This window comes from Aethina tumida, chromosome 7, assembly GCF_024364675.1.
Source record: "Aethina tumida isolate Nest 87 chromosome 7, icAetTumi1.1, whole genome shotgun sequence".
NCBI classification, from domain to species: Eukaryota; Metazoa; Arthropoda; class Insecta; order Coleoptera; family Nitidulidae; genus Aethina; species Aethina tumida.
Window position 1 is genome coordinate 12,132,029 of NC_065441.1, and position 144,179 is coordinate 12,276,207.

The following is a 144,179-nucleotide window of genomic DNA, read 5'->3' on the forward strand; positions in this document are numbered from 1 at the left end:
GTATTATATACATAAATATACATTCGGATCTTTGGATTGTAATTACAATTTGTATTTTTCTTTGGTTTAGTTTTATATTCTTAAATTATAATCTTTTCAGATTAACTTAATACTTTTAATAATAAAGACTTTTGGTTTATAAATTTTTGGTTTACAAACTGTAAAGACTAGTTTAATGAGTAATATTTCTATTTTTAATATCAAATAGATTAACACATAGATTTTTGAATTATCATATGTTTATCGAAACAATTTAACAAAATATTAATTAAAGCTGAATTATTATTTCAAATATTTTACTATTTATTATATTATTATATCTTTTTATTGTAAAATATAATTTAAACTATAAAAATTATTATAGAAATAGTGGGGGTAAATAGATTAGGAGAGTAAAGAAATATTTTTTAAAAATGTCCAATAAAACCTAACCTGGTTTTGGTCATATTTTATATTAATTAAAGCTACTACGTTAACATATGAAATTTATTCTTTATAATCTATATCTACATCAAGAAGGCAAGCAAATTTTCTATTTTTAATTTGATTACAATTACTTCTGATGAAAAATGAAAAATTATCATTAAAGATAAGTAAAGGCGTTGAAAATATTACATCCTATTTCTCATTTTTTATGTTTATTTAATTACTATTGACGCTCAATTTTTTTATATTTTGTATTAACTAATTCAAATTGCAAGGATTTTTTAAAGTTTTTACGATCTTCATATTCATTAGATTTTTCAGATACTTTAGATTCTTCAGGTTCTTCAGATTTTCTCGAGTCTCTGGAGACTCGTCAGATTCTTCAGAATAGATTCTTCGAATTCTGTAGATTCTTTAGATTATAATATTCGTTAGATTCTTCAGAATTTTTAGATTCTTCAGATTCTTCAGATTCTTCAGATTCTTCAGATTCCTCAGGTTCCTCAGATTCCTCAGATTCTACAGATTCTACAGATTCTACAGATTCTACAGATTCTTCAGATTGTTCAGATTCTTCAGATTCTTCAGATTCTTCAGATTCTTCAGATTCTTCAGATTCTTCAGATTCTTCAGATTCTTCAGATTCTTCAGATTCTTCAGATTCTTCAGATTCTTCAGATTCTTCAGATTCTTCAGATTCTTCAGATTCTTCAGATTCTTCAGATTCTTCAGATTCTTCAGATTCTTCAGATTCTTCAGATTCTTCAGATTCTTCAGATTCTTCAGATTCTTCAGATTCTTCAGATTCTTCAGATTCTTCAGATTCTTCAGATTCTTCAGATTCTTCATAATCTTCATAATCTTCACATACATATTCTCTCTAATTCTTCGTCAGATTCTTCAGAATTTTTGGATTAGATAGATATTACAAATCCTTCAGATTTTTCAGATCCTTCAATCAAATTTTTTAGGTTTTTTAGATTCTTTAGATCCGATTCTTGAGATTCTTTAGATTCTTTAGATTCTTTAGATTCTTTAGATTCTTTAGATTCTTTAGATTCTTTAGATTCTTTAGATTCTTTAGATTCTTTAGATTCTTTAGATTCTTTAGATTCTTTAGATTCTTTAGATTCTTTAGATTCTTTAGATTCTTTAGATTCTTTAGATTCTTTAGATTCTTTAGATTCTTTAGATTCTTTAGATTCTTTAGATTCTTTAGATTCTTTAGATTCTTTAGATTCTTTAGATTCTTTAGATTCTTTAGATTCTTTAGATTCTTTAGATTCTTTAGATTCTTTAGATTCTTTAGATTCTTTAGATTCTTTAGATTCTTTAGATTCTTTAGATTCTTTAGATTCTTTAGATTCTTTAGATTCTTTAGATTCTTTAGATTCTTATTTTTTTAAATTGGAAACTTATATTCTGTGTCATTTTTTAGATGCCTTAGACATATTAAGTTGCATCTTTTCAAGTACACTCGAGCTACAAATCCATGATGAATGCGAGTGGCGTTATGTTTCTAGCATCTTCGTAACAGAATAATGCAGTTAACGAATTCCGTGTACCTCGCAGTAGATTACCGCAAAACCGATTATGCACCATGCACGCGCCCATTCTACATTAACGTATTATCTCGAACCGATGGATACCAAATCCTGCGTGCCGCACTTTGCGGGTTAGCCACCACTGGTGCACCTGTCCCTCCTTAATGTCATCCATCTGCAGTCGGTTGGTTGGTGACTCCAACACAACACCACTTTCATAGGTCATTTGAGGAACACACAAGCACATATCCGATTCAATGGGTCATTTGGGGATGTTATTGGTTAATCGATTTGTGGAGATGGTTACCTACATGTTCATTCTACCAAGACGCTTTACATGTTCTAATACATCATACATCGCAATCATAGCTTCACTAATTCGCATTATGACAAGTGACAAAGATGCTTTTCTTGTCATTTACTGTTTTATTTCAAATTTATTATATTTTACATTCTCATTTGTTAGAGCCAAAGTACTTTTTGTTATAATTAAGTATTAATGTTTAATAAAAGTATTGCAAATTAATAGCTTTTTAAATAAAGCATTAAATATTTAATAATGCTTTTAATTTGAAGTAAACAGTTCACTCTCTTAATGAAGGTCCAATTTTAATTATGTATGTCCCTTATACATTTTTCAAGACTTTTAAGCTAAATTTCCAAAAGGTTTCTTATCATTCGCCGCCACTGCAATTATGACTTTCATATTTTATGAGATTATATATATTTTTATTGAAGATTTAAACTCCCTTTTTACATCGCATCAATATTGATTGTTAATTTATAACAATGTAACTTATTATTTAATTTAAAGGGTGTTGTAACTCATGTAGAACCTATACTAATTATTTTCTTAGCAAGCTTGTGAAAGAATAATCAGTTTTCAATTTTCCAACTGAATTATTTCTTTAAGTTTTATTATTTATGACGACGAATTTCAGATGTGCCACTCATTGAGTATGTGTTGAAGTGTGCTTGATATTAAAAAGGGAACGGTTCTCTTGCATATGGAGTAGATAAAATTTAAATTACTTCGAGTATCTTTTTACAATTTAATATGAAATAGTTGCGCCGTCTAATTCTACTGTAAAAACTGATTAATGAATTTATTAGCTAACATCAAAAGAGTACACGTTCTAAAAAATAGTAAAACAAATTTATAGAACAAAAATTAATTTTACATAATAATGGGATATTTAAATGAAGCAGAGAAAAGACTGCAAGTTTCATAACTCGAGACTTTAAAAGGAAACCACATCCACATACTGACTAAATCTAAAATTGTATATCTGCATAGCCCGGAGGCCTCGAGATGCGACAATACACTAGATCTCATCTTAACTCTGCCTCTTCTACATACACACTCCCCAAAAGTTACACCCTCAGATGACAATCCCTAACCAACATTCTCCTTTACCAAACGTATATTCAAATTTATATTATAGTATCATTCCAGTACGTTAATCATGGAAAATGTGTAGTTACAATTGTCGTTTCCTACTATTGTTGGAAACGGGACACTGACAATTGGATTATGTGTGGTTGACGTAAAACTTTTTGAAAGGAATTGCCTCAAGTATTTTACAAATTAAGGGACTGTATTGTAATTGACGTTTTATGATGTTTATTCAATGTTTATAGAAAATTCCCATCATTTAGTGGTAAGATATTAAATCTTTAACAACAAGTAAGTAGATTATATTATCCTTTATTCAATTCAGTTCAGTAAAATTTTATAAAATTTTTAGTTTGTTCAGCATAATTCTATCAATTCTTTCTATTCCTTTTATAATGAGTGTTCTGGTGATTTACCAGATGATCTTTACGTTGGAAACCCTTTCCGCATACATCGCATACAAACTTATTACCATCAACGAAATGAACACTGGCATGTCTTTCCAGATCGTGTTTATGGCGATATCTGTTCTCACAATACTCACAAGCGAATGGTTTGTCTGTATGGTTCAACATGTGCTTATTTAGAGACTTCAACGTGGGGAACCTCTTTCCACACTTCGAACATTTGTGAGCCCGTGGTCCACTGTGGTGTGCGTTATTGTGCTGCTTCAGATAGCATGGTTTGGAAAACTTCTTGTCGCATTCAGCACAATATGCTGCGTCTTCTTGAACAACAAACGGGGCCTTTAGAGGTGTACGTAGCTTCTTCTCCATGGCAGGCGGGATGGACTTGTTCGTTAATTTGGGCTTTTCAACAATTGGCGACAGCAGTTTTGGGGGGAATGTACTAGACTGTCCCAGAACAGGTGAAGTAGACACCGGACTTGGCGGTGTCTGCTTTACAGTTAACGGAACTGTACTTGGATTGGGGACTGTCATAAAATAATTGTACAGGGTGTTCTGTGGAAATGGTCGATTGGTCTTTGGTGGCGGCACATAACTGTTTTGCACCGGTTCATTAATAATGATTGCCTGTTTAAAATGCTGATTGAATGGGGTCACAGTCGAATTCAATTCCGTAGAATATTCCTGCATTCTTGGCAACTGAGTGACCACCGAAGAGTTAACAAGCTCTTTCATATAAGCATAAGCATCTGACATATCATCTTCTTTATAAAACATTGACATCATAATAGCCGAAGACATTACTTTAGATGAAGAAGACATTTCAAAAGAGTCCATTATAGCTGCGATTTTGTTTAGTAGTAGTTATAATGAGCGTTATGTTGATTAGTGTAACTTTGTCCAGATATTATGGAAATATATATTTTACCCACAGGTACGTATTACCTGAGAATAATACAACCCGAAACAAATTATATTTTATTGAGATTAATTTAAAGTGTGAATCTAAATATGTAATTCAATTTAAATTTAAGAAATTAAGTACGAACAGGTACTACATTGTAATTAGTGATTATTTTCTGTTAGATTAAGAATTTTAAACATAAACCACGTCAATTGTGAAAAACCCGGGAGTGTAATACTGGCATAATTCCGATATTTGGAAAAATGTAGGTGCAATAATAAACGCTAACTCAATCAATAGAGGCATTTTCGTCGTGGATGCCGATCCAGCCTCTCGCGACGGGAAAATTCCAAGAGAAACACAAACAACAGCGTGCGATGCGACCCATCAGGGAGACGGGTAGGCTGTGCCGGTGACGGTGCCATATCAACAGAAGAGTAACGCGAATGATGATCAATAAGCCAGGGTCCTGCCGGCGATGTGCGGTTTCCATGACGACACAAGAGAACACCACCACATCTACCACCTCCACTAAGTGCGTGCGCGAGGGGGCTCCAGGGGGAGAAATCCCCCCGGCGGAGGGTTTTCCACGAATGTACTCGTGATAAGTTGCAAAATCCCATTGTTTCGGGTAATATGACGATTTATTAACTGAAGATGTGAATAAGGAAAATGGAGAATACGTCTGTCCTTTGAGAGGCCAGACTGGCGGCTGTGTTCATTAAAGGAAAGGCGGTCTTAAAATAATACGACTATTTCCATTTTATAATTGGATACGGACTTTTATTAATTTGCCCATGCATAATAATTTTCATTTATTTTCATCTAATCTAAATAATTATTTCAGATGATTAATAAGAAAATCACTAAAAATAAGACTAAATTCTTTAATTATTTATTTATTTTTTATCATTTTAATCATATATTTACACATTTGAATACACAGATAAATATTTCTTTGCCAATCTTGAATTAAAGATTACGGCTTTAAACCCTTATAAAAAGAAAACAGTTTTCCTGCTTAAATAATTCAATTATGTTATTAAAATTTTTATTCGGAATGTCAAAGGGCTTGTTAAAGGAAGAGGGTTAAATTTAAAATTATTTTCTGAAGTCTTGTATCAAATAAATTATCTTAAAACAATTATAAAATTTGTTTATTTATAAAATCTATCAAATTATTAGAATAATATAAAATATACAAAAGTTTTTAGATTGATATATTTGGTACAATTAAAAGCATATTTAAATAAATAATATCCTCTTTTTAATTTTAAATTCTTCTTCTATAATATTAATGTCACTTGAAGCTCAAATTTCAAAATGACGCATTTAACAAAAATTCTTTATAAATTTAAAAAAAAAATAATTGATTGTGAAATATTTTGAAATTAATTTGTATATATAATATATAACATTTAATAATATTATAACAATTTTTAAACTGGTTGAATTCAATGTTTTTCAAATTAAATGAAGGTTTTTTCAAAATAAATTTATTATATTTATAGAGTTTAATAATCCCTATTTTATTATTTATAGTCTTTATCTTTAAATGTAATACTGAAAATTTGCATTTTTTTCATCCACACAATTTAATATATGGTTTTATTTATAAATAATCCAACACAATGTAAAAAAATTATAGTATAATTAGATTACTTAACATTAAATAAATGTGTGACAATTTATACAAGAATTTTGTTGTACACAATGACATAAATTAAAGGCGAGAAAATGTTATTATTGTTTGCATAAGGCAATAACATTAATATTTTTTGTGAAAATGTACAAGTTTATATTTAATTTCAGTTTGTTAAATTTAAGACTCATTACTGTTGCATAATAATCTATTTACATATCGAGTACATGTTAATTAATTGAATGAGAAACGTCGTTAACAGAATATCTTAAAATAAAAAGTTGTAAACTCCACCAAAGTCCAAATAGATCAAAGAGCAATTCAATTACCTTTAGTAACTTTATCAAAGGCTATTTATTTTATTTTCTGTTATTCTGCGACCAGCTTTGACTTTTCTTAACGTAAGGGACGATGTTAGCCACGTATACCAAACTGGTAAATAGAGAACGGCTTATTATTTAATTAAATAATTACCAGTCTTATTTTAGGTTAACGATAGTCTAAAACTTCTATTTCATTTTACAATCTCATTCTGCCTCGTTGATTAGTTTTTTTTTAAGAACCTGTAACAGGATCTTTCATTTGCACTAAATAGTTCTGTGAACGCCAATTAGGGTTTAAATAAAACTTTTTTGCACTGATTATTTTATCATTGTATTTTTTTTTATTTGACTGTTGAAATCAGTGAAGCTACTTACATAAAAGCATTTTTGCATGACCTCGATTATATGAATAAATTAGGTGAAACCTCTTTTTCCATTAACTCTCTTTTAACAGACGAGCTTTGGATCGTTCACTGTAATTTGGTTGACGAAACCAATTGAATTATCTCAATATCCCTTTAAATACTTTGTATCTGTAGTTAATAGACCTGTCAGGAGATTTTTAATAATTCAACTTTCTTTATAGGTCACTTGCCTCCTATTTTTCACAAAAAAATATGGAAAAGGAAACTAATTTTAAACTATTGGAAAAAATCTTAAAAAATTAATTTTATCCCCAGTTTTTGTTATAAATAGATTGTTTTTTAATTTGTTGTATATTTCTTATTAATTGTTAATAATAGTTTTAATTTAAATTTATTCACATTTTTCTAATAACGACTAATTCTTTTATATTGTTATTTTAAAATCACAAAAAGTGTTTAAAAAATATTATCCGAAATATATATTTGGGTCTAGAGACATTACAGGCAGTAAGCCAACTGCGCCATCTGTTTTCAAACTTGAAAACGACAAGAAAACGGTCCTGCAATATCCTAGCTGCAGGATGCAGGGTAGTTTTAATACGCATGGTCCGAAACTGAGATAAACATTATTGATTAGTCATATTTACCCAGAAACTCTCACAATTTAACCTCACAAAGTAGTGTAAACACCTAATAGAACCCCAAAATACAATGTTTTTTCTCAAATAAGGTAAATATTATTTATTGTTTGTATTGTGGGGTAATTTTCAAGTTCATATAGCTAAATCTTAAAGGTAAGAAACTTCGAAACCTTAAAATACAGTTTTCATTCATTTTATTAAGTTCAGTTTTTCTGTTGAACACCTGGGAATTAATTCAACAGGTATATGTATAATCTAATTATTTTAAATCCACCAAATTATTTTTTTTTCTAAAATCTATAATCGTATCTAATTTCTCTTTTTAATTTAATAACCTCATATTTGTAGAAAAAGTATTTATTTTATTTTAGGAAAAATATATTATAATTACCCTCTAAATAATAGATATGCCACTGTATAATTAAGACATCGAAATTCTTAATATGCCTTAACCGATAACAGGTGTTTAGCAACTCGACTCCCCCATAATAAATGCATGAACCTTTGAAAGGTCCATCAAGTCACCCGATGACACCCTTCAGTCATAGTCATTCTTGGGGGTGAAACATGTCGAGCGACGGGGACCACTTGAGGCCGACACTTCGGAGGCACATATGTAGGTGCACGCCCTCTATCTGTAACCAGAGATGTTATCAGAACCTAATGACGGTCCCCAGGGTGCCCTGGAACCCCTTCATTAGCCCACTGCTGTCAACACTTGCAATTCAATAAAAGTCTATTATAATGGGTCGGTATCCCATTGTTCGAACACCCCACTTTTTGTTTTGGCGACGTGCTCTCTATTTATGTATTTCGTATGAATATGATATGGAAAGATATTCTTTTGATAACCGTGACATGTTTTGGGGATGTATCAATTTGATTGTTGCCCAAATGCAACTTTCTGTGTCATTAGTTTTGTTTCTTTCGGGAGTAATTATGTTGACAACATGTCGCATTGAGGTTGCCATTGTGTCTCCTATGTCTGTCTATTGTGATTATATATAATTGAATTCTATTTTATTATTTTATTTATCTCCCAATATTGTAGACATAGCATTAACAATTAAACTTTTAAAGTTTTTGTACAAAAGTCTAAACTAATATTAATTTTGGTTACAGTTTTACTCTATTTAAGGTTGCATGGACTGTAAAAAAATCCATCATGCGAATATATTATTTCCTTCAAGCATTCGTCTGTTTAATTGCCGTCTCCGAATCAAGAGGACCTCATCACCCACGCGGCCATGTAGTTAAAAGACACGTACATTACAGGCCTACGAAAGGATTTGGAGAAGAGAAACTCATTCAAGACGATAATTTGTTGCACGACAAAGAACACATCCAAGTAATTACTTCACTGTAAAGCTGTAAAAATTTGAAGTGAATTATAAAATTGCAGGAACATCTGGAAGAAGTTGTCAAAGAACCAGACTTATCCAATATGACTGATGAACAACTTGAGTTTTACTACTTTCAATTTCACGACGTCGATAAAAATAACAAATTGGATGGATTAGAAATTTTACAGGCACTATTTCACATCGATCATCACGAACTTGAGGGAGCAGGTGATGGAACTGATGATGTTGAACATAACGACGAAGATTCATCCAAATATTATGTTGGTAAGGTGCAAATCCTAGTTAGTCAATTAAGAATAGTAAAATAGTGTTTTGCTTCTTTCAGATCTTATAGATGACGTACTAAAAGAAGATGATACGGACGGTGACGGATTTCTTAGTTATCCGGAGTATGTAGCAGGAAGACAAAAAAAGAAATCAAGTGATATTAAAACAGCAAATACTAAATTAATATAAATATATTTAATTCTAAATATTTAAAACATTTACAACCTCATTCAATGGATAATCAAGAAATCTAAATATATTTGTAAGCATAATGCCAAATTCGTTATTGTAAAAAACTTATAAATCAAATAACAGTACTAATATCTATTTGTACTTGATATGTGGATAAAATAACATTTATACTGATATAAAGATCTTCATCAACATTAAAACGTTTTCAATTATTTGACGAATTTTAATTACTTATTTTCTAAAAAACAATTATTAATAGAACTAGTTCCCGTGATTAGATTCACAGACAAATTGCTCACAGTCACCCCCGTTTCTGCCCAACTCAGCAGCATTGTCGACCTCTTGTAAAACATAATCGTACGAAGGATCTGGATCTAAAGTGAACATTCTTGCAGCTTTTATCAACATATCACCTGCAGCAACGTAACGTTTGGCTTGTTCCGGTTGTTTACAGGAAATCTTTTGAAGGCAACCATTTTCCCCAGGTCTACCTATAATTTGTTTTAGTTAAAATCAGAAGGAAATATAGTATAGTAAATTTACCACTAAGATATCCCAAAAATAGCAGTATTTCTTCGTCGGAAAGTATTGTTTCTCCTCCTTCATTGCTTCTGGCAAGACCTCCTTTCCATGTACCAGCACCTAAAGAACCAGCGGCGAATATTAAAGCTTTTAGAAGGACTAAAACGAATAGATTCGTTAAGTTCAGTGAAACAACTTGGGAACTTCCCCCTGCTGCTGTGACTCCATATCTGGGCGAAATGAAGTTGGAGGCCAGTGATGTCAGGAGACCCTTAGCATCTATCGCCCGCCTACACAGAAAATTGATATCCAAAACCCTGTTTTAAGTGTTAAAGAAGTCTTACCCATTTAACTCGTTGCCTGTGTCATCACTAACGACAGCACATTTCACAAAATATAATAAAAGGGAGGTAATAAAGAAAAACAACACTAATTTCGGTAACATTCTAAACGGGCACTGTCTGCAAACAAAACAGATATAGAAAATGATTGTTTACTTATATACCCTTCCATAATTTTCAGATAATGTGGCAGGTTGTTAAAATCATCATTCTATTGTATTGTCGTTATTCTATTGTTTATGCTCCGAATGCTGAACAAACTGTTTCATTTAATTCGAAGTACATATAGAAATTATTAGAAACTTAATGTCACTTACATTGTAGTAGGTGTCACGCTTTTCTAAAAGTTATATAAAATAAACAATAAGTAATTAATCCAGTTATGCAAAATTTTAAATCACGTGTTATATAATTTTTGAAGATATATGTAACTATTATTATTATTGTAACTTATTTATAAGAAATATAAATTAGATACTAATAAATAAATTGGTAAACAAACTAATTTACTTATATTCAATATTAATTGTTACTTATTCATTTTACATCTTTTTTGATGTTTATAATTATGTACCAGACTCCTAATTTTAAAAAAAATTATATAGGAATGTAGATATTTACATAAAATACTTTTGACTTGATTAATTGATTATTTTTCAAATTTATTAATTTTTAATAATAATTTATTAAAGTTTTCATAATAATAATTATTATTTTTTATATTTTTATGAAATTTTAGTTCAAGTATTCACAAAATAAAATATTCTTAATTTTATTATTATAGTTATTATTTACATTTACTTTTATAAAGTAACTATTTAACTATTTTATTATTAAGGAATTAAGTACTTTTTTAAATCTAAATTTATTATATTTACTAATTGAGGATATAAAGTTGATGAGAGTAATAAAAAGTAAAAACAAAAAAGTTATGTTATTATATTTTATTTAACATTAACTATTTTTAACAAACAAAAAGTTATTCCTACAACTAATTTATAAATAAACAGGTATCTATGTACAAACATTATTTGCTAATTAAATACTTGGTGAAGTCTCAAATAGACAGTTCAAAATGAACAAAACACAAATTTCAAAAAACACAAATTTAAATATATAATTTAATACGTCTAACTTCAATTTGTGTTTTAAAAAAATTTCACTCGATTCAATTAATAACTAAAATGGCATAAGTAAATATGCTAAAAGGTAACATAAACAAGTTAGGATATTGTTGACGAAATTAAACAATTATAACATATTTATACTATTGTCATGGAAAACTCAATATAAGTAAACTTTAAGATTAGCTTGAACTAACACATAAACATAAACTTTGAATATTCTATTTGGAATTGCAAAAGTTGAAAAAATATATAATTTATTTTCTGGACTAGCTTAGTCTTAACATCTCTCTAAAGAAAGACGCAAATCGACCAATATATAAATAATTTTTTCCACGTCGCTCTAAGGTTTTAAGCAGCTGGAGCATAATATGGTATATTCTTTTGGCAGAAGTACTGATTGCAACTTCTTTGCTTGATGGCATCCATTACGTCTTGCAAGTGGTGAGATACTGCATTAGCCACATCAGGGTGGATACTGAAAAGAAAAACAATTAATTAGTAATTATAAAGCTAATAGGAGCAAATATCATTAGAAGAACACCCAATAAGAAATAAATGGCCAAGAACTTAATTTAGTTATTGTATCTAATTCGATCTAAATGGACCACACAAAAAAGATATTGGCGAAGATTAATCGGAATCAACTTTTATTGTTCGTTATCAGTTCGTATAAATCAAAGTGTTATACACAGATAAATATAGTGACTAATACGAGTTAATTTTCTTCTATCGCAGTTCCAGATCTGCATCTGGATATAAACAACAATGGTGAAATGTCATTAGTAATTTATTGTCGTATTCTCTATAACAGATTTTTCTGGGTCACGAATAAAAATGTTGCTCCTTTTAAATAATAGATATTGTCACAAATAAATTAACATCATTAAATTCATGGGAATGATAGCATTGTTTTAGGTGTTATTTTACTGCTCACTATAAGGATTTTTGCATACTTTCAGGTTTTTATTCGATAATATCAAAATGATGTAAGGAACTTTCTAATAAAATTAACAAAATTGTTTAATTGGTTACTGGGTTGTGTGACATCAGTGCAGATACAAATCTATATAGTGTGCAAAAAAGCTTTTCTACCTACTACTATTTAGTAGACACACATGTATTATGCAATAAAGTGTGTTATTATCATTGAAATGTCCGAAATCGAAATCTATTCTTGGAATAGTATGTTAATGACCATGTGAACACGGTCAATTGTCAAAGATGAGTGCAAGGAATGTTGAACTGCTGTAGGGCAAGGTGCGCTTACTTTCACTCAGGTTCAGCGATGCCAGACAACTAGGAACCATTTAATGTGTATTATCGTATAAAACACTTGTAAAGTTGCGTCAGGTGTTTCTCAATTTATATTTCGCAATTAAAACAATCTAAAAAATTACTGCAATTGGCAAATCATCAATTTGAAGAGGAAATTTGATTGAACAAGGTGACATAATCAATTTAAGGTAGTTAGTTGCAATTTGCAAGTATAAAAATATTAAATTGGAAAAGATTTATATGCTATTAAGTTTGAAATATCCTAGTTTTAAGTTCAATTAAATTAATTTATTGCTCAACCTAGTTTCATCTTAAAATTAATGCTAGTATTTTTACTGCTAACTCTCCAAGTGTCAAGAATGAGACATAAATCATCTTAAAAAGTTGAAGAAACACATTTGCACTTGACTACTACTTAGTAAAAAGCTAAAGTAATTCCTAATCAATATTCGAAAACTAGTCTTCTTTAATTTAATTCACCATGCGCATTGAACTCGAACGCGTTTAATTGCGCACGTATGCCTTAAATAAAAAATGTGTCCCACGTAGAGAGGTTCGAAAGTACTTTTACGAGTCCATGCACAGTTTCACTTTCTTTAAATCGTTAGATGTAACTACTCATCTGTATCGAAAAATTTTCGATCCGTGCAATTATCTTGTTTGAAACCGGCTCTTTTTAATGAATGAATGATTAACTGCTTGGAATCCTCTGTTGGAATTCGATTTTTTTAAGAGGAAGTGTGTGGCTCCGAGGCAATGCGGTTAAAGAAGAACATTTTTTAAAAGGAAAATAGTATTTGAATTATACCAGATAGACTGGATCAACGAGGAACAATTTACTTTCTCCTTTTGGAGTGAAGTTCACACTATAAACCATATGATGGAGACATGGAGATTATGATTATTAAGCAATTAGTCTAATTGTGTAGAGATAATTCCAAGGTAAAATGCATATTGACATTATTAAAGAGATGGATTAAGATTTTCACGAATTAAGTGGAGAAATGAGATCGAAAGAGAAATTATTTATTTTAATTATTTAGCAGTCTGGGATTGCATATTACATCTTTACGTAAACATTTGTTATAAATAAAATTAATTCTAATATTGGAGTTTATAAAGAAATGTCATATTTCTATCATAAAAATATAATTTAATTTTAATTCATTCAAAGAAAATTTATTATAATATTAAATTTGAATTATGTATAATAAAATTTGAATGTATAATAAATATGTATTAATTAGAACTTTTCAAATGTATTATATTGATATTATTATTACTATTATGAATGATTTTTATATAACTAAACATGGGCTACAATTAATCTAATACAATCTATTTTTATGTAAAAAATTACACAAAATTAAAATAAAGATAAAGAGAACAAATTTATTTATTGAATTAAAGTTAAATTAATTTAATACAATAATTATTTTTATGTGGCAATTTAAATTTAAATAAAAATATTGAAAATACATAATAATAAAATAATTTTATATAGCCTCCACTGATGATTTAATTGTTTATTTATAAACAATTTAAAATTATTATAAATTTGTTTAAATAGTCTATTAACAGTAATAATTGATTTTTTAAATTAAAATTATAACGACAAAAATAAAATTAATATAAAAATTATGGAGGTTCAGATCATTTCTTTGAAAAAATTCAAAAAATTGTCTTAAGAATTAATAAGATTTTTTAATTTTTTATATATTAATAAATAACGTAATAAAATTTATGTGTGGATATTTTTATATAGTGTTTTTTGGTTTTATATTTTGACATGATCATCAAAACAACATTTCACAGTACCCGATTTTATCTATTTTGCTTATAAATGTAAATTTTGTCTAATTAATTTTAGAACACGTGAATATTCGTAGAATTTTAAACATTCATAACTTTCAAAATTTTATTCCCATTTTAATGAAGAGTTTTGGAATTAAAAATTCCTTTTCCATGTTTTCTTTTCAGTAATCTATATATCACCGATGATTTTCAATTCACACGCCAAAATTTAAATATTTTATTGTAGAAAGCTGCACATTAAACTAAAGATCACATTCGTGGCATATGCATATTCAACAATTTAAAGACGACACCAAAATATTACATTGTTAAAATATTCAAAAATTCGATACGAAAGCGGCGAGACAGTAACAAAACTAAAGAATTGAACTTGACCTTATCGGACTTGTGTTTTATTCCTTTGCCGTTTGTTACATTAATTCATGTCCGTTCCAAATATGTCATGTTAATGGGTCGAGATAAAAATCGCTTAGAAACTTTACAATGTCAATATTTGAAATGTAAATATTACTGTGGAAATGGAATCTTCAGCTCGTGCGTAATTTCTCTGTTCCAGCACACAATGGGAAAGTTTACGTTGTGTAGAACCTTTTGACATTTCTTTGCTTCATCGTATGTACAAATAATTGCTATGTAAACTTCACATTTTATTGTATTCACCTAAATTATGCTAATACAATTCCTGCTGTCACTTCCACGTTTTGATTGAGCATGGAAAAAATAATTTTTAATGCATTTCCTTATATCCAACGGTGTGACGTAACAATCAGTGTCTTCATGTCTTACATTTCTGCTCATGCACACAAAATTATAAATTATAGTCGCATGACCGCATGCAGCAATAAAATCCACACCTGAATTTCACCATAAATTATTTATCGTAAAATAAGAAATACTTCCTGTTTTCGCAGCAGAACAGAGAACTTCAAATAATTAATTACAACAAGAAGCAATTATGCGTATGAATGGATCGTTTGTAAAACCGAAATTACTACTTCCTGTGCTCACGTGTTTGCCTCAGGCAGATCGGCATTGTGAGTGAAACGGTCTGCTTGAACGTCGCAGGAAAGGTGCGGTTATTTGCGTGTTAAATTCACAACTATTAAGGTACGTTCTAAAAAATTAAAATTGATGATGTGACTTAGTATAACAGTGGAATTGTACTTGGGTCATTCTACTCTTTAGTGTAATAAATCTTCTTGGAACAACAATAAGAATAATTTAGAAGCTGAAGATAAAATAAAACTCATCAATGTAAAAAGCAAAATAATAATAAATTAAAGACTATTAATTAAATCTAAGAAGTTTCTAGGAAAAGAATTAGAACGTCTGAACATAATTTCTATTATTTTGAAGAAGTTAAAGTTAGTAATAACTGAAACAGAAGATAAGAAGGTCCACTGAGGAGTACTAATAAATAAAACTACTAAATACTAATAAAAGATTTAGGTATTATCAAAACTCTGCTGTAGAAAATAAATGAAAAACGTATAGACCTTCTTTTTGTGGGACCTATCCCATAGGTACATATATGGTAATAAAAGAGATCTACTTAAGAAAGAAGCTGCTAACATAACAGAATAGGCGAGGAACAAGAAAAAACGTGAACCCAAATAAAATGGCAGCTATGGCGACCATCATCAACAACAAATTAAAATTCGACAAAAGTTAACAAATCTATTAAAAACGTCATCAATAAGTAAATAATTTATAAATGAAGACTTCGAAGATTTAGAAGTGTGTACTAAACAATTATTTTTTGTATGACATACGATATTACCACACCAAAAATTATTTTAAAAGAGCGTCCATTTTTATTTGAAAAATCTTAAAACGTGATTGTAAATATTTAGCAAACGTGTATATTCTGATTAGTTCAATGATAATTTCATATAAACTGCAATAAAATATCATCTGTCATGATTAAACGTGAAGATAGTACTGCAAATTCGTGACTCTATAATGAAACTACCGTTTAAGAACAAGTAACATTCATTGTGAAACTCCAATCACCAGCATAACAAATCCATTTGCAAAACAAATTATTTTAGTAATAAAATAAAATTTCACTTTTGCTCGTCTCAACCTAGCTTCCTAGATATCTTCAAGAAGATTGTCCATTTCGTTGAATCAGTTTACCTAATAAATATTAAATCTATTCACCGGAAGCACAAACATTTAAAAAAACCCTTGAACTTCCTGCGCTCGTAATCCAACCATGAGTCTCCTTCAGAGACATTCACGGACATGATGCGATGTAGATCAGTCGCGTGTGACCACAACGTCTAGTTAAGGCAAAAGCCTTCATGAATGGGATGACCGGACGAACCGGGTGGTCCGTCTGTCGGTCAGTGTATCGCCGCACGCGGACAGTCGCCTCTGGAACCACCTCGAGGAGAAATACTTGGAAGGAAAGCTTTCTCCGTCGCGTCGGCCTACATAACCGACATGACGCACCGTGGTGCGAGCCAAGTCCACTTTGGACCGTTGACCTCATGGCTTTTAATCATCATCATGATATTCTATTAATTGTAAAACTGTAGTTTTTTTTAGACATATGGATTTGCTCTACAACATATTAATGAGAAAGAATAGTTTAATGGTGTTACACAAGAAAAATTAATCCTTTTATTACTTGTCTTGGTATATATAAAACTTGATTGTGTTTTTCCTCCAATGTGATTTTTGTAAACTCTTTAATAGTCAAACCAGGAGAATATTTGTACATCTGTCTAATTTGGTAGGAAATAGAAATTTCACTCCTGTGGTCACTTAAATTATTATTCGATGAAGAAATTATTTACTTAACATTTAAATTAAAATCTCCTTTTGGAAATACCAGTATTAACATGATCAATATTAAGAGTTTGTAAAGATCCTAGATTCCAAAATGATACCATTGTGTCTGATGTGGCTCGTCAATGGCAAAAGATAAAAACTACTTTCTACACTAATCGTTCTCCGAGGCGCACTTGTAGTGTTTTTGATCTAAAAGTGCATCTTGTGTAAAGAAAATTGCGTAACTACGCTTTATTATTTATTGTAGCTGTGTTATAGCGTTTCAACATATAAGAACCAACTTTTCAATGTCACTGTTAAATATTAAAATGCAAACTTTATAAATAATTTATCGGTGAAATGCATCAATTAAATTTCTAATATAATTCCTTTTTAATTCTAGCGTTATTTAGTTAATATTCTAAATTAACTAGGAATAATTTTTAACACACTTACTTTGTTAATAAAGTATCCATTTTCTTCTCCATTAAAACAACCTCGTCAGAGTTCTGTCGGATCATGACCTCACAGAATATCCTCTTGGAACAAGGAGTGTCTGACCAATAATGAGTGGCCGATAAACTTTTTAAGCTAGCATCCCTTTCCACATTCTTCTCTAATTCCTGCATGTAATATTCGTCTTCAGTATTCCTTCTCACTCGTTTATGATTCTGTTCTTGCCTGTTGGCTTCTTGAATCATATCATTTTCGATACTTGCAATTATTTTTTCCAAATAGAACTGGTTTTCCTCCGAACTCCTCCTCAGCCTTTTATGCGAGCCTTGATTTTTAGAATCCTCCATAATAAACACAATGTCGTTCTGTTTCGCGTGTTGTAAGGATCGCATTTCTTCAGGACTCAAGAACCTGCCCACTGCGGCAGCTCCCAAACCTAAAACAATCAATTCTTGATGTATATAAGAAAACTATTCAAAACAGTGAACTATAATGGTGTTTAATGATATTTACCTAAAGCAGCACCTCCTGCAACCAATCCCAGCGCTGGTAAAATAACCGATCCACCCATCGGAGCGACAAACCCAACTTTATCCTGAGCCCTTTGCGGCGATTCCCCTTTGGAGAATCCTAAATTGTGGGAGATTTTATGGGTAGCTTCGACAATGGGTTCGAACACTGGCCTCGTCAATTGTTGCATTCTTTCAAATCCGCTTTGCACGTTGTCCTTGATGCTGTCAGTTATTTTTATCCACAATGGTCGTTCTGTTTGTGGTTTAATATAATACGTATTGTAAGGATAATTTGTGTAATCTTTTTTGTAATATTCCACACTGTTTCCGTAATACTGTTGTTGCCTGCCGGAATTGACGTTATCGTAACTGGCATAGGAATCCTCGTAGTTGTTTTTCATGTATTCATCTTCTTCAGGACTCGCTTTGGCAGGTTGTACGCCTAGTTCTGGGTGGGCGTATTGCAGCACTGGCGTACGGACACCTTCGTTAAAAGTTACAGGACTAAGTTTGGTGCTTTGTGGAGTATATAATGCCGAGTTTGGATAGCTTGCTTGGCCAGGATATTGCAGCATCCTACGTTGCATTTGCTGGCTGTTGTCGCCTTCGTAAGACCTGTACTTTCTTCTAGTAAAGTAATCCTTCTTGGATTCTTTAGCGTTGATTTCCTTGATGTAATCAATTAGCTTTCCTCCAGAAAGTCTGGCGTTGTCAGCTTTGGTGTAGGGACCAGTGCCACTCGACGAGAACTTGACGTAATCCTTTTTAGGCTCTTCATATCCACCATTTGTGTTCTGTGATAAATTGTCTTTAACACTGAAAGGTCCGATTGGGCCCTCTTTAGGTTTTTCAGGTTTAAAGTTGTCTTCTTTACTGTACGGTCCCATGGATCTTGGTTCGTCCTTAGTTTTTGTTATCTGACTGGCGTAAACGAGTTGCCCCACTGGCACGGCCGCTGGTGGTTTATATCCTTCTTCATACGGCACTAATTCACCGTTGATGACTCGGGCATTTCTCCATGTCTTCTTGTCACTCTCATCATCAGGGACTCGTACGCCATGGATTACTGGAATTCCATCGCTGTCGACTTTCATTACGGACCTACCGCGTTTCTTGTCCGCATTTTTGACGAACACTTCTTCAGATGTGATAGTTACTGGCTTTGGAACATGTGGTAACCTTAAAATGGAGAAAATCATTTCATAATTCAATCATTATTGTAAGTTTCATTAATTTAAAAAATAAAGTTTAATTACAAACATATAACAACAAACCTTGAACAAATATCACTGTTTTTAATATTTTTTGTTTATAATTAAATCTTTACGTGTTGCATGCAATACATTTATTTGATTTGACTAATTGATGAATTGATTTTAATATATAATTGAATAGAATGTGGAAAATCATATATTATTCAAATCCTTTATTCTTATATTTGTTAAGTAACTAACATGTGTTTTGTTTTTAATCCTTCACGTGGATCAACATGCTTCCTTTGTTATATCACCACTTCTTTAGTCTGACCACGTTTTTCTGTAGAATTGCTTATATAATAAAAATAATAAATTAGGTCTCAATAATCTATATTTATGATATTATGTGTTTGAAATTCCACAAATATTTAGTTCATTAAGTGAGACATTTTTTTAGATAAAATAATAAAGTAGAAGAAAAAACATTAATATTATCCTTCAACCAATAAAGAAATGCTGTTGATATATAATTAAATTTGTTTGCAAAACCTGAAAGCAATTGCGAATGGACATGGAAAGGCAAAAATATCTTGACATGATTTTCTCATGTAAAATCCAATCACGAAAGAATCTTGCCAAATATTTTGCACCATATAATTAAGGAAATATTAGCTTTGCAAAACATTTAATTGCAGTGATCATATGTATGAAGTTGAGACAAATTATAGTTATTTAATTAAACGACGTTTGAAGAATCTTAGAAGAAACAAATATTCAAAATTAGCATACCTATCGCTGTCAATGACGTTGCCCAAATTGTTGTTGAACAATTTCCCTTCCGTGGCATTTCTCACCAATGCGATCGTGTCCAATGTGATGATTTTAGGTTTGTAATACAACGAGTTGGACAATGGTACCCAGTTCGTGTATATTGCCCTCCCGTATTGAGGCTGATTTTCCTGTTCATCCACTTTCTGATCGGTTTTCTCGTTTTCCGTTCTCCGAACTGTTTGTCTAGATTTCGCGTCTCGTCTTTTAACTATTAATTGGGCCACGCTGCCATCCCGTGTCATGACGTTTAACGTCTGGGTGTCTTCGGGGTTCAAGCTTCTGGACACCTTGATTTCGGTTCGGGTTACCGAAACTGGTGCCTTTTCGCTTTGTGAGGTAAATGAAGCGAGGGAAATTATTAGGAGCACCTGCAACAAATAATATTTATTGATATATTTGTAATTTATTATCTATGACATTGTATCCGGTGTTTTCTATAGGATGGGTAATAAAGATGATACACTCCCATTATTTTCACTAAATGAAACAATATTAATGATCGTTTTACGTCTTACTCTCTCTTATCCAAAATAAATCATAGTGTTGTAATCCTGTTACCAAATTTATTTTACGCATGACAATTGTAATTTATCTCTGGTTGTCATAACATCTATTAGGCCAATTGTTTTTAGGTGTTATAATGGCAAGTTATATGCTAGATTAAATAGAAAGTTTTTTTATTGTCGGTGTACTTCTATTATGAAAGTTAAAATATTGATATGACGCGTGAGAACTTATTAGGAAACAGAAACTTATGTAAATTTCTTCCAGTTTAAGCATTGTTGTAAAGAGAGGATTATTTTTTACATGCTGTTTAATATTTGCATTAAGCATTGATTACTTATTAATGGGAGTTAAACTTTTGACCAAAGAGACAACTTTCTTCAAAAATAAGTTTTTATTTAAATAAATTTATCCACTTTAGAAGTGACTATTATTTTTCCTTTTCAGTTTTTTTTCCATTAGAGTCAAAAATACATATAATTAATTTTTATTTATTTATAAATTATTCGAATTTTTATTAATAAACTTATATCCTAACCCAGTCTTATCCAACACAATTTAACCTAACTTGATAACCAAATCCAAACCAAAATAATAAAAAATAAATTTAATTCTTTTTAATGCTTTGAAATGATACAGATTGAATTTGCATAATAAGCTCTGGTATGGATGAATGTAAATTTTCTGGAGCAGACTGCCCGTCTGCTTTACTTTATTTGATCACAGTATCGAATTGATTTATTACACCAATTAACGCTTTAAATCCCCCAGACATACATTTAGGACACATACGGCCAAAAATCTGTAGACACCTATTACCGACTTATAATTTTGATCAAAGTGCACGACGCCGCAAGAAGAAAGTCTTATTATCTCTCCGAGAAGTCAATAACATTGAAACACATCACCTACTTTCACTCATAACGCAAGTTGAGATATGTCCACTCGACGCTAACCACTTAGGAATCGGCCTGCAGGTGAAAATTGAAAATTGTCTATTTTAAATCGGGTGATTATTAATTACTGATATTCTTGAAATTCTTAGACAAGTCGCTCGAAGGCCCAGCCTAACATGGCGAATGCCACATCATCGATCTTTTTTAACAGTCACCACAAGTGACAACTCTTTATATGATTAGTATCTTAAAAAAATCTCCATTAAATTTTAAACGGATAACATATTTAATAAACTGTTACATATTTTATTTACATATTATTGTTTTATACTTTACAAAGATGTCAATATGTAGTTAGATTTTAAATAAAATTTTCAGAGTTATAAAAACAATATAACATTGAATATTATAATAAGGTTAATATGTTTTATTATTTATTGTTGATTTAAGAGTTTAAAAAGTTTATTTTATGATTTTTACAACCTAAAAATTATTTAAATTATGTTAGTATTTAGTTGTAAACAAATAAACTTTTTCCTATTTTTCTTAAATATTTAATAATTTATATTTATTTTCTATATATAATATTACTAATATTAAGTGTGTATAATTTTTTGTTAATATAATAGTATATAGTTTATAAAGTTATAATAGAATGTATTTAAATGACTGCGAAACCTTTAATTTCAAATAAATAAATTTCCCTTTTTTAATTGACTTTCATTAAAATATATTTAGTATTAATAAATAAGTTAATATCAAAAAAGTGGAAATTGTATAAAATACTATAATGAGATATTTCTTGTGATTTTGTATTCAGGAATAATAATTAAATTGCAATCATTAGGTTTTTTAAAATTTTTACAATAAAGAGCATATATGTAAATTATACTGGTCTTTAAACATATTTAAAACATGTGAAATGCGTATATAATTATGTGTTACTCGACTAATAACACACAAAAAGTTTACCATTGTATGCAATGCATTCGAACTAATTGCATTGTTAAATGAATTCGTTGTAATTAACCATTATAATCAGTGGAATCAAAAGAATGCACAACAAACGAGTTTAATTACATATATTTACACATATTGTTGTATTGCTCCAATTCTTGTTTATATTAAGTGGGTTGGCTTTAAAAATTTCAGCTTCAATTCGTCGGCGAATTTGCATTGGTATCACGAAAGGTAATTTAGTTGTTACAAAAACAGTTACTAATTTTAAGAGGTTTAAATTTACGTTTGACTCGATTGACCCACATTTTACGGTTTTACTTTCTGTAAATCGTACATTCTTGATGCATTTAGTTGAATATTTAAAACGGATTTGAATAATTCATTAACACATTTGATGAATTCGGCACAGGACAAAATATTTCCTCATCGTATGCAAATTAATTAAGAGCGACAGTGTTTTCCATTACCGTTTGAAATTACTTTCGGTTGGATTTCGTTTTCGGCCAAATTAAGTCTAATTAAACGTCCAAACAAATTTCTTTTTAGCAATTTACTCTTTTGGTACAAGGATGTTTGGGGACGGTTTCATTGTGTTTGTAATCAAATGAATATTGCAATTGTATTAACATTTATAATGGGCTAATCATTAGATATAATTTGTTTAAAAATATACACGAGTCAGGTCAAGTCCGTATGTCTATTACGACAATGAATAATCCAATCAATGACAGTATTAAATAACATAAATAACTAATGTGACACCTATAATTATACTAGTTTCTAAAGTAGGAACATAATAGATAACCTCGATAACATAGGAGAAGAAGCACTTCAATGCACTACTACATAACTATAAACTCGAGTAATCACAGTTATTATAAAATAGTACTATAACTATTATAGTGTTTTACATATTAAGTGTATTGGGTCAAGAATTTTGTATTCCATGGTTAAATATCAAGAATAGATTCCAACAACACCCACAAAATGACTATAATATACCAAATTAATATAATCCTATCAATATTAAAATGGAAAATAATATTGTGTTCAATGAAATGCATCGACTTAGAAAATAAGGAGATGAATTTAATCAGATAATATTCATGATCTGGAACATTTTTAATTTTAAAATATATTTGTAAATTATTGTAAAACTTGAATAGTAATAAAACATATCTAGTATCAAGTAATCACAAAATAACTATAATAAACCAAATTAATGAAATCGTATCAATATTAAAAAGGAAACTAATATTGTGTTTAATGAAATGCATCGAATTAGAAAATACGAAGATGAATTTAATCAGATGATATCCATGAGCTGGAACACTTCAATTTGTAACATCATTAAATTATTATGGAGGTTAAATTCACTAATAATCTTTAACAATAGAATCCTCGTTAATTATCTCATACCACACTTTACAAATCATATTTCACACTTTTACGATTACAGCTCAGCAAAAGTAGAACATCCTGTAGTTCAGTTATTATTTAGTAGAAATCATATTAAAAAACAAAAGTGATTCGGAGTAAATTAAACAATTTTATAGTACTTGACTTTCTCTCATTTTGCTTTCAATTATTGCTAAAATTTTTATTGTAAACAGTAAAATTTATTTTTATTGTGCAAAAGATGTAAAGTTTTATTAATTATTTATTGGATTTGTCTATATTAATAACCATTTAAATAATTTAATTCATAAAAGAAAAAATAAATAATTAATAATTACACAAATTGCAAATGATGTAAATTATTTATTATTAGTCCTATTATTATTTTATATATTTTAATTATAATTAAATTATTAATTACCCAAGAAATCCTATTGTATAAATTTTATAACAAGTAATTATTTTTGTAATGCCAAAAAAGAGAAATATATAAATTGCTAAAAACATTTTATTTCTAAAAGCAATTTTACATAATCATAAATAGTAGTATAAATGTCATTTTATTTTTTAGTTTTAAGACTTAAAATTGCTACACTTAATTATTATTTATGTAAATTAGTTTTAAAATTAAAAATTAACGTATTATTTTTTAGATGCTTCAGATATTAAAAATTTTATGTTTTTGTAATATTTTAAATTGTCCATAACTTTTTATTCTTTTCAAATTAAATAATTTATTAGTTAAAATTAATTTTCTAATTTATTTAAATAAAATATAAGTAAAAAATGAAATAAGTAACAATTTTCAGTAAAAGTTTATACGACTTAAATTTACACAACATATTATATTTTTAAATAAATTATTGTTAAAAGGAAAATAAATTTTTTATTTTTTTCATTTTTATTTTTTTCATTATATATTTCTTTTAACTTTGTATTAGTGAAAAAGTATAAAACATAAATAAGATTATAAATAAAATGAACTTCTTAATTTTAAAAAAGTAAAAAAGTGCAGCTTAATATTAAAGTTTAAAAGATTTTATTAGACTAAAAAAAATAAATTTACCTTTAGAAGCTCCATTATTGTGATTTTAAAAATATGTATATCTGGGACCAGTAATAAGCACAGTCTATACTCAAAAAACACAAAAAGTAGTCCTCGCACAACAATTCGCACCAAACACCGGTATCCCGGTTTCTTAATCAGTCGCCGCTTCTTGTCAAGAAAAAACTCTTCGCGCGTTGCGCCGCGACAATCGACTGAATTCGAGTTCCACTGCTGATCTAACGTCGAAATCTCCTCAATGAAACTCTCCTCCGGTGTGCAAACGGTAGTGGGGCACGGTGCAACTGCATGTGCACATGCATCGTACACGATGAGTAATGCGAGCGGTATTTTTTGGGTAAAAGTTCCTTTTTTAGAGCGACTTTTCAATCACTTTCTACTGGGAGATTTTGCTTTCTCGGCGGGACTTTTATAAAAATCGAGACGGAGCGTTTGGAATTTTGTGCAAACTTGAAATGGGCAAAATCATTAATGCCATTTCATGTATTAATGAGGAGTTTATATACTATATTCGTGTGCAACAAGCAATGTTCAAGACCATCTGCAACCGAACGATGGAAACTGTTATGTGTTTTAACTTGGTCATTAGTTTTAGGAGGCACATGAGATTTAACAATTAGACATAAATGTTTTTCAAAACTTTCTATGATTCTATTTATGTGAATATTAATTATTTTTACTTATCTACCAGTCTAAAGTATTCTAACCCAAAGCAGACTTAACCCAATTTAATGTAACTTAACCTGCTAGTTACTGATGTCTCACACTGGGCTTATCTGGGACTCACATATAATTGTTCCACTCAGTTACATCCTTTCTTTAATATTATTTTAAAAACTTATAACCGGAATTCACCTTTATATCATCAGCTACGGGTGTTGTACTTTGGGCTTAAATTCCCTATCATCTCCACTCTTCCTGATATTTTACCCCTTATAAACATCAGCATCACCCTAAACGGTATTTCACTCTTGAACATCACATCGATTATATTCTCTACCGTCCCCTTCAGTTTCAGTTATTAGATAATCCCTCTATCTACTACAGTGAACACGTTAATTTTTCGCTGCTTTTTGGATTCTCTTCGTGTATATTATACTCTCATTCAGTAAAATCTGTGTTAACATATCCATATTTGCTCCATTCTATATTTTCCATGTTTTCGTCTTTCGATTTTTTTTCTTTTTTTTGCCATCCATTAGTGAATTTGGATGCAATCCTGCTATTACTTGAATGGCCTTCTCTATGCACTAATCAGTCCTTTTCTTATTATCGAATCTAACCTAATTTATTCTTACACAACCTGACTCAATTTAACAAAACCTTATTAACACAATTAACTTTTATTGTGAATAGAAGTATCCTTTAATTTAGACATTGAAAAATAGAAAGTTTTTAATCACATTTACAGTTTCTGAAGTTATTTTAAAAATCACACCTATTACCTATTTTTAAGTGTTCAACCATTTGAAGTAAACTAACTATTTAAGTAAGTATAGTGCAGTGTGCAATTTATTAACACTCCCAAGTAACCTGATAAGATCACTGACAACTTCAAAAACATACCTATCAACATTCATCTATCACCATGCGAGTTGGGAATGAAGGAAGAATCGTTTAAAATTCCACTTAGACACGGTTTCGTAAATAACGAGGGCGTCTCATAATCAAGTGGGTTAATAATAAGATTCACTTGCAGATAGTTATTCGATGCATATTGTGGTGCATTCAATGTAAATTCGCGCGGGGATTGACTAATTGCAAACAGTGTGCATGCATGTAAACAACGATAATATCAGTTGCTGTATATGGTTTTAGAAACCACTTTATTTCCTATTTTTTTCCCAATTTTATGGCACTGAATACTTGACCAACAGGACATGTTGTAATATTTTAAGGTCTAGCATTGAGAAAAAAGGATACAATATATTCTTATAAAAGTGTATAAATAACGAATTAATTAACTAAAATTTTATAAAATATTTAAAGGCAATCGAGTTATTTTTCGCAAAAGTATCAAAGATCAAAAATATTTTGATCTGAAAATCATATTTTTCAAAACTTTTAATATATTTAAGGTATTTAAGATTCCATACAATTTATTTTGCTAAGCTTTAGTAACTTCTGAAGGATAGAAAGCTACAGATGATATTTTAGTAAATTCCTCTATAATAATGGAAATGTTTTTCCTTTTTCCTTTGGTTATTAATAAATCATAAATCACGTTTCTTAAGATGTCATGGACATATTAAGTCCACATATTTACAATCGACTATTACTATTGACCTTTTGCTCATTTACTGCAAATACTTCATCCCATTTGGTCATAACAATAAAGGTGGTATTGTCCTTCAGAAGTTTTTTATTCAAATAATAAATTCTAATAATAAATCATAAATTTTAATTAATTTTATTTTTAACTGTTAATCGTAGCTTAGGATCCAAAATGATAGATTGAAAGACCGTCAACAAAATAAGGATAAATGGGAAACCGTCTATTCTCTGTCATATAATTTCCATTTAAAAAAAACGCTGCCAATCGGGAAAGCTGATAATGAAAGTAGATAATATAAATTATAACTCTCATTGATTTTTACTGCAGCTAAAACTTATGGTGAGAAACACATTTTTTGTATGTTTACTTCTTGGGAATCGTAGTGACCTTTGGGAGACACGACATTTTATAGTGTGCAAGACATTTAAACGTTCTATAATGAAATAATAAAGATTAAGTTTCACTATTCATTCTTGTTTTCATTTCAGAAATTCAACCGCTCAAGAGTTCTATGACCCAATACATTTTTTCATTTTATTATTTTTATGGCGAATAATATAATTTATATGTGGCGACCATAAATTATGTGCAAGCTTGTGGTCCCAGAAATAACCAGTTTATAAAGGAAAAAAAATATGAGTTAATAAAGAAATTATAATAAACTTTGGTTCTTAGATTTCTTATACAGGATTCACATGTGAAATTAATTTTAAGAAAAATATTCTCATAATCTTACTTCTTATTACAAAAAAATTCTTATCAAGTGAGTGGTTTGAAATAAAATTTGTACCAGGTTTAAAAAGAGTAAAAACTAAACTTTTATTTTTGATAAATTATATGTTAATTGAAACATAACTTAGAACGAGTTTCGAATTCAATAAAAATATTTTATGATCACCAGTTTTCTAGTTGTAAACTGCGGAGATCGAAACATATAAACATTAGAAAATACTAATGAAATTAAGTCATTATTTTTCTGTAAATGGTGTTGTTAAAATATCCTGATATTTCCTGTAGCGAACATAAATTTTATTTCTTTTCGTGAAAATTAACCTTATTATGATTTTATTGGTGAAAGCTGTTTTCGTGAAAAACTTATACTAATTTACTACAAATATCTCTATTTCTATGTAAACAAATTTTCACAATTATAAAAGTATCTATAGAACTATATTTGTTTTTTTAAATTGAATAATATGAAATAATGTTTAGTTAAATAATTAAGGCAAATCTTTCATATAATTAAAACATAAGCTTCCGTTTCCTGTCTAATATAACAAATTAAACACCGTTTAATCAGACTTACATTTTTCCATGTGAACAATAAAAGGAGATTAGAAACATTAAGTGGCCAATGGATTTTTGTGATCAGAGTAAAAGCAGCCGACCTAATTTTTACCTAGAAAAGTAATGAGCATAATTAAAATCGATAATGGGAGTTTGCAAATCTGATGATTTAAGTATGTGTACGAGACAAGTGTAAAAAAAATGCTTGTGTGGTCACAGGTGGAATGTTAAGAAAGTTGTTAGAGGTGATAAAACATGCTGAATACAGCACATTTCAACTATTTTTTACTTTCGAAGACATGTGGTCACTTTCTATCCAATTATTAGATCTTTGTTATTATCAGGTACGCTTAGGCAGATCTGATCAATCAGATGGTAAAACAGCACGAAAACCTCCATGAAATTAATATGAGTCGGATTTCATTAATTTTTAAGTAGATTTTTTGCGGAGCTTTTTCATTAATTTGCCTTTTGGTTGCTTATTAATAACCTACACCAGAATTTAATTCTTATCCAATACCCAAACAGGTTTTTTGTTTGTCTGTTACATTACAATACTCCATAGTTTATTTACAATGGTTGGTCTTGTTGTGCGAATTTAATTATATTTTCTAAAACGAATAACAATGTTACATCACAAATTGCTAACATTCAAATCATTCATTGCCAAACTATCATTCGATAGCACGCCTAAAAAATTCCCCAGAAGCAATGAAACCAACCGACGATTCGTTAACCCCGAATTTGGCATTCCATATTTTTTACTAAGTCTAATTTTAAAATTGTCGCGTCAATTTTGGAATGCATAATAATGAATCTGAACTTTCTACATAATTTAATAGTAGGCGCTTTTGCACAATCGCCCGAAAAGGATTTACACGTTTCTCATTTATAATGAACTTGACACAGGTTGGTTACTTTGAATGACATTGTTGCTTGTTTATTATAAACAAATGAAAGTTCCTTTGTTGTTTATGGATGCTTTTATAAAAGTTACAAAAGCGAATTCGGACAACAATGCACATTAGCCTGAACACTTGAAAATTAAAATTACCATGAAATTATATGTTTACCTATAAATTGTCCTTTCCCTCTTAAACTATTATAAAGAAAAGGAAATCATTATAAAAACTGAAAGTAATTTAGTAACACATTTGATAAATTTTATTTACTATGTACCAAAGTTAATGTTATATATAAATAATAGAAAAACAAATATACAGGTGGAGTTGTTAGATTTCATTACTTCTGCGGTAATAAAGGGAAATAAATGACAATTTATATTAAAATTTTTAATTTTATTGATTTTTTTAACTAATAATGAGTTGGACCATCACGTTAATCCAAACTCGCCTTAACATTGATTTAATGAAGTGTCCAATGATGTACTTTTTTCCATGCCACCTCTACATGGGTCTCCACTCTCCGTCTCTGGAGGGAGGGCTTGCAAAAACACTCCAAAGTAACCTCTTGCAATATAAAATTTGGCATTACTCTGTTGGAAAGGTGAATTATAAAGAGTAAATGTGATTCCACAGTGTTTTACTATTTATTACTTACAATGAATATATATACTTACCTAATTATTATTGATCACCTATATTCAAAACTGATAAATTTCTCTTGGTCACGTTTTTTTGACTTCAATAAATCATTTACAATAGTTCCATTCGCAGTATTAACCTTAAATAGACTTTTTTGTTTGAAAGTGACAGAAACACCTCTCCGCTTTGACCTTACCGAGATCGTGATCTTTCAGACAATAGGATTAACTCGAACATAGGATGGCTTTCGATAGCTGAAAGAACAAAGCTTCCATATATGGTTTTAATTCTGGGTTGTACCGGTGCAAAAACAATATAATTGCTATATTTGTTAAATTATTAGAAAGTGACACGGTCACAATATAAAGTTAATGAAATATAAAAATTTAATTCCCATCCATTTGCCCAATATATAAAAAATAAACTCAATTAAATGTTTTTCTACATTACAATTATAAAACTAGAAAATTGTGTTAACGTTGATGTAACAAAATGGGTTACTGCGTTTGAATGAACATCAAATGAAATATTCCTTAATGCAGGAAACTTTACGTACAGGAAGAATGGAATTGTTCAAATATTTATGGTGAAGATGCGGAATGTTCACTTTCTCTTTAATATTTTCCAATCTCTCACAAATTATTATCTAACATGTCAGATTAAACTGGTATACGAAAACACTGATAACGTTCATAAATTTTATTAATCTTCACAACAAAATAATATATTACTTATTAACTATTCACATTTCAATATTTTTAAGATGTGTCAATAGTTATTAACACGCCACAGTAGTAACAATTTTAGAATTTTTTTTTAGAAATTTGTAAATAAAGAATTCAAAATTAAATTCTTATATATCAATGTATTGAGAATTGTAAATAAACTGTTTTTCTAATTGTAGTATAGTAATCTTTAATATCTAAAATTCTGTATTAAGAACTTTCTTTCTTACAAAATGGTTTATACAAATTTAATTTTGGTAGGTCAAGGGGATGCCAAATTATATCAAAAGAAAGTAACTAAACAGTTTGTTAATTTTAGTGCTTAAATGAATCATCAAAGTCTCTTTTTATTCTTAATTACATTCAACAAATGACATTAATTACCTTTTTTGCAATTCAACAAAAGTGTTCTAGATTTTAATTGCAAAAACTTTCAATTGTGGGATGCAAATTATGTGACACGTAGGAACATATAAGTCACAATAAATTTAAACAATTCTTTTAGCTACAAGCACGTCTAATAATTAGTATAATTAAAAAATAAAATTCCATTATCACTATTAATGGACAAAGAAAATCAATGATGAAATGTCACTTCATTATTAATTATATTAATTAGAAGTTACTGATTGATTAAATTCCATTAACTTACTCTACTTAAGTCATTCACTCGTCGAATTTTACGACTCATTACTTTTTAATTTAACACTTACTTAGACACCTAAAGCGGTTTCAATTTATGCTATCTTCAAGAGTATTTTACAAAAAAAGTTTAATAATATTATGAAAGGAATGTAATATTGCAATTAATAATAAGTATATTATTGGGTACCTTCACATTCTTAATCCTTGTAAATTAATATTTACCTTTTATTAACCCAAATATTAATCACAAGTAAAACTTGTCTAAGAATAATTTCTCACAGACGTTAAACTAGTTTCAAAGTATTTTCATAGATGAACCCAAATTATATTAATATTTTTTACAACAAAAACTGAGAATACGTTCAATTAAGAAAAATCGCTTTAACATTCATTTACACCGTAGGAAGTATCCTCATTAAAACTATTAAGATAATTGAAATGTAGTCTAGATATTTTAATCAGCTCTCGGATGAGACTTTTCCTTTCAGTTTCTGATGAATAGAACCATTTCACAACGATCGTGTGTACTTTTAATATGTTGTTTGCATTGACCTTACTTAAACCCACGAACACGAAATTGTTCCACACATTCCTCGAATATATTAGTGATGGAGATACTAGTACTGGATAATATTTGTAAAGAGAAGATGTTAGTTGGGCCTAGATGCTTGATAATAGAAACTGACTTGATTATGGTTTACAGTGGGTAACACGAAAAGGTTCTTAGAACATTACTATAATGCATGAATGTAAATTTTACTTTTTCTTACCTTTGAGAAAATTGCGTTAACCGTATATTTACGATTTATTTTCTTTTGCAAAAATAAAAGAAATAAATCATTCAATTGTTTTAATATTAACTATTTTAATCTAATTGCTGTTTGTCCTCAGTTTGATTATTCATGATAATTATTCCTTTTAAATCCTTAAATGTCAACCCATCCTTTGATGTTGTAAGAAATTGAAATTAGAATTGGTGTTAAGAGCATGTTATTGAACACAATAAATCTCATTGTAAATGACAAAAACGTGTTGTTATTAAAATATTGCAAAAAATTATCTAAAACAATAGGACTTTAAAGTTGCAATTGATAAATCTTTATTATACAACAGTCTGACAATTACAGATGTAGTCACGTAGTAATTAATTCCTGTAAATCCTTAAAAGAAACAAATACAACTTATAATTAAACAAATGTAAATTTCTTCCTCATACTTTAGAACTTTAGAAATGGTTATAGAACCCATTTTCATCCACATGGATTACTATGTAAATTACATAATTTCCTTAGAAGAATTTTTTATGATTACAATGTGATGAAACAACACATTTTTTCATTTTGCATAGTGATTAAAATTTTTACAAAATTATTTATTAACTCCTATGACATTATGAGCCATTAATTATTAATAAATAATCCCCCGGCATAATTAAATGTTTATAAAACGAAAGTTTCATTTAATACAGGTATATAAATATTTTTTTAAACATTAATTTAAACAGGAACAAAACTCATTATACATTTTGACTGCCTGTATTCTGTGAAAAATAAAAAAATATATAATATTCTTAACTAGTCTTTACAATACTAATATTTGTAATATATTAAAACTTTATATTTTAATAATAATTTTAAGTCGGTTTCTTTATGTTTTCGCACTTTATAGAAGAACAATCCTGGTATCTGACAGCTGCGAATATTTTCTTCAGTTCCTCTGTTTTCTCAGTAATATCTGGAAATCTGTTAAAAAATTAGTAAACACTAATAAAATTATCAATTTTCTTTAACCTTTCAGAGAAAGTATCCAAGAAGTTTTTCACATTCGTTTTAGCATTGGGTGACATACTAGCTGCCAATAGTAATTCACACAACATTCTTTCTTCACATCCTCTTCCTTGCAATCCCTCAAAGTGTGAAAGTGTTTGAACCAACTTTTCTCTAAAGTCTACGTTTTTATCATTTAATCTATATCTGCTTTGTCTAAAACAAAAATGGTATTAAACAGTTTCTATGTTGTCAAATTAATATATTTTTATAGAAGGTGAACAAAAAATTACAAAGATATTTGTTCCACTTTTAACTAAGTTTGCTATCGGCATGGAAGAACATTAATTAAAACGATTTTATATGATTGTGTTAATTAATTAAAATTGATCTAAATATCCATCAGAGACGATCTGTATTCAATAGAAAGTAAACTTGTACTATAACTAATTTAATTTATTACAAAAGACTAATATTAATCAGTTAATTTGAGGAAACAATTAAATTAAAAAGTAGGTACTTCGGATGATTGGTTTCTTCCAGTTTCACTTAACACCAAATCAAGTTTTATCTATCATTAGAAAAGGAAATTTTGCAGATACTTCTATCACTATGTCGCAGAAACAGTAAAAATTTACTTACGTTGTTGTCGATGTATCAGTCGCGTTCGTTATGGTGATGACGGTGGGCGTCAGGGCACTGATGATCAAACCAATTGGAATAAAAGCTGTGAGAATTTTGATTATTTTCTTCCAAGCATTGTCGTAATGGCTCATTTCATATCCGTGGCCTTTGTGAGGCGGACTCGGTCTTTCCATTAAATTGTATCCGTAATTCTTGTGTTGCGGTGGATACTTTGCAAAAACACCTGGTTTCACTTTTGGCGTGATCGGTACCGGTTTGTTAAATGAAAATTCTTCGTGTTTAGCCGGGAATCCATATGAATTCTTCACGGAAAAACTTGGCGGTTCTTCATCTTCCGTGTAAAATTTATAGGGACGATCCTTGTGGCTGTCCGCCGGAAATTTTACTTTGCTGGTCCAAGGATACTCGGTGGTTGTTTGGTATCTTTCGTTAAAATATTCATACGCTGTGGGGACTTTGACTTCGTTTCCGAGATGTTTAGCTTCTGGAAAAGCTGGTGGTACTGGATACTTATTGAATTCATACCCAATATCAAGCTGAGGGCTTGGCCTGAAATCGCCGAAAGTCTTCTTTTCGCTACCGGAGAAGTTTGCGGAAGGTATTGCTGTTCGCTCTATCTGTTGTGTCTGCGACGGTTTCGATATAACATGTGTAGATACATTTTGTGGCCCGACCGGTTTGTTAGTATCATTTACGTAATTTGTGTAATTATAATGATGCGTATATTCATTTTCATTTTCAGTTTTGTTAACTGCTTCTTGACAACTCGTAGTTGAAAGGAAAAACACGAAACAACAAAGCAACAACATACTAAATCAAACACAAAAACTCAACAAATGATTACAATATATGGAAAAAGTCCTTTATAAGGTAGGTATAACAATGAAATTACGTGATAGTTTAAAACAATTATGAAAAATATTGTCCTATTGTTTATGTCAAGCGCATCACAGAAAGTAATAATATTGTTGCAATTCTATGCTCCAAATGTTGTGGATATTGCTTTTAGTCCAAAAGAAAGTGCAGTTAAAACCACAAGTGTATATTTTATGTTAAATTAAGTTATTCTAAAATAAGCAGTTTCCATTGCTTATTTTAAATTTTTAATGTTTTTGAATATATGTTATGTATTATAGCTGTAAAATTATTCCTGTATAAATTAATAAAATCATATGATGGATGGATTTTTTTATTTTATGTAAAAACCAAAAATAAATTTTTAAATAAAATTATTTCTAAACATCAATAAATATTTGAGAATACAGCTCATATTGATTGTTGATGAGATACTTAAAATTATGCACATATATAAATATAACTAAAATATAAAGCACACAGAATTTAATTGACAATTTTTTTAATAGTAATATTTACTGATATTTTTTAATGTCATACAATGATTTTATTATCTTTACGATTAGTTACTCCAGCGTCATCTTTGGTCAGTAATTATAATCAATTTATAAAACTACGGTGTCATGATGACTTCCGAAGGCCAACGTTGAACTTTCGAATATACAGGGAATTTAAGCATCATTCTATAATACCACAGAGTAATAAACATAATCTATTCATATTAAATATTTATATTACACTAATATGTAATAAATTTATTAATAATGGAAGTCAACTAATACAAGCAAAACAAATTTTAGCTTCAGTCCCTCCTTGTCTTAATCGATAACGTAGAATTCTATATGCTAGATTAACAGATGTACGAAACCTCAAAAAAATTGACAACTTGACACCTCATATAAACACAACACCCTAAGGTTAACTTAACAAAGTTACCGTAATTCTTTAACAAACATGGACAATACTAAACTAGAGGTAACGTTAGTCACAACAATAAATTATTGTAAACAAATCTAGACATCTCCGGATGTAATTGTTTTATTTTTTTTTAGATGTTTGACGAAGTGGTCACAAACGTTGAAGGGGAAATGGTTTTACCGGGTGGTAGAAACATGCAAAAAATTGGGGAGCCCGACTTCAACACCTTGGATGAACCCATAAGGGTTACAATTGTATGAAACTTGTGTATTAATGCTGAACAGATGTGTACAGTTTTTTAGTTGTAGATGCGTGATTTGAAAGCTGTTGGTGTTAAATTTGCACATGTCCTGTTCCCAAAAGAAAAGAAAACCTTACTCAAAGAATGTAAGTGATTGATTACACTTCTTGAATGGAAATCGTATTAATAAATAATTTTAGGGGACTTATGGGGCCCTTTATTGCTGTGCACATTTATGGCAATGTGGGTAACAATAGGTAAACAATAACAACAATATTTTAACTATTACTTTTAGGATTTTACAAGGTTCTAAAATATCTGAATCAAGTAATGATGGAGGACCTCAGTTTGCAGAAGTCTTTGTTATTGTGTGGATTGGTTCTATGATTGTCACATTAAATTCTAAACTATTGGGAGGCAATATGTACGTATTTTAGTGTGAACTGTTTTCTATTTTTAATTAATATGTTTTAGATCATTTTTCCAAAGTGTGTGTGTGTTGGGCTATTGTTTACTCCCAACAGCTCTTGCACTAGTGATTTGCAGATTTATATTGGTTTTTCAACAAACACATTTACTCTTTTTTATAAGGTTTGCTGTCTCAATGTCAGGATTTGCTTGGGCTACTTATGGTAAGTTTTATTTTATTATTATTGACAATTTGTAGATTATTTAGAACATATTTTCATATTTAAATATATTTATATTTCTTTTAATCATACTTAAAAGAATATATGTTATTTTTTAAGAGAAAGTGTATGGTAAAATTGGCCATTTAGTGACTATATTTATATGCATATTTATGTATGTAAAAAGATAAATATTTAAATTTTAGTTATAATTTTTAGCAAAAATTGCCATGGCATATAATTTCATACAATAATTTATTATTTATTTAATCAGAGGAACATTCTCATTTCATATATAACATAAGTATATTTATAATTGTTGTGTAACTAATTAATATTCCTTATTTTTTAGCTTCCATGGTATTTTTAGGTGACAGTCAGAAACCGAATCGAAAATTGTTAGCGGTTTATCCAATTGGATTGTTTTATTTTATAATTTCGTGGCTAGTTATCTCCCGAACTTAACTAAAAAATATTTGTGATTTTCGTAATTGTATATATTAACATTAAGTACAATTTCCTATGTATTAAAGACTTATTTATGTTTTATAAGTATTTCATTCCAGTCAATTGTAAATATAATTTTAAAACTATATAATGCATTTTAATTTATTTAATTTTTCCTCAAATTACGGTCTTGGTTTAGTTTTCCTTATATTTCAAAATGTCAGACAACCTTTTTAATTCTAAAATGTATTACCAAATGTCTTTCTTTTGTTAACATTCTATAAAGAAACTCAGGTAGAAATTTTGTTCAGTTGCAAACAGTTTGATGACGAATTAATGTCGCCAATTTGAGTTTTATCTGACTGCGTTATTTTTATTCAGTGTCCTCAAGTTACAATGTGGTGCATGTTGTTTTTATTGACGTTAATTTATATAATTAACGGTACACATTCTTTGCAATGTATGGACGAAAATAATCAACCAGTTGACTGGTAAGTTATTTAAATGAAATCAATGCTTTAATACGAATTAAAAATGGAAACAGAAATGAAAATGGATTTTCTAGGTTTACAGCTTATAAACTACCGAAATTAAAGCATGAAAATGGTTTAATAAACGAAGGAAATGCTTATTTGTATATGACATCTCTTAACAATTCCAAATGGATATATTCAAATATTTCAATAAATTCTTCAAATTCTTTAATTGGCAATTCTATAGCAAGTTTATATTCAACTAATGTAAGCTAATTTTATAGTATAACAATTAGTCTAAATTCCATTATTTTAGGAAGATATTTTTCATCTACTTTACAATGATGAAACACCAAGTGGCACAACAAATGGAGATAAAGGGCACACTAAAGGAGTGGTTTTGTCAGACAAGCAAAGTGGTATATGGCTTGTGCATTCAACACCGCATTTTCCTGCGGATAATGATTATTACTTTCCGAAAACAGGAACAACTTATGGTCAGAGTTTCCTTTGTTTAACATTAAACATGGAAAATTTAAACGAAGTTGGTGCGTTTTATAATCATCGCAAAATATTATTTTATTGGAATTCAACATTTTAGGACGCCAGTTAAAGTATAATGAACCAAACATATATTCAGTTAATGTTCCGAAATCTTTGATAGAACTTATTCCTGAATTGTTTGACGTGGCGAATAATAAAACTGTTAAGTCTTCACCATGGTATAGAAAAACAATTATTCAAACAAAAGGAAATCAACAATTTGTATCGTTTGCCAAATCCAAATATTTTGGAAAAGATTTGTATTCAGCCTGGGTTGCTCCTACTCTTCAAACTGACATGTTTGTTGAAACATGGAGGAAGGGTCCTGGAAATTTACCATCTAATTGTGGAACCAAATATAAGTTAGTTATATTTCCTTTTTAATAATTTTATCTCTTCTTATTGTTTCTAATTTCAGAATTAATAACGTTGAGGAAATAAACTTAATGAATGTAACTTTTTCAACAACCGACGATCATTCGAAATGGGCAGTTTCTGAAAGTTTAGATTTTTCTCAGTGGATCTGTATAGGAGACATAAACAGACAGGTATATTTATTTCATATTAAAATTCTAATTTCAGTGAATTCAAATTTTTGTATATGAATAAATCACATTTTAGGAACATCAGCTAAAAAGAGGTGGTGGAACAGTGTGCATCAACAACAAAAACTTATCAACAAACTACTTAAAATCTATCATTAAATCAGAAGATTGTCAATAGATTATATTATATGACATGAGTATGACTAGACTAGAAATTTATATTCTGATCATGTAATTATAAAGAATAGTACAGAATTAAGTAATTTGGAATTAACTTTTTATAACAACAATTCCAAGAGTGGTTTACTATTAAAACTAAATAAAGCAACTGAAATAATTTATTTACATCTATTAATTAAAGACCTATACACAATGCAAATATGATTGTTTACTTCTTCTGATAATATGGAACTTTGTTATCTGGTTGTGGGCAACGGAACTCGGCCATTTCAATTTCAGCTTCAAAATAACTGTTCTTGTCGTAGCAGAAATATTCCGGATTTTTGTAGTTGGTGTCTTTAGCAGCTCCGGGTCCTACAGGGTGATTTGGAACTTTAACACAAGCACTACTCAGACCATCGACATCGGGGATCGATAAATCAGCACTGGCAGGACGTGCGGGTGTAGGTGGTTTGTTGAATATGACTTTAGTGGCGGTGAATGTGCGTTTAACAGATGAAAAATTACGGATTTTAAGTAATAAATTGCTTTTTGCTGACATTTTTAGGTTAGACCTATTTGACAGTTATGTAAGCAACAGACGACACTAATGGTTGAACTAACAAGTAACCAAAACCTTAATTTCGGATGATTAAATAATAATGTAATATTTCGCAATCGTTGATCTTTACGAAACTTGTATTCTTTAATATATTTTATTATTGGGTAGTTTGAACTTGATGATTAGAAAAGAAAATTAAATTTATCAATTGTTTTGCCTGTTGGTATCCTTGGTGATTTCAAATAAAACCGCGTGATCTCGTTGGCATAACTGCCAAGGCTATAGTCGGCCGGAATTGCACATAGCGTTCCTTATCTGCCCAACAAGTAGCTGCAGAAATTATCCGGTAAGTTGCATATATTGGAATAATTGACTGTATAATCAAATTCAACCTTAATGCATGTGTATTATTAATGTATACTGTAATTCAAAACTGTATTATTCCAACATATAATGATTTATTAAGGTAGCTTCTAAGTTGTTATTTTGAATTACAAAATATGTTGCAGACATTTAAAAAGAAAATGGCACCTAAGAAGAACAAGAAGAAGAATGCATTTTTCTTTTTCATGCAAGAGATTAAACAGAAAGGTGGTTTGAATAATCTAGAGGCACAGGAGATTGCAGGAGGAAAATGGAGTGTAAGTTTTTGTACCTATTTGTGGTTTTGATTATCAATGAACTTGTATGCTTTCATCTCTGATAAAGTTTATTGGAATTATAATACACTCGATGAATTAAAGCACTATTGAACAATAATTGTTGATGATTCAGCAACTAATGTTTTTTTTATTACAAGAACAAGTAATGCATCTTATTGGTTTACATATACTAAAGTAAATTTATTATGTGCATTTAGTTTATATTGGGTAATGTTATGAAAGCAATTTAATTGCAGTTAAATTAAATATTTTGTCAAAGTTTTCATCAATCAATTTGTTTTTTTTTTATCTGAATATTTAATTAATAATTGATAATTGATTGTTGATAATTTCCTATGAAAACTATAAAATATTACAAATGTTTTTTTTTTTTGTTTAAATTGACGAGTTTATTTTTCAACAATTTCTTTATACAAGACTAGTTTTGTTATCTAAATCCAAATACATATTCTTAAAAACGTGTCATAATCTTTCCAATGATGTGTTTTGATCTAAAATGTAGCCAAAAGTCTACAAATATTTAGCAATATTGTATCCTACCTCATTCTAATGAAAAAAATAAAAAAAGAACTTTAAGTCCATGTTTTATATTAGATCCACTTAATATTTGTGACACCTTTTTAATGTCCTGTATTTGGGACACCTTTATTTATATTACTGTTTACTGATTAATTTTTTAATACAAGAATAATTGAGATATCTTGGTTGTCATGAAATTGTATTCAAAACATATTTTTAGAGAATGTCGGCTGAAGAAAGACAGCCATATGAAGTAATAGCGAATCAACACAGGAACAATGTGCAGCTAAAAAAATACACATCAGATGGTGTAGACATTGAACTAATTGAAAAATTAGAACGGGAGGAATTAGCTGCAATAACTGCCATGCAGACATATATTCACGACGACATTCTCGCTTCGCAGAAAGCAAATGGTAGGATAAATGGTTTTGTGTGTATAGATATGTTTAATAATTATATTCTGTTTTTGCAGTCATTCATAAAAAAAACTTCTTTATAATTCATATAAACACTTTTTGTTATCGTGACACAGAAGATAAGTATTATCCTGCCGAAATTGCATTGTTGCAGTTTAATTTGAGAGATGGTGTACATGAAAAAAATATTTTTCATCGTATGGTTCATCCAGGTAATATACAGATGTGTCAACATTAATTTTAATTAACATTTAACAATATAATTTAGTAAATTGTGATGTCATCAATTATGACTATTTTAGGTACCCTACCGCTGGGTTTTACAGCGGCTGCGACACTCCATTCTTCAACCTCTCACAAAATTAAGCCACCACCTTCTTATGCTTCCCCTAATACTATTAATAATATGGAACAGGTCTTTAAAGAGCTCTGCAAATTTGTTAAGGTAAATAGTAAAACTCGTATTTTTAAAGTATTATGTACAATGTTTTTCTTTTTAAGGAACATATGGATAAAAATGCAACTTATCCAATAGTATATGTAAAAGAAAAGTATATGACACTAGTCAAAAAAGTATTGAATATGTGGGCGGATGATTATAATAACAACTGCTATTTTGAAGTTTATAATCTGCAGTTTATGTTTAACGAATTGAGGAGTGCCATTGAGCAGTCAGATATTGTTATGGCTAATTCATTTGGATTCGCTGAGATGAGTAAAGACATTTACTCTCATGTGCCTGATATTGGTTGTGAGGTATAAATTGTTAAATATACAGGGAGGACACATTTATATAAATTTATATTATTTACTTTTTAGTTCCACGAATCTATCGAATATACGCTCCACTGTAGCAAATCAATAGTAACCAGACAAGCATATATTATTTGTGATAATTGTTGTCCAGTTTTAAAATTAGAGCTAATTCCTGGAAGACATATACCTAGAAGGACACGGCTGAATTTTAATGAGGAAACTTTTGATCAAGGAGGTAGTAGTAGGGACCAGGTTGGTAAAATTAATATTTGAGTCATAAAGAATCAGAACTATTTTTTTTGTATTTCAGTCTGTTAGAACTGACGGACAAAGTGTTCAATTCACTACAGATTCTGAATGGGATGCTGAATCTGTGGCTTCACAGTACAGTGTTGCTTCTTCGTCCTTGAGACGATCTGTGAGTATTATTTATTATTATTATTATTATTTTCATTCGTTTTTGTACTATCAACAAAAATATAAGAATGTCAATAAGTTTCTATATTTCATTTATTTTATTATCTTTAAAATGATTCAAATTTTTAGTCATTATATTAAAATAATTATATGTGTGTTAAGCTTTATATTTTTAATTTTGTCCATTTGTATTAATATTTTTCTTATTTTAATCCTAGAACGTTGCTAATGATTGGCAATCTGTAAAAAGAAATAAAGGAAAAAGTTATTGTGGAGTTGCCAGTGGAACAGGCAAAAAGAACCCAGTAATGTGTAAGTCAGAATTCTATTGAAGATTTTATTATTAAATAAAATATTGAAACTTTTATTATTTTAGCCTCTATGCTCAACAATATGCAACAATTGGATATCAATTCTGGTGAGTTTATTTAAATTTTCTTTGTTGTTGAATTGTTGAAAATTTCAGTTAGTGATGGACGAATCCAGTATTCACATTATTTACTCTGGTTACAAGTCTATAATTGTGAATATGAGCCCTCTATCTGAGACTCGCCCTTCATTAATTCTAGTTAATTTGAGATTTAATAGATTAATTGGTTGTTCTCTTCATACATTTTAATTTGAAACATTTCAGGTTCCACAATGTATTCTGATAGAAGCAATAATTCCGAAGACAATAAAGAAAATGACAAGTCCTTTCCTCCATTGGGAAGTAGAGGCAAACGCAACTGAATATGACTGAGAATCTTTCTTAATGTGATTAAAATTTATGTTTTTAAGTTTTGAGCCCCTAAAGATTGTTATGTTTAAAGTAATGGAAATTTTAATTTTTTTTAATAAAACGTAAATGACTATGTTTTTTGTTTCTTTCATTATCCACAATTTTCAACATTTTCTTTGTGTGAATTATTTTTTGCATTTTTTGAAGGTAAGTATGATATTTAATTTTTGTACTTTAGTATTTAATTTAATATTTTCAGTTTTAAAAAATTTTATTCTAATTTAATAAACTTTTTGTATTTATTTAAAATAAAATTATAACTGTAACTTTTTAAAATTAATTTTTATATAATAAAATTATTATTAGTTGTTTTCAATTAAGTGTTGCTATCTTGAAGTAAATGTAATATACTAACAACAAAGATGCAAATAACCAATACTAATAAAATAATGTATAATGGGTGTGTATATTCATATTAATTTTTTAATCAATTCTATAATACATTAATAAAAAAGTGGCATATTAAAAGTGATTTGATAGATGAGACACTAAGCATAAATGAAAGTAGAAGTAATAAATGTAAATAAACTGTATTATTTGTTTTTATTTTTAGTACCCGCAAAATTATGACGAGAATTGATCAGTCGATTTTTAAGTGGATTGGGTCTTATTGTAATTTTTTTATATATGTACTGGCTGTGCATATCCGTATTAATTCTGTAATTAACACCACAATACACTAATAAAAAGTGTAATCTAAAAATCTAAATTGGCTTAAAAGGTGGGACACTAAGCAAAAGTGAAAGTAGAGGTCACAGTTAACCATCTCATAACGAAATCAGATTCAGCGAAGACAACACCAACATGTTAAAGTACTTTTCAGTTCTGATTATTTTAGTGAAGTTGAGTGTTGCACAGAAGGTGAAAAGTTAATCGAATTAATTTTACGAATCTATTAATTTTTATATTTGTTATAGTTAAATGTTGATGTGTTATATGAATCACTATGTCCAGATAGTTTACGATTTATAACTGAACAATTGTATCCTGCTTGGAGTGATATTTCTCCTTATGTAAATATTAATTTTGTGCCTTTTGGAAAAAGTTCTGTAAGTGTTTTTATTTATAAAATTAAATTAAAGATATGATTAAAAAAAAGAACAAGAGAAATTGTCTAAATAATTTAATCTAAATCATGTGTGTGATATCATTATTTATTATTAATCTTTAGTATCTTTTATTATATGGTTTTTATATAATTAGTTTGTTTTGTTGTTAAAATTATTTATGTTGTTATTGATTGAAACTTTGTATTGCAATTAAAAAAATATATTTATGTCTATTGATAATAATTTTATTAAAAAAATAGCACAAATATTATTCTCATTATTTTAAAGTGATATTTTATATAAATTTAAAAATAAAATTATTCATGAACAATTTGTAGAGTTTACAAAATGGAAGTGAGTTTGTTTGTCAACACGGTCCCCGAGAATGTCGGGGGAACAGGCTAATGTCCTGTGCATTGGCCAGAATTCCAGATCAAACGCAGCAAGTAGAATATGTAAATTGTTTTATGAAAGTTTACAGGAAAAACAGAAAGAATTCGGAAGAAGATGGAAGACAGGTAGGTATTAATTAATCAATTCTAGGCAAATTTGTACAATTTCATATATTAACTTTGGTGTTTTACCGTTAATCTTATCTTTCCCTGTTGTGTAATAATCTTAATTATGTGCTGGTGCGACCACTTAAAAAACCAGTCTGATATATTTACAGTTATATTTAGTTGTATTTAAAAACTAAAAATTATTTTCATGTATTTTATATATTACTTTAAATTGTGCTATTACTCTTTTAAATATTTCTTTGGATATATTTAAACTGATAATAAGTATTAATTAATATTAAAAATTCATCTACAAGAAACTGTTTAGCATTGAAAATTATGGTAATTATTTCATAATAACTAAGGTACGTACATTTAGCTCAAGTTCATTAAAATTGCAAAATTTCATTAATTATTATTAATATAAGTGGGTATGACTAAACATAATTAGTATAATTTTTCCCTACTTATGAAAAATATGTTTTCATAATGTTGCTATGTTAAATAAATATAAACAGCATTTATTTTGTTTTTTAGTGTGCAGAAAAAATTAACTTAGATGTGAACGATGTTAACGCTTGTTATAACTCATTGGAAGGAACTCAGTTACAGTTAAATGCAGAAAAGTCAACGGTCAGGATATTACCGAAGTTTGTGCCTACAGTATTATATAACGGTGTAAGTAATATAAGTGTAGATTTGACCGAATATTATTTTATTTTAAAAATGCAAGTTGGTAAAAATAAAACCAGAATATATATAACTTATGTAATATAAAGATTACTTTAACAGTGAACTCTCTGTTATAGATTGAAATTATTCACAAAGTTTTTGAATTAATTGTTAAGAAGTTATTTTAACAAATACATGAGTTTATTTTTTCTATTTACAGGAGTTTATGCAACAACTTCAAGACATCAGTTTGGTGAATTTCAGGGGATTGGTCTGTGAATTAATAAAAACGACTTATCCGGAATCATGTAAAACTTTATCAATTTTAAAATTGTAAATCTTTCTATTTTTTAATTAATATTTATTAAAATCTTTAATTATTTAGTAGTGTTTTATTGTAATCACTTCATTATTGTTACCATTATTGTGGTTCGAGTATAGTACGAATAAAAATAATTGGCAGTTGAGGATTGCAACAAGGAATAAAATTGAAACAAACAAATATAATTTATTTCGATAGGGGTGATATATACTCCGAACGCTAGTTTAAGTAAAATCATATATGTATATACAATTATCTACTGGAAATAAAAAAGAAAACAATATAGACAGATTAAAATCCACGGCACTAATAATTTTAACATACAGAGGACAACAACATATAAATAATATATGAGGGGTCCAAAGTATAAGTGGATCAACATCATTCATTAAAAATTTGAGAAACGTTTGGCTTTCTAGGTGATAAATTGCAGCACATTTTAAGTAACTAAAGCTTTGTTTTATGTTCTTTTTTATTTTTTAACATACAAAAAAATTCTCCGAATAATTGTCGACTGATTCAACGTAAACAATTCTGGTTTCACTTTTTGCTATGTAGGTACACCGAAAGATTCTCATACATTCATTTGCCACTCTGACATGCTACGGTCAGGATGTTTCTCCCATTCCTCCATCATTTTCAACATGCCAGTAACAAAATTTTCTAAATTCTGACTTGAGAAAAATTGCTTCATAACAAAGACCTCGTTGTCATCAAATTTCATCACCACATGGGGATAGGTGATGTCTTCGTCCGCGTTTAGTTTTTCGCTAATTGCAAAATTCATTCTGTTATAAAATTGCTTTGCGACTCTGAGAACTTGAGTTCTGCAATAACTTAAACCATGAGGATTGTGCAGATCTACGTCAAAATACACTATGGTCATTGGATATGTAATTACGTGATATATATCATTTCTTAGTACCTTAACTAAACCATGTTTGTTTTTAGAAATATATCGATTAATTTCGTCAGTGCCAGACCCACCTTCGTACACAATGTAATCTTTTTCATATTTATTAGTTAGATAAGTCGGTCTAAACAATATTATATCATCCTCATAGTTTTTTTTGTCTAGCTCAAATTGTTTAACAATTCCAAAATTGTAAACATGTTTAAGGTCTTTTGCTACATCTGTAAAAGCAGTTCTGAGTTTGGTGTTTCTTTTAAAACATCCTAGTATTGATATATTATTTTGTGGTGAAATAAACTCTTGAAGATTATCGTCATCTAATTCTTTATAACTGGGTTGTTTTTCAGTCATCAAATACTTCATGGCACACGACTTGACTGCAGGACCTAAGAAATATGTCAATTTGTTTAACATTTTTTTATTAATTTTGATTAAAAAGATTAGGCTTCTTGAAACTATAATGTAAGTGATATGAATTATCTTATCGAGATTTTTTTGCTATTAAGTTGTTTGTATTTCCTGACTTGCATTAGACCAAAAAATAAATTCGAGACAAACAAAATTGCAATAAACAGATAAGGGATATTGGAACTCTTATGAAATCTATATTATTTATGAATGAATGATTGCGTGACATTTTGATAGAAAATATGACATTCTTACCTCTATAATGAGAACTTCTTATTCCATTATGGAAGATATTTATATCCAAAGAATCAGAAATACCGTATTTCATACAAATATGTTTTCCGGATTTATTACAGTCCACATACACAAAATAGATGGGTTCATCATTACTTAAATCAATTTCATTATCGGACTCCAAAAATTGTAGTAAATTATCGTGATTTGTATAGTAAACGACTATAGCAGAATCAAAAATTTTGATTTTTTCATCGAAATTAGTATCATTTAGTTCCACCATATATTCTTTCGGTGTAAACCCTTTACTACATTGAAGTAAATTAAACAAAAAATACATTAAAACCAGCTTCATTTTTTGAAAATACCATAATTTATGATTAACAAAAATACTGTCAAAATAAGTGACATATTTTTTATCAAAAACTTTCAGTCAATCAGATTGTTATTATAACAAAAATTTGCTCTAAAATTCTGTTTTAATTTCATTTTAGTTTTTGGTAATAGGTATTCTAGATTCTTTATAGAGTGGGTCCTCTTTATACCCTATTATATCTCTTTTACTAAAAACAAGTACTTAAACAAAATTAAATTTTGTTGCATTTTAATAAAAGTAAAAAAAGAATATGATACAACTAAATCTTTTAGAAATTAAGTTATGTTTGTATCTTCATAAAGGATTTCCTTTATTATATCTGGGATGTGGTTTTTATATAAAAAAATATATAACACGTTCGTTGGCACATTATGTCTAATTATAGAGTATGTTTAATTGATTTTAATAAAAAAGTATGGTTTATTTTCTGTTGTCCTTTCTTAGGTGTTCATGATTCACAAGATAGCTGATTTTCATCATATAGGGATTCCAATGATTTGTTGCTGATTTCATTAGTCACTCTTTGATCTGAATTTATTTATTTTGTCATCTATCATTCTTTTTGCTACCCTTTTAGATCAGTGTAAGAGAATATTTAACAGTATGACTCACATGTGACTTTATGGTGATGATAATTCGAATTTAATGATATAGTCACCTGAGTGCAAATTCGGTACTATTTTGAGGGACTCTAAGGATCGCATTTTATATTTACGGTGCGCAATCTCGCTATTGCTTCATTGATAATTTTAATAGAGATAAGGCTGACAACTAAGGGAAATACACATTTTCATATTCAGTTTCAAGCTGACTTTACTTTGGTGAATATGCAGGACTACAGGCATCAAGATGAAGACTGCTACCCGTTACCTGTAAGTTTATTTTTTATATGTGTATATTTTATATAAATGGCGGCTTTTTAATACATACTAAATTCTAACATCAACTTTGTATAAGACAAGTAACAAATAACGAGTTATCCAAAATCCAGCAAAAATTGGCACATTGGTCTCTGGAGGAGAAATTTGATGCCATTTTGATTTTTTAAATTTATTTATTCAGTAATATTATTACACGTATAAAAATAGTTATCTAAGATTTGTTTAGAAATAAAAATAAACGAATGATAATAGAGGTTATTAAATTAATTTAAAATATTATTATTGAGATTACAAAAGGATTTTTTCAGCTTAAAACATTCACTTTTTTACATGTTGGATAATTAATAATGTTTTCTTTCTAATAAACTATAATAAAATCTGTATGTTTATAATTTGTTTTTTTATATTCCATATCAATAGCAGCTTTTTAATACATACTGAATTTTCGAAAACAAATATACAAAAATTTTTGTTTCTCTGGAGTAGAACTTTGGCATTAATTTGATTATTTTAAATATATTTATTTAATAATGAAATTACATGTATAAAAATAGATATTATTTATTATTTGTTAAGAAAATCTAAAAATAAGCGAATGAAAATATTAGATTATTACTAATCTTCATTTAATAAATTTATTAAGATTACAAAAGGTTTTTTTTTCAGTTTGAATTATTAGTTTAGACATAATTTGCTATATTTATTGACAGTTGATTTCTCTTTTTAATGAAACATAAACTTGTTTTAAATTTCTAAAAGAAAATTGTGTTTTCTGTACAACAGATTATAATAAGATTGATTGAGTTGTAGAAGTTTCTATTATCTGGGACCTCTAAGTATATTTTTAGTTGTGTATATTATATATCAGTGGTGGCTTTTTAAAACGTACTAAAAACTGAGAATTAACAATTAATTAGAATTTTTAAAATTAGAATAGAATTAATTTGAACACAAATTAAACATCGTGTTTGTGTTGTAACATGTATACAAAAATTGGCACGTTGTTTTTTTCATCTTTCTAATAACGTTGATGAAGTAGAACTTCAACTACGAAGTTTTGATTTTTTTATTTACTAACTTCAATATGAGTATAAAAATAGTTTTGAAATAATGAAATTTGTTTTGAAAATTTAAAAATGAATGAATGAAGTGTTTTTGCTTTCAACTGTAGGTCATTAGTTAACATTAGCAGTTGTAGAGCAACTTTTTATTTAAGTTTCTAAAATAATGATAAATTATTACAATTTAAAAAAATTCATTTTAACACATTATAATAAAATCTTGTTTGAGATGTCCTTAGGTAAAAGTATATTTTTTAAATTTTGTAAACATCTATTTAAAAAGTTAATAATATTTTTAATTTTGTATTTTTTTAAGTTATGAATTAGAGCTTAATCGTCAGTGATATGTGAATTTTGCAGTGTTTTACATAAGTTTTTTCAACATATAAATAAATTTGTGTTTGAATAATGTATAATAAATATTTTCGTTGAGCTTTTTAAATTTACTTGTTCAATATTAAAAGGATTCATTATGCTTTCTTATTCAAAACATTCAAACTTTTATATCATTTCATATTTTTAATATATATTTGTTTTATGAGGCAAATCTATAATATTAAATAGACAAACGAATGAGATAACAATGTATATATTTTTCTTTTGTTTGGTTAAGTTTCTTTTTGTTTACAACAATTCGTTTTAATTTAATTTCGATGTAGGTATTTTATGTATTTATGATGATTAATTAAATTAACTTTCACGCACTTTTCACGTAACGAAATAAATTGACTTTATGATTCATTCTAGGTTACTATAATCATACTGTTTAATATTTGGCAAACAGATTTTGATGCTGCAACATTGTATAGATTACTGGTACCCTTATTAACTTATTTTTCGCGTATTATTTAAAGAGCGTTAAATAGTCATATATTCATCAGGAAATGTAATTACGTTCTTTTGGTAATGTGGTTAATTTATTAAAACCACAATAGAATTAATTATGCTTATAAATAAATAACAATTTTTATTGTTTATTTTAGAAACTAAGTTTCTTATTTATTAACATTTATTATGATAAATATTATAATTTCTTTTGACATATGATTTGTAAGTAAGATGGTATAGAACCTTAATAGAACCATCAAGATAGATAACATTCATTCGTCACGCAATTACAATAATTTTGACAACGGATACGGAAGTTTGCAGTATTAAACATTATCAGCATTTGTTTGCATTTTTATTTTTAGATATCTATGGAGGATATACCAAGCGAACTATTGGGCATTTTCGGTGACATCAGTACTCCTCCGGATTATTACAAGCAGCCCATGGAAACATGGGACGCGTATCAAGTCACCGATTTTTTAAGAAGAGAAACGTGGTGTCCAGATTGCAATTTCAATATTGACAGTTTTCATTCTGTTTCTGGATATATTTTTCGACATTTATCGCCAACACAATGTGAAGCGTTTCTGCGTTCCAAGGAACATGGAAAGCACATTTATGATATAAAAGAGAACTTTTTAAATAATTGGAACAGGGACGGTAAGTTAAGTAATTTAAATAAAAATTTTAAAATAATTGTGTATATCAAAATTATACATGTCTGCAGTTCATTTTAAATATTTCAATTATGCATATGTATAAATATTTATTTCTTCTTAAATCGTTAAAATTAATTAACATATATTTGTAGATTATTTTAATCCTCCTTCGCCATTAGATGTTAACAACAACTCCAGCAATGACTCTATAGATGCCAGTTTACCTTCAAGTAAGATTTGATTTTATTATGACTTTCCTTTTGATATTATCGCAAAACTTATCGCTTGATTATATCACTAACCTTGCCAAATATTTAATTTATTAGATTAGCAATATATCATTGGACACAAAATTATAAAACTAATATTATTGCAGACAAAAATCTTACGTCAAGAATTAGACGGCCTGGCAGACCACGTACACATCCGCACTCATTTACCAAGTGTGGTAAGTTAATTAATATCCCACATCCAGATTTATAAGAAAAAATTGATTACACAATAAATTTCTTAATTAACCAATTAAGAAACCAAAACAAATTAATCCAACCTAATATTACATTTAGAATTATTTATTACAATTTATTGTAATCATTGAATCGACAATATTTTCATTGTTGTTAAAGTTATACAATCTGATAACTACGCCTTATTTTTCTACAAATATATTTTGTCTGGTTAATATAAATAAGTCATAGATAAATCATTATTGTATAGTTAGAATTGAAATTCAATTTGTATAAATCCGCCCTTCATTTTGGATTCGATAAACCATGTAAACACAATTGTAAATATTTCTGAATAAATATCCCAGTTTTTTTTTAATACTGTAGATATATTTAACACCTTTTCGTGGAATTCACATTTTAATACACAGATAAGAAAGGTTTATTTAACAAACACGATTAATTGTAAACCTTCTATAAATTTTAGAAAGAAAATCGTTTAAAATATGGGAGTTTTTAATCAACCTATTGAAAAACAAGACAACATGTCCGAGTCTGATACGATGGGTGGACTTTGAAGAAGGCAAGTTTATGTTTGTTCGGCCCGAAGAAGTTTCATCACTTTGGGGCCGGAGGAAGATGAATTTGAATATGACCTACGAGAAATTTAGCAGGGCAATGAGGTAAAAATGGAGTATTATATTATCAGTGAATTAAGGAAATATTAACTCATACACAAGTTAAGATTTATATGATTTGACAACATTCACTTATCTTGTATTTACTTTTATTTCCAGGTACTATTACAAAAGTCAAGTACTGTTGCCAGTTCCTGGTCAGCGATTAGTATATAAATTTGGCCCCCTTGCAGTAGGTTGGAACAAAATTCAACCTATTTATTAAAGATATTTAATAATATATGGCATGTTTTCGAACTTGAACTCAAAAATTAAATAGATGATATAAGGCTTCAAATATTCCGAATACCAACATTTTTTTAATTCACTTTTTTATTATAAAAATGTCGAATTAGTTAGAAGCTTAAAATCTTTTTTAGCCTGTTTATTAATTTACCGGTGTTTATATTCATTTAAATTTCAGTTCAAAAACACCCATCTTTAATATTTAAAATTAGAATCTCAAAAATATTAAAGAAGGTTAGTTAATAAGATTTACTATAGTCAAATTAAATCGAAAGATTGTACTCCAATATTGTATGTGTTTATTAATATTGACTATAGTATTGTTTTTAAAATTTGGCTGTTTACTTAATATATAGTATATTTTAATATTAATTTATATACATTTATACATATTATTTATATAATGCTTGATTTTTAAAATGTTTTTGTTACTGTTATATATACTATATTTGTTAAATATATCGAATAAGTAAAATTACATTAATTATTATATAGAATTTTATTCTAAAACCATTGTTTTTTAGAACTGAAATTTTGTAATGTAATAATTTTGGTAATATACTAATATATAGTATCACCGACTGTACTTTATTTACCTTTCCTTCCTGAAAATGAATATTTCCGTTCCCTACATATTAAATAAAATTTGTTTAATACATTTTGAAGTTGTGTGAAACTCAATTTCAACTTAAATCAAAATCGGAAATCAGAATCAGTAAATTTTAATAGCATTAAAAACAACACACAAAACAAATTTCCACACAATACTTTGATAATTTTAATTATTATCTTGGTTTATGTTAATATTTATAAGGATTTCAAGGCATTAGAGTAATAAATTCATTACTAATGCTTAATAGAAACTTACCTATTTGCAAGCATGTTATTGATCCTTTAGAACCAACTAAAATAAGGAATGCCATGGACACAAAAAAGTTAAATAAATTTATAATACAATATGATTTACTGGTTATAAATTGAATAAAATAAATATGGGATATATGAATATTATTTATTTTTATATAATGATATGTACAACATAAAAATAACACTCTTGCTTATTAGCTATAATGACCCTTCAAGTAAAAAATAAACTTAAGACATCGAGTATTTCTAGAAATCTTTATCACACTTCATATCATTTATTGTAAAGATAAAGAGAACACGATTACTGAATTTAACCAACAATAATAGATTACAACAGTATAAATTTAAAATAATAATTTACTATCATCCTTGTAATTGCCTTGCTCAAACATGCCCAATCTTTATTGCACAAAATTTATTTCAATAAATATATTGAGTTAAGGGGATTCATTTAATTAAACAACTTTACACATTTATTTAATAAACATCAATATTTTTAAATTTGAGACAAATTGGTCAAACTATACACTATTCAAAACATGAGATAAGCTCGATAGAACAGTTTTAAATCTATTTACATAAAATATCTTATGAACATTTAAAGTTTGAGGTATTGTCATTTAGTTAATAATGAGATTTGTCATGTTGTTAAGTTGTGCAAATATGTTACTTATTTTTTTGAGATCTTCACCCATTTTTAGAACAATTGTGTCAAATTAATCCACATCCATTGCCATTTAGTTTTGATGGGTTTTGATTTAAATATACAATAAATAACATATTTAGAAGATCAATTAAGATTTTGATTATTTCGAACTAATTTGACTAATTTAAACTATATTACAAGCATTGCTTTGAAACCGATGTCTGCCCGCGGATCCAAAACCGGAACAACATTGCTGATGACTGTGATGAAGGTTCGGTTTGTTGAACGGTTGACTGTATGAGTTGTTCATTTTAACATTGTTAGTTTTCTCGCATATGTTGCCATCACTAATTGACGTTCTCGGTGGGGTTGTTTTACTGTTATACTTCTTCTTAGCGTAAATGTGCATACATTTGCCGAATTCGTACGATTGTAGCTCCGGTTCAGCCATCAGCGTTACCTTTTGCGGCGATGCCATCATGCAAAGGATTCTCGCTGACGACACCGGCGATGTGTCCACGTCGGTTATTGCCTTACAACCGACGATACCTGGTGCGGCGGACAAAGGTGATCCTTGTGATGTGAGACTGATCTCTTGGCTGCTTATGGAGCTGTGCAGTGATCGGGGCGGTGCAGTCGTGCATCTGGTTCTAAATGGTTCTTGACTAACTGAGGACTGAGGGGACATTCGATCGTAGTCATGTTGAGTGAGAACCACAGAGCCGAAGAGATCAGCCGGATCGGTGAACGAGTAAACTGCACCGGCTGAATTTGACCGACATTCTATGAAGAATTAATAGTTAATATTGATAAACTAAATGTTTCAGCCTTTTACCTCTACCACTAGACTTTTGTTTGATTGGAGAACTTGCAATGCTACGTGCTGCTACATCTTCGAAGGTGATTGGTGAGTAAATTCCACTTCTTGAGTCGGTTTTCTTCATGATAGTCTGAGGAGTTCGTGAACTGTCCACCGGTTCTTTGGAAACTAACTCGTCCAGTCTCGGTATTGGTTTTCTAGCTTCTTTACCCAACAGCCAGTAAGTCTTCATGTTTCCTTAAATTGCATTTAAGTTTATTCTAATTTACCACATATATTTCCTTATTAATTAAATGTTTTATAGTTTCAATCTAAAAATAATTTAAGAAAACTTTTATGACATAAAGTTAAAAAGGGATAAATGCTATTTTTATTTGTGATGATGAGGGTATTCTTGTATACAATGGAGATACTGTATAACATATATCAATAATAGTAAATAGAGTAAATCCCATCGTTAAACCTTATTTTATTTATTTTTTATAAAAAAGTAAACAATTTAGTTTAATGTTACATTTTCTCTTGAGGATGGATTTAATTATCTGTTATAATTACAGTTTATGTTCTTTAATAGTTTTAAAGCAAATAGAAATTTATCATACACTACTCCTGCGAATCTCATATGCGTATATAAATAATTAATTTCATTCAACCCCTAAATTAACTAAGTAAATTACCCTATAATACCCAAAACTAAGATGAAAATATTTTTCATACCCTCAGTCTGTTTGAATTGTTAATTAAGCAGCCGAAAGCTATCAAAATGAGTAGAGAGAAAAATATTCAAAGTTTTAATTTATTTATTATTTTATAAATATGTATGTGTTCATTTTAACAGATTTGAATATTTTCAAATAAGATAAAGGATCAAAATAACCCTGAATATAAATGAAAATTTTTTAAAAAAAAATGTATTTATGATGATCTTTGTAGACATAAATTAATTTAATTTTTTATCGATTAATTGCCACTTTGGTACCATCAAATTGATTCCAAACGGATAAACATGAATAAACTGCCACTTACCCTTTCCTTTGATCTGAATCTCTCCTCGGTCTGCGATTTTGTAAGAAGAAGGCAAACACTCCCGTGTGTATTGAGAGATGTGAATTTTCATTGCCTCGCTGCTCGATTCCATGCGAGACGCCGTGTTTACGCTGTCGCCGAAAAGACAATATCGGGGCATTTTCAGACCGACAATTCCTGCAACTACGGCGCCCGAGTGCACGCCGACCCGGATTCGGAGGTGCTGACCTGAGAATTACGGTTTAATCAGCACTCAATGGTGAATAAACTGGAAATGGGGAACAATTGAGATTCTTGTCTGTTGTGGTGTGAAATGCCAACAGGACAATTTCTGATGATATTCTTGGCATAAATTAATTCCAGTTTGGAATAATTTAGAAATGGTCGTCGAATTGTTGGCATTAGAAATGTCATCGTTGTAAAGTTTTTGACAAAATGTCATAAAATTTTAATAAAATTAAATGTAGTATTAGTGAAATGCTGACCTGTTAATTAAACTTGAAAAATTCGAAGTTAAATTTCGTTTTAGGGTGTGGACAAAATTCTAGGGTAAGTATTTTTGATCAGTGTTTTCATTAACAGAAACATCGGTTCAGAAAGCTTCGTTCGATTATATTACTTAGTTTACAACAAAAATATAGAAGAAACTTGATATATGTTTAAGGAGTATTAAGCAAAGAAATAATATTTTATGCATTCAACAATACTTAATTCGTTTCAATCAACAGATAAATAATAGTTTTAACAAATTTTATGCAATTTTTGACCACATCCAGCCATTTCACTCTTAGTTTTACAGTTTAATTTCTAGTTTGTTCAATTATAATCATTTCAAATTGTGATATACTTATAATAAGGTTGAATAAAAAATGAAAAATGAACGAATATTTAAATTCACTTATATTTCTACATGTTTCATCCATTTAAACTGTGAAAAAAGCTTCAACTTCAGCATATAGTAAACCAGCCATAGTATGTTGAAGAAACCTTTCATCTTGTCCACCTATTTGATCATCTAGATTTTCTAGTAGAAGAACTAAATGAAACAAAAATTAATTCTATTTGTGCTTGGAAATATTTTGGCATGAATATGTTTCTTTTTTTAAATGAGATATTTGTATTATCCCAAAAAATATTAGACTCTTTGAGATGGTCTTGAGTAAACTTTGAACGCATACAAAATATCCACTTCAACTGAACTTAAGTTAGTTAAATATTATACAATTGATAATAGAGGCAATTTCAATTAACTATTTTTCATCTGTGTATACAGTTTTTATCCAGTCTTAGTCAGGGCTTTAAATGTTTGTATTTGAATAAGATATCGATTAAAAATGAAAAAATCCCCAATTCAAATTGTTGTTGAAATGTTTACTTAAATGTTTACGAAAATGACAAAAAAATTCTGCAGCTGTATCTAAGTCAGTTATTTTTCTTCCGAATGAAACACATTAGGTGTAGATGGATGCATAATATTTTCTATTTTCAAATTTCTAAGTGTTATCATCTCAATCGAACTTTATTCTGAACGCAGTTTTAAGTAAATATTATTTACTTATTTGGTTGTAATTTGCCAACCACTGTACACCTAAATTGACTGGTTGATTTGACTGTACTTACCGGTTGATGGATCTTTGAGATCGGTAATGGCGTCCACCATGTCCAGTGCCATATCACAGACCCGTGCCGCGTGATTGCCCTCCTTCTCGGGCGCCCCACTGACAACCATATATGCATCCCCGATTGTCTCCACCTGAGCCAGCCACAGATGGAATACAGACGAATTGTCACCAAGAGGTGCACACAAATAACACAGTTAACACAGTGGTGCGACATTTACAGCAACAAGAACATTGCAATTTAATCGCATGCAAAAATCACACTGAAAAAACATCTTTATTAGTAGAAAATGTATTGAACCAATTGTGTACTAATTAAATTAAATTAAGCAATATTTAGAAGCAGATTTTGGTTGATACGTTTATTGAAGTGTTGCTAGATATATATACACAGGGTGGCTAATAGGTGTAGAAAAAAATAATCACTGGTTTCAGAAAAATTAAAATTTCTTGCTATTTTGACAATCTAAAAAAGTTTTTCTTATTTTATCATATTTAACAAACCATTGATAAATTAGCAGCAGGAAATATTAATTTGATCACTTTAAATTTACACTTTCTTTTAAATGTATTTGAAAATATTCTTGTAAAAGTTAGATTTTTTTGTCCACCACAGTTCTCCATTTGGCCACCCAATATATATATATATATATATATATATATATATATATATATATATATATATATATATATATATATATGTTAAAAGTGCATGCAATTATTTGAAATAGCGAAACACAGTTTAAGTTGATTGCTCACATCACACTAAAACCTTTAATAATTGATATGATCGATTACATGGAAAGGATAAACATGCATAAATTATTTATTTGTAAAGATAATTACAATTGCAATTTGTTTATTTAAAATCCTGTATGTTTTGTTAACATTTAACATTTGTATTTGATATTTCACTACATTTTCATCTATTGAACTGAAATTGCATTGTTTGTATTTCGTTCCAATTTCATATTTATTTATAATTGGATTTCATTTCATGTGTTTTCATACCGAGTTTGTGCATGATCGAAATACAATGTTGATTTATAAAGGTAAAACCTCTGGAATAGTAAAAAATCTGTTTCATTGTTCTCTGATTCGTTGATTGAGATTTCATGAATTAATGATTAATTGTAATTTATTGAAGATAATTTCTAATTTGATTTTAATAATCAAATTAAATAGGATGTCAAACATTTACATTATAAGAAAATATTGCCTCTTATAATACATTGATCACCTTTGCAGAATATTTATTTCTTATAATGTTAACAGGATTTGGATATACTCTACATCAGAGAACATTAACATTAACTGTTTTACATATTACAAACGGTTTCAAAAACAAACAAGATAGAAGTTTACAAGTGTTTGCCATTTGTTAATTAATAGTTAAAATGCTCCAGAGAAAGTTATATATTATATCAATTAGAGAGTATATTCTTGCAAACCACCTACATGTTACGAAATTCAATATTTATTCTGTTTAAATTTATCTTGACAGAGACAATTTACACCTTGGAAATCATCAAACAAAACGTATCCTTTGTATCCGTGTTTATAGCTTGGATAGATACAGAAAATAAAATGTCGTTTTAGAAGTCAATACTCTAATGGGATTCAATCCTAACAAATACAACGTTTGATGGATCTGGTTTTTATCAAACATATTGCTCGTAAAAAAGGCGACTTTAAGGGTAAATCGAGATTGAATAGAAGTGTTTGTTTCTACATTGTGCCATTAAAACGTGCAATTCAGTTTATGTGTCTCCATATAAAGTACATTTAATTTCAAGTACACGTTTAACTCCCCATTTTAAGACACATGAAGGTTGTAAAAGAGTATTAATAACTTTTACTTGTGGACGGAAATTGAACTATTTTTTTTTATTTTATTATTATAGAAGTTATATAAATTGCAATAATTAAAATAATATATTATTTTTATAAATGGGAGTATAAATCGGGGTCTAAAAAGATAACATTTCCTAAAAATGTAATAAATTTATTCTACTTCTACGTTGTCACGAGTTGTGTGTTATCTAACAGCAAGAGATAAATAAATAAATATTAATATGTTTATTCATAAAGTAAATTTGCTGGCTTTTCTATATATAACAATAAAAGCTAGTGTCTAGGTACACTTACTTTGTACACTCTGTTTCTTTCAGTCAATTTATCGAATATTGAGTACATTGCATTCAGCATTGATACCACTTCCATAGGAGTTATTCTGCTGCATATTTCAGTGAAGGTAACAACGTCGGAAAACAAGATTGATACGCTATCGAACATCTACAAAAGAGAAAAATAAAAATAAAGAATCCAGCAATTTGTAACGCTGAAACCTAAAAACCTAAAAACTCTTAGGCTAATAGAAACGGTTAATTAAATTAAAGTGAATGCAATTGAATGCAAATTAGTTGAACTCGTGCCGTTTAGTTAATTACCTCGCATGTGTCGATTGGATTTTCGCCTTTCCGTAGTCGGTCAGCTACTTGTTTCGGTATCATCTGATAAAGCAGCTCGTCCGTCCGTCTCATTTCTTCATCCAACTTCCTCATGGACTCCTCCAACTTTTTGCTCTTCTGCTGTTCCTGATCCAAAGCCAGTTTTAGTTCCACTGATTGTTGAGTACCGGCCAACATCAGGTCTCTAAAAATAATAACGTACATTTTTTGGTTGTGCTTCACAATGATTCCATTACCTGCTGAAGTCATGCATGGAAAGGTCGTTAATGTATAAACCGGAGGTGATGAGAGAATTTAGGTCTGGCATTACTGGAGTTCCTAAGTACATCATCATCTTCCAGTTATCCATATAAACCATCTGACCTAAATCATCAAATTTACATGATTGTATCATGAGAACCTTGAATCTGAAAATCTAATTACCTTTTAATCTCAAATTTTTGTCTTCCAAATTGTCTAGTTCTTCAGTAAGAGCTACTTGTCGTTGACCATCACTGGAATGTTTGTCGTTGATAATTGGTTCTACAGTAACTAATTCAAAAATATTGTTTGTTCTATTTAAAATCTGAAAAAACATCACTTTATTATTTATTTCTTATAAGTAATCCCCGCTATAAAATTAAATAAAAAAACTTGAGTTCCGTTTAAACTACGTGGAAGAGATAACCAAGACATGAAATAAAAACAAAATCCTCCACATGCGCATAATCTTACGTATCCACGTATCCTTTAATGTAAAATATTAATGTTACAGACAGGCAATATGAAGACAAACTTTGAGCAACTTGACATAAAGATAAATGACTGGAATTTGTGAAACGATTTTGTGTCAATCTCAGATAGGAGAAAATTTCTAATAAAAGCTGTTATCAGCATAATATATCAAAGCTTTGAAGGTTAACAAATTATTTTTTTCTTCTGAAACATCTTAGGTTAAAATCAATTTGTGGATCAAGTCTCAATTATCGTAATGTATTTTTTTGATACGGAATAAGTCGTATTAACATTTATAAAAGCATATGTAGATACAATTTCTATACATGGAACCGGGTTAAGGCAGGCATTAAGTTATTATTTCGTCCCTTCTGAAAGATATATTTCTTTTATGAAAGTAAGAACTTTCTCAAAGACGGATTTTTTAGGCGAGCTCAAGGCTTTATCTTTGAAAATGTAAACAGCATGTGTTCAAAAGTATCACACTCATCTCGTTTATTTTTTATAGTAAAGTTGGGTTTTATCCATCCACTTGGAAAAAATTTAAAACATGTTATGTCTTTCAGCAAATATAATAAAGAAATTTGAATATTCATAACATACTTGTTAGTGGACTAATTGTTTTCAACAGTTTCATTATTTTGGGGTTGTGTTTAATTGTTGAATTCCGGCTACGAAAATTGTTTGATGATGTTATAAATTGTGGTTAATTATTGCTTTTAGAGGACAGCGATCTACACAACTAGGTGAAGGTTGTGACATTGATCCTAGAAGTTGGAAACCTCTCTAGTCGGCCGTTTATCATTCACCTACTCCGATTACTTCCATAAATAGTTCAGTAACTCTTGACGCAAATTCATAATTAACTCTCAAAAGATCGGGTTGGCTTCGTTTTGTTTATTTACATTTTATTTGCTTCGTTATCTAGATGAAATATTCACGTAATGTTTCAATTAAAACCCAAAGATTGTAAAGATTATAACATAATATTTAAGTAAATTAAAAACGTTTCATCTAATAAGAAATTCTTTTGTGTTATTAAAAACTTGAAGAATGGTACTTACTGAACCAAATTTAAATGCAATTAGAGGACGAACTAAATCAAACCAATTTGTTATTTTCTTCCCTACTAAATCTGGTAGAATAACCATCAAAGAATTTCCTATGCTACGTACTACCATATCGGATCTGCAACAAATTATATTTTATAAAAATAAATTTGTGTAACTTGTTCACATACCCAAAAACTATACAAAATGGAAATATTTCAAATAATACAGACGCACTAATTGGTAAATGTTTTTCCTCCCTAGTCATCGCCAAGGAGGCGAGCGTAAACGCCCTATTGTCGAAGGTTAATTGGAAAGTAACGTGCACCATGTCAAATAGCAACTCCTCTCTAACCAGTTCGATTTTCATTTCCTTGTGATAGAAATGCTTAGCCACCTGTAAAGTACAAGTACGTCAAAAAATACCTTGTGCCTATTAACAGTGAGTAAATTGAGTGAAACAACGTCGCTTTCACATTGTTACCTACCTCCCTTATTTGTCCCATTGTATAATAAACAAAACCCCGCCGTTTACTGCGATAATGAAGGGTTAATCCTTGTCTGGTTTCGTTTTCGCAAATGAAACTAGGCGCTCGCATCCTCGGATAGGAAAACTTCAGATACTCGTGGAGGTTATCTAGGCCGTTTAAAAAGTCCCTCATGTGTCTACCCAGAACTGATAATACCCGGTCGTAGCCGTATTGACTCACGAAGCCTATAAAGAACACCCCCATTTGGTCGAAGAAGTCTTTCTCACTAACATTTAGAATCTGTAACAACGATTTATTTATTATAATTGTATTATTTTACAGATAACTGCAGCAAGATGGATGATAACTTGGACGGAAAGGCCATTTCAGGTAAGATTATTTTTTTTACTTTACTTTACATATCATATTACATATATATATTATTTACACATATTATATATTAATTAATATTTCATTAATTGTCAATAAATGCAGCTTCTATCAAATCGTATCAAATTTAATTACAGTCAAAATTTCTGGAATTGTTACTTCCAAACCCAAACTGAAAACAGGAATAAAGAGCATTCACCAAACGCAGGCTATTTTGCAAAAGTACTCGGACATTCGGGTGACTAAGAGCGAAAAGAAACTAAAATTCGATTTAAATCCAAGTGAATACAAGGCTGTGGTAATTCCAATAATCAACATACATTATTACCATTTCAAATCCCATTTTGATTTTAGGTAAGATGGTGGCAGAAGCCAAGCATACAATATGCAATGGGTGTTGTTCGGGAGACTTTGGAAAAACTGATGGGTTCGAATTTGGTAAGCTGCATGGACCGAGATTACATGCTTCATTTGAAAGTCAGAATAATGGAAGATGTGGCCTATATGATGCAACGACGAATTAAAGAGAGGGAAGTGAAGGAATACCAAAGAATGAAATATTTAGTGTTGAATGGAAAGATACCATTCGAAAATGCACCAGATGAAATGTCCGAACACGTTGTCATAATATTGGAGAGACTCTGTAATGAACTGATTGAAAAGAAACGGATGTGTTACAAAATACCGAAGCCGAAAATTCCTACGTTCCTTTACTGGGACGATACTCCTGATCCACCATACAGATTGTTTATCGAGAAAGGTAACTACGACAGTTCAATTTGCGGATAAATTGTAAATTAATTTGAATTCCAGGTCATAAGTTCCGTACTAACGAGGAACCGTTGTGCAAACCGATTGAAATGTTCTTACCAAACCCCGAGGATCCAGATTCAGAAAGAGGTTATATGATGGATCCTTTGGAATATAAAAAGATCAGATTTGTGAATCCAATGGTACAAAAATTATACCAGACTGAATATTTGATGCCAATGTACGACGAAGGCGATGAAATAATGAAAGATGAATGTTCCGCTCCGGAGCAACCCAAAACAATTGAAGAATCTTGAATAAAATATTTTTTTAATTACACTGTCTGGGTAATTGAGTGTGATAAATTTTTACGGCCGGTTTGAATGGAAAAGTATATAAGCTGGAAATCCCTAAAGGGACACTTTTATAAATGAAAGCATACAATGGTTGAAAAATATGTTGTATGTAAATTTCATCTCCATATTGTATCATTTCACTCTTTTTATTTGTCACAGACACACACAATAAATGTTGGGTGTGAAAATATATTAAACATATCTTGTTGAAGAAATACCTGTACAGCTTTTTTCGATAATCTGGGAATCAAATTTTCAGGATACACCTGGTGTGTACTGAAACTGGGTTGATCTACTCCTGCGGCTCTTCTGATTTCCTCCCACTTTTCTTCTCCATACGTTTGTTTTATGTACTCCGCCATATTTTCTATTATTAACCCGTACATGTTGCATTTGTCTGCAAGAAAAAACAACTTTTATTTAAATTGTAAAAAACAATAAGGAGCAATAACCATAATTAGAAGTCATAATTGTCCTTCAATAGAAGACCATAACTTTTCTTATTACAATTTTAATCAAACTGGTCTCTTGTCAAAATAAACCATTCATACAGCTCAAAAGACAATTTTATTGTGAAGTTGTAAATGATTTACTCAATTATAGGAAAGTTCGAGTTGAAACTGCTGTCTGTAATCGACATGGCTTTGACCTACTTTTTTAGGGTTGACATTTCTTTGTTATCAGTTGAAAAAAGTCGGCAATCTCGTTACGAATCAGTATTTAAAATGGGTACAATTGAAAGATTATTTCTCTGGCATTAAAATAAAAACTGGATTTTTAATTATTAAATACTAAATCACATTTAAAATAACATATTTCCAAGTACGTGCTTTGTACGAGTTACAAGATTTTAAATATGAATTATGATTTAATTTTCTAGAAAATTAGTAGTAGCTTTAGATAAATAGTATTTAAATAAATAATATAAACTAAAGCTGTTGCGTGCAATTTCTGAACACGTTGTATGATAAATCACATTAATCTCGATTCCATATAGTTAATGTTATGGATATTGTATCCAGTGAAACATAGTAATTCATGGACTTATATCGTCCGATCTGAAAATTATGGGTCTGTCGACAGTTGTTTTGATCATTAATTTGTATGTAGTGCGTAATTTTCATTATTTCTTCTTAATTTCGAATTATGACAAATCTGAAATTTATTGGAGAAGCATTAATCTTAATTAAATTTGTGAACTGATCCAATATAACTTGCCGTCCTGTAATAATACAGATTGTAATGAGGATTAAAATATAAATGTATATGTTTATATGTATTTTGATGCAGCTGATAAATCTAGAAAAATAAATTAGCGAACTAAATGTAAATTTCCACGAAAACCTAATACTTATGTAAATAAAACATGAATAATTAATTAAATAAAGAAAGATAAGTCAGTAACAAATTAATTATTGTTTGATAGACTAAAATAATAATAATAATATATTTTATTTAATTAAAATTATGCTTTAACTATTTACGATTTTTATACAAAAATTATTTATATCGTGGTTTTATTGTTTTTTTTTTTAAATTTAAAATCTTCAATTGAAAAAAGTCAGAAAAATGAGACAAAAACAATACAAGTCGTTTAAACCAGTATTATTGTGTGATAAAGCTTGAAATGTATCTCGTATCATATAATTTAATGATGCAGTTATTTTATCGAATAAAACGCGATAATTTATGAATTTACATCCTTCGATGTAAAAATTATAGGTCCGTTGGCAGTTGTTTTGAATGTCAATTTATTTTATATCTCGTATGATATTTATTTTTTAATATTCCATCAAAATTCTGAAATATTAAATATTTGTATTTATTTGTGATGAATTTATTTTAATAAACATTCTATCACTGCAAGCATTTATTTGAGTACAAATAGTAAACTTTAGTAATCAAATTTTAAATATACATTTGTGTATGTATACTTGTACAGTACATCTTTTGTATAGTCATAACACAGCCCTTCAATGTTTAAGCTACTTTTATAATTTTAATGAAATTCTCATGAATAACTTATCAGATTATATTTATGCATGTATTTATTCTTGGAATTTAGTTAATTACGTTATGAAACACAAATTTTAATCTGATTATATGACAATGTGCATGCAGTGAAAACATTGACTATAATAATAAATTTATGTTCAATGGATTAATATGTCCCTTTTGCAAAATTTATCAACCGAAACTAAACTACATAATTCAATTTTATTCTGTACATATAAATGAGAATTATTTTGACACTACCTCATCCATAAAAATAATAAATAATTGTGGCTAACTAAAACTAAAAGAAAGTAAATGAAATTAAAAAAATAATAATAATAATTTGATTAAAAATTATAGAAATAAAATAAAAACTTGATGATTAAGAGGTGAAGCTTACCTAAACTTTAGATTTATGTTTTTGGGAATATTTAAAAACATTAGACTATGGCACCCTCGTAAATAGTATTAAGGAATAAAACTTTTCTAAAGAATTGGTCCAAAAGTAATAAATGTGTTTCTATCATGAATCTGCGCTCACTTTTAGATGTGGTTAGAGAGCCTTGAGAAGAGCCTTTAGATAAAACATCTCGACGTAGGGTAGAGAGTCGAATATGTAATTTGGGGATATTTAAAAATAACATAGGTTTTCCTGTAAGTAGTTTTAGGAGATTCAGTTATGAATTAATTAAAAATGGCACTCATGCTTAGAATGTAAGAACCCATGTCTTAGACATGTACATAATACAAAGTCAATATTTAGTAGATACATTGGAATTCTGAACATGAAAAACCGCAGGTAGTTATTTACAATAGTGCAACATAAAAAGACGTTAGCATTCATTTCCTCGCTTTGGGTACTTGATAAATTTCCCAAAGAGTAAAATTTAGCACTCCATAAAGCCAAAACACAAAAAAGAAACTAGTGTGTTCTATTTTACGAAACCGTACGTTTATTAATGGATTTCTGTAAAAGATTACCCCGAAATAGAACCAGGCGGAAATTTATTAATTTTTATTTTTATAACACTTTCGTCCATAAGTTTAAAGCAAATATTTGGTGTGAGGGTCCGCTTTTAAGCGCCGAAATTTAAGCATTGACATATGAAAAAGTGGTGAAGAAGTATTGATTGATTCCACTCAACCGCTTTGATCTAAATTACGTCTTCGTTCATGCAGAATGCTGATTGATAAAAAAAAAGTGTGTGTCAGAAATTCCGTTCAGTTTTTTGTACCGTTAATTACATGTTTCTGACAAGGCTTATCAATTTATTGTCTGTAATTGGAAACGTTTCATGATAAATGAAAGAATTAAACGTATCCAAAATGTTTTTAATAAAGTTTGTAACAAAAGGATGAAATATAATCAGGTAACTCGTTCCTTCCAGGCAAAAGAGCACGATTTTCATTCATCAACGTAAAATCAATATTTAATCTGAAACTTTTTGATTAATTATATTACTTTTATTGACATTCAAGCATTTGGTTGCCCAAATGTTTTAGATTGAAAATGGAATTCATTAAACTCACGTAAACACAATAAAACAACATTACAACCTTGTTGATATAAAAATACGTAATTGAATGTTCCATGTTGTATGTCAAATTCAGTGATTTTATGGTTAATGAAGTATGATTTATTAGCTATAAAATATTTGGGAAAGGTAATGCAGTTAGAAGCTTATTGAACTATTGATCCCATAAAAATTAATTGAATACTGTTCGTCTGCGAACGTGTCATTTATCACATGTTCTCAACAACTTTTGTTCTCACAATTGGTTATTCGGATGACTGAGAGAATGTGTGAAATTATTTTGGAAACAAGTGAAAATAACTTTCTAACTAGTTAATTAGTTTAGTGTTAAACTTTTTAAAGCACAAAACAAATTTTAAATATTTTAAATTATATTAGTTTGCATCAAAATTTATTTAAAATTGTATGCAACTGTCAACATTGACACTTATTTAATAGTAAAATTATTAGACCTTTGTACTGAGAAACTAGAGAATAACTGCAAAATGAATTAACTGTCAATAATGAAAATTGACTAAAATATACACATTTGCAAATTAAGCCTACATTACTATTGTCACTTGTCATTGTCCAAAATTGTATTCGTATTTGTCCACTTTGATAGTTTCTTCTGTTATTGAAGCTAAAAGCAATAACTAAATCAAAAAGAGTGCAAAAATATGAACAGTGTATATTTTGGCTCTGTTTAAGTAAACGGTTCGAACACCCCATTAACGGACACTAAAGTAAAATTGTAAATCTTTCCCAAACACCCTTTTTTCTTAAACAATTTATGAAAATTGAAAATAGTTAAAAAACTGTGATATAATCATCATGGGTGGTCACGTTTTATAGAATGTGCATGATTTTCATTAAGTACAACAAAAGCAAATTGAACAGACACAAAAGATATCCAATACTAACAAATGTCTTCAAATTTGATACTGAATTCAACGGTCGTCATTAACTACATCTCATTTAAGACGTGACGGGAAAAAACGGGGAATCCTTGTAACTACCACCATTCACATTGTTGTTTAATTTTGATATGTTTGTAATCTGACTCATTAATTTTCTCCTTTACTTTTGTCGGCTTTCTTCATTATCTATCTATCTAGTAGGTCCTTGACGCAACTGTGATATACCGCCGTCGTATTCCGTAATTCCTTTCTGAATAAGGAGTATATCGTATCAACTGGATGACAAAGAAATATTCCACGATACACATAAAAACACGATAATTTGCATGTGAAAGATGTCTTTATTACATTCTTTTATTAAAACTGCTTATTGTTTGGCTATTCTTGTTAACAATATTCCCTAAGACATTTTGAAGCAAAGTACTAATAACTAAGATATTTTGTTATGTCCTTGATATAATTTATTTGCATAATATTCGAATGGTGCGTGTTGAATAAAGCCCAGGCAATTTTCAACCAATATCTGAGACGTTATATAGTTTCTAAGACGATTACAATGGATTAAAGCCTTAGTCTCCTCATCCATGTCTGGAAGCAATTTTGCAACCGCATCAAAATTGTTGTATTCCCAGGAGAGAGGCATCGCTACAAAGTATACTTTTATTGTACTATGATTTACATGCAAATATTATTCCTCTCTGAGTCTTGCTGAAATGTTATTGATAAAATCAATAGTTAATAATATTGCCATAAATAATACGCTAACAAGCAATTTAAATCAAATATGCTAGAATGCTTGTGTTTGCATATTACTTGCAGAGCTTCAAGTGTTGACTTAAAAAAAAATCAACATAAATCGCACCAACAAACATTTGAAGTATAAAAAAATCATTTGTAAAAAGACGCAAAAGTTCGAAATTTTATTAATTTAACAGTGATCTGGTATTGCGATAAAACTTTTAATAAGAGATTTTCCCCATTACTTTAAAAGTTACAATGTGGCACTTTGGAAGTTGGAAAACAAAATTCCTTTACTCGTTCGTTGTAAGTATCTGTTATAAATTAATTCAAGTGTCGGTGAATTAACAAAAGGACAGTAGAATTCGTCTCTAAATGTTTTTGCGTGTAATCTGAATTTATTTAATAATCTGCTTCCTCTCCCTTTACACAAAATTAGACGTCCTTTAATAAAGGTATGGAACAGTGGGTGTCGTTTAATACGTACTAAACTCTCCAACTAGTTGTGTAAGTCTAATGTTTGGTATATATTAAATTCCCAGAAGAACAACGCCAACAGGAACAGTCATTAAAATTTGGTAAATCTTTGGATCTAAAATTATTTACACATACTGTGATACACATATAAACTTTATAATTCGGATGAAATTCTGAGGTTTTATAAAATTTAATTAACCAAATAATTTAGAGTGAACAATTATTTTAAACATAATTTTCATATATCCTCCTTCACACATATATTTAATACTTTTTCACATTTGTTACTTTGTAATTTATTATAAATTTAATTTAATTTAAATAATTTAGTACTAAAATATAATTTATTAAGTAGCAGAGTAAATAAAAGTAATAGGTTACAATTACATTTTAACAACATTAATGTTGCGCATTCGCCAAATTTTGAAAATGTATATAAACATTAAACTTCCACAATATTACAAAATTAATATGTTTTCATTATATACCAAATTAAATTAATAAGAATTAAAATATAAAATATAAAATGTAATATACTTATAATGGTAAAATTAATTTTATATAATAAAAAATATAAAATATCAAATAAAACAAGTAATTACAAACAATGAGTTTTTTAATATTACATAAACAACATTTATAATTTTGAAATCGACATAAAATATTAATTAGTTAAATGAATTTATTCAAATATATTATTTTAGTAGGTGTATTTATTATTAAATATATTTTAAATTAGGAGTTGTTAAATTTTACATTTATTTTATTTATAATAACTTAAAATTAATTAAAATTTAATTTAAATGAAATATTCATTATAATTAAATTTTATATTGTTTTTTATTTCAATTAAATTCTAAATAAAATATTAATATTTATTTTGTTATAATAATCTAATTATTATCATTTATTAGAAAGTATGTTTTATACTTATCTAATAAAGTTTTAACTATAATTTATCTTATGAAATATAACGGAAATATTATTAAAAAATAAAGAAAATGAGAAAAGAATAAATAAATAAATTAGAAAAGTTAATGTTTCACAGTATAAAGGTTTGCAAGTTCTTCAACATATGGCCAGAAAGTTTGAAACAGGAAGTTAGAAACTTTTTTTTGAATTAAACTACAATATAAAAGATTTTGCAAAAGTTGAGGTGCATGCTTTTATATGAGAAATTATTCAATGTATATTTAAACTATTTCAAACTAATTATTAATATAATAAAAGTATATTTTCAGATCAAAAAAACTTTTATTCGATTTTATGAACAATAAGCAAAAGACATACATTTGAGTTTTTTTTCCACCATTTACATTGTTGTCTCTATATCTTTGTAATTCAAGCTAATTTGTTTTAGTCTAAAAATATGACAGACATTATTAAAAAATGAAATAAATACCCATTTTATAAAAGTTTATGTTTTAAAATATAAAGTACTTCAACTCATGACTAGAAAATTTAAAAAAGTTAAAAGTTAAAAATTAGGGTGCAAAATTTTATATGAGAAAATAATACCCACAATATTCATTAATATAATAATTTTAAAAGTTTCATTAAACATATTAATATAATATAATAATTATAATTAGAGGTTTGTCGTATTTTTTTATTTAATTTTAATGAATAATAGCTCAGAAGACGGCCAATAAAAACTAATTATTAATTAATTAATTAAATGAATTTCCAATAAAATTGTGATAATCTAACGTCTAAAATAAATCAAATGAAATATATTCTTTATAAAAATAATGTTTGGTTACTTTATTTTAAAAACGTTTCGTCTGAATCGATATTTTTATAATTTCCATGCACGTTTCCAATCTCTAGCTTTCCTAGTAATGCGTTCAGATATTACAGGATACTGAAATGTGCGAGATGAGGGAAAAATATGAAATAAGTCATGTAAAGATGTGGGAACATCGCCATCAAAAACAACCCGTATCGATAACATCAAAACTTTTCAACCGAATGAAAATTTCATCAAACAATCTCAAAATTTAATAACTGTATATCATAGCTGCAATTAAACTTTTGAAACTTATATATTTTCAACTTTCTCGACTTTTTTCTCGTCGGTAATAACCACCCCAACTTTAACAATTTTCAAATTACAAGTAATCTGCGAAGTTCAAACATGCCGTATTGCATATTCCCCTTCGGAACTGGTTGATTATATGTGAAAAAGTTGTTTGCGGAGAATTCTGCCTAAGGGTGCGAAATTTATTGAAACCGAGGACCTTTAACTGGATATCAAATGTTTATTACATTTATTTGTATAAATTAGACCCGAATATCCAGGTATACGTTTCATTGATTGGCACATGGAAATCAGCGTTAAGTTATGTTTTTAATGCGTTACGTTTATTATGACTGTTGATGGTTGTGTAATCGGATTCCTATATAATCATCAATTAATTAATAATTGTCGTTAAGCCGGACTATAATTAGCAGCTCCTTTTGTGAATCAAAATTGCGAGTACGTGTCCTTATTGACGCAAATCTCTCCGCTAATCAGTCATTTCGTTCATCAATTATACACGCTTAAATTAGAATGGGCAATATTTGAATTTGATTTATTAGTTTACAACCTTGTACAAATAAAATATAGTCGGTTTATTGTTGTGGGGTTTCATTCAGAAGTGTTTATGTTTCCGCCCATTCAGTAATATTGTTTTCTTTATGAACGCAATTATCTTATCAATCTATGTTTAGAAATCTGTTAAAGAATGTGTTAATTGCATTGCAGTAATTATTTGTTAAATCTCATTGTATGCTGTGAACTGCATACAATTAAGTAAGCTTTGAAATTTAATTACCTTTGTACCGAGCGAGGAAAGTTTAATTATGTTTCAAATTTCAAATTAATTAATTGCGAACCTTCCAATTAATATCAGAAGTAAAGTAATGTGCAATGTCATTAAAAATAGCTTATCCGTTAGTAGTTATTTATTGTCAAATTAGAAAATACCTTATTTAATATAAAGTAACATTTTTACTTTACTTTTTTCAATATTAGATTATTCAATATTTAGGTCAATGTGTGTATGCTGAACAAGAAAATCAAATTAATTTGTCTTCATCTTAGCCATTCTTCTAGAAATGGGAGGAAAGTTTGTTTTTTTTTTTGGTTTACATATAACTTGAGGTCGCATCAAGATTAGAAAGGTGAGTAATTTATGAATCCAACTGTATCCAATTTGTTTCATTCGGAGGGAAAATAACTGAGTTACAGTTGTAGAGAGTTCAGATTTCATGCAAATTTTAACCATTTTCGTCACTTTTGCCATATGAATACTTTTTTTCAAGTGATAGGTTAGTAAATTACAAACATTTCAAGCACTGGTAAACCAAGATTAGATAAGAAATGAAAATGTAATGAGAGAGAGAGGAAAATAATGAATATTTATGTGTACTTCTAAATTTATTTATATTACACTCATTTGAACTGTATAAAGACTTTCTTTTAACTTCAAATTTTATGATTTCTATCAGTCAGATCTCGTACAAGAAACCTCTGAAAGCTCACCTTCATATGTTCGTTGATGAAACTTTGATATATTCGTTCTAGTCCAATCATGTGTAGGAACAACCTTTTACGTCATATATCGCTTTGATCACCTAGATTTTTTGTGAGAAAGAAATAAATTTTAATTGACTTATTTGAATTTTGAAATTACAATATTTTGTTCCGAATACTCTTAGAATTAAATAGCATTAAATTAATTCTTATCTTAAGATATTTGTACTATCGAGTAAAAATATTAAAACTTGAGGCATTGCAATTACAAGTGGTTGAAATTTGAAGTTACATCCAATGACTTCCTTCCGTCAGTTAGGAATTATATACCGTTGGATGCGTAATTTAATCACCTTTCTAACGAAGTATTACTCATCTCAATCGACCTTACCATTAATTCTGAACGTCGTTTTAAGTAAACTGGCAAATTGATGGACACAAATTTGCCATTATCTAGGTCCCAAATATAAAAAAAAATTGATCTTCGTGTTCAAATTTGTATCCCAGAGTAATGTTTATGAACATCAAAAAAGTAATTTATATTAGTTTAATTAAATAAAATAAATTATAGGGATTTAGATCGACACATTTTATATTGAATTTTTCATACAAATGAAATTTATTGTTTTTCCCGCTCGTTTGTTTATGTTAATTAAAAAACTTATTATCTCGACTCTTAATTTTCTCGTGACAATAATGATAAATCAAAGTCTTAATGGTAGAGCTGAATGTAACGAGGCGGGACGCTTTAATGACGACTATACAAGAACTCCCGGTGAAATTTTCCACTTTTTATATTTTATTTCATGTTAATATTTCACGAAAGTGAACCTTTTCCCTTTTTTTTGTATTTAATTTTGTAGAATTTAATACTTTGCACTTTTGTGGACTTTTTTTTTGTTAGGGAATGTCGAAAAGGAGACCCTACAAGTTGAGTTATAATGTCTGCATTTGATAGTTGATGTTATTTTTTATAATATTTTTTTGAATTTATAAAAATATCTTGCACTTGCAAGATATTAAACATGAAATATTGTTAACGTCTAGAACTTTATTGAGGCAGACATAATTAAAAATACTAATCAAAAAACTCCGAATGATTTGTTTAATAAATTTTAATAATTATTATTTGTTTTACAATTTATTAACTATCAAAATTTTCAATATTTAAAATTTTATTAACACTTCCTAACATAGTTAATGAATAATTAAAAGCAACTTTATTTTCAAATTAAATTATCACACGGAGGGTAAAACTTTCATTAAGTCGTTTGACCTAACTGATGATCGTTTAATGAAAAGTTTAGTAAAGTTTAAGAGAAAATTTAACGGTAATTAAAGGCTTTTTTTCATAAAAAGCTTGGAGTTTATCGTTAATTTTAAAAGCAATCAGTATTTCCTAAGCTAACCCAACATGATACAAATATTAAAGAAGTAATTATAATATATAATATATAAATATATAAAAAATGTTTTAAAATGTAATCTGCATTAAATTTTTATAAATATAGTTCTAGCATTGATAGTCTCTGTCTTTCGTTGTTACACAAAAATACACAGATAAAAAAGCAGAATTATATTTAAATTAAGCCGAATTCAATTTTTAATTTTAGGACATTTAAATAGGAAACAATACAAGAATAAAATTATTGTGGAAAGTAAATTATACAATAACATAAACTGTAATAGGAATCAATACAAATCGAAAAAAGCAATTCTAAAAATGAATCGTAATCAGATTCCACAACAATGCCAATAATAAAGACTATTCAAAATTTAATCCAATTGAAAACTTTCTTGAAATATGCAGTAATTTTATATAAATATCCACTACAATGTAAACTTGATTGAATGAGATAATTAAGTTGAAACATACTTCGTTTGCATTCCTAAGATAGTACAACAACATAAACATAAACTGGAAATATAGGACTTCCTTTAAGGGGATGTTTGTGGAAAGTTAATTAACTTAAATTTATTCTTGTAATATTTTCTACCCTTTAATTGATAAATTGTTGCTTATCTGTTTCTAAGATAGATTTTTAAGATGACTAGAAGTTTTCATTTAGTAACTTTCCTTCCCAATAACTCAAATATTTTATATAAAATACGCCCTATATAAATGGTACAGAAACTGATCGTGTGGGGCACCTGCAAAATATTATTCAATGCAGACCTCAATAATCACTGTACCTCTGAATGTGTATGTGTATGTTAGTATAGAACTGATAGGCGACTCTAATGGTATATGCATGCATTCATAATATAATCACGTACCTAAGGAAAGTTACTGTGTGAATAAATAATGAAGAATTTAATTTAAAATAAGATTGGATGAACTAAAAATAAAACAAACTTATTAATATTTTCCATACGTCTATTTTGAGCCAAAATTTTTGATATGTTTTTTATCATTTGTAATAATATGTGTGTATGACATTAATGTCAAATCGGGCAATGTAAGTTATTTTTTTAATTTAACTTGACGAAATTAAATTAAATAATGACTTGACTTCGGTGGAGATAAACAAAAGGAATAGAGAAGGGGGAAGAAAAACGACTTTGAGATATCAGAAACATAAATGATATGACGCTAATTTGACTCGAAGAGCACACTTGGGTGCCGTTTATACGTTCCAAATGTACCACGATTTTAATCGATGATTACTATTGACTACATCCACCCTCATTTCCAATCACTCTGTATACTTAGAAAGACAGTATTATTCTGCCAATTCTGATACACTAAATGACAACTCCTCATTTTTTATATAAATTTATTTGAGGTATTCAACATTTATGTCTAAATATAATTACCAAAGGCATTATTAAAACAAGCACGTACTTCAATTTTAGTAGAAGTAAACTAACATAATAGTTAAGTTAGTAGAACTTTCTTGAAGTGAATTGTTCGTAAGTTAAGGAATGTATTTTGTAGTAGCTCAAAACTTTATTATAAAATGAAACTAATTTATTCCGTAAATTTTGTTCAATACAAAATATTCGTAATGCTCATTTTATATTAAAAATATAAAAAAATTATATTATAGAAACTTTCTTTTACATAAATTTAAGATATTTCGGGTGTGCCGAATACGTTAATCACGTTATTATTCCTTCCCCTGGATAATGGCAAATTTGTGTTTTCTGGATTATTATTTGGTTTAATGCGACATCCAGAATAAAGGGCAGGCCAGAGGAGCATTATTTCTATATAAAGGTGACTAAATAATACAACCATCGATCATTGAATGATTAATTCGTTTCGATTCAAGTTCAAATTTTATGCAATATTTGATCATTTTCACCCTATAAGTAATTGTTTTCAATAATAAATAATTATAATGTCGTACAGTTTACATTAAGTATTCAAGCCCCGGTAGACTAAGATTGAATCCATTAAGATGGACAGTGGTGATAGAAATAAATTAATAAACATTTAAATTTTATGTTTATTTATCAAACCATATTTGAAAAGTAGAATTTTCTAAACCAGTATAGTTAATTAGAACGGAAGCTATTAACAAGAGAAGCATCCTTTACCTTAATATTTTATCAGCGGTCTAACCATCGAATTCAGCGAATGAAAAGATAAAATTAATAATGAAAATCGAACCCTCATAAAATGAAGGAGAGTGTAATAATCGACATAAAAAGCAATAAAAATATTTGTTCTCGCGGAAGACCAATTTATTTGACATTTACAACCCGAATCAACGTGGGTTTGTCATTATTTTATCTGATTTACTTATACTAATCGTATTTGTTTTGTTCTCGGTTTGTTTCGCAGGAAAACTTTTCGTTTGTTTTATTCGCTTCCTTTTTTATTAAACCGACTTCGAGTACGTGGACGGGGCAATTCTTGAACTAATTCACATCCCAGCAGGCTTTATTAATTTGATGTGTTTTTAGTTGTTCACAAAGTTGTAGACATGCTGAGGAAAACTGCAGTTAAATCATTCGAAATTGTGTTCACGTGTCATAAAATGCGATTAATGTATGTATAATAAGGTTGAGTTATTGAGACATAGTGGTATTAAAACTAAACCGCTGCCAAATGTGGAATTAGTTGGAAATTTATACCGTACTTTGCGTTGGATATAGATAAAGTATGCTTGGGGCTTTCCTATTAAGTTGACAAGGCAATAAATTGCAATTTTAACAATTTTACTAACAATATTTCAAGCTGCAACACAATACTCATGTAATATTGGTAAAAATCCGATAATCCTCAGAAAAAACTAATAAGATTTAAACACCACCAACACTGCCATTTTATTAAAATATAAAATAAATTTTGATGTACAGTTGGTTTCATATAGTCAAAGTGATCATCCACCAATGCCTCGAGTAAAAAAACGTGGAGAATTCCGACAATTAACCCCACTTGAACTGAAACGAATTATCGGTCTTACCATCAGAGAAATTGAGTTAATCGAACTTTTGTGGCCGAGTGTTATGGGCATTATGTGAAAAGGCCACAAGACCGTGCCAGAGGCTCCGGACAACCAAGAGGTACTGCATAAAAAGCAAGATCAATACGTGCGACCGTCATTTGTCGACAAATATTATGGCAACCGTTTGGTATAATGTAAAGGGTTGATTAAATGTTTTATGGGAAGTATAAAGGGTGTTTCATGTTTGCAGTCCCCACAGCTACCACATATATTTGGTGCTTTCACTAACCCACGAACACAGACCTCAAAGATTGGAATGGTGCAAAGATTATATGAATTGTGATGATGAAAATTATAGAGTTGTCTTTCCTGATCAATTAAAGTTTTTATTAGGGATGAATGATCGTTGACAAAGATGCTGAAATCTCAAACAGTGGATAATGATATGCTTTGAAAGCAAGTCCTTCTTTGTGTTTATACAGGGCCCCATGAAAGCACAATAAGGCAACAGATGCTTAATTTCAGCAAGATAATGCTTGTTCAGAACAAGTTTATGTCACTATTTAGTCTTAGCCATCTTATTCACCTGTCTAATCCCTGAATGGAATGATAGTATAACAACCTGGAGCTAATAAATTTATGTGTACCAATATTTATTAATAAATATTAATTATTTCAGGGTGTTTGGTATTTTATTCATTAGTAGTATATTACATGATATGTTCTTCTTACCAAAAGCCCACTACGTATGGAACAAAATTGGTTCTCGTGTAAGTAATGTTCCTGTAAATTGTTACAACGAAGTCAAAGCCTAGGCCGTTTGACGTTGAGAGAATTTTTTTCCTTGTATTGCCACGCAAACCAAGCATAAAGTGAACGAAGAATTGAAAACGTCCCCCACGTATTTTATTTGTGTAGCCCGATAAAAATCCTAATATGGTGTGTTCCTTTTGGATAAGGGATTTCGAAGTATCGAATTATTTATTGTTGTAATTCTGCTTGACATTTGCAAGTTTTGTTTTCCTTCTAGATGCATTCATGACCCAGCAACAAATCATCTATTTCCAAGCGGATCAATAATAAGACTTGTTAAATTGAAAGGGGAAGGAGTTAAGGAAGATAACGTTTCGTTTGTTTTAAAGTATTCCTGAGTGATTTGACGGTAAAACAAACAAAAGATAAGTGATGAATATTCATTAACTATTTAATTAACTTTCCCTCATATTAGTACCCTAAATTTTCAATATTGAACAAGGATTAAATTGAAAATTAAACGATGTGCGAATTTAGTAATTAACCTGATTATAATCACAGCCCAAGATTAAAAACAATTAAGTGGTAATATAATAAAAACAACTGTATAAAATTATCGTTAAGGGGCCTGTGTTCATGGATTACTTTTTATGTGTTGGAACGAATTTCGACTAATTAAACGGCGTATTTCTCAATTAATCCCGTCCATAATAATATGGATGAAAAAATTAACACATGGAGATTTTGTAGAAGGTAATCGCAATTAACATTATCAAATTTAAATTATTAAATTTGATTGGTTCGCCCGTTGTGGCAATGATGAATGTTGAAAATGCAATTATCGTTGTGTCACGGCGAAATTGATCTCTACGCACTTATTCGCCATACAAAATTGATTTTGCATAAATTGTTTATATTGCCTCGCGACCAATATAAGGTACGGAACTCCGTCTGGGTTATTTGTAAAATGCAAATTAAGTTCACATTATAATTTTAAATTTATCACGTAATATATATTTTCGTTCATTATCTTTACAATCGTGGTAATTATAAAGTTTTTAATTTTCGTTTGAAAAAATTTAAGACGACAATCCACTAAAGGATATTTTAAAATATATTTCTTTAGGCGAGTGTTTGAAAGTATTTACATTTTTGCCCGTTTTTAATTTAAATTGCAGATTAAGACATTTTATTTAATATTTTGAGTTGCTTTAAAAAAATCTTGGTCTAAATCAGTTTTTATATCGTCTTTACAATTGCTTTGAGAATTTTTAATGAATTAATAATGTTGACAGGAAATGTAACGTTTTGATTTGTTATTAATATTTAAATTTAATTTTTCTCTCATCACCCAAGTGAAGTCTATTATTTAAAAGTAAATAAGATTAATAACAGAAAAATAAACAACTTATTTTTAATTAATTTTTAAATGTAAAAAATAATACTATGATAAAAACAATACGTACCTCATAAATTAAAATCACTATTATAAATAAATTGAAATTGAAAACATAAAATTATAATATTAACGAACTTTCTATATTTTGACTTAATTATGAGGAAATGTAACCTTATTAAATTTAATTAATTACAACAAAAAATGTTCCATAAAAATAAAAATATGTGTTTATGTAATTAATTAAATTACATTTTCATTTGTGACTTAATTTAATTAAAAAAACATTAGGCAAACATGGCTTATTCAATCTGAATAATGAATAATGATATTATTGAAATATATTTTAACTGATTATAATTACAAATATTTTTTATAAAAATTGTTCAATAGATTTAATTCCTCATTAAATATATTTTTTTTTATGTATAAACTAACAATAACAAAACGAAATCATTTGTTGAAGATAAAGACATTTAGTTAAGTTATCTGAAACGTTGAAATGTTACCACATAATATAATCAATTTCAGGATTAAATTCGCCATTAAGTTTAACACAGAGCTCATTTCATAAAACGTCATCCCCAGAGATACGTGGATGCCTACAGGCTTTTAGATTAGGTCACACTTTTCATTGGTTGGGTTCAAATATTTATTACACATGCCAAAACGGCATTTATCAAACGAACCATCTCGGCGAAGAAAAAATGTGGACAGGGACAATAAAATATTTCCCTTGTTTTGGACACGAAATGATTATGATTTAATGGCTCTATAAAAATTTATAAGTTGTCATTCAAAATTTATTACTTTTTGGACTGGTTTTGCTGAAATTTTTAATTTTTATATATTTTTTATTTTTAATTGACATTCTTAAATCTAAATTAATTTAATTTTGTTAACAATTTGTTGAAAAGAATGATTTCTTAAATTATTTATAAACTTTTTATGATAATTATTTTTTTCTTACTTGTATTCAAAACATGTTTTGTTTTAATGTTCATTCAAACGTAAATTTGTTTTATGAGTCCAAAATCAGCTTAATGTTACAGAAGTCGAGCTTCTTTAGTTAATAAAGGCTTTCTGCTTTTTTCATGACAACTCAAGACCACACGTCACCTTAGAGAATCTAAGCTTTAAATTGTTAAATGGGGAGTTCTCCCAAATCCATCATATATTAATTCAAACTTTTTCCCAAGTGACTATTATTAATTTTTTCAGTTTTCAGAGTTTTTTACATACAAACGATATAAATCCGAAGAAGAAACTGATCTTTTCTTTTTGTTGAAAGTACATAATGGTGATTACTCTATAATATAATATAGAAACAATTATAACAAGTTATAATGATCTAGATTAATTTAAACACATTGATCATAATCATTAAAATAAATTATTAAAAATTCATTTAACAATGTTTTAAAAATAATTTAAAACACAATTTTAATAACAAAACAGGTGTATCAAATTAAATGTTGATCAGTAGAAAATAATTGGAATGTTGTTAAAAACATTTTACCCGAGCCAACATGTTAAAATGTGTAATCTGCAAAAGGTTTAAATTTAATAAAATCCCCCTAAAAAAGGATTGACAGGCGAAGTAATTCCAAGCTTTTAATCCGTTTGAGGTTTTGAATATGCCGGAAATATCGCAATATTTTAGAATTCATCGATTTGTATCAGTACAAAGATTTGCATGCAATATTAAATCCTGTTCGTACATCGTCGAAATTCATAAAAATGAAGTTTTAAACTTGGATGGTTCGGTGGAATTCAGCGATGTAAATTAGATAAAGTTCAAATGAACGGTGGCGTGGTCAGTCATTTGTAATTATTGATACTTACCGGTAAAAAAAGTCTAGAATCGTGTTACGAATTAATCAGACGCAATAATTTCTTGCCTGACTTCAATTAAGGACGAAATGAGTTGTTAGAAGACAATAAATAATTATGTGAATACTAAACAGTGGTTTATTGTTCATAATAACAGTCCTGGAGCGTTATTTAATTAATAAATTGATATCTATACGTACTAACGATGTTTTTATTCCGCTGAGGAGTTGTCGACTGCACCAAGTAAAGACAGGGGAGTTTTAATAAAGTCGTCTGATTAAGTTTGAAATCGTCTAATTGTTCTTCTTGTCTAGACTTTTCTGAACAATAAACATTTTAATAAAGACTGTTTACTGTTTACACTATTTACAAAGTAAAAGGATTATTCGAATAGAAATTACTTATAATTTACAAAGGACACTAGAAAGTGTGTTTGACAAAATTAATTTATTTGACTAGATTTCTTTCTCAAATTATCAATTATTGGGCATTATTAAATTCTTCATAAATATATTTGAATCTTTCAATATGAAGGAGAATAATAAATTAAAAGTTAACTATCAAGAATCAATCATAATAATAAAATATTGCTTTTATTAATACTTTCACACCCCTACCTATAAAAAATTGAGTATAGAAGTTACTAAAGTTTGAGTATTAAGAGAAGACTTATTGGAAAAGTTACATTATTGAAATATTATTTTCTGTGCACAAGAAAATGGAAAATTGATAAATAAAATAAAATTAATAAATAATATAAATATTTATAATAATAAAATTTATTTTTAAATGACAGTTTAGAAAAAATAATGTTTATTTTTTCTTTAAATTAATATTTAACAAATAATAAAAATAATTTTTAAAAAAATTATTGACAGCAGAATTGCAAAGAAAAATTAAATTAGAAATATGATTTTTAACCAAAATTAAATACATTATTATTATTTTTCCAATAGAATATGTTTTGAAGTAAAAGTTTTTTTAATTAATTAATTTTACTATTATATTATTAAATTAAATATTTATTTTCTTTCAATTTTTATTTTATCATTTAAACAATACCATATATTTATTTGTAACAAAATTTCAAAAAATATATTGTCATCATAACATATGTAATCTCTAATTCTACTATTTGTTTTAACTCTTATAAACATGTTAAGAGCAACCAACAAAATTAGAAAGGGACAATAAAATATGTTTTATGACACTGGTCCACCATAAATACAAGACACAAAATTTATTCTATACCTTTAGCATAAAAATAGTTTTCATGGAGGATTTCGATTGAAATCCTGGCTATTTCAGAAATGCGACCCCCGGGAGGTATCACCCTCGGCCCTCCCGTTGGGCCGACGTACATATAAAAGATATTTGTTTAATCAAATTTACCCAACGATTTAATGGAGGATAATTTTCAATTAAATTGCGCATTATGGATCACCGGAATTTCCAGTTAATTGTGCATTCAATACATCAAACAGAAACTAGTACTTTACCTATATTTGATTAAACTGGATGTAGGAAAGAGACAATACCAGATTTAACTGACAATTTCAACGTTAATAAACTGCAAATTGAACCGTTTCTGAATATACTTCAGTCAAAGTTAGACCTTTGTCAACCGCGTTATTTTCTGTTCACAAGGAATTGCAAACTTTGCAAAACTTTAGAAGCAATACACTCTTTTAATTTGTCGTTTTTTTGTTATAAAGCCCATTGTAATTTTATATTTTCTTTTGTAACGTTACTTTCACAACTATTTAAAATAATAATTCACCATTTAATATAGTATTAATGTTCGGTGGTTTTAAACTAACTAAAGTTAAATAAATCAGTGAAAAAAAGCTCTCTTCATTAAGTCGTTCCCTAGAGTATGCAAACTCAATTTGCTGTGCGTAACTGCAGAATCAAATTTAGAATAACAAATCGTGAATCGTGTATGGAGGGAATTGTAGAGAATTCTGAAACATTTCCAATTACACAACACAATAGTTCAAGTATTATTTGACTAAAGTCATACTCGTACTGTCTACATGGACATTGAAACCAATTGCGATGTTTTAGTAACATTCAACTGGAAAATTCTGAGTAAATAATTTGTGGTGAATTTAAATAAATCCATGTGACAAACCTGCATTGATCCAAGGAGAGAGTAAACCCAGTTTATTGTCCGAAAATGTAAAATCGGAATAACAAAACGTGGATAAAGCACGTTCCATTTATTCAATCGTATTTGTAATGGTCATTGTCAATAAAATGAGTTCTTTTTAAATAAATGTATTGTGTATCTATTCAGAATAACCAAAGCACTGTGTTATTCAAAAAAGAAAGAAAGAAATTCGTGAAAGATGCAAATTTTTATTTTGTATCATTCCATTCAGTCAAACATTCAAACATTTTTTTTAAATTCATGTTAAACTTGAATACTTAAAAAATTCAAAATAAAAAATATTAAAAATAAATAATAAATTTAATTTAAACTAAAAATAACTAAATTTAAATTAAAATTTCATTTCAATTCAATGTCTACTTAATAAAATATAGTTTTATGATTTTTAATTTTAACTTTATAACTTAGTTCTTTTAAATAAATTTGAAATATTTATATGACTTATTAACCAAATTAATTATGTCTGTGAATGTTAAATTTATTAAAATAAATAAATAAATATGTGCTTTACTATTGTAATGACATATTTTATTGGAGTTACATAAACGTACACTTTAATCTTTACAAAATTCAAAAAGTGTTAATGTGGAAAACTCTATTTATAACAGAAAATTCCAATGAAGCGAGACATTATGCGAGAAAAACACTCCAGACGGAATAACCCAAAAAAACCGTACGAAGGAAATGAGAAATTCCTCTTAAATTTGTATTTATATAGCTTAAAAAGGGACTCACTTAATACCAAAAGCTTTGATTTGTACTGCGTTCATGATTTCGTAGCCGATTTCTGATCTGTATTTTTGTTCGATTTGTAATAAACATCTAATTCGTTTTGTGTGTGTGTGTCTATAAACAGATAATATTTGTGGAAATCAAATAAAAAGCATATGCTGCATAATTATCCGTATATATTGATTAAATTCTGTAGTAACGCTCAATTATTTACTATTATTTACAATTTGACGTAATCACTGGCAAAAAATTGGTGATAAGCTGATAGAAGCATTGAAAATGTGCCATAAACAGACCTGGAATAATGCTATTAGTACAAAACGGATGGGGATTAAATCGCACAAAGGAAAAATGAAAAAACACATTTATCATTTTCTCGTCTCGGTACACAACAAAAGCCAAGCTTCCTTTAGCTAAATTTGCAACGGAACAGTAAAAAATATTTCGTGTTTAAATTTTGACATTTAATATTGTACAATGTTTTTCTTTTTCATCTAATTAAAATTAATTTAAAAAAACAATATTGTGTGATTAATTTTATGTGATATAATAATAAATAAAGTCGAAATATTACTGTCAATTACTCAATTAACTAAAATAATACTATATCGATATTAACATTAAATTGAATCTGACTGAAATGATAGATTAAAATTTAATGTAATGGAGACTTAGTTTTCATAAATAATAAATTTTCATATTCTAATATAGTACGCATATTATGTGTAAAGCCCATAATTATATTAATCCAATTTTACCAAAATGAATGAAACCTTTTATAAAAATGAAATTTAATTTATCATTGGAAAATAAGTATTAATTTTATTTAGTCTATAAATATCCTATTAAGTAAATCATTATTTGATATTGACATTAATTTTTAATTAAATAAAGTCATGTAATATTTGGCTTTATCAAAACTAAAAAATATTTAAATGAAAATAGGTTTTTCCAGAAGGAATATTCATTTTTAAACTTTTAAGATTAATGATTCAAGGATCTGGCTTGACATTAATATTAATCATAATTGTAAACTCTAAACTTACCAAATTAATCAACAGTACTTATCAAATACAACAAATGAGTATACAAATAAAGCAATAGATTTATTACAAATTTAATTCTGGTTTTATGTAAGGATTATTTAAATTACAGTGCGTTTCTTCATTAAAAATATTCATTTCAAAACCTTGCAGATTAAAACAACTGTTTTGAGGTTAATATATAATGATTATTCATGAAACCTAACTTTTAAGTTCTCAACTTAAAAATTTAATATCAACAAACTAGAAAAATAGAGCAATGTAATTATGTAAATTTTTAAATTTAATCTTATTTATGTGATCTGTTTAATTTAAAAATTTAAAAAATTAAAATACTTATAATCTGTTTAAACTGCGAAGTACTTTATGGTTTATTATGATTAACCAGAATATCATAAATTTAATTTGCCGAATGGAAATTTAATAAAGTACATGAAAATCCTGTTAAGTTGGGAGCATGGCAGGAATTGAAATTTAATGTTTTCCGACAATTTTGTTGTAAAATATAAAGAGTTTCGATTTTTATTGTCCCACAACGTTCAATCATAATATACCGTTTTTATGGTATATGTGAGCACACGGAAGAACTTTGTGAACTAAACTAAACGTTTAGCAATTTATTTGAATTACAATTTTCAGTTATATTTTTTGTAAAAAATCTAAGGGAGAAGTTAAATTGAATTAAATCACCAGGTCGTAGATTATTTATGCATCCATCGATTATCCACCCATGCTTTCACAAAATGTTTAGATTATCATCCGAAAACTCGATTCTACAGAGGGTAGATAAACAAACCTGGAGCTTATATCACATATACACTATATGCAAATTTGTGAAGTTGGCGAAATGAAACACTTGTGCATATATGATGTATGAAAAACATAAGCCCCAAAATTTGTATAGGGATATTTACATGTTCTTTGTTTATTAAGTTCAAACTTTTATCATAAACTTGAGTTAATTGTAATTATATTTTGCCGCCAGCTAGTTTAATTCGACTGAGACGACAACAATAAATTAGCTGTAAATTGGTAAATTATATCGGGTAACGCACTTGACTGATAACGGAGCTTCAATTTGTGCTTGATCCACCATATTATTATCATAATGCTCTTTCATGCGACAAAGCTTTCCAAACAATGAATAATTAAGATTTAATTAAGTAAAAAAGTACTAATTGGCCATTAAAATAACTAAAATTACATTAACATCTGTATGTTTAAAAAATAAAAGTTTAATAGTTTTATTTTTATATACTAATATTATTTAATTTAAATTAATATTACATGTCAACCTCAATTTTTTTTTTTTATTTTAAAATTTTTTCGATTTGTTTATTTTATTGAGTAATTTTAATTAAGTTAGTTAGAAAAGTTTACTTTTACTTCTTTGGCTCATTTTTGACCATTAGAAATATCTAAAATTAATTTAATTTTGTTATTAGAAAATTATTGAAAATTTGTATTTTTTGGAACTAATCCTGAATTATCATTTACTTCAGTTCTTTTGTAAGTAAACACTTTTAACCCCGCACACAAATCTTTATTTTATTGCTGCATAAACCGTTTTAAATCCACAGTGCACAATGAACATTCAGAGCATTAAAGCGGAAAAACAAACAACAATAGTGTAAAACCTCAGTAAAACTATTACAATCTAACCCAAGATCAAATTTAGCTTTTCATTGCAATGCCATTCGTGCAGTTTTAACTTAATAAACATTGAATTTTTAGATAAACATGTTTTTTCCAGTTCGATTGCAAATTTGTGTGCCTTTATATGGCTTTGGCAAAATATTTTGTTTGCTGTTCACGTTTATTACTATTCTGTGTGTATAAAACTACAAAAACACACACGTATTCAAAGTCGGTTCCACGAATTTATTAAAACTATCACCGGATGGAACAAGTGGATTAATGAAAATGTAGTGTCCAATGTTGACATAATTAGCTATAGAAGTCTGAACTAGTAGATGCTTGTCGAACAATGGAACGAACACTAGCTGGCCATTGTACGATGAACACGTGTAGGAAATTTAAATATCCACCAGTGTTGCGGAGATGGAAGAAATTCGCAGCGTCAGGAAATTTTCCGTGATTGTATCGCCCCCATAACACCGTAAATTAAGGCGGACAGGATTATTTTCGTCGGAGTGTAATCCGAGACGTACGTAAGGCACCAAGCAGCTTTCTTCATCAGTTTTGTATAGCCGTATAGAAAACTCACAAACGACAAATTAAATTGGGAAAGAAAATTAATTATTCGTGATGTCGGAAGTAAGAAATGATGAATGAACCCGTACACAAACTAAAGTATTTGACCTTTTATGAGCTGTAAGGCAAATTTCCTGAAGAAGTTCATATAATATGATAAATTGTTTGCATTATTACTTTAATAATTATTATTTTTTCCAGCATTTAAAATGGTATTAAACAAATTAAAATAAAATATTGTTGTTGCCTACTTTGTCAAGACAAACCAAAAACAAAAAAGAATAATTTAAAAAGAGTATTTCAGCATAATGCTAGATCCTTAAATAAATATAACCTTGAAAGAAACATTCAGACAGAAATAGTAACGATAAAGTAAATTTTCATATGTAGTAGAAACAAGAAAATTTAATACACCATATCAGGAATATATTACGAACAAGATAAGTTGATTTGACAAAAGAGGTTGCCTTTTGCACTCGGCTTTGTTCACTATTCCTCAAAATCAAAGGTGGAATATTGTAAAGGGTGGAAAATATAATAATATAGTTATATTACATCATTTGTACCAACATTGTTCACATAAATAGTTAACTTTCAACAGAATATGTAACGTTATATAGTTGTTGACAGTTGAATACAGCACTCTTGAATTAAAACATGATGTATTAAATTAATTAATCATTTACATGTTACATGTTACAAAAGGGTTTTATTATTAAAAGTTTTTATACAAGTTTTGTTCCACTACAAGCACAACCAAGATTTTATTTTTACATTATTAAAAAACCGTTTAATTAAATAAAATTAATTACTTTCTAAAATGAATAATGTACAGTAGTACAAAGTGGAATAAAACTAATGAGTAAATCTAAAAGACATGCTTTAAATAAAAAATAAAAAATACTGACTGAGAATGTTCTGAGCATAAAATAATTTAAAATATAAGTTACAAAATAAAGCAATAATAAAAACATTAAGTCTTTATCCAGGAACAAAACTCTTAGGCCATTCATTCTAAATTATGTTCATTTAATTGGTGTAATTATGACCATCAAGTATACATGAAACGAAACAATTATAAAAAAGGAAACAAAGAGGGAACAATTAAATTTTAAATTTATGAAAAGACTAAAATGAAACCAAAAATGGAATATAATTTTACATTTTGTTTCTTAAAATTAAACGGCATTCATTTTATACCCAACATACGAGTATATTATCACTCATACGTAGAGCAACAAATTAAAAAATATAATTTTATTAAAAGGACGATTTTTTTTAATATAATTTTATTATGTATAAACATTTCTTACCTCCATTTATATACGGATACCTTTATTTACATACTTTTAACATTAATAAATACTTAACTAAACCCACTAATAAACAATTATATTGCCGTATTGTTGGTATCAAACATACTGCATAACTGGCAATAATATGGATATTTAAACATACATTTTTATTAAGATAAAAATACATTGAGTTTTTATACCTATTAGTTAAGAGTCTTAATTGTCAATTATAAGTTAATGAGATAGTATTTTATAAAAATGTAAAAAACAAAATTTATAAAATATATTCATAGAAATAATTTGGAGGATTAATATAAATATGTATTTAGATCATTATACCTAAATGTTTCCATTATAAGTACAGAAACGTATCTTAATAATAAATTCCTGAGCAAACACAATACGATTCGAGTGTAATAATTTGATAGGCGCCATACTGTCTATCATCTCAATTTCCTCTAAAATTATCAGTGACTCATTTTCGTTTTCCCAACTCGTACATGCACCAAGTTACGTCAGTCATGCGAGATTACTATCAATACGGTTTAGTAAACAGACATTTATTATATGTATTTAGTGTGCAGTTATGTCTAGATCTCAAAGTTAATTAAGAAATCTGGATCGACTCTAATTCCTTTAGTGCGAGCAAATATTTAATATTTAGTGTTAATATAAACGAAACATGCAACATAGAATTTTTACTCATACATATATTTTTTTAACACAGGTAAATAAACATGATTACTGAACATAATGGACTGACGCTTAGTCAAACATTACGGCTTGTTCAAACATAAATTATCATTTTGAGCCGACATTAAATGGGGAAAGTTGTATCGTATTTTGGGGTAATGTTTTGGCAACGAATTAAAAAAAAATAATTGTAACATTTCGTTTATATTGCTTTGTGGCGATTTATTGTCGTATATAACTTTATCTTTATTTGTTCGGAAGTTGGGGTATGCACTAAATGCAGTAGTAAAAGTAGAACCGCATCTTGAAATCCAATACTTGTGAGACGACTTGTGAATTTGACTGAGCAAGTTGAATTTCATAAATTTATATCTCTAATTATTAAACTTTTGACATATTTGACAAAACTCGTGTGTTTTAGAAGTAGTGTTGAAACTTTTGCTCCGACTACGTGCTTCAAAATCCCCTGAAAACAAATAATGGAATTCCAAACATTAATATTAGACAACTGAAATACTTAATTGTATTTTCCCCATGGAAAATAACTGAAATTGAATCTATTGACATGAACGAATAATTAATTCTTCTCATAATGACACTGACTCGCCAAAATTTTGGTTCCGTATTCTCCATTGTCTGACAATTACAATTAATTAATAAAATTTATATTCTAAACACAAAAATCTTATATGTAACAGTAATGTAAATTACGATTAATTTGAAGTAATAACATTACTGCATATCACGATACAACTATGATAATTTATTCAATGTGGATTTGGCATTCCAATTATAAATTACTGGTATATTCCTCCAGACTTTGCACGAATAGCACTAAGTATTAACGGCTGGATGACTTGATAGACAAACATCATCACTGCTTAGTCAATTTGCACAAAATCCTTTTAATTGATACCCACAAACCGCCCCCGTGAATCTATTTGTGAAAATCATATCAAAATCCTCGGAGTAGTTTCAGAGATTAGTGTACATAGAAAGACAACATTTAAAGCTAAAATTAATTAAAAATAAATTAATATAATTTTTAAAAATTAAGATGTTTGCCTATGACGAATAAAGTCTTATACCATTACATAAAAAATTGCCTAATTAATAATTTAATTTGTCTCCTGAATCTTTTAAATTTAAACTGAAATAAGCATAAGTTTTGAAGTTTTTATTTTGTATAAAACTTAAAATTAAATATTTTTTAATACTCCATATCGTATCAATCCTTCAGCAATGCACATTTATGTAAATTTATTTATTCTTGTACTGAAACAATGTAGTTGTTTCAGAAATAATTTTTAATCAAGAACCAAAGTCAGATAATCTAAAAGTCAATATCTATTTAAAAAGTCTGCGAAATCTGAACAAAACACACTTAAGAGTGAATTGAAAGCCATTAATTTGGAAACCAACTTTATTAAGGCTACTTTCCAGTTACTATGGAAACCCAATCATTTAATGCATTCAAGGAAAAATTTTATGTGTCAAATTATTCTTACATGTAAAGCTTTTCCACAAATGTAAAGTAATTCAATACTGAATTTTCTTTTTCGTTTATTATTACTTTAAATTTATTAAAATTGTCTAATCTGAAATAACATAACTTATAATATTTTGATGCCTCACTTACTATTGCTGAAAACTATCTAATTTCATTAAAGATTTAGCTGAAAGTTGCAGGTGAGATTTATTCAACCTGTTGACATTTAAATTCATGCGTTGTATCTCTTGAGAAATACATTGATATGTATAAAGTAATACTACAAACAGGTTTTCATTTACAAATTTCGTTGATTCAAATATTCAATTAGTTATCTTTCGTCCTAAATTGCGTATAAAATCCGACTACTTCTTAACCTGTTGACTTCCTTAAAAGTTTTCGTTGTTGATGAATATTAATTAAATCAGACTTGTAATATAAATTTTTTAAAATTCCTAACATTTTTGATAAAATGTGCTAAATTATTATTTTAAGTTAAAAAATACAATAAAAATAGAAAAAACTACTCACTTTTAAAACTTTCTGAAATAAAGCCACTCCACCAATCAGGAAAAAAGCACAAGTCACCTAACCAATAAAAAAAATTAGCCCAACAAACACAAGCTTCCAATGTTTGAGTGTAATGATCGAATGGACACCGATCTATATGATCAAACCATCGTCGTACAAACGTACGAGCAATGTATGATTGCGATCGCGATGTTTGCTGTGGACATTTTCGCAGGACCAAACGTCAATCTCACGCGACGCGCTCGAACCGTGTGGCGAAAATTTCAGGACCAACAATACGGACGTCGCGACGGATGAGCCGAAAAGAGAAAATGGAAAATACGCGCGCAAGCGTTAAAGTTGGTACGTAGGGTTCGGGGAGAAAATTAGTAGTCTCGTGGTGTCTTTTGTTCTTAATTTTATTAATGTATCTTGTGCACAAACTGCACTCGCGACTAATATTTCTGTTTAATGGCGTTTCGGTTTAATTAATTGAATCTGGACTCGTAAAACTTTAATTAATTACATTCGATTAGTGATCATAAATTCATAAATCGAAAATGATACAATTAGTGTAATTAATTTGTATGTTAAAAATAAGTTTTAGCTTCAAAAATTTGATTATTTTTAATGAGACCTCATTGATCTTCTGTTTATTGAAATGATTTTTTTTTTAAATATTGGACATTTTAAATATTTAAAGATTATGTAGAAAAAAGAATATAAAACAAATTGGTTTTATACAATTTTGATTTCTTTTATTTTAATTTATAAAATTAAAGAAAAAATAAAAATTAATTAAATAATAACAAAATTTAACCAAAATTATTATATATTTCTATAAATTTTAAATAATTTTAATATATTCAAAATTATACTATCAATTTACAAGAAATTTGATTATTTTTAATGAGACTTTATTGATCTCCTGTTTATTGAAATGATTTTTTACAATATTGGACATTTTAAATATTTAAAGATTTTGTAGAAAAAAAAATATAATAAAATTGGTTTTATACAATTTTGATTTCTTTTATTTTAATTTATAAAATTAAAAAAAAAAAGAAAAATTAATGAAATAATAACAAAATTTAACCAAAATTATTATATATTTCTATAAATTTTAAATAATTTTAATATATTCAAAATTATACTATCAATTTACAAGAAATTTGATTATTTTTAATGAGACTTCATTTATTGAAATGATTTTTTTTTTAAATATTGGACATTTTAAATATTTAAAGATTATGTAGAAAAAAGAATATGAAACAAATTGGTTTTATACAATTTTGATTTCTTTTATTTTAATTTATAAAATTAAAGAAAAAATAAAAATTAATAAAATAATAACAAAATTTAACCAAAATTATTATATATTTCTATAAATTTTAAATAATTTTAATATATTCAAAATTATACTATCAATTTACAAGAAATTTGATTATTTTTAATGAGACTTCATTGATCTTCTGTTTATTGAAATGATTTTTTGTAAAATATTGGACATTTTAAATATTTAAAGATTATGTAGAAAAAAGAATATAAAACAAATTGGTTTTATACAATTTTGATTTCTTTTATTTTAATTTATAAAATTAAAGAAAAAATAAAAATTAATTAAATAATAACAAAATTTAACCAAAATTATTATATATTTCTATAAATTTTAAATAATTTTAATATATTCAAAATTATACTATCAATTTACAAGAAATTTATAACAGTTTTTAATATGAATTTAAATTTGAAATCTTTAAGTAAATGATTTTTTACAATTTTTATTAAATTTCGAAAAAAAATTCTTATTTGAACTATTATAACACTTTATGGAGGTGGAATTAATGAAAAATAGCTTTATTAAGTTTAATAAATAATTTTATTTGCGGTAAAAGTCAAATGAAAATGTAATATATAAATTTACAGTTATTCAGTAAAGCTATTACTGAAAAGCTTTTCAAATAACTTGATACATACATTTATGCAGCTGCAGAAAATATTTCCAGTAAAACTTTTACTGAGCTTTTCTATAAAGTTTATTTATAGATAAACGAATGCCTTTATGAATTTTAAACTGAAATGTTCATATTCAAATTCTAGGCGTGTTATTAGCAGAATTTATATCACGGCACGTTGAAACGCAAATTATGTCACTAAAACAGTGCAAGTATTCAAATGCTCGAGAATAATTTTCAAGTAAAAAAGCATACATTCGTTCCATTTAATCAAAGTAAGTGTTTCGGGATCATTTAAATAAAAATTCAATCTTGCGTAAAGGATGTTAAGGGATCGTTGAGGCTTTTATGTGGATATTGTAAAATGTACCGAGATTCGCTTCTAATTACTGTGTAAAACATAATGTAAAATCATTTTCGTGTAATATTTAGAAACTATGGATCTAAATTTTAGTTATTTATTTATAGAGAAAGAGAGTTTTTCTTCTTTAAACCACCTTACTGCACCAAAGCAGTTACCTGTAGCAATAAATACTGGCATGAATGTTTACTGCATTTTAGTTTGACATGAGCACTTTTTATGTGACCATAAATTTTAATACACACCAATATTTTATTCTTCGGAACGTCTCACCAAAGCTTTTATGTTTATTTAGGTACATCTGGTAAATTTGTTGGTAAACTTAAATTAAACTGTTATTACAAATTCACAGCAATAAAATATTCGTTTCTGAAACTAACAATTACAGGAAAACAATTTATAGAATAACTTTCTTTCAATTGCTACGATTTCAAACGCTAAAGGAAGTTTCTGTTCATTAAGTTTCATTTAATAGAAATACAAAACAATTACAACAAATTAAAAGTAACTATTCGCTCTCAATTTACAAATTCTTAATCAGTTAAAATTACAATAACAATAATAATTAATTGTTTATTGTAAAAGGGAAATTTTCAATATCTTCCGAATTTAATTATAAATTTAAATAAATCAAATTGTATCTGTACTCTTATGTATATTAAAATAAATTAACATCGATAAGTGTCCTAAAACTTTGGATAAATAATTCTTTTCAATTCAACCCTTAAAAATGTTTAACAATAATTATTCAGAAATGCTATAAAGCTATATTAAATAAGAAGGTTAATTTTTCCATTAAAACTTAAACCATTAAGTATTATGTAATGGCAATATTAGATAGTTGTATAAAGTTTTACGAAATATATGTACTACCTTTATAACTTACTTAGACAATGGTATTGTGTAGTACATAATAGTAATAATTTTCAAAATGCAAATTGTGCAAGTGTTGAAGCCTCTTTCTTTGCTAGCTTCCTTGTGTGGTTTGAATCCTTCGTTAAATAATACAAAAAGTTTTTGGAATAAATTGTTGGTCCTATATCACATACTGCCAATGGTAATTTTTACATATTTTGCTGGTCAATATGATTTATTTGCGAATACAGAGTTCAGTAATAGCAAAATCGTCATTTTTATCGAAGGAACGACGATCCTCCTCTTCTATATTAACATATTGTGTGTTTTAAGGTATTCCAAGAAAATGAATATTACAATTAATAAAATGATTGCACTGGACAAATTTCTTAACAAAATTGACATTTACACACCTCACAAAGAAGATAAATTTGTTATTTATATATTTGCAGTAATCACAATGATCATAAATATGTACCATTTTATTATCGACTTTGTTTTATCCGCAGATGATAACATACTCAGATGGAATATAACTAATATTCCCATTATGCTGAATAATATAAAAATGATGTACCATTCTGCTATTTTGATTTTAGTGAACAAACGATTGAAATACTTAAACAAATACCTTGTAAAATTACTGGAGAAGAAGTATCAACCTGGTTTCACGGAGAAGTTTAATGGTTACGCAAAAGCATTTTCAGAATGTATAAAGTTATCTAAGGATTTATTAATATACATGCAAATACCTTTACTTATGACATTGTTTATTCACTTTATGAAATTAATTAATGAGATGTATATAATTTCTAAAGTTGAATTACATACTTTGGATAATTATCAATTAATTAGCAAAATGCTTTTCAACATATGTGTAATTTCGACTATTTTCTTTCCTTTTTACTTAATGGAGATTCAGGTAAAGAAATTAATCTCTTTATACTTATTATAACTTTTTCTAAATGTTTTTAGATTGATACAAATTTGGACAATACTTCAAATTTACTTATAGATGTCAACCCGTCAGTTATTTATAACAATTTAGAAACGGCACGTGTTTAAGTTTTAAATTTATCCACAGAATTTAATACAATTTTTATTGTTTTAGATTGGAAACTATTTTTATTTAAAACAAAAGTCAGTCAAATTTGTAATATTAGACTTTTTGTCACTGGATATGTCATCTCTTGCAGCGGTATGTTACTAAACAACAACTAATGGATTACAAAAACTTGAATATTTATTTTATTTCAGATGTTCAGCACGTCTGTTGCATATACTATTATAATATTGCAAATGACTAATCCGGCTCTTACATCCAAGTATCAAAATGATTTAAGGCAAAGCCCTAACTAGCTTTCATTAAAATATAAAATATTTTTGTGGCACACCAATTAATCCGTTTAAGTCACATTTTACTTAAAAAATCAACTTGATGACATCAATATTGAGCATTTTTAATTTTACCGAAGCCTAATTAAAAATGTTTTCTAATGTAGGTTTTATTTGGGTATATTTATTAAAAATTAATTAAATTATACTTATTTAATTAAAAATCTGATCTATTTATAATTTGCTTTTTTTGTTTCTAATTTATCTGTAAAAAGTATTGGTAGATGATAAATGATTTAGTTTTCAGCAACAAAAACAAAAGATATACCGTGTTTCACATCTTTAATCGAATCAATTATAATCATTACAAGCTCTGGCAAACCAAAATCGGATGAAAAATAAAATCATACATAGAAGGAAATTTACTGCTAAAACGCAGTATTTTTAGTTAAGTTTGAAAAGGAAAAACTAGATCAGTGACCTAAATGAGAAAAAAATATGTCTTTCATGTTCAGCGTACCTAAATTACCCTAATAAAATATAAGAGTAGTTTCTATATTTTCGCTGTAAAATAATGTAATGTATGAATATTCGTAGGGTAGCCAGTAATATTCAAAATACACATTGTGCATCTCTTTTCGTTGTGAGATTTGAATACTCGCAAAATCTGTATTATACCATTATGTATTTTAATAAGATTCCTCTCAATATTAAGCTGATAAACTAGATTAAAACAAACAGAAGGCTGAAATACTTGTGGATTTTCACAACAAAGTACATCCCGGACCCATAAAACGTGCATTTTGTTTTGAAATATGCGTTGTTAAACGAATGCTTTCATACCTAAGTCACGTTGCATAAATGCCTGTCGGATTATAGAGCACGTTCCATAATTTTGCTAGTTTGCTGCGATAGTTCAACCCTCTTGCATCGTTAAAGAGCTAATTCACGTCAAAGTGTTTACCAACCCACATAAATATCTTGTAGTAATAATAGTAAATAGAGAACTATTGAGTAGATAAAGCACTCTGAGAGCAAACTTGTATGAAGTATCATGCTACGGGATACGCATATCCTGGATGCACGTCGCGGCGCGTCTCGCGTAGCATGCTACTTCGTTGTGAAAGCCCACTTAAACACACCTTTTAAAAATTCTGGAGAAAAAGCATAAACTACGTTCCAGAGAGCAGTTTAACAGCTACATGTCTCATGTGGCTTTCTCAGAAAATAAAAAAGCTTCCGAATTTATTAACCTATATCCAAACAAATACCTTAAATTGTTAATTTTTTACAATGAAAATTATTGTTATTAAAATAATTGACAGATGTTTCTAACATAAAAGTAATTAATTGTATTTAAATACAAAATTATAGTTTATAATGAATTATAATTAATAGATGCCATGAAGTTCAAGTCTATTTGTCTACACACCTACTTCTTTACTATTTTGTTTTTCTTTTTTTCTATTAATATTGATTACTATGTATAGGTCTAAATTAATTATATTATTTAGTTACACTCAAAGCTACAGCCAAAATGTGTGAAAGCTTTTATGTTTAAAAAAAGAATTAATTCAAAAAAAAATATCTTGTGACATTAAGATAGCATTAAACAATTTATAGCAATCTAATGGAACGCATGAATGTAAAGTGTAATAATGATAATAATCAATAAGAAAACTGTTATAACACGTGTTCCAATAATAAGTAAAATTTTATTTTAAAATTAATATACATAATATTTAAAAGTAATTATTTTCGAAAATCTGGAATTCTTTCATATTACTAATAGTTTTACTATTTCTTCAAGTATTCACCCCATTAAAGCTATACAAATAGTACATAATATTATAAAATATCAGTTGCAGTTACTTACTTACTTACTTGTAAAACAATTAAAATTATTGTGCTTTCTTTATGTAAACATTTAATAGATATTCTATTCATCAAATACTTTACTGAAATATAGAACTAGTTAGTTTATAACAAATTATAATCAATTGGTACTTTGAAATCTATTTATTTTAATTAATATTGATATGTATCGATCTAAATTAATATTATTTAGTAATACTCAGATTTACAGCCACGAGTTGTTTGCCTTGTATATTTCTATTTATATTCAAATCATCAAAGCAAAAAATATAGAAATTGTGTTTCCTCAATAAATATGCCCCATATGCGATGGTTGATTGAATAATGTACTGTCGCCGTTTGATCTGCGCTATATCGGTAATGTTTTCGAATAGATTTCATTCCATATTTAAACTTTCATTTCGACATTCTTTTTCATCAATATACTTTACGGTATTCGAAACTATTTTCATATTTCGACATCCTTCAAAAATGTTTGACGATCGAAAAGCCACAAATTAAATTATTAACTTTTCCAATCAATTAATTTTGATTACGTAACTAAACAATTATAACTGAACAATGGATTAACTTGAAACCGGATTTTGCCTGAATAGTTCACGTGATTCCATATGCATTCGAGGAATTACCAAAGAAGTTATTTCCTCCACCCACGAATCAATTTAGTGGACAATATTTAATGTTTTGCGTGTTTTAATTGAAGTTTAATATCAGAACAATTGTACACGAAACTCTAAGTAAATGAGGTCATCGTTTTTCTATGTGTTTATGTTGAATAATGACGCAATTGTTCGAAAGGGGAGATGGAAGAGTATTTGGGGTGGGTTGTAAAAACATAAGTTTTTGGTCAAGGGCACATTAGAAATTAAAGGACTACTTAATCTAGGTTAATTAATAACAAATGATTCTAGAACAAGAGGAAACATTTTTGGACACAAATAGAAAATTCAATTACGTTTTTTTTAACATTTATCTTATTTTTTATTTAATTTGCCCTATTTCCCTTTACAGTCTTCAAGATTTGTGTTAGAAATTCACTTATAATGGTTTAAATTACTATTGCATCACAAGACTCAATAAGTAAGTATTTTAGGATTAGCAAAAACTCAATGGATGACTGAGTCTGAAAGTATCATTCAATTTATTAGAAATTGAACCTTCATAAAATTGTTATTGGTTACAATCAAAATTGTGTCAATAAAGTGTAGGACATTAAAGTTTAGAAAGCATTATGACAAATTATATTGCCTTTGTGCGACTCTCTTTCTAATATCATTTCTGAAAACCATTAGACATTTAATGAGCTAATGGAACAACTCAAGAATTATTCGCCTTTAGTCATGAGATTAATTGAATACGAAGTAATTAAGTCCAAAGACAATAAATCATTGCTACCTCACGTCAATAAGAATTAAAGTAGAAATGAAATTACTTAAGCGATTTTGTTACATTTATTAAAAAATTGGTATTCTAAAAATAAAATAAAATAATTTCTTTTTTGTTAAATGTCAACTTGGGAACTAAAATGAAAGTTATTAATTTTTCATATTGAAAAGGTCTTGATCATCGAGAACTATGAAACATTGTGTTAACTCTAGAAATAATTAACTAATCTTAGGCTGTTCAAAACTTAAGATATCCTTAAAGTCCCAAACAAGAAGTTTCAATATTGAAAATGAGAAATAGCAAGTGCTTATTAATAATAAAAGTCACCGTAATCATTATTTATTAGGTATAAAAATTATAAATAAAAATGTTTATTTTAATTGTTACTTATTCATCCTTATCTCTTGACTCTTTATCAATAGTCTTAAAATATTTCTTCATATTATCTTTTAATATATAAAATTCATTGTTCTTTTCCGAACCCTCATTGAATCTTGGCAAAGCTATTAATATGCCAGTAACGTAATCCTTTTTCTTTAATTTCTTAAGAGTTTCCCTTCTTTCCTCCTCTATATGATCCTTCAATTCGGGTGTTATAAGTTTTTTATTCTCTTTATTCCTACTTTCGTCTGGTTTCTCTACAAATTTAACTCTATCTATTTCTTTATTCCTTCTACTGTGATGTTCACAAGTATGTTCTCCATCTCTATACTTGTATCTCCTATCTGAACTGTCTCTATCGTGGTCATCGTCATAGTATTTGTACTTGCGTGGTTTTGTCCTCTTGGGGTAAATTATTTCTAAACTGGGCTCCTTTTCACCTCTATCGTCTTCGTCTTTGTATCTGTGGTATTCTAGATTTTCAGAATCTTCAGTTTCATAATTTTCACTGCCTTCTTTTTTGTAGATTTCAAAGAGCGAAGGAATTCCGAAAAACTTCTTTATGTCGGTAGTATCAATAAAGAAGCCATGAGATTTACTAATGTAGTTCAATGCGAACAACAGTAGAATCTAAAACAAATATATATGACCATACCAAATTCTTGTCATTAAAAATTAAAGTTAAACAAAGATCAATTTTTCTGACGAATTTAACTAAGAAAAATAGTTTATTATTTTGTTACATTATAACTTAAATATTAAGATGGGATATAGGCGAAAGCACATTATATTTTAATAGAAACTGAAGGGTGCTGAACAACACACACATCCACCTAAACTAAAACCAAACCGCGGTCCCCTAATGTATTCTAACATCTAACACAAAACTACTTACAAACTTTAACATTGTAACACTAACTGGGCAGTTTAAAAAGTAAAACTGAGTTTTATATGCCTATGTTACTTTATATATGGTTGTCAACTGAACTTTTAAATGTCTAACAACTAGGTATCCAAATAATTATACCTATTACTTCTGTATTTGCATAATTTTACTCGGATTTTACTTTCTGAACCATTTCTTTTATGTGTACAATTTGCGTGGCATTGTCCATCAGTAGAATTGTTACTTAATAGATATTATTCACATCCAATTTTAAATTGTTAATAAATAGTCAAGATATGTGATTACCTTCACAGTTGAATTTACATTATGAAGAAAGTATGAAGAGAAAAAATAATTTTTAATATTTTTGTTGTTATGAGTTATGTTAATTTTGCAATAAGTAAATACATATTTATAACATTAGACACCTTTCTAAATTATTTAAAATATATTAAATATATAGTTATTATATATTTTTTCGTATATATTTGAATGTACTATACAAATCAGTATGCACATATATTTAAAATAACGTTCATACTAAATTAGTTTGAATGAATATTTAATTTAATATGGATTTAATATTGAATAATTTAACCCGCTATTCTATAAATTGCAAAGAATAAGTTATTTTATATAAATTGTATGAAAACAGAAATTCCTGATGCGGTTATGCAACTCGTGTTACATCAAATTATATTGATTATTTTCTATAAATAGACATATTATCAAAATGAAATAGTTAAACAACTTATTTAGGTAATTATAATGATATATAAATGAAAAATTCATTTTCAGAGATGCGTGGTTTTATTGAACTGGTATTGGCACTACTGTAAAATTCAACCACGATTTCAATCTATCAAACGTCACCATCAGCTGTCATTTAGACAGTAGTACCGCTTGTTCGATGTTAAGACACTTCCAATTAGATTTAAGAAAATGCACAATCCAGTGAAGATCAATACTCATAGTTAATAATAGTGTTTTGTGACTTGTTACCAACTAAGTTCTAACTCTGTTAAGTTATTTTTTGTTGAGAATAATAAATTAAAATGAAGGGCAAACTTTTTAAACTTGCTAAAAACGCATTTCAAATATCTTTGATTTGTATAACTTACTTCACCATTGTTAATGCCGAAATAGAACCTAAGGAAGAGATTGAGGCCAAAACCACGGCAGTAAGTAAATTCAAATGTTTGTATAAACTATCTTTAACTGTAAATATTTTAGTTTTATTAATAAATGCAAAACACAAATATAAATTTTACTGACAGTATTTACAAGAATATATTTATAAAATTACTTATAACCTTGTACAGAATCATTCCTAGAGTGTACTTGTATGAATAAAATATTTGATTACTATCTGGATATTTAGATATACATCTGTGATTGCTCTCAATAACGCATTTCATTGTATTTTAATAAAAAACACTTGTATTTACATAATTTAATTTTTAGAATCTTGATAATGTCTCTGGCACATCAGGCACCATCAATATTGGAGAAAATGTTGGTTTACTGCATGCTTTTGCAGCCAGTTTCAGTGTCATCCTGGTATCTGAAATTGGGGATAAAACATTTTTTATTGCTGCAATTATGGCAATGAGACATCCCCGACTAACAGTATTTGCTGGAGCAATTTCTGCATTAACATTGATGACTATTTTATCAGGTAACATACATAAAGAGAAAAATATTTTACTTATATTTGTTGATTGTTCACTTAATGTAATTGATATTATGTCTATTCATGAGTAATCAAAGATAAAGTGTCTAATATAAACAATAATAGGAAGGTAATATATATTACTCTTTTACAGCATTATTTGGATGGTTAGTTAATGTAATACCAAGGGTATACACATTTTATATAAGTACAGCACTTTTTGCTATTTTTGGTCTTAAAATGTTAAAAGAAGGATGTTCAATGTCTCCAGATGAGGCTAGTGAAGAGTTTGAAGAAGTTCAAACAGATTTGAGAAAGAAAGAAGAAGAGGTAAATTAAACTACATTCTTTTTATTTTTGAGAAAAATAGTAATATGTAAGAAAATATATTTATGCTAAGATAATGTAAAGTAAATGTTACTGAACTAATTCATTCACAAGACTGCAGATAAAGATTCATGCACATAATGTGTGTTAAAATTGTAAAATGATATGATTGTAAATTAAACTAACCAAACAAGAAACAATAAAAATTGTTATGTACATGGATCTCAATGTAACAACGTAGATTATTTTATTTAATTTGTTTATCAAGTCTGAGTTAGCAATAACGATTTCATTATGTTTAATATTATTTATATATTTCAAGGGAACTTAAATCCTTGAATACAACTTTAAATTTATAATCAATTAATATTATTAATTACTGTAGTCAATTAACATTGTATTTTAATTTTAGTATGAAAAACAAGCAATGTTACCAGATCCTGAAACAGGTGGTCCACGTAAAGCGAAATCGAGTAGCATTTGTTCAGCATTGTCTCGAATATTCCTTCAATCTTTCACATTGACATTCCTCGCTGAATGGGGAGACAGATCTCAGTTAACCACTATTATTTTGGGTGCTAGAGAAGTAATAATTTCCCTCTGTTTCTGAGTTTATATTTCATAACTAACAACATTTTGTAGGATGTTTATGGTGTTATAATAGGTGGAGTTTTGGGACATTCAATTTGTACAGGATTGGCTGTAATTGGAGGAAGAATGATAGCTCAGAAAATTTCTGTTAGGACAGGTAATTAATGTTTTTATTAAATATGTTATTAATTATTTTCATTGTTATTCATTTTCAGTGACAATAATTGGTGGTATAGTGTTTCTGTTATTCGCCTTCTCAGCTCTTTTCTTCGATCCGACTATGGCGTAAATTGGCATTTTGTATATATACATGTATATCATAGGGTGTAAAAAAGTGTAGTTAGTAAGAAATGACAGGTATTTGCCAAAAATGCCATAAATCTTTTTGTAAACCAATTTTAAGTATTACCTTAAATATTACCTAAGTCCATTCAATAACAGATACTATAAACTGTTACGTCTATGCAGAAACATAATTCATCAATTTTAAAATTGTGTATATTATTTTCGAAAAATGTTGTAGAATTTTGTTTTAGTACTTATATCAATGCAGAGAATTGAAACCAACTTACAAGTAGATCAATTTTAGAATACAAACATGAAAATTAAGCCACTTTTATTTATTGTTTTGTAGTTGTTTGGTTGCCAAAGTACCTGTTTTATGGTCACTGCATCCATATAATTTTTAATTATTTCTATGGGTAGCACATGACCAAATTTCGTTTTGTCCATTTAACATTCTCAATCTTATTTATATTTAGTTTCTTTAAATAATTAAATTATCAGTTTTCTAAATATTTAATATAACTTAAGACAAAACGTAGTAAGGAAAAGTGCTGTTCATATCTGTGATATAACTATATTTTTGTATATAGTAAATGTGTAAATTGATCAATACAACATTTATCAACCTATTAGTCTTATTATAAATGTCCCTTTGGAAAATTATCTTGTTTTATATATTATTTAATTGATTTATGAGTTGCATGATACTAAGTAAGGAAACCTCTCATGAGTAATATCAATAATATGAATAAATGTATTTCTATAATACATTTTATTTAGTGAAACTAATATTTTAATATAAAAATCTATATTTTCATCAATTATTATACTCTAAAATAACTTATTATTTTATTTTATCAAACATATTTAAAAATAAATTGTTTATTACAAATCATAATGTTGTACATAATTAATTAGAACTACAATAAAGTATCACAAAGAATAATATAGTTAAAAGTTAGTTACGACTGTTATTTGTGATGATATGCAACATAGTTAACACTCAATTTTTTTTAACCTGCCACACAAATCTATTGATTAATGATTTTTTAATTTCAATATTTAAAATGTGATGTAAAATTATACATGGTGTAAGAGCAATAGATGTAAATACGTAATAAAGCAATACGTTGCTTTCAATGTTTTCAGATATCTGAAATCTAGAATAGTTTGTCTTGGTTTGTTAATTGATAGTACTTATTTGATAAATTGAAATCTCAGCAGTTAAAAATACATATTCTGATGGTTTCATTCAAATTCTGATACCACAAATACTTTTTCGATACTACTAACTTCTGGCAACACTGTAACTTCCATGGGGGGCCAAGTGAATAGGGACGAGTGGGCAGCAGCCGAACATACTAGTTCGGTTAATTGTAGTTCTTATTCTTCGATACCTAATAATTTAATAAATCTTAATAAACAAATTATTGTACATTCTAATGTTTTACTAAAATGTTCTGATTCTTTTTCTGTTCCTGATGTTCCCTCGACTTCAAGTATTTCTCTTTGTTCAAATTCTCTTTTAGATACAAATAATAATTCTAATATTTCAAAAGACTCTCACTTGATTGTTCTGTTAGATCATTCCTATTGTAAATCTGCATCTCCTATCTGTGATAAAAATAATGCTGAGAAAAAATCATTGTTATATAAGTTGCATCGAAATGCTATTTCAAAAATTTCTAAGTTAAAGGCACGTTGCCAAAAACAAAAGTCTGATATTTCCAATCTTCGTAGTGTTATTAAAAGTGGAAAATTAGAAGAAATTTGTAGAGATTTAAATATGGTTACTAGAAATTTTATCGCTTCTCAATTGCGAAATTCCTGTAGAAAAACTCATGGCAGAACTTGGTCTCTCGACGATAAAACATTTGCACTTTCCATGTACAAACGCAGTGGCAAGCTATATCGTTATTTACAAACTCATTTTTCTTTACCTTCAATTTCTTCTCTCAAAAGTCTTCTAAGTAAATTTGAATTTGAGACTGGTATTAATGAACTATATTTTGAACATTTAAAGTCTGTTTCTTCTGATTTAAATGATAAAAATTGTTGTCTATTATTTGACGAAATATCTTTAAGTTCTGGATTACATTTTCAAGTTAAAAAACAAGAATTTTGTGGTTTTGAGGATTACGGTCATCTTGGTAAAACTTCTAGGAAAGCAGATCATGCATTAGTTTTTATGATTCGAGGTCTATCATCTAACTGGAAAGAAGTTGTTGCCTACTATTTTTCTAAAGGTACAGTTCCCACAATAAACTTAAAATTAATTATTATTGAAATGATCTCTAAACTACAAAGCATTGGCTTAAATGTTAGGGCTACAGTTTGCGACCAAGGTAGCACAAATAGATCAGCTTTGAGTACTTTATCTTGTCAAACATCTTCTTCTGATTCTTATTTTCTAATTAACAATCGTCGCATTTATATAATTTTCGATGTCCCTCATTTATATAAAAATTCTAGGAATGCACTTTTACGAGGAAATATTTTATTTGAAGACGATAAGCTTGCCAAATTTGAACATATTATTCAAGCATTTATTTTAGATAAATCTAATGTCAATTTTCGTATGTGTCCAAAACTTACAGATCAACATTTTAATTTTAAAAATTCTTTTAATAAAATGAAAGTATCTTTCGCAGCCCATCAACTTTCTTTTTCAGTTTCGGCATGCATTCTTTCTTTAGTTTCTTCTAATCGATTACCTAACGATGCAACTTATACTGCTGAATTTGTACATATAATGAACTCTCTCTTCGATTCTTTAAATGGCATGGGTATTCAAAGAAGTAATGAAAATATAATTTCTGAACATTTGGTAATGGAAACTGATGAAGACGATGACTTGGGCCCTATTCCAGAAAAACATGACATAAGCTTCTATCTGAATTCTAATCAACCGTCGCCAGATAATAAAATCGTCAATTTAAAGTTCGCTGTGACTGAATCATCTGGGCATTTAGAGTTTTGGCAACAAATTTTATCGAAAATTCGATACTGGAAAATTTTAGATTCAAGCACAGGAAGAGATATCACATCTCAATATTCATTTATTAAAGGCTGGCTAACGACTATAACTTCTGTTACTTCCCTCTGGCACGAGTTGAGAAATGAAGGCTACGAGTGTCTAAATACTAGATTTTTAAATCAAGACCCCGTGGAAAATTTATTTTGTCAAATTCGCCAGCATGGTTTTTTTAATACCAATCCAACTTGCCACCAATTCATCGCAGCATTAAAAACAGTTGTTGCCAATAAATTAAGTGTTCCTACTTTTATCAATAGTAATTGTAAGGATGATGGTGGCAAATCTTTAGGGGCATTTTCAAAATTTTTATCTGATTCCGTCAATTCGGTGACTATACCAGATGTTTCTATTTTCGAGTCTGATCTTAACTTAGTTGAAAAATTCATGTGTGATTCAAATTCTCTTCAAGGTTCTTCATATGTAGCAGGATATTTATTAAAGAAAATTCAAATTCCCGATTGCGACTCATGCCATGGGACCCTTCTCTCAAAAGATGTCACTGAAAAACATATTTTTATTTCTTTTAAAGAATACGATCAAGATTTTAATAAGTTAATTTATCCCAGCGACTTACTTGTAGATTTTATTTCAAATATCCATATTCATTTGTACACTTTTTTAAACGATAATTCGCACAAAAGTTCTTTAGAAACAAATTTTAAAGCATATTTTTCAAAAGTTTCGGATCAATTTGAATTTTGTAAAATCCATAATTGTAAAGATAAAATATTAGATAAATGTATCAGACTAACTATTTATAAATATCTTAAAGATAATAATAAAAAAGAGGGTCCCAAATTTCATAAAAAGTTTTAATACAATGTTTTAAATTTCTCAGTATAATCTTTTCCATTTTTAAAGAGAGTTTATTTTGTGTACATTTCGCTTGTTATGTTTATTTAGAGTATTTATTTTAGAGTATTTATTTATTTTTATATGAATATATGTTTATTTTTACCTGCATGTTAGATATTAAGTGTTATGCATGCAATATTTATTTATTTTTGTTATGCGTATTATGTTATGTTGTTTTTATTGAATGCTCGTTATTTTATTCTGGGAGAGAATTGAAACACTCCCATGAATTATATTAATACACTTCTGTTTGTAAAATTAAAGTAATCATATGTTTTTCTTTAGTATTTGTTTCTCTTAGTATATTAGAAAGAAGTGGTTAACATACTTCATGTTTGGGTTGCAATGTAGACTGCCTCCACGTGGTGCAACCTGGGTAACTCTAAATAGTCTACAATTTAATTTTAAAAGTATGTTTTAATTATTGTGAAGTCTTTTACTGTATTATTATTATTGTTATTTATTTTGTACAAGTTTCTTGTTTTTAGAAATATATGTATCAATTTTATATCAAATGTATATTCTCTTTGTGTATTTATAATAAAACTTATGTTAAATATATAAGCGTTTTATTTTTATATATTATAAATTGAACCTAACCTATATTAGTAAAATTTAAATGCTATAAGATCTCCCGCCATCGCAGTTTTCCCGCTCTTTTTGAATGACAGAAAAAAAGGTTTCTGTAATAAAATTAAATGGCAACACCGCTTGTTGTTACATTTGGCAATCCGCCACTTAGCCTTGAGCCCAGTAATGTTTCTCTTTTATAACATTGGGTTGGTACTTCTTAGGTTTTCTATGTAGGTTTTCTATGGTAACTTCAGAGGAGATTTTTGACATTTGACAGACTTATGTCAAACATTCTTGCAATTCATACTGAATTTCAAAAATATTTGTTTATTATAAATTTAATTGTCACTCAATAGAAAGAAAATGGTAAGTTAAACAAGACACATAAACACCGTAAATTAAAAATGTTGTTGTAGAGTTTCGCACTTCCACCAGTCAAAGCAAAACCGGAAAGTGGTTCCCAAATTGAAAAAGATGTAGGAACATTCGGAGTACCTGATTTAATGAAGGAAGGGTTTGCCGGCACAAAAACTGTCTTCGACCAGCAACATCCAATTGCCCATGCTGTCTTAAATGTAAGTAATAAATAATGCTTATAAATTATAACCTTTAATTTTCAATTTCTTACTTAGGGACCTGCTAACAAACATGAAATGAACATGGCTGTCCTTCGCAATACACAAGGCTTACATGCTCCAATGAGAATTGCTATGGAAATGAATTCTGCTAAGAAAATTGGCCGGCTACCATTTTTGCCCTCTTCAAATATAATGATGGATGTTTTAACTGGTAAAGATATTGAAATGGGACCTCAGGACATATTTAATTTATCAGATAATTATGAATACTTTGGACAGCCTCACGCTGTTGTTGAAAAGTCTTTGGGAATATTGGATTAGGATATAAGATACTTTTGTAAGAGTATTAAATAAAATATGAATTTTGTAAAATATCAATATATTTTATTATAAACTGAATACAATGTACTCATAAGTGTGATTGTGATGGTAATTTTTTTTCAATCCACTCCATCAGATCTGTTAATTCCTTCTTCTTCAGTTCATGCATAGCATTTTTAATAATATTAAATTTAATGTTTACACCTCTATCAGCCAGTTCTTGTCTTGTTTGGTCCCCCCAGAGTAAAGGCACTAAAGAATCCCTGTCACCATGGCACATGTAAAGCTCAGTTTCTACAGATTTTAGTTCTTTGTACACTGCAGAGTTGTTATTTAAAAAGGAAGACAGTGTAAAAGCTGCAGCAAAGCCTGGACGGTATCTGTATGCCATGTGAAGAGCTAGAGCTCCTCCCATTGAAAATCCTCCTAAAAAATATTAGACAGTAATTTTATTTTTACTTGTAGGAGAAATTAACAAACCAATTACAATTCTGTTTAAAGGAATGCCAGATTTAACAACATCATCCACAAGTTTATTCATTTCAACACCAATTGAATCCAAAGTTTCCTTGTGCTCTGGTACTTCTGGGTTAATATCAAGTCTATCAAACCAGACATGACTCAACTAAAATTAAACATTAGCAATTACATAAATCATTATTTAATTTTAATTACCTCTCCATTGTTTGGCGTGTAATTTCTGACTGGAGCAGTTGGGAAAAGGAATTTAATGTGGGGCAATGAAAAGTTTTCCCCAAGTAGAAAATGTACCCATTCCAGGATGCCTTTGCCAGTGTCACCTGAAATAAGTACTTTAAAATATGATTTAAACTTTTTCAGTTTCATAAATACCTGAGCCATGTAAAAATATTACTGCACCAGAAGCCAATTTTTGACTCTGGTTAACTACATGCAACTTTCCTAATGACATTGTTCAAGAACTAATCAAAACATTACATAAACAAATGATATAAGCTAAAAATAATGTTATTATTACAACAGACCGTATCACAAATAACAACTACATATTGCTTAAAATAATTTACTTGTGCTAATTATGTAATTAGAGACTTAATAAATAGGTAAATATGTAAAAAATATTTAACCTTACTTTTGTAAAGGTTAGCTTCTAAATAAAAACGTTAGTACTGAGTGATAAAAATATTTAGCAAAGATCTGTGCTTAGTTTCTTTGTTAGTAAAGACCTTAGATAAGAAAATATTTTTATCTTCCTTGTCTAATGTAATTATATTATATTACGCTGCATGTATTAAGTTTATTTGGGTAGTACTTATGGTACTAAATTATTTGCAAATTTTATATCTTGCTTTTCAACGTGAAATATTGGACTATACATAATTTGTTTTACGCATTTATTACAAAAATTATAAAAATGTAGTTAAAGCCATTTGGACTATCTCAATTATTTTATATATATTTTCAAATTTTCATAAACGTATGATTTTGGTTTGTATGTTTATTTTGGGTGGTAGTTAGTGACATATCCAAGCAAAGAATACCAAAAGGAACTCGAAATATATTTAGATTTTTTTCATTGTGCTCTGGTACTTCCACTTTCATAACAAATCATTAAACTAAATTTGATTTAACTACAATTAAATCTCAGTAAAAATATAAATCAATGTTAAAAATCATGTATGCATTTTTGGCACTCATTTATTTGAATATAAAAAAATTGTATTACATTTTTGACAACATATTTTTAATATAAAAAGTGAAAAGTTCATAATTATCATTTAATTTTTGTTGGTTATACATGTGACGTTGGTTGCATTGAATCAGGGGGCCATTTTAAAATTTAAACTCTATCTTTGTTTACACCTGCCACTATCTCAATGTAGATGGACCAGAGAAACTGGTCGCTTTCTTTGCCGGTTCACGAGACGAGCCAGCAACTATCGGAATGCGTGTTGTATTGTAAACAGCGCATCGTAGCGGTATAGGACGCTGTTCGTACTTAAGTACAATTAAAAAGACCCTGCGCAATATTATTACGGGCTTGGATTTAAATTAAAGACTGTGATTCGTTGTGTAATGTGCGGTGACTTGTGTTCTTGATCTTTACTGTTTGTAATTATTGCTGATGAACCGAAAAGGTAGGGTTATCTTAATGTTTTTATTTTGTGTTAGGGCCAGGCATTCTGGTTATAGACTATGGATGACTTAAACTAGTCTTGATATTGGCGCTTATTCTTGTATTTTATTATTTCTAATTGAACTGATATTAGTTGTCACATTAATTTTACTGGTTTGTTTATCTTTAGATTCTCTGGTACCCGGATATTTATAAACATCGGTCATCGGTTACTTAAGTATTATCTCTGCAATTTTTTGTTTATATGCAGGAGGATTTTATTCGGATTTTAATTTTATGCCATTCACGGTGTTAAAAATATTAAACGCACCGTGAATAATTAAATTGTTAGCTATTGTACCTATGACTATTTATTGTTTTACGTCATAACAAATTATTCTTTTCCTTATAAGGTTTGTGGATGTCAATGTGTGTGTGTTTTTTTTTTGTTAAACAATCTCAAATGGAATTTTTCAAAGTAAATTGAGTTTTTAAATTGGATTTCTTATAATCCAATTTGTCTTTAAATGAGTATTTCATTAATATTACCAGGTGAATATAATTTTTAAAGCAAAACATTTGAATTTATTTATATTGTTTCCTATATATTTATATTTCTTATTAAACAAAGTCAATATCAACGTACATTATTTTAACATTTTTTATATTTATTTATTCGTGTATAAGTAATATAATAAATAAGCTTTTCAGTAATTATAATAATAGAATATGAACTATACTGACGCAAAAAAAACCCTCCAAGAAATTAATTTTGGGTTTTGTAATTGTAATTAACAGGCGATAATAAAATACATGCAAAACAACGATCTCTAGTTATTAACTTATAACCGGTTATTAAGCTAAATCAGAAAATAATCTGTAATTATCTTAGTGTATAAAATTTTTCGTAATTAATATTACTGGCATTTTTTATATTTTGTAAAATATTTTATTACACTTATATACAGATAAATGTATGTATGTTTTAAATTAATAATTATCCAATATTTATTAGAATGAATTATATCATATATAAATAATTTTAAACCATTATTGTGCGTATTATGAAGCTTTAAAAGTTTTTAAAAATTAAATAAATACTTCCCAGATCAAAGCTTTTTCTGAAAATATAATATATATATAAAAAAATTGTTTATTCATATTTTAGTTGACGTTAATTGCTGATTAAATTATAATAATTATTTATTTACAGCATATTTATTAAAATAATTATGTATTTACAGGTTTACCGATGTAAATACATATTTCATTATTAAAAAATTACATTTATATTTTAAATTTAACAAAATGGTTTTTAATACTACCGTGATTAAGGAAGCTTCTGGATTTTGAATATTAATCATACCTGTCTGTACTATTAAATCTTTGAAAACTAACCGGATTATTAAAAACATCACACATATCTAAAAATATGTTTGTTTTATTTTACTAGTATTTCCTAGCGGAAGATTAACGACGTTAGAAATACATGTGCTGGAATTTATGTGATGGATAATCTGGCGACACTCGTCATTAGATATTAGAAACGGCCATCGGTAAATTTAGAGGCAAAGAACTAGATCACTCGCACTGCCACAGTTATAATTAGAAACGGCTTCCTTGCATTTTCGAAATCGAAAAACCCGTGACAACTATTCCAGATAATCCCGATTTCTGTCAAGAATAACTAGTTGCGGTTTCGGTTTGATAACGTTATTTTTAAACATTCGAAGAGATTTACAAGATTATCTGTGTAAATTCATCTCTAAAACTGAAAATATGGTACGTTTTATGTCCGAGATGCTGAACGATACGAGAGCATAAAATGGGCGAGTGAAATTTTTACATTTGTTCATTCATAAAAAGAAAGTCTCACTTGAACACACTCATTTACTCCCATACTACATAAACATTCTCGTATACATGAATGAGTCGTTTTCATTCATGAAATTGGCCCGGCATTGGATTTTTCTCTTGCGAAACGGCAACAAAATTAAAATCGAGTGGCCTTTTATGGCCATGTGGGCTGGAAAAGGTCCTTCTCGGAATTAGAAAGTCGCGTAGGATAACTAGATCTATTGCAATTGGTTCGCGACCAGCGTTCAGGTGGATGTGCCAGTAAATTCTTCTTGAACAATGGGATTACAAGCGACATTATGCGGATAAATATTTCTGTTCGAACGGAAAATCAAATTATTTGATCGAGAAACAGTTAGGTTTGCATAAAATCGTAGGTGGATTGAAAGTGCTAGCTAGATCTGACATAAATATTTATACGAACTTGAATTATGTAAATAGTTGGTTTATCTTTGAAAGAAGAGTGCAATTTGCATTTGTGATTTATTTTTAAATTAAATATGATGTAAATGATGTTATAATTTTTTAAAAATAAAATATATTTTTAGTTCGATAATAATTCAATAATTCAAGAACATCTAAATATAATCTAAAATTAGAACGCAGTTTTTTATCATGGCTTCTGGAAATTTGATTTTAAGATTTTTCTAGTTGTATATTATATTTTAAAATATTGTTCGTGTGCAGAACTCGAGAATGGTGCTTATAAAACACAAAATTTACAAAATAATCGTAAAATTTTAGATTTTTATTTAATTACTCTCTTTAAAATAAGAATTTTAACCCAAAAATTGTTTTAAATTTGATGTAGAGAAAACAAAAATAGCATTGTTAGAAAAAGCATTAAAAAGCTTTCAAATAATATAACATCCAAAATTCTAAGTGGAAGTACAGTTTCCTAAGGGTTTTTTCGTTTAAATGTACCCTTACTTTTCGCTACTATGCTTCATGGGAGAAAACCTATGTAAAAAATATCGTCAAAACTATTCTGGAATTATTTAATCGTAACTTTTTTTGAAACACAAGTAAGTTATAATTTTGCCTTAAAATAAAAACTTAATATACTATACTTATATAATATACTTAAAAACTGTGATAATAAAAATATTGATTATATTATATATTTTATAGGTATTAAAATGTTATTTTTGATAAGTATGTTGTGTACTTTAGCAGTATCTTTTGTAATATGTAGTTTAAATCATACTTACATGATAAAAACACATTTATAACTTTCTATGTGTGTATTTTATTTAATAACTGTTAATAGCTTAAATTTGATTATGGTAAACCAAAATGGTTTGAATTATCGAAGTTCGACCGTTTCTTATTTTAAAAAAGAAGTGAAGAAGTAAATTATAACACTTGAATATACATTTTTGACCTAAAATTGTTTTAAATTAGATGTAGAATAAAAAAAAATGTTGGAAAAGGCATAAAAAAGTCTTCAAATAATATATTATTCTATTATATATTTTTATAAAATATTGAAATACTTTAGTTGTAGTTTTTATCTTATCGTCAATGTTTGACGATTGATTGAAAATTTTCAAATATAGTGAGTATTTTTATTATTATATTGTTATTAACAAAATATAATCTAAAATAAATGATATATTTATAATATTTTTTAAATTTGATTCAAGTTTCTCTTCTTGTTAATTTTCGTTGCACACTATAAAATTTTATGAAATTGCTAATGTTGTTTGCATAAATATATTTTTTAAAAACAAATAATTTTCTATTTGCAATAAAGTCGAAATTATTTTATAAATTTAAATACACCATTTAAAATATGACTTTCATACAATTATTTTATTAAATAAATTTAATGATATTTAAATGAATATAATTTTTAACTGCAGATGCTTTCATGTTTTGAGTACGTATTTTGTAACACCCTTTCCCATTTTAGGATTTTTATTCCCATAACAATAAAACATCCTTAATAACTTTCCAAGGAAATACAATAGTTTTATTTCATCATAAAATTCGTATGTGAGATTTCTCAACAAATAGTCACTAGATAAAAAATTTTCTGTTTATACAATAAATTTTATTCGGCATGTGTGTTAAATTCGAAAAGAGAGTCGCGTCCCACGCTCAATTTCCATACGACATTTAACAACCAAAAGCAATTCCTGTCGGCGGTTTTGAATAAATAAAAAATGTGCCGTCGATCATTTGACATTCGTAATACTTTTCGGCGCGTTTGTGTGAAAAGAATTTGTTGACATTATGCTAAAATATTCACGGGCGGCGCCAAGATTCTGTAACCATTAACGAACACCACATTATTTACTTTAAAACACAAGAACCTGTGTCGAGATCACAATTATTGAAATTTATATTCTTTATATAAATTTATGTGACAAATATTAATCAATATTTATAAGCAAAATAAATAATTTTGTATTTTGTTTAAGTTGTAACAATTATTAAATTAAGAACACGTAAATATTATCATGTTTTTTTTTCAAAATATACTTAATCACAAGGTATATTAAACATAAAATATATTTTATTTGAATAATACACAATGATTTATTTATACAATTTATAAATTTAAAATGAAGGATTAACTTCAGACAAAAGCTTTTAGGAATAAAATTCCTCGAGTCAATAGTTTACCGACTATAACATCATGTCATAAATTTAAAAACACACAGCATCATCTAATACGTTCATGTTTTTTATTCACGTGGAGCATAAATTACATTATTTTTAATATTAGTCACTAGTCTCAGGTTCATCAGGCAAACGGTGAGGAAACCTGTTCTACACGTAAGTGGTACAAGATACCTACAGATCTACATAAACGTATCCATGTGGGATATCAGATATATTTCGACTGGGGCACCTTTTTAGAGCGGAATCCATGGAATGTTTTACGCCGAAAAATATCTGATTTGGACAGCAAGTTACGTTATTCATAAGCGAAATTATTTATTGTCGATGCACGCAGCCTATCTATGATTTATTAATAGATTACCTTCGTTTGAGATGCATGCTTCTTCCTTGGTGGCTACTTTTAGATTTTAAACTTAAAAGTGCTGTTAATGTATGACAAAAATAATTGTAAGTGCTTTATTGATCTACTGTGATGAATGAAAATCTTTGTCGAGTGTGTACTACTTATCTATTGTCAGTAGTCTTGAAGTTGTTACATATTTACTCTAGTTGATTAGAAAACATTATTCAATTGAAGTGGAAAATTTGGATTGACAACAAAATTTTTTTTTGTCAAACTTCGTTAAGGTTTTTATTTAATTTGGAGAAATACTCAGTTCCCAGAAACTTGAAAAAAGTATTTCCCACGAAAGAATATTCATTAGGTTTAATAAGCAACATAAATACAAGTTAAAATGAGAATTGTCAATGCAAACAAAACTTCAAACAAGTTTTAAAATAGACTAGCAAATTGGTAGTTAAACAACTTTAGGTTATAATACTTACATGATCTTGCTTTAAAATTTCCCATAAAGATGTTTATTACTTGTAATTGAACATTTTTTAAAATAATTATTATTCATTTCAACATTCATGAATAATTTTCACATAATTTTTAATTTCAGTTTTAAATTCATAAAAATTTTTAGTATAAAAACATCTTTTTGATATTTAAAAGTAGTTTTTAATATTTCTTTAAAAAAATATTTAATTTGATTTTTTTAATAATCTAGAATTGATTAATTAGAATATTTTCATATAAATCTATTTACAACGAACGTTTATTTTAATAAATGTATGTTACTAATCCTTATCAAATAATTAATATTCATATACAACATTCCTGCATAAATCTATTAATACTTTGTTATAAAAATCACTGTTTAAAAATAATTTTTATTTCCAGTTAATAGTATTTACTTCTTACAATTACAATGTATAAAAATTCCAAACTGGTTCCAAATTAATTTATGTTAGTTTTATTATTAAATTTTTGAGAAAAAAATATAATTATTTTAGAATTAAAAATTTTAGTGTGTCAACCTCATTAAATAATTAATTTTCATTTCTAGTTTTTTTATTTATAGTTTTTTAAGATTATTGTAAAATTTACTTAAAATTTAAATTGTCAAAAAGCAGTTTAAGTTAAATTATTTTTCAAATAGTGTTATGTTTAATATTATTCAATAAATAATATAAAATTGATTAATTTTAGTTTATTCATGATTATACCTTTATCAGTAAATTTTACGAGCCTAATTTATTTGCTATAATTAATTATCAACATTAAATTAATTAGCAACAAGTCAATTTACAAGTTTTACAGAAACATCAGTTTTAATGAGCGCCCACATTTTTGCATAATTGGATTTTATTTTGTTTGTTGGATATAAAATCGCCAAAAGAAATCAGTTTATATAAGAAATATACATTGATTAAAATTGGCTATTAAATTTTGATTTGTATTGTAACTATAGTTATATATTTTTATTGGTTTCTGTGTGCTGTGTGTGAAAACAGTTAACTCGATTTAAAATTCGAATCAATAACTTATTAAGATAAAACTTGGTTTATATTTATTCTGTGCTTCGTAATGGGCTTAATTAACAATTAATTATAGTAAAACTGTACCCATTAAACATTATCCAACGTTTCACTCCAAAACTACACGAATTAACATATTTGAAACATTTAAAAAATCTACTCCGCTTCTTAATTGTTGAATCCTTCACTTTCCCAAACTCCCATTTACCTAATCAACACATTTCTTATCTTATTTAGAAGTTGTTAAGTCGTTGTTCAAACTCATTAATCGCATAAACTACGTATGATTGACAATTTAATTATACACTGTTAAGCGATTAATTACATCCGTATCGAGTTGATCGCAATTAGACTTTATATAGCGCACGTTCCTTAATTTCAAGATCTAGTTCAATTTAGCTGAGTCAACTACAAGAACTGACCAAATAACCTTTTCGCCATGTTATTGAGTTATTTTAAGATTTTATTGGTTCGTTTTATGGCTAGTTCTTCTTTGTGCTAGTTTTATAGTTGCTGCACTTATTTGGTAACTCAGATGTTTGGTGAAGTAAAAATAGACGATTTTTCCTTTGGAAGAAACAGACATCGATTGGTAAATAGCCCGTCAACGTCCCCTTCGAAGCGAACATGAAAATTAGCAATGAAGGAAACACATTCACGATTATGCACGGTTTATCACATACATCGGGGCTAAAATATGATAGCAATCTTATCGAAATATAATAAATATCGAGGGCATTGCACACCTATTATGCCTGTGCCACTCTGCCTACAGGTAATCGCCTACGCCGTAGCTGTTCACAATTTATACGTATATCGGATGTAACAACGGCGATTATTGTCTTTATAAGGCCTTCTTCTGCATTTGTGGGCCGGTTTTGTAACTTAATTACAGAGCCAGACTTCTTTTGCTCTCCACAAGTAACGTACTGTCATATCGGCCTAACTGTTCCAACGGCGATGCCATATTATTTTTTTTTTTGAAAGTTAAGTTTCCGTTTATTTTATTTTTTGGAAACCCGTACATTTTATTTGCCACTTTCGCGTAAATATTTATAAATCAGTTTGATAGTCAACAATTTAAAAGCGGTTCCTTTGATGTGACTGAATCTGTTTAAAATGTTTGGTTTCAAAGCAAATTATATACTACAACGTGAAACGATATTAAGTATAGTGGTAAAATATTAAGCAGTAAATAACTCGAGTACAATTACAGAAATAACAGAATAAGGAGTATAAATTATTAATATTAATTTATTTTATCCTTGCAAATTTTTGATAAACAAGTCGACTTATTATTGAAAGAACAAATCGAATATTTTCGATGTACCAAAAACGTGAGTTTGGTGAATATAAATGTCATGTTTTATGAAAATAAAACGTTGGTTCTGAAAGAAGAAATCTGTTCCACCCTTTCATATTAAATCGACTGTTTTGTAATGTTTTGGTTATTTGATATGTACATTTCCTGGGATTAATATGAAAAAACTAGAAGTCGGCATATTTGATAGTCCTCGAATAAGGCAGCTTATCAAAGAATTAGATCGAATCTAACATTTGGCATGATTTGTTCAAGTTGTATAAATTTTTCTTGGAAATCAAGGCAGAGAACAGTTAAAGTATGTTTTCAAACTTATCGGTTTGAACATCCTTTTCCAGAAAACCTAGCTGACAATAGGGAGAAAATATCAATATCATGATGGCTTACTACTATTGGAATCTTCAGCGAGTCTATCCAAGTTAACTCCATTTAGGATAGTCTATAAAAGAAAATATTTAAATGTTTAATAATGAAAGTTTAAATACCTTGATGTACCAAAAGGAATAAAACATTTTTAAAGTACTTCGAGTATCATATGAGGAGTCCCTTTTATTTACAATAAAAACGAATGAAATGAAAATGAAATTTCTTAAGTTTAAACCTCCTATTACTCAATAATGTTGGTTTAATTAAAATAAGCTAAAATTGTAAAATTGATGATTTGAACCACTTTTCAATTTTTGACTAAGGCAACTTTAGTTAAATCCCTCCATACATTAACCATGATCCGGTAGTTATGTGATATCACCACTAATGTATCAACAAATCCAGTTGTAAATGTTTTTAAAGATTAATAATTTTGTTCAAAAGCTATGTAAATGGCAAATCGTGTGCCACTCACGCCTTGGATGTTGGATAATGTTTTACAATTCCATAGACACGCTCAAGAAATGCATTATTCTCGCCAACTACCAAACACATTTCCAGTATTATTCCTCTTCTTTTATTTACAGTATACAGGAAACACCTTTCGTCCGAGCCACATTCAAAAATAGGAATTAACACATACGTAGCACAATAAAACCCACATTTCTAAAAAACATTTCTGGGAAAACGGTTACAATACAAAACGGCTCACGTCCGCTTTCAGTTAATACTTTAAGTGCAACAGTCAGGTAAATTATTTAAATGTTCCGCCGTCTGTAAAATTGAAGTTTTGTAAACAGGTGCATTTTTCATGGTTGCCTTTTGTGTCGGCGTTTCTCGGAGGTACGGAATTATGTGCATTACGATGGAATTTTGCCGATGGCTTCCTCAAGCGAGGATCCCAATTCGTTGTTGATTCATTGAATTCTTTCAAAAATCTACTTAATCGTTTCATGAACTATGTGATATTATGGCTCAGCTCTGATTTCCGACCAAAAAAAGTAAATCTTTCTATGAATCGGATATTTCCGGGTTAATAATTCAGTCCACCACATGCACATAATTTATGCCGACGGTCTAAATGACATAAAGTAAATGAAGCATGCGACATATAAATAGGCTGTTTATGCACCAGATACGCATCTATATTTGTAATAAATATTTCAATTAATATGCAGCCAATAACCATCCGACTGAAAGAATTGTATTGATAATATACCAAACAAATCAACCAATAATACTCTAATATAATTGTAGTAAGTTTTTGAAATAACTAAATATTTATTAACAACAAGTTGTACAGTGATTATGCTTAAAGACATCCTTGGATAAATTTTAAGTGATTTTAATAAGTAATAACATCAGGAAGGATCACAATGAGCTATAAGCATATGATATAAGTAAATATTCAAAAATTTGCATTGTGTCTAATTAACAAATTTTTTAGATATAATTTTGAATCCTATCAATCTTTCGCAAACATATTGGGATTCTTTATTATGTATCATAGGTTTAATAACTTTAATAATATTAATTTAAAAGATGAAAATACATATCTCCAACATTCAAAACAAATTCTCAAACGATTATTTGTTAACTTGTTTAAGATTAAAACAATGTAATGTCTAAATTTAATTTTTATAACTTTTAATTATGTAAAAAAATCAAATTTGATAATAATTTATTATTAATTAAACCACTATTATTAAATTTAATATTACAAATTAAGAAATTGTGTTTAAAGTATTTAAAATGTTTTTTATGAGTTTATTTAAACATGTCTTTAATTAAAGTTATATGCAAAAATATATATTTCTTTAGGGCAAATACTTTCGTGAATGAGTTTTTAGAAAGTAGACAATAATAATTTGCGTAATTATAGAATTTAAAAGAACAAAAACTTTGAATAGTAATTTCACAAATAACATGATTTGAAAAGGATTGTATTAATATTTTTTGCTTCTTTACTTTTTCATAAAATTGGATATTTATTAAGTTTATTTTCCACCAACAATATAATAAAAATAAAAGTACCATTTTATACTAAATTAAAAATGTTTTTTCTGGAAAACATTATCATCAATCAAAGGAAAATGGATTAACCTCATTTTGATCATCATCATCAATTTTTGATTATGATACAGTTTATATTTTTTGAATAAAATTTTAAATAAATATATTTAACATAAATACTGCGTTTTTTACTATTATAACAAATTTAATGTTATTTTGGCCATCATAATTTTTTTGTTTAATTAATGATGGAAAATATTTTTAAAAGGAGTTTTCATTAGCGTTAAATAAATATTTACTTATTTAGCAATCTTTATAATTCAAAAGTTGAAGCTCTGTAAAGTAAATAATTAAACTTGACTATAAAAGACTCTGTGAACCTTTCAATTCCTCCATTCATAAAATATAAATAACTCATAAATAACTTGACTTCCATTGTATATTGTAATTTATACATCTATTTTAATTTTTCAATTACAAAAAAATATTTAAAAAACTCATTTATTTTTACCATTTGGTTCAATTTTGAGAATGATGAATTAAACATTAAAATACAATATTTTTATATAAATGCTTCGATTTTAGTAATATTATAATAAAAAGTTATAGAAATTTAATGTTAACGACTCTGACAAGACAATTAATTTTTTCAATTCTTAAAACCACCTTTAAAGTTAAATAAATATTTACTTGTTTAGCTGTAATATAAAAGCTGACGCTTCTGTAACATAAATAATTCAATAAAACTTGAGGATAAAAAGCACCGTGCACCTTTCAATTCCTCCATTCATGAAATATAAATAAAGGAATGTAATTTCCTGGATGAAAATAGCAGTTTTCACTTCAATGGTCCAACGATGAAAGAACCAATCACCGACGGTTACGTGTGAAAATCACAAAACTGTATTATATTTTATTAGCACGCTAACGAGCGTCCAGGGTGTATTGTCCGTTGGAATGTTTATCTCTGTGAACATACCTTCGGTGCCGGTACTTGGGAACCCGATGCTATAAACTTTTAAGTCCGACTGGTATCTCGATGAAGTGGCGCCGATGGAATTCTCACTTTTATATTGCTGCTCCTTCACGAGCCAACTTCGAGATGAAATCCACGCCGGAGTGCCGCGCCTCCTGTACACTATGGTGCTCCGGGTACTTGCGATTATACAGGGTGACTTTCTTCACTTCTCCATTCACAAACAGTTTTATCTCATAGCTGGGCGGGTAATTAAACTGTTGAATGAGATTTACTTACTTACATTTCCTAATTACAAATAATATGCCAATTTATCAATTGAAAACAACTTAAAAACTCACCCTGTAAAGTAATAGCACTCATAAACAGACCAGTTCTCAATCATGCAGCACGTCAAATTGGTTCATTGTTGGTATACCATAAAATTGTATGTATAGGCTGTGAAAAACTACGACCAGTTTTTCAGCCAATATGTAACGGAAAAGGCTGTAAAATCGTGATGGTTTTTTGAAAATATGAGACTTAATAGGCCAACAACTAGTTAAATTATCCTGAGTGTCTCGTTTTTATTAACTAGTGAGATTATTTGGTCTTGTTTATGGAAAAAATGGAAAATATGATGTCTGATTATATTTATAATGTTCAGGTTGAAATAGATTGACATTCTTGGTAGTCACTGAATTAATTAAATGTTGGTAATATTCCAAATGTTTGAAGTTAACATTTCAATTTATACTTAAAATCATCTGCTGCAGGATTTTATATAATTATAAGCTGAATACATATTTAATTATTCGTGACAATCATTATTCTCTTAAAATTTATTATTTTTTTGTTTAATGTGTATGTTAATAAATTTTTGCATAAAACTAAATTAAGTGAGTGAATTTTAAAAAATCACAAAAATGATTACTCATATTTTATCTATCGTAACAATTCAATAAAAATATATTTTTTGAGTAATAATAATATTTTTTTATTTAAAAAATTAAAGACAAAATTAATTTTTACATAAAAATTTATTAATAAATAAGGTATTGAATGTTCTCACATACACAAATTATTAAAATTAATATCTTAATAATTAAGATGATCAGTGTCATCTTCAGTCTCATTAAGTAATGGAAAAATATTAACCAAAATATGCATTTTTGAATAAATTAATATTTTTCCTGGTAATATTTAACAATGTTTGCATTAACTTTTCAATTTATTCATAAAATGACTTGCTGAGTTTTAACTAATTTTAAATACAATTAACTAATTATTTTTTTGCATAAAAACTTAGCCATAAATTTTTAAAATTCTCTAAAATTAATATTTGTTGTTTGTCTAATTTAAAATAATGTTTGATTAAAAATTTAACCCGAATTGTACATTCTCACACTTTCAGTGTGTGTATAAAGTATATTGAAACTATGAAGAAATATGTACAATATATCTAAAGAATCTTCCGACAATGTTTGTGTTTGATAAACTTGGATATCGATAAAATTATGTAATATGTAATAATAGGTCATTGTTATATTTCCAAGGTGATGCAGGTAAACGAATAAAAATCTTTACTCATTTTAAAACTTAAGCAAAGATGATTTCTGGTTTGAACATTAACGAAAATCCTCCTTTGGTTCAATAAACCATGTCGAAATGATTGGCAAGATTGTTCACGATCATCCAGACGTGAGTCAGACTAAATAAAACTTGTTTCTATATCCGCTTTGAGCGCGCCTCATTGATACATTTTTTTCAATGTACAAAAAACCACACTTTCATTACATACATATCGGAGCCGATTCAAGGCGGTTTGTAAACAAAAGCAGCCACCATAAACTAATACAGAATTAACTCGATACCTGTTTCGGATATGATGATGGGTTGTCCAGTTATGCCTCATCGGTAAAATGGATTTACGACTTAATGTGAATTTTTGATTAGATAAGTCCTTTTTGAGACGTGTTCGTAAATCATCCACTATTGTTTTGCCATATTAATATGTTGTTTTTTGTCAATATTATTTCTTCGGCAATATCAAGAACCTCTGTCTACAATGACGTTTTAATATGAATTTCGTCCAGACGAATTGAAAAGAGTTGAGTGTATTAACTAAGTATATATAATTGTATTTTCTTTTAATAATAATTTTTAGAGGATACTCATAATATAAATTATCAAAAATTATCTGTTGTACTACATTACTGAATAGTTAAGACATCTTTTAAATAATAAGTACAAGTCAAGTTTTATATAATCTTTTCAAAATTCACCAAAATCCAATTATTGTATTATTTATTAATTGCTTGAATTGTATTTAAATATAAATTACATACAAAATTCTATTTTTAATAATACCAAACTATCCAAATTTTATATGGTGCATATTAATAATATAAACTATCAGGTTTCATTTGAATAGTTTTAAAAATTATTTAGTGCATATTAATCATATAAACTATCAAAATTCAGTTGTTGTAGTACTTATTAATCAACTGAATAGTTAAAATAATTTAAATTAATAGCTCTTCAACTTCAACTACAATAATAAAAATTATTATATTATTTATTAGTTGCTTAAACTGCTTTTAAATAATAATTATTTCCAAAATTCCATTTTTAATAATACGAAACATTTTTATTATATAAATTATATTTTTGCTTTTGTTTTTATTATTTTAAATAATAATTCTCAAAAATTGATTTTTCAATATTCAGCTGATAAGAATTTTTTAATTGTTTTAAATAATAAATTTATATTGTTAATAAAATATGATAATCAGGTTTGCTTGTGATATTCATTAATAACCTAAACATTAAAGATTTATTTTTTAACGATTAATGAAATATCTGTTACTTTACTAGTTATTAATTCAAGTATAAAAAATTTTTAAATACTAAATGTGCAAATTTGTATATTTAAAAGAATCATTTTTCCAATATACGAAAATTAATTTTAATTTATTTTGTGATTAAAATAATTAAATCATACGAAATTGTTTCATTTTCAACATTTATTAATGACTAAAATAATAAAAAAGACGTTAAAATAATATTTTTTTCCATAATTGCATTATCAATATCTAATTACTAAGATTTATTATTCCACTCATTGATAACTTGAACAATAAACATATTTTTAACAACATGGTCTGTTTCAGAGAATGAGCCGATAGCAAAGTAACCCATACACGTGGTCATATAAGGTAAGATCCGTATTCCACTTGCACATTAATTCCTACAATTAAGTAATATAATTATCAACAAATCGAGATATGTAATTGAAATAATCGCTATGAAAATGTGTCCTTGTGTGGGTGTCAAAAACTGTAAAATTAAATAGTGTTTCGCATTACCTTACTCGGTAATTTTCACTGCATAAATATATATCTAATTAACAATTATTGATTTTGTAATATTCTCTGTGGATCTGTTTATCGTTTTTTCTAAAATCAATTAATGTCATGAATATATTCATATTTTTAATTCAATAAGGTATATTAATTAAAAATTAAATACTATGTTTTTTTTTTGTGAAATTTATAACAGATTAAAAAAGTACAAGTAAAGTTTTGTTTGTTTTTTTCTTTAATTAAAACTCGTTTAAAATCAACATTTGCTAAACTAATAATAAATTAATTTAAAAACAATTTAAATAAGGTGTTATTAAGTTGTTAAAACCTATAATTATAATAATTGGCGAAATTCCTTCCAATAACCTTTTTTTCCAATTAACTTAAGTATTCTTTGCGAACATGAAATGTATCACAAAATGTCCGGCAATTATTTTAATACACCAGGTATGTTGCAGCAAACGTAATTTATTACTCTTTTCCATTTCGTTAATACCCTTTTATGACTTATAAATTGTTATTAACTATGTTTTCTGCTTTATATGGAGCATATTTTCGAAACGAGACGTATCGTCTGAATACTTCTGCATACATTGTTGTCAAAGTAAAACATGTCACCGATCAAAAAACAACCTTTATGTAATTAACATAGTTTCGATTAGTTTTAAATGATGTTTTTGGTAGTCTGCGATCAAGGAGGTTTACCAATTAAGCTTTCTTCAGACTATCGTCCGCCCAATGAATGCTAAATATTTCACTTTGTTCTGAACATTCCATTCTAAATAAAGATGGTGGCCGAAAAGGTACCAACTATATTCGCATAATTCGACTCTAAAACGATCTAGTTTTATTTATAGCAAAAGGACATTTGACCAACCAAAAATAATGCTGTTTTTGTAGACATTAGTCCAGTTGGCATCCATCCACCTTTTGCTAATGACAAAAGATAGATGATTAACTCAACTAATGATACGTATGTTAATTATCTTCAAAGTGTAACGCGAGTCAGTGGTGGAGAAAGAAAATGATTTGGACACACCAGAGAGTCAGTCGTTTAATGAATTACGTAATCGAAGGTTCATGACTTCTCCTCAAGACTAATGGACTTTTAACGACCCAGCCTTTTTTTTAAATCTTTTATGGTCATACCATGTGTGCAAAAGAATTTAAGTTTTGGCGTTTGTTTAAACATCTCCTCAGTTAGCAGGAACGAGATACTTTTCCAAAAATTATAAAACCAATATTTATTGTGGCAAGTTTGAAATATGTGTCCTTGGAGAAAACATTTCGCGTTATAATAAAACTTATTCGTGATTCACAAACGCCAATCTGTGCGCCCCTGTGTAAATATTTTTTATTTACTCACACGACAAAACGAATGGTGTTTATGCCAACTGTTACGCCTGAGGCGCCTAAATTTTATTTTTGAGACACACGAAGAATCCGAAGCATTCCATTAAATCAAGGCACTGTTAAAGTTTCGTTACCAACATCGACTTTTCAAAGGCATTCCAGGTTTTATTTAGATGGTTCGTCCAAGAATATTCATTTTTAATGAATGAAGAAAGCTTTAAACGGTAGCATAAGGTGTTCGTTAATTTTTGTGTAGGAATGATAAAGTGCGAAGATAAATATGAGTTAATGGCCAGGTGACAAATTTAAGCTTGCGACATTAATTACTTTTGTTTTATAATCCAGTGTCTTTTAATTTGGATAATTAATTAGGAGATTTTTTATCGTTTCCTCAACGGCAACATTAAAAATGAAGAATTTCAAAATGTTCTTCTTCACATAATTAAATTAAAAAACCTTGTTCCTTATAAAGAGTTGAAAGTAAATCCAAGATTTAATGTTATGAAAATGTAGGAAAATAAATATCTCAATGTTTAATATATATTAAAGATAATCTTTATGATTTTTTTTGGTACAAAGTGGAAATGGAAAAAATATACATTTAGAAAGAATATGTATTTTAGGTTTACTTCAAGAATAATGATTAAAAGTACTTCTATTTCTTCATAACTTCATCACAACTGAAAGTTAGTTACAGACATGTTTCATTACCTTTTTTATGTATTTACAATTAAATAAAGTGAGAATATTTGAAAATTACTTTTCAGGTTGTTATTTACTTATGTATTTCTTCACTACTTTATCATAATCTAAATTTAATTTAGATATATTGGAATGAGATTTGGGTTTTTCGCGTTTCTTAAAAATTGACAAAGATAATTTTATTTATTGTATTATAAAATTTAGTTTTTATATCATTATTTACCTTTCTCTCTAAACATCATTCCCATTACAGATAAGAATAAGTAATAATGACTAAGATTCATGTTTTTTTAGTTTTTCAGTTTTACATTTGGAGTGACTTTTGTAAATAAAACATTGTAAAATTACTTTTTAGACTAAATTTCTTCTTCACTTCATTTCAGATAGGGAAACAGACACTTTTACGCTTCTACATCTTGAATTTTTCTAAGAGTCTTAGAAAAAATAGTTAAGTTACTTTTATAAGAAGAGATATTTTTATATGAGAATTGGACTTCTCAGGTTGATGTTGTTATATTAGATGTTTTCGTGTTAAAAATTGGGTTTACCAAGTTTTCAAAAAAATGACAATGATGGATGATTCATTTAAATATTTTTGAGGAAATTAAAATAAGGCAAATAATTAAAATTTTGCATCATTATTTGCTGTTATATATCTTCATTACAGATAATAATTATCATTAAGTTTCACGTTTACTTCTTCAGTTTTTATTGGAACCCCTGTAAGAAAATTTAGAAGAAATAAATAAATTGCCATTGTTGAACCATACCTTAATGATATAAATTACATTTACCACATTCTAAAAAAAATAATGATACTTCCTTTCAGACTTATTAAATCAAATATTCTGACGTAAACTAGTTATTAGCCAAACTGAAAAACGCGAAATTACCATTGGGATCATTATTCATCATCTAAACTGTATATTTTTATTTCGTTACGAGCTGCACGGTTATCAAAACTTAGAAAAGATGATTATGCCTGACTGCATGACTGGTCTGTTCTTAAAGAGTATGCTTCGTCTTTTTTTCAGTGGCGTCGACTGAAGAATTTCCTTTAATTCGACTTCAAAAAAAGAAGTAGAATGTTCACGCAATGTAGTTTGGTGCATAAGAGTGGTTTATTACAGTGTTGGATACAAAGAAAGTTGCATTGTATAAGGCGTCATTTTGATTAATGACTGTTTTAATGGATTTTTTCTGACTGACACTGGTTAATTTTAGTTGTGAGGCTTTTGCATATTATTAATAAACACATCTTGAAATAGAAAAGTCACGGAAACTCAATGTACTAATGGATATTCGTAGCAAACACCATATCTTTTAATGTGAGATCAAAGGCATTACCACCAGTTTAATTTTTACTGTCATCATTAGGATAATTATAGACAATAGATGAAAAAATGTGACCAATTCAAGTATTTTAACAGTTTAACAATCTTCGTAATTACAGTATCATTGACCAGATAATTGAAGTTAAGTTACTATAATATAATTAAATAAATGTTTATAAATTATTCAGCATTATCGTTGCTTAAACATTATCATAATTTCCTAGAATCTAATGGCAAATGTAGATCGTAGTATTGTTACTAGGTATGAATATATTGCTATTAATTAAAATGGTGACAAGTTGATTGTGGTTACTCCAAGATATCTGTGAGTATAAGCTTATCATATTTGTGGTAGTTTTCTTGTTAATATATTTAGAATATTGATGTCATTTATTTCAATAGTGGCTTTGAAGATTTAGTCTTGAAAGAAAATTGAAATTAGTATAAAAAGTTAAATTAATCATGTTTTTCAAAACTAATTATACTCCAACAATACTTTTGTATGTTAACGAACCTACAGGTACCAGAAAATCTGGGAACCATTTGACAACAAAAGAATTTCACAGATTTACATTTACACCAATTAAAAAAGTATCTGAGTTCGCCTCCTTACACGGCATTCAAATCATCCGAAACAATCGAATTCTCCAGAAATGCTTGCCGGGCCTAACGAATCCATTTACACGGTCAATCACGCAAAGCGAGTTTGTTGAAACATTTGAAATGTAAAATTGACCGAGATGGGAATTCGATTAGACCAGTCATAATCTGGATGTGGCGCGCGTGGAATTTACATCTTTAATTCATTTTGATTTGTCCCCGGAATCCGCACCAGTACGATCTGACATGGGGGACCTGTTTGCATAAAGTGGATTATGTGCCACTAACACGCATGAAATGCAGCTAACCCGGCCTATCTGCATCTTCCCATGACCCTGGTCACAGAGTCCATCTACCGGCTACTCCTTCACTGGGTTGCCAAGTCGTGGTGCACACTTCTCCGATGCACCTTTCTTGCCTATTACTGTATTCAGGATTAATAACGTCGTCTCTTCCGTCTGTGTTATGAATCATGACTTCTGCACCCATGAAGGTTCAATTTGGAGCAATAAATAATTGTAATAAGTATTGATGGACTTTAAATCGTTGACCAGTTCTGAGTAAGTCTGTCAAAATCTATTTTGAAACATTCCTTAGGTGTTTATATGAAAAACAAAGATTTAAATTAGTACTCACTGCTAATAGCTCATTAAAATCATCCAAATCCAGCCACAGTTTGCAACACAAATACCTTTTTGCGGGCCTAAGTAGGGTACATTAAAAGAGAATGTGTGGAGACAGTGAAAACTTTGATAAAACTGCCAATTAAAAACCTGTACATTTTGTAGCACACATTCCAGGCCATGGCAACAAGGTCCTTGCGTACTTTTCTTCTTATTTCTCTCCATCATACACTAAGCTTCTTCGATTATTTATAACGTCGAAATTACAACGTGCAAACCATGGCGAATTGTATTCGCGGCATAAAAAACCTCCTTTTATAAGACATGTTATTTATGACGCACAGTCTCCACCAATAAGTTTTTTATTTGGTTCTGCTACGGAATGCATCATGCAACTACTACGTAAATCAAGCCATTGTGTTTTTATTTGTAAATAATACAAATACATAATTCAATATCGGTTTGGAATTAAGGACTCAAAATTCTTTTACATTTTTTGTTGTGCACAAAAATTGATACAAAATTTAAGTGACTTATCCAGAAGAGATCTGACCTCTTCTTTATAAGTTGTAATAAAAAATCAAATTGCATAGCTGCATCTTCTTAAGATCTCAAAGACTACAAAGTAACCTAGTCTTTTTGCACTCGGATGAAAAAGATATTCAACAACTGGCCTTTTCTACTTTAAATGGTTCCATGAATCATTTTCATCCCACCACCAAAAAAGCACAATGGAACGTATTTTGTCAACAGGTAAAATATCCCCTCATTTTAATTTTATCGAAGATCCACGAGTCGACCATGCTTATATTGTTATAGCAGACAAGAGAGTAAATTCCAAAGTGACTTTGCGTCTGTATAACCGGCTCGAATATCATAACAGGTGTACCAAATTCAAATTGGAATTACTCGAAAAGTATACGCGGCAAAATTACTGGCATTTTGTTACTTAAAATATCTATCAGATTAGTTATTGAGCTGAAATTACATCCGATAGGTAATTTAAATTACACCTTTTATATTTAGTTAGCATTTAATGCAGTATAAAACTACTTTTATTCTTATGCAGGTATCTTATGTGAAAATCTTCAAATCTAATAGCTATCTATATGTCTACTGTCGGATATAAATGCCAAAGGACCCTTTTAATCCTCCTTAAGATTTTAGCTAGGTTTACCTGCCGCAAATAAATCTGCACATATAATAATATTGAACCTTTTTAACGTGGCTGAACCCACATTAGAGCCACAATGTGAGAACAATCCAATGTCAATTTGGAACGGTTTTGTCGTAACACATTTTAACAATAATAATTGTTATGAAATGAGAAAATACAACAACAAATCATCGTTATTCGTAATTTTGTTTGATGACTTGTTTCTTTATTGCTTAAGAATAATCACTATTTGTAACATAATTGGAAAAGCTTTTGATGAATATATAAACAGTTATTACTAATTTTTGCTTTTCTTCCTTTGTAAATGTTTTGTATGAATTGTAGACAACTATTAATGTTGTAAAATTTGCTCTTCACATTTAATTATATTATAATATAAAAATGCATATTATTATATACTTTATTTTATTAAATCAGAAAATTGAATTAACAATTTTATTATATTAGAATAATTTATAAATTTTTAGTTTTATTTATATTTTAAAATATTTATTTTACCTAAAATTTTTTCATATTTACAAAAATTATTTGATTTTTGGATTGAAAAAAGAAAATGTATTATAAAATATTAAGTGTAATATTTAAAATCAGCAAAAATATATTTAAGGTTGAATTGTTAAATCTTATTTCAAAAATTAAAAAACTCATATTTAATTGTATTAGAATGACAGTTATTAATTTTATATATTTAAATATTTATTTTAAGTTATTAACCTACCAAGTAAATAATATTGTATCATATTTAATATTTTTTATATTATATGATTACAAAAAAATATAATATAAATAAAATTTAGAATGATGGTTTCTTAATTTTATTTATTTATGTTCCTAAATGTTTATTTTAATGTTATCATTGGTAATCAATGTTATCATCGAAAATAAATAAATAATGTTTTTTATGTTTTAAAAAAATGTCAGTTTTTTTACAAATACATTAAAAAAATATTTTCTTTATTTTTTTTGTATTAAATTAATATGATAAAAACTTCCAACAAAAAAATTATACTTTTTAAAAATATTTATTTTTCAAATTAATTCGATTTAATTAACTAAAGTACATTTTTAGACCGGGAGAACAAAATTTAGCACTTAAAATATTAAATTAACATAAATCTGTGCTTAAAATCAGCAATTAAAAAATTCTGAATCATCGTTTTATACAAATATTTTTCCTTAATTGTTATTTGTTTTATTTAAACGACAGCCAAAAACAAAATATTGCTCATATAAATTATACACGACCATATTTAGTTAACATAAATAGATAGTTAAAAGAATCAATTAAAAAGTTTCGGTTGCAACTTTCGGTATATTTGGAAACACCATTAAAATTCCTCCCGCTCTTATAAATCGGGTGACATTTAAAAGAACCCATAACTCAAACTCGACCTTTTTAAAATTTTAAAATTCAGTAGGCAACATCGGAAACCATAATGGAGAACAGTTTTTCGAACCGTTTCGGGCTCCTAGGCCCGGTCGCAAAGGGGACAACGAACAGGGGATTATAAACCTGACCGTAGATTCTAAGATAGGGCTCTAGGTAGACATTTTTTATTCCATCAACGCTCGTAGAGACCGACAGGTTATAATTAGTGCTTTGTGATAAATGTTCAGTTGGTTCCGAGATAGGGCCGCCGTAATTTGCTATTGAGATGCCTTAAAGTGTTCGTGTCAGTTTTCGTTTGTGTAGTACGGTGGAAACAAGTGATATTATGTTCTTGTGGTGATTTTCGTTCCGTTTTGGTTTTTGATTTTAATGGAATACCTTTGAATACTTGTAAGTAATCATATGTTGCTGTTGTTGTTCAACATTTTTAAATTTTCTATTCTTTACGAATATAGCTCACCATAAAGAAATAGCAAAACATGATAAGAGGGGTTGAATGGTCATTGTTTACTTCTCAAACCATTTACGCATATCGACTTGATACATTGTGTGTCGATTTGCAGCTGCTGCACAAAACCATTAAACACCAGTGTTTCAAAAACAATGTGTAAGGTCTAGCCAAAACAAGAGGCAAATCAGCACCAAGTCATGACTAATCAATAAATCACCGTAAATATTTACATGGTATCGTAACTCCCATTTGGCCTATAAATGTCATTGTGACGGAAATATGGTTCGGGCAAGACTGATATGGACTAATTGTTTCGAGAAATTCCTAGTAAACAGACAATAAACCCCCTGAGCCCTTGAAATGAACGCAAATGTCGGGGAACGGTTCAACAAATGATACGGTACTTGCATTAAATATATAAATAAATAAACACGCAGAAATTTGCAAAGAGAAAGAAAATATATAAGCATATATTTTGATCTAAATTCCACGGTTATCTGTATATTATTTATGTACTTATTTTTAAAGATTAACGTAAATTATTATTAATTATTGTATGCAAGATTTTCTTGGTAAATAGCAATATTAATTAAATAAAATGATACATTAATTATTATGCAAGAATTACTCCACGGTAAAATTGTTTTGTTTTTTATTGATAATTCAGTTCAATAAAAAATAAATATATTAATATAATTTTCACTAATAAATATATAAGGATTAAAATAAATTAATTAATCAAGAATTTAGATTTTTTCTTTACTTGAAATGGGTTAAAACCTTGTCTATGAATTATACAATTTTTTATAACCAACTAAAAACTATGTATAACTATATTTTATTTTTTGTTACATACCATTAAATAAAAATATAAAAAAACAAGTTGGAAAATCAAATTCGTTTTAAATATTATGAATCTATGTATACAGTGTGGCCCATTTGAAAGTGGGACATACCCATGATATTTGTATTTTTCATCCGATTTAAATTTTCAATTGTAAAGCAAGAAAATATGTTTTTATAGAGAAAATATCATATTTTTTGGGATAAAACCGAAAACATTACTAGGCACATTTTTGGATATGAAAATAGAAGAAATTATGCAAGCAAATTTTTAATAGGAAATTTAACTACATAACTGGATTAAGCATCCTTGAAATATACCAATTTTCATAAATAAATATTTATATTCTTAATAAATCTATATATACAGTGTGGCTCTTTGAAAAGGGGACCTCTATAATATTTGTATTCTTCACCTGATTATGACATTTTTTTTTCAATTGTAAAGCACGAAAATGTGTACTTATAGAGAAAATATAATAAAACAATAAAATTGAAGAAAATACACAAATTTTTTATAGCAAAACTAGATTAAGCACCTCCTGAAATAGATATATTAAATAAAAATGTACATATTTTTAATTCTGTGGAAACATATTTTATGTGTATTATTTCTGTTTTCACATTAATATTAATAATAATGAAAATTTTCTTCTTTCTCATTTTATTCGAATTAATTATGCATTAATTTAAAATGATATCCCCATTATATTAATAAATAGATTCAGACATCTAATATCCTCATTTATTAAAATAAGTGACATTTATTTATACATGTCAAATATCCAATTATAGAATATTTCTCTTTATCGATAACGGTTTATATTCTAGATTGGAATGTTCAACTCTTAATTGATTTTCGTGGTAACCTTAATGTGATTATTAAATATGTGAATATTAATATTGAAATTATACTTTGATCAATGTTATCTTGTTATTTTTGTTTTATTATACATAAATATGTTAACAATAAAAAAATTATTCTCAACCACAATTAACAATGTAAAGGGTATTATTGGACTTATCCTCACCTTCTCGAAAGATAAAATAATTTACGTTACAAATAACAGCACGTGCTGGCGCAATAGATCGGCCGGTTTGGCCGCCGTCTTCAAAACTCGCGGCGGAACGCCAATGGCTTCGGTACTTGGCCGAAGAAAAAAAATCCCTTTGTTAAATTGAGTTAAAAATGTCACCGTGAAGAAAAACAAATAAAATACGGGATCGGATCGGCACACAAAGGCTACGCGAAACCGTTCCGAGAATGGAGCCCGGTTCGGCCGGATGAATTGAATTGTCAATTACAAAGATATGGAAAAAAAAATCGAACATGCTCCGCGCTCGACCGCCACGATCACAACCTTATATACACGGTGTATGCGTCCAAGGTACACACACACACATTTAGTCTGCGTAGGGGATGGAATTACTTTTACAACAAACATAAGACACATTCATTGACGTTCTAATTCTGTTCAGTAGTTATAAATGTTATAAAAAATTTTTTAGTTTATTTTTTATTTACTTTTATTTTTTTCTAATAAAAAGAAGTAAAATTTAATTTTTTTTCAGCACATTGATAATATTAATCTGTAAACAAATATCTAATAGTTAAATAAACATTTTAATTAATCTATTTCCATTTTTTATTTATTTATTTAATAAATTTTTTTAGCCTGCGTTATTTCAGTTTGTAATTCATCCAATTATTATGATATAATCCACAGGAGAAGTCAAAATTAAACTAATATGTATATAATAAATAATGCATAATTTATTTGAATAAAAAAGTAAAAGATAATTTTCGTTCATTTTCTCAGGGCCTATTTTAAAAATAAATGTGAAACCATAAATGTAACAGTTAATAAAATTTTTGTGAAAACAAAAATAAAACAAAACATTCTATAACCATTTTATTATTTTTTTAAATATTAATAATAATGCTGTCGAAACAATTTTAAATTAATCTTAAACAGATTAAAATATTTAATATTTAAGTAATCCTAGTAAATAATAATTATATGAATATAACATTTTAAATAATCTATTTCTATTTTTTATATATTTAATAATTTTTTTAGCCTGCGTTTTTTCAGTTTGGAACTCAACCAATTATTATGATATAATCTACAAGAGAAATCAAAATTAAATCAGAATTTTTCCTTTATTCTCTCAGGACTCATTTTAACTATAAATGTGAAAATAAATGTAAACGTTAAAATACATATGAAAGATTTTCTTTTTTATTTTTTAATATTCTAATAAAATTTCTGTGAAAACAAAAATAGAAAACTTTCAATAATTTATGCTAGGTTCAAAAATAATGTTTCATTTTACTTTTTAAAATATTAATATTTTAAAATATTAAATTAAATAAAAAATAGCAATTGTAAATTTAGATAATTCATCATCATTCATCAAAACAATGGTAATAAAATTAACTAATACATTAATAAAACATGGATGACATATTAATTAATCTATTTCCTTTTTTAAATCTAAAGAATATTTGTTGCCGACGTTGTTTCCGTTTACAACTCCACTAATTATTACGACATATTATATACAATACACATTATACACAAGCAACTTATTAATAAATATTTTTCCTTTGTTTATATGTTTTTTAAATGTGAAAAATATTTGTAGCGTGTGCTGTTTCCGTTTGTAACTCCACCAATTATTACGACATAATCAACAGGAAGAGCCAAAATTAAACCTGTATGAGTTATTTATATTTGGAGAATAAATCTGTTTTTAATTAGCGCCTAAATATGTCTAGAAATATTTTAAGCCTCAGAACATAAAATGATACTGCATCCCAGGCAATTGCCAATTTCCGTAAAGATTAACGGTTTCCCATGCAAGCATACCACTAAATGGTAATTGACCTATGCGCTGTCACGTGAGAAGGCATAGCAGGCAGGTAACTTGCACCCTTTCACGGTGCATTCTTTGTCACGATTCAAAATCGGTGGTATTCATGTGTCCACCACACCACCCCCATTTCCTTTATATGTAAGGCCTCCGCGTTATCGGCTGCCTGGGGCGTTCGTACCATTCACAATCGGTTTTCAGTTCGAAATGGAATGTGGTTAATGGTATTCTTGAAATGCTTTTTTAATCGTGTTGTTATTGGTGAGTTTTAAATTAACAAATATTGCTCGTGGCTGGGGGAATCAAATATAGAAATCTTTCCGGGTTTCGTTTCCTCCCCTGGTTTTATTAACCCCTTAACAAGATGCACAGGATGATAGCACACGTAGTAAAAACATTCGAGTATGTAATTTAATACGATCGCGTTCTTATAATGGAACCGTGGTGGTCCCACTTGCCTTTATACATGTCAAAGTTGAATCTACAATGTCAGTCTTCTTCCAGGGATGAGTAAGGATGGAGAGTTCGCGGGATTGTCAGAATGTGTTCCTGTGGGTGTTGGTGTTCTTGGGAGGAATTTTGGCAGGTGAGTTCTAGCAATATTTTATTTGCCTACTATTGCTTCAAATCGTAACATATAACTTCCATATTTTTTTCCTCAAGGCAAGATATGTGTTAAGGTAAATGATATGAAAATATTGTTTATGAAAAGCCCACATACATTATTCTTTCTCAGACAAATGTTACATTTGTCCTCTATATTAAACACCTACATACTAAATCTTAATGATAAATCGCTTATCAAAGTTAGAAACTAAACATGCATGCATATATTTGTGTGTGTGTTAAATTCTGTATTATTAAGTACCGTACGCAGACATATTTTATGTAACTGACAAACAATTCCCTTATAGGAATTGGAATATCAATATTACGGGAGTTTATTTATTTATTTACATAGTAATATAAAAAAAATTCGGACCAATGTAGCTGAATAGTATTTAATCAATTTCATTGACTCATTTTTTCCATTTAAAAAATATATTTGTTACAGATAACGAATATATGGTATCAAAACCAGAACAAATCACTCTTGCACTAACTTACGAAACCAGATTAACATGTGAAATGAACATCGAACCCGATAAATTCGAATGGAAGATCTATCCAACCACCGACTATTACAACCCAATGGCTGACATACACCTCAACACTTCAAATTTCCACGTAAAACCTGATTTCAAAGAATTGAGAAGTGAAAGACACAACAGACAAAGAAAGAAATCTTATCTGACAATAAAGGTGAGATGAAAATATCGTAATAATGTGATAAATTTTTAACCAATATTCTTCTAGGCAAACAACAACGATGTTGCAGGCGATTATCAATGCCTGGCTTATTATGGAGCGTCAGTTGTAGCTAATGTGCCGTGGAGGATATCCATTGCTAAGCAGAACGACTTCTCCTATCAACCAAACGCTCATGCGGAAGTTACGGAAGGAAACACCGTTTCTTGGAGGTGCGAACCTCCGGACACCAATCCGGAGGCTTATATTGATTACTACAAGGGCGACCAACTTATCATGCCACCCTTTGAAGAGCCTAAAATTAAGTCGCTACTTTTAGAAAAAGTACGCTACGAAGATAGTGGGCAATATAAATGCACCGCCGCTGTCAATGGTATTAAGTACACTTCCAAAGCGACATTGACTCTAAAGGTGCACAGGCATATGGAAAATAAAGAGCCCAGCTTTATTATTAAACCTAAAGAAACATACACCGTTACAAAAGGTAATCATTTTCAATATCTAGTAATTAAGACTAACAAATTTGTACCATTCCAGGAAGTAATGTTTTCTTGGATTGTGCGGCCGTTGGCAATCCCGTCCCCAAAGTCGTGTGGTACAAAAAGAACGGTCCATTGCCGGAGGACAGAATCGATATGATCAGCGGAGGTTTAAAAATACGCAACGTTACATCATCAGATGATGGAGTGTACGTTTGCAACTACACAAACCCAAAAGGCACAGTTTCCCATCAAATCACTGTAATATACAATGAAGCTCCTAGCATAGACTGCCCTGTAACTATAACTGACGTAAGACAAGGAGAGAATTTAGACTTGGACTGTACTGTAACAGGTACCCCCGAACCTAGAATCACATGGTTCCTAAACGGATACTCCGTTAACGATAGTTCAATAGAAGCCATAGGCAACAAAATATACATAAGACCTGTTGACAAAAAGCATGCGGGTAACTTACAAATTTTCGCAAGAAACTCAGTAAAAACTGTATATAACACAATAAGTGTGCGGGTACTACCTATACCGTCGAGCGGTTCAAGCGCACCGGTGAAAAGCCCATCCAGACACCGAAAGCGTCCGAAGAAACCCCAAAAAGGTAAAGGTAGAACGCCAGAAATGATCCCGCCAACCAAACCAATTATTTCGAGGGTGAACGATGAATCGGTTATGGTGCGATGGTCGGTGCCTCAGAACAGTGGGTTACCGATCCAGTTCTTCAAGGTGCAGTTCAGGGAACTGGGACAGGCTTCTTCCACCGAACCGCACAGGGGTAAAGGTTGGAAGACGTTGAATGCTGACATACCACCCACCACGTACAATTATGAAGTTAGAGACTTGAAACCGGAGCATATTTATAAGTTTAGGATTGCCGCAGTTTTTAGCAACAACGACAACAAACCCAGCAATAATTCTGATAAATTCCATTTGAAACGACTCGACTTCGATGACCGAAATCCGTTACCCGTACCCATTCTTCTGGATTCCGAAACCGTCAATTCTACGTCAATTAAAATATACTGGAAGGTAAAATTAAGGCAGATTGATTGGTTTTTCAATATTTATAACTGTTTCATCTTCAGCTTCCCGACGATGTAGATCCAAATGCAGCCATAGACGGATATTATGTAAAATATCTTTCATCAAGTAAAGCTGGTGATTACTTATCAGCTACAATTGATGGAAAAAATACGAGCTCGTACATCATATCTCATTTGCAGCCTGACATGTTGTATGATATAAAACTACAGAGTTATAACTCTGGTACAGCAAGTGGCTTTAGTGACATTATGAAGGGTAAAACAGCTGGTACGTAAATTGTAATGGTAATGTAAATTTTATGTTAATAAGTAATATTTTAGCTGCTCCAGTCAACATTACCACAACAGTACCACCTCCAATAGCCCCAGCTGCTATAAACGAAACCAATTTATACATTTATATTGTTATTGGTGTATTTTTAGTGGCTTTGCTTGTAACCAGCGTTGTAATGTTGTTTGTATGTAGAAAATGGAAGAAAAAGAAAAGCTTAAGTATGTAATAAAAACTTGATTAAACAGCTTTATCTAAACTTTTGATTTTTAGATGACAACAACAAAACAGGCGTGGAGGATCATCATATTCAAGCAGACGGTAATGATTTTGTAGTCGGTACTAAAAGCTTGCCGCGATCTAATGGAGTAGTATCTAATAACAGGATTACAATTACAGCTAATCCTTTAGCAGATGCGGAAAACAAGGTACGATATCGCAACTAAAACATTTCTGATATATCTATTTAGTTGAGATCTTGCGCAGAAATACATTTTAAGAATGTTTAAACGAGCATTAACATGGTAGGGGAGTATATTAGTGTTTTACTTTTAAAAAACAGCTTCAAATAGGTAATGTTGTTTACAGTCACAGTATTTAATTTCGTGCCTACATTTATTTCTTCGATCTAACAATTTATTATTTATTGTCAACAATTTGTAGGATAGTAAAAAGAAATAATAGTACCAAAGTTATCATGTTAGTGATTGCTTAAATACAAAATAACGTTTTCCACAACACAGTTATACATAAAATTATTACAAAAACTAATATTTCGGCTGTAATATGTTAAAATTTTGTTTGGTATCAGAGACCCAAGGTGATTTATCAACGAGACTAGACTTTAAATGCAGCTATTCCGTTATAAGGTATCAGATCATTTTGTTTTTTATTTTCTAATATAATTTTACGAATAAATTTGTAATAACGAAAATATATATAGTAGTCAGTAATTGGTGTATTGTTTATAAAAGGCGAATATAAATAATATACGTTACGTTTCTAATATTAAAAATTATAGAGTAATTATTTTGACACCAGTTCTGATTTACTATGAGTGATTTTGGAATTGAATTGACTAAAATTGTAACAAGATGGGTATTATGGCAAATTACAACATAAACTATTAACTTTGTGTATATAATTATTAATATAATTTTAAAAATCGTCTGGTCCAGTAAATGTGTGTTATTAACTACAAATAAAAACAATACTACGTGGATGTAAAGCGCCTTAAGAATTCACGATGTGAAGTATCGATGTTATAAATAATTCAAATACTTTTCTTTGCTGCTGCAAACATTTTGTAGTCATAAAGTTGCATATTAGTTGTAAGTAGTGTTAAAGTAAAAAAGAAAGAATTAAAATTTACTACTTATAGATTATAATGCATTTATGACTACTCTTTAAAGTAGATTAGTGCGAAATATTCTGCTTTAACTAACTTATATAAACTAATCATGTGTAATAGTACAGCAACAGTTTATTATTGTAAGTTTGTTAGTCTACTGTTGTTGTCCTATTAAAATGTTGTTTTGCTTTTTCGTCTATTTATATACTCACCACTAAAACTAGGTTAATTACGTCTTATTTCCAGAAATTTCTAGATCGAAATTTTTCCAGAATCAAAACATGATTGAAATGTCCTGTATCACTGCTCAAAACAACAACTTCACACAGCCTTCTTCAACGGCCGGTGAAGAACAACCGGCTTCATCAAAATCTAAGAGCAGAGATAAAAACAAACGTAACAAAACTGTGGACAGTAAGTCCTCGGGCGAAAATTACGTTTGATAGATATTACTTAATTTAAAAAAAGTGACTGATTGACGTTCTATTATAGTGGCTGAAAGCAAAAAACTGTTAGATTTAATTTTTGTGTTCTAAACACCGTGTATAGTATGATGCAGTTTCTTGCCTGAGTTCGGATCAAGCTGAAGCAACGATCTAATATATAATGAATATATTATTTATTAAAACTGTTCACTTAATATATGTATATACGTTTTTGATAGTAGTTCATTTGTGGAAACTGCCTTCTCGTGAATTAAGTTTTAATAATTGTTTTATAACTATTACTGTTTGAAAGAATACCCATAGTATACAACATATATATTTAATTGTAAAATCTTAAATTTTTGAACAAACAGGAGATCTGAAAATTTTAGATTTCTCATTTATTTATTTACTAATTAATTTGTTAAATCTTTGATATTGTACAAATCTTAAGTTTGGCATAAGACTGTGATATTTTTTAATGTGTTTTTATATGAAATGTTTGTGAAGATTATATAATTATATTTTTGTGTGAATTATTCTCTTACAATGTCAAAGATGCATGTGTATAGAATTTTGTATATAATAGTATCAAAATAGGCCATTATGCAGTGTATATATTAAATTTCAACTTAGAACTTTATACACTGTAAACAGTTTTTTATTTACACAGATACACTTTAAAGATTGATGTGTGAATGAAATACTGTTTTTAACAGACTTATTGTATTTTTTTCGATTCTTTTTATAACTCATTAATTAAATGTAACGATTTTAACAGTATTAATTATTTATTGTCATGTTTAATTTAGGCAGCTATATAGGATTAGGTTGTAGGAGCAAAATAAGCTTTTATTGTGCAAATACGAATTTAGTAATTTAATTCATTACGGAGCTTATGGTTTTGCTGATTCCTATTTTTGTAAAGGCTGTTTAACATAAGATTACATTATGTTTTCAATAGACATTTTGTACTTACTTCCATTTGTTTATTGAATTTTAACAGTATATTAATTAGAAAAATATATACATAACTTTTTTTTTGTTTTTGGCGTTCATTTTTGTAAATATATAATTTCAACATAAATCATGAGTTTTGCTATATTCCCCTTTATTGTATTTATATTGTGTGAACATCTTATTAATACTATTAATTTTTATACGAACACGATCTCGAATTCTGAAAAGATTAAGAATTGTACCACTAATTCTAGAAGTGAAAATAAATGTAAATAAATAAACTTTGACTCCCTATATCTCCGTAATTGTTAACTTTTGTAGTAAGATAAAATAAATCAAATAGAGTTACCAATCTAGGCAATACAAGTCTAAAAATTTCGTTTCATCTGGAATTAATATGTTGATTTGAAATATAGTTTCAACATGTATCTAGTATTTTGAAAACTTACGTTATGATATTTAAATATTAATCATGCTGGAATAAGGAATACATATTATAAAAAATAAAACTACCTCAGTCAGAAATACTTCTGTATTTAATAAACGATTACGTTATATTACTGAATAAAACAAAGTATATTTACATATAAAAACAATATACACAATAAATTTATATATACACACATAAAATATCAGTTGTTGAATATTTTACGATTAAAATGGTCATTAATGTTTTTTTTTCCCTTAATGCGTTCTAGTGCTGGTCAAGGAATGACCCGGACCTAACAACAATTGCACAATCGTTTACAATATAATAGGTAATAATTAATAAGTATATAATATGGTACAAAGTATTGCTTGTGTTAGTCACAATAGAATAGAAAAAATATCACTTATCCTTGTTTTGGCAGATCGCCCCCTACCTAACGCTTTAGAAAAATGTCCCTTTACGATCCAAAATAGGAGAACGCAACTAAACAGTTGGATACAGACAGAGGAGAGAGGTGTGTAGAAAAATTGATAAAGTGTACATTTATCATTACAACAGCAGTACCTAAGACCATTTAAGTTGAGTACATAACAGCTATTGGCAAACATTTTTTATATTCGGCGGAGATACATTCACTATTTATTTAATATGCATAACATGATTCAGTAGAGAGATCGTTCCATATCTAATCCTATGTTTTCAATCTAAACTTAAGTCGGATCATTGTAATTACATAACTTATGACTTTAGATTAGATTGGAGTACAATACAGATATTAATATGCAACCGATTTGATACGGAACTATCAAGTAGTACGCTATTCTAATGATTCATCCAACTTGTCCGAAATTCCGGTCCAAAATCTACTAATTTAGATTTGTTTAGAGAAGACAAGCACCAAGGTATAGAATTTATAAACTTAATTGCAATTATAAATAAATATATACATCTATGGACTATTTACTTCCGTTATGCCTCTAGGATTACGGATCATTATTAAGTATTCAGTCAAATGCTACGACGATCAATGACGATCTTTTCCAAAAAATCATCATAAGAAGATGCAGCACAAAAAATTATTCGATTCGATACTCATCTCATAGCAGTTCTATTTAGTTCCATATAAAAAGCATGTGATATATTTACAGTTTTTTTCTCTTACTATGTGCAAAGTCTTTTCCTGTCCCATACCCTGTACGAGACACAGCGTCATTCACATTTTTATTTTATAGGCCATTTTGATTGCTTGTACACAATACATTTACAATTATTGGACAGTTCACGGCTCTTTATCCACAATTTATTTATTTATTTATTTATTCTAAAAATATTATAGCCATGAGTTTATTAAAAAATAGTATTTTGTTTTCTATATAATAAGTTACATTATGCTTAGAATGACTAGTATTTGATTTGATGTCATGTTTATGGCACATAAAAATATTTCTGCTGTTTTTCCTTAATTATATATCACTGATTAAACTGTCACTGTTCGTGTCTGTGTATTCTACCCCTTCTGTTCCCACTCTTTCGTCGCTTGCGCTTAGTGTCTCTTTGGAATACAACATTGCCAGGATCATCAGCGAGTTGTGGATATTTGTGGATGCTGTGAATGTCGACACCCTCATAGCCATCTACGTCTCCATGGGAGACTAGTTCTTCCTTCTCTTCTTCAGTCCAATCGTTTCTGCCCTGGAACCCG

General features: G+C 28.3%; 19 protein-coding genes across 30 annotated transcripts in view; 10 read left to right on the forward strand and 9 right to left on the reverse strand.

The window, feature by feature from the left end:
• The first annotated feature begins 3,621 nt into the window (after positions 1-3,621).
• Positions 3,622-9,683, forward strand: LOC109595032 (multiple coagulation factor deficiency protein 2 homolog). 4 transcript variants are annotated; one of them, XM_049969739.1, is made up of 4 exons: positions 3,622-3,657; positions 8,771-8,996; positions 9,051-9,276; positions 9,338-9,683. In XM_049969739.1, exons 2-4 carry the CDS (start codon positions 8,814-8,816, stop codon positions 9,466-9,468), a joined length of 540 nt encoding a protein of 179 aa, XP_049825696.1. In that variant the 5' UTR covers positions 3,622-3,657; positions 8,771-8,813; the 3' UTR covers positions 9,469-9,683. The 4 variants fall into 4 exon arrangements, with proteins under 4 accessions (XP_049825696.1, XP_019865867.1, XP_049825697.1 ...); XM_020010308.2 differs by lacking the exon at positions 3,622-3,657 and adding an exon at positions 7,661-7,737; XM_049969740.1 differs by lacking the exon at positions 3,622-3,657 and adding an exon at positions 7,666-7,737 and having other exon boundaries at positions 8,787-8,996.
• On the reverse strand, positions 3,738-4,574 carry LOC109595008 (zinc finger protein 366-like). Its single transcript, XM_020010282.2, has one exon. The coding sequence runs from the start codon at positions 4,572-4,574 to the stop codon at positions 3,738-3,740; it is 837 nt and encodes a 278-aa protein (XP_019865841.2).
• On the reverse strand, positions 9,684-10,717 carry LOC109595031 (uncharacterized). The gene is made up of 3 exons (XM_049969738.1): positions 10,338-10,717; positions 10,015-10,283; positions 9,684-9,962 (listed from the first exon to the last, which is right to left on the reverse strand). The coding sequence occupies exons 1-3, from the start codon at positions 10,436-10,438 to the stop codon at positions 9,733-9,735; spliced, it is 600 nt and encodes a 199-aa protein (XP_049825695.1). The 5' UTR covers positions 10,439-10,717; the 3' UTR covers positions 9,684-9,732.
• Positions 10,718-11,698: 981 nt separating this feature from the next.
• On the reverse strand, positions 11,699-25,312 carry LOC109595025 (uncharacterized). Of its 2 annotated transcripts, none has more exons than XM_020010301.2 (5): positions 25,149-25,312; positions 20,283-20,692; positions 18,299-19,476; positions 17,786-18,221; positions 11,699-11,936 (listed from the first exon to the last, which is right to left on the reverse strand). In XM_020010301.2, the coding sequence occupies exons 1-5, from the start codon at positions 25,161-25,163 to the stop codon at positions 11,810-11,812; spliced, it is 2,166 nt and encodes a 721-aa protein (XP_019865860.1). In that variant the 5' UTR covers positions 25,164-25,312; the 3' UTR covers positions 11,699-11,809. The 2 variants fall into 2 exon arrangements, with proteins under 2 accessions (XP_019865860.1, XP_019865859.1); XM_020010300.2 differs by having other exon boundaries at positions 17,786-18,236.
• Positions 25,313-33,182: 7,870 nt separating this feature from the next.
• On the reverse strand, positions 33,183-35,022 carry LOC126266250 (uncharacterized). The gene is made up of 3 exons (XM_049969857.1): positions 34,033-35,022; positions 33,415-33,606; positions 33,183-33,366 (listed from the first exon to the last, which is right to left on the reverse strand). Exons 1-3 carry the CDS (start codon positions 34,842-34,844, stop codon positions 33,258-33,260), a joined length of 1,113 nt encoding a protein of 370 aa, XP_049825814.1. The 5' UTR covers positions 34,845-35,022; the 3' UTR covers positions 33,183-33,257.
• Positions 35,023-35,736: 714 nt separating this feature from the next.
• LOC109595033 (protein YIPF6) lies at positions 35,737-37,276 on the forward strand. Its single transcript, XM_020010309.2, has 7 exons — positions 35,737-35,865; positions 35,943-36,062; positions 36,117-36,195; positions 36,250-36,292; positions 36,345-36,473; positions 36,524-36,681; positions 37,031-37,276. The coding sequence occupies exons 1-7, from the start codon at positions 35,845-35,847 to the stop codon at positions 37,141-37,143; spliced, it is 663 nt and encodes a 220-aa protein (XP_019865868.1). The 5' UTR covers positions 35,737-35,844; the 3' UTR covers positions 37,144-37,276.
• Positions 37,277-37,501: 225 nt separating this feature from the next.
• Positions 37,502-38,871, forward strand: LOC109595018 (plancitoxin-1). The gene is made up of 6 exons (XM_020010293.2): positions 37,502-37,616; positions 37,691-37,865; positions 37,915-38,146; positions 38,200-38,503; positions 38,560-38,689; positions 38,763-38,871. Exons 1-6 carry the CDS (start codon positions 37,522-37,524, stop codon positions 38,862-38,864), a joined length of 1,038 nt encoding a protein of 345 aa, XP_019865852.1. The 5' UTR covers positions 37,502-37,521; the 3' UTR covers positions 38,865-38,871.
• A 139-nt stretch (positions 38,872-39,010) lies between these two features.
• Positions 39,011-39,510, reverse strand: LOC109595019 (uncharacterized). The gene has a single exon (XM_020010294.2). The coding sequence runs from the start codon at positions 39,405-39,407 to the stop codon at positions 39,075-39,077; it is 333 nt and encodes a 110-aa protein (XP_019865853.1). The 5' UTR covers positions 39,408-39,510; the 3' UTR covers positions 39,011-39,074.
• A 114-nt stretch (positions 39,511-39,624) lies between these two features.
• On the forward strand, positions 39,625-43,034 carry LOC109595017 (protein maelstrom homolog). Its single transcript, XM_020010291.2, has 11 exons — positions 39,625-39,753; positions 39,917-40,048; positions 40,809-41,004; positions 41,064-41,219; positions 41,310-41,452; positions 41,509-41,763; positions 41,827-42,015; positions 42,074-42,181; positions 42,399-42,492; positions 42,557-42,598; positions 42,815-43,034. Exons 2-11 carry the CDS (start codon positions 39,932-39,934, stop codon positions 42,910-42,912), a joined length of 1,398 nt encoding a protein of 465 aa, XP_019865850.1. The 5' UTR covers positions 39,625-39,753; positions 39,917-39,931; the 3' UTR covers positions 42,913-43,034.
• A 624-nt stretch (positions 43,035-43,658) lies between these two features.
• LOC109595007 (GILT-like protein 1) lies at positions 43,659-45,564 on the forward strand. Its single transcript, XM_020010281.2, has 5 exons — positions 43,659-43,822; positions 43,879-44,010; positions 44,349-44,528; positions 45,048-45,188; positions 45,403-45,564. The coding sequence occupies exons 1-5, from the start codon at positions 43,766-43,768 to the stop codon at positions 45,517-45,519; spliced, it is 627 nt and encodes a 208-aa protein (XP_019865840.1). The 5' UTR covers positions 43,659-43,765; the 3' UTR covers positions 45,520-45,564.
• A 106-nt stretch (positions 45,565-45,670) lies between these two features.
• On the reverse strand, positions 45,671-47,428 carry LOC109595036 (protein disulfide-isomerase A3-like). 2 transcript variants are annotated; one of them, XM_049969671.1, is made up of 3 exons: positions 47,081-47,428; positions 46,430-46,803; positions 45,671-46,365 (listed from the first exon to the last, which is right to left on the reverse strand). In XM_049969671.1, the coding sequence occupies exons 1-3, from the start codon at positions 47,412-47,414 to the stop codon at positions 46,342-46,344; spliced, it is 732 nt and encodes a 243-aa protein (XP_049825628.1). In that variant the 5' UTR covers positions 47,415-47,428; the 3' UTR covers positions 45,671-46,341. The 2 variants fall into 2 exon arrangements, with proteins under 2 accessions (XP_049825628.1, XP_019865870.2); XM_020010311.2 differs by having other exon boundaries at positions 45,671-46,803.
• A 628-nt stretch (positions 47,429-48,056) lies between these two features.
• On the forward strand, positions 48,057-52,499 carry LOC109595006 (ETS homologous factor-like). Its single transcript, XM_020010279.2, has 6 exons — positions 48,057-48,307; positions 50,571-50,868; positions 51,020-51,097; positions 51,244-51,315; positions 51,801-51,996; positions 52,111-52,499. The coding sequence occupies exons 1-6, from the start codon at positions 48,263-48,265 to the stop codon at positions 52,214-52,216; spliced, it is 795 nt and encodes a 264-aa protein (XP_019865838.2). The 5' UTR covers positions 48,057-48,262; the 3' UTR covers positions 52,217-52,499.
• A 758-nt stretch (positions 52,500-53,257) lies between these two features.
• LOC109595013 (soluble guanylate cyclase 88E) lies at positions 53,258-91,352 on the reverse strand. Its single transcript, XM_049970015.1, has 13 exons — positions 91,128-91,352; positions 63,633-63,811; positions 61,937-62,218; positions 61,640-61,845; positions 61,464-61,587; positions 60,109-60,250; positions 59,922-60,048; positions 59,665-59,869; positions 59,363-59,509; positions 57,216-57,348; positions 55,596-55,823; positions 54,585-54,806; positions 53,258-54,532 (listed from the first exon to the last, which is right to left on the reverse strand). Exons 2-13 carry the CDS (start codon positions 63,798-63,800, stop codon positions 53,934-53,936), a joined length of 2,583 nt encoding a protein of 860 aa, XP_049825972.1. The 5' UTR covers positions 63,801-63,811; positions 91,128-91,352; the 3' UTR covers positions 53,258-53,933.
• Positions 56,005-63,397, forward strand: LOC109595012 (uncharacterized). The gene is made up of 5 exons (XM_020010286.2): positions 56,005-56,144; positions 62,261-62,308; positions 62,446-62,606; positions 62,663-63,068; positions 63,122-63,397. The coding sequence occupies exons 2-5, from the start codon at positions 62,275-62,277 to the stop codon at positions 63,373-63,375; spliced, it is 855 nt and encodes a 284-aa protein (XP_019865845.1). The 5' UTR covers positions 56,005-56,144; positions 62,261-62,274; the 3' UTR covers positions 63,376-63,397.
• A 9,675-nt stretch (positions 91,353-101,027) lies between the features above and the next one.
• LOC109595026 (transmembrane protein 165) lies at positions 101,028-103,644 on the forward strand. Its single transcript, XM_020010302.2, has 6 exons — positions 101,028-101,321; positions 101,605-101,818; positions 101,967-102,142; positions 102,552-102,725; positions 102,782-102,887; positions 102,946-103,644. The coding sequence occupies exons 1-6, from the start codon at positions 101,196-101,198 to the stop codon at positions 103,017-103,019; spliced, it is 870 nt and encodes a 289-aa protein (XP_019865861.1). The 5' UTR covers positions 101,028-101,195; the 3' UTR covers positions 103,020-103,644.
• Positions 103,645-107,724: 4,080 nt separating this feature from the next.
• LOC109595023 (proteasome maturation protein) lies at positions 107,725-108,432 on the forward strand. Its single transcript, XM_020010299.2, has 3 exons — positions 107,725-107,846; positions 107,897-108,055; positions 108,113-108,432. Exons 1-3 carry the CDS (start codon positions 107,844-107,846, stop codon positions 108,377-108,379), a joined length of 429 nt encoding a protein of 142 aa, XP_019865858.2. The 5' UTR covers positions 107,725-107,843; the 3' UTR covers positions 108,380-108,432.
• On the reverse strand, positions 108,421-109,640 carry LOC109595022 (lysophospholipase-like protein 1). 2 transcript variants are annotated; one of them, XM_020010298.2, is made up of 5 exons: positions 109,491-109,640; positions 109,232-109,354; positions 109,055-109,179; positions 108,860-109,004; positions 108,421-108,805 (listed from the first exon to the last, which is right to left on the reverse strand). In XM_020010298.2, exons 2-5 carry the CDS (start codon positions 109,308-109,310, stop codon positions 108,468-108,470), a joined length of 687 nt encoding a protein of 228 aa, XP_019865857.1. In that variant the 5' UTR covers positions 109,311-109,354; positions 109,491-109,640; the 3' UTR covers positions 108,421-108,467. The 2 variants fall into 2 exon arrangements, with proteins under 2 accessions (XP_019865857.1, XP_049825950.1); XM_049969993.1 differs by lacking the exon at positions 109,491-109,640 and adding an exon at positions 109,426-109,450.
• Positions 109,641-110,280: 640 nt separating this feature from the next.
• LOC109595049 (interference hedgehog-like) lies at positions 110,281-142,168 on the forward strand. 6 transcript variants are annotated; one of them, XM_049970229.1, is made up of 11 exons: positions 110,281-110,496; positions 124,654-124,698; positions 136,700-136,781; positions 137,250-137,497; positions 137,552-137,987; positions 138,041-139,026; positions 139,083-139,308; positions 139,362-139,532; positions 139,585-139,739; positions 140,123-140,180; positions 140,935-141,073. In XM_049970229.1, the coding sequence occupies exons 3-10, from the start codon at positions 136,712-136,714 to the stop codon at positions 140,150-140,152; spliced, it is 2,322 nt and encodes a 773-aa protein (XP_049826186.1). In that variant the 5' UTR covers positions 110,281-110,496; positions 124,654-124,698; positions 136,700-136,711; the 3' UTR covers positions 140,153-140,180; positions 140,935-141,073. The 6 variants fall into 6 exon arrangements, with proteins under 6 accessions (XP_049826186.1, XP_049826187.1, XP_049826182.1 ...); XM_049970230.1 differs by having other exon boundaries at positions 140,909-141,046; XM_049970225.1 differs by lacking the exon at positions 140,123-140,180 and having other exon boundaries at positions 140,935-142,168.
• Positions 142,169-142,564: 396 nt separating this feature from the next.
• Positions 142,565-144,179, reverse strand: part of LOC109595005 (teneurin-m) — a 30,893-nt gene continuing 29,278 nt past the window's right edge. The window contains exon 15 of the mRNA XM_020010278.2: positions 142,565-144,179. This exon is cut by the window's right edge and continues 527 nt beyond it. Coding sequence (XP_019865837.2) covers positions 143,963-144,179 — 217 coding nt within the window. The 3' untranslated portion in view covers positions 142,565-143,962.

Coding starts and splice junctions, on each gene's coding strand:
- LOC109595008 (XM_020010282.2), bottom strand. CDS start 4,574: ATGTCTTCGGCTATTATGATGTCAATGTTTTATAAAGAAGATGATATG.
- LOC109595032 (XM_049969739.1), top strand. CDS start 8,814: ATGCGAATATATTATTTCCTTCAAGCATTCGTCTGTTTAATTGCCGTC. Junction 8,997..9,050: donor ACGACAAAGAACACATCCAA/GTAATTACTTCA, acceptor ATAAAATTGCAG/GAACATCTGGAAGAAGTTGT. Junction 9,277..9,337: donor TTCATCCAAATATTATGTTG/GTAAGGTGCAAA, acceptor TGCTTCTTTCAG/ATCTTATAGATGACGTACTA.
- LOC109595031 (XM_049969738.1), bottom strand. CDS start 10,438: ATGTTACCGAAATTAGTGTTGTTTTTCTTTATTACCTCCCTTTTATTA. Junction 10,284..10,337: donor ACAGGCAACGAGTTAAATGG/GTAAGACTTCTT, acceptor TTTTCTGTGTAG/GCGGGCGATAGATGCTAAGG. Junction 9,963..10,014: donor ATTTTTGGGATATCTTAGTG/GTAAATTTACTA, acceptor AACAAATTATAG/GTAGACCTGGGGAAAATGGT.
- LOC109595025 (XM_020010300.2), bottom strand. Junction 19,477..20,282: donor AACGTCATTGACAGCGATAG/GTATGCTAATTT, acceptor CTCCATTTTAAG/GTTACCACATGTTCCAAAGC. Junction 11,937..17,785: donor ATGGATACTTTATTAACAAA/GTAAGTGTGTTA, acceptor TTTTCTTTTCAG/TATCCACCCTGATGTGGCTA.
- LOC126266250 (XM_049969857.1), bottom strand. CDS start 34,844: ATGTTGTTGCTTTGTTGTTTCGTGTTTTTCCTTTCAACTACGAGTTGT. Junction 33,607..34,032: donor ACTGATACATCGACAACAAC/GTAAGTAAATTT, acceptor TTTTTGTTTTAG/ACAAAGCAGATATAGATTAA. Junction 33,367..33,414: donor TTGGATACTTTCTCTGAAAG/GTTAAAGAAAAT, acceptor ATTTTTTAACAG/ATTTCCAGATATTACTGAGA.
- LOC109595033 (XM_020010309.2), top strand. CDS start 35,845: ATGGACAATACTAAACTAGAG. Junction 36,293..36,344: donor CTGTGCACATTTATGGCAAT/GTGGGTAACAAT, acceptor TATTACTTTTAG/GATTTTACAAGGTTCTAAAA. Junction 36,682..37,030: donor ATTTGCTTGGGCTACTTATG/GTAAGTTTTATT, acceptor CTTATTTTTTAG/CTTCCATGGTATTTTTAGGT.
- LOC109595018 (XM_020010293.2), top strand. CDS start 37,522: ATGTGGTGCATGTTGTTTTTATTGACGTTAATTTATATAATTAACGGT. Junction 38,147..38,199: donor GGAAAATTTAAACGAAGTTG/GTGCGTTTTATA, acceptor TCAACATTTTAG/GACGCCAGTTAAAGTATAAT. Junction 38,690..38,762: donor TAGGAGACATAAACAGACAG/GTATATTTATTT, acceptor ATCACATTTTAG/GAACATCAGCTAAAAAGAGG.
- LOC109595019 (XM_020010294.2), bottom strand. CDS start 39,407: ATGTCAGCAAAAAGCAATTTATTACTTAAAATCCGTAATTTTTCATCT.
- LOC109595017 (XM_020010291.2), top strand. CDS start 39,932: ATGGCACCTAAGAAGAACAAGAAGAAGAATGCATTTTTCTTTTTCATG. Junction 41,220..41,309: donor TCATCGTATGGTTCATCCAG/GTAATATACAGA, acceptor TGACTATTTTAG/GTACCCTACCGCTGGGTTTT. Junction 42,016..42,073: donor GAGGTAGTAGTAGGGACCAG/GTTGGTAAAATT, acceptor TTTGTATTTCAG/TCTGTTAGAACTGACGGACA.
- LOC109595007 (XM_020010281.2), top strand. CDS start 43,766: ATGTTAAAGTACTTTTCAGTTCTGATTATTTTAGTGAAGTTGAGTGTT. Junction 44,011..44,348: donor TGCCTTTTGGAAAAAGTTCT/GTAAGTGTTTTT, acceptor AACAATTTGTAG/AGTTTACAAAATGGAAGTGA. Junction 44,529..45,047: donor CGGAAGAAGATGGAAGACAG/GTAGGTATTAAT, acceptor TTTGTTTTTTAG/TGTGCAGAAAAAATTAACTT.
- LOC109595036 (XM_020010311.2), bottom strand. CDS start 47,414: ATGAAGCTGGTTTTAATGTATTTTTTGTTTAATTTACTTCAATGTAGT. Junction 46,804..47,080: donor AAGAAGTTCTCATTATAGAG/GTAAGAATGTCA, acceptor CATATTTCTTAG/GTCCTGCAGTCAAGTCGTGT.
- LOC109595006 (XM_020010279.2), top strand. CDS start 48,263: ATGCAGGACTACAGGCATCAAGATGAAGACTGCTACCCGTTACCT. Junction 48,308..50,570: donor AAGACTGCTACCCGTTACCT/GTAAGTTTATTT, acceptor TTTTATTTTTAG/ATATCTATGGAGGATATACC. Junction 51,997..52,110: donor AAATTTAGCAGGGCAATGAG/GTAAAAATGGAG, acceptor TTTTATTTCCAG/GTACTATTACAAAAGTCAAG.
- LOC109595012 (XM_020010286.2), top strand. CDS start 62,275: ATGGATGATAACTTGGACGGAAAGGCCATTTCAG. Junction 62,309..62,445: donor GGACGGAAAGGCCATTTCAG/GTAAGATTATTT, acceptor ATTTAATTACAG/TCAAAATTTCTGGAATTGTT. Junction 62,607..62,662: donor CAAGTGAATACAAGGCTGTG/GTAATTCCAATA, acceptor TTTTGATTTTAG/GTAAGATGGTGGCAGAAGCC.
- LOC109595013 (XM_049970015.1), bottom strand. CDS start 63,800: ATGTACGGGTTAATAATAGAAAATATGGCGGAGTACATAAAACAAACG. Junction 60,251..61,463: donor TTGCATTTAAATTTGGTTCA/GTAAGTACCATT, acceptor ATGTTTTTTCAG/ATTTTAAATAGAACAAACAA. Junction 55,824..57,215: donor TCTCAAAGATCCATCAACCG/GTAAGTACAGTC, acceptor CGTAATTCTCAG/GTCAGCACCTCCGAATCCGG.
- LOC109595026 (XM_020010302.2), top strand. CDS start 101,196: ATGAAGGGCAAACTTTTTAAACTTGCTAAAAACGCATTTCAAATATCT. Junction 101,819..101,966: donor ATTGATGACTATTTTATCAG/GTAACATACATA, acceptor ACTCTTTTACAG/CATTATTTGGATGGTTAGTT. Junction 102,888..102,945: donor GAAAATTTCTGTTAGGACAG/GTAATTAATGTT, acceptor ATTCATTTTCAG/TGACAATAATTGGTGGTATA.
- LOC109595023 (XM_020010299.2), top strand. Junction 108,056..108,112: donor TTGCCCATGCTGTCTTAAAT/GTAAGTAATAAA, acceptor TTTCTTACTTAG/GGACCTGCTAACAAACATGA.
- LOC109595022 (XM_020010298.2), bottom strand. CDS start 109,310: ATGTCATTAGGAAAGTTGCATGTAGTTAACCAGAGTCAAAAATTGGCT. Junction 109,180..109,231: donor AATATTTTTACATGGCTCAG/GTATTTATGAAA, acceptor TACTTATTTCAG/GTGACACTGGCAAAGGCATC. Junction 108,806..108,859: donor TTTAAACAGAATTGTAATTG/GTTTGTTAATTT, acceptor AATATTTTTTAG/GAGGATTTTCAATGGGAGGA.
- LOC109595049 (XM_049970225.1), top strand. CDS start 136,712: ATGGAGAGTTCGCGGGATTGTCAGAATGTGTTCCTGTGGGTGTTGGTG. Junction 139,027..139,082: donor CAATTAAAATATACTGGAAG/GTAAAATTAAGG, acceptor TTTCATCTTCAG/CTTCCCGACGATGTAGATCC. Junction 139,309..139,361: donor TATGAAGGGTAAAACAGCTG/GTACGTAAATTG, acceptor GTAATATTTTAG/CTGCTCCAGTCAACATTACC.